The sequence below is a fragment of the Microchirus variegatus genome (genome assembly GCF_963457635.1).
Source record: "Microchirus variegatus genome assembly, chromosome: 6".
NCBI lineage: Eukaryota > Metazoa > Chordata > Actinopteri > Pleuronectiformes > Soleidae > Microchirus > Microchirus variegatus.
Genome location: NC_139807.1, coordinates 31,398,100 through 31,542,278, shown reverse-complemented (window position 1 = coordinate 31,542,278; position 144,179 = coordinate 31,398,100). Strand labels below are relative to the sequence as shown.

The window sequence follows — 144,179 nt, the reverse complement described above, 5'->3', positions numbered from 1 at the left end:
AACACGGTCGCGGGCCGCGGTTGCATAGCCACTGTTAGCAGCGAGACGCCATGTTTCTACCGGAGCCTGTAAGGACAAACGCGAGAGAACAAATCAAAGCGTCTCTTTACTTGTAGCAGGAAGTCCCGCCTCCACTCTCTCCGCTTCGAAACCTCATCTGCTGACACGGAGAAAGACGACGAGGACGACATTTGACCGGCTGAGGACACCGTATCGCTCAGGGAAGGGAGGGGGTGAGCAGAGGAGCAGTTATTTTGTTGTAAATTTCAGCCTCTCCTCTAGATGGCACTATAAACTACTTACTTCACCTTTAACGTATGAATTTCAGTTTGTAAACATGTTCTCTGCTTATTGTGACGGAGTCGTAAATTTACTTTTTTGTGCAAAGACGAGAAAGGTCAGTCAACGAATCCCCAGACGCCGACGCAACAAGAGCTCTCGAGTTAAAACATTAACTTTTTCCAAACCTGTAAACAATTAAAGAATTTGAGGAGAAGAAGACGAAGAGAGTCGTGCCACATTAGCTGTTTCCCCCCTCGTTCTGTCTGTCAACGGACTTCATGTTTACTGGAGCCTGCGATGGCTGTAATTGTCTTTGGCAAAGCGTCTGATGTCAGATGGCAGTGATTATGACGCTGCTCGGCTGCTTTTAGCCAGAGAAATGTTGCTCAAACCAGTCCTTACTTGGTCGTGTACATGGCTCTGGGAAAAAGAGGCAGTGACGTTTGGTCTTTTGTTCTTTCTTTATTTCATGCAGTAATAATCTGACACCTTCAAATGTTTAGTGTCATTTCATCACACAGAGACCAAGAGAGACCGAGGCCAGGGCCGTTTGAAGGAATTTGGGGGCCCCAAGCAAAATGTGACATGTAGCCCCCTGAGGGGGGCACCACAGACACGCAAAGCCTACCACTGCATATCCATACAGTTTATGTTCACCCACACTTTATATAAATACAAAATACTGCTGTTGCATATACTGTGCATAGGATTTGAACATTTTGAAAATTTGCAAAAAAAAAACACACACCGCCGTATCATAAAATCCAATATACATTAAAAAAAAGTGCTAACTAAACCCAACATACTTAAACACACAACTGTGCTCACACAGTTTGTTGTTGCATTTTATTCATAACCAGTCGTTGTCTTGGGGCCCCAGGCCAGCTCGGGGGCCCCAAGCAATTGCTTGGTTTGCCTGCCTTGTCGCAACGGGCCTGACTAAGGCCCCGTCCCATTTCTGCCCCTTAAAATGTCCACTTGGTCTGGAGTGCCCTCAACCGTAGATTTCCCCTCGTTGAGGGAAGTGGCTTACCTATGGAATTGGGACACCGCTATATGCAAATTAGCGTAGTGAACGTAACCAACGCGCTAACCTACGTCACATGTTGACAATTCTAGCGGTGGAACGTGCTACTATTTTCATTCAGGAAAAATACCGGTGGATCCAGCTGTTTTTTTTTTTGTTGTTGTTTTCTGCCGGTTTTTCTCCGTCCTCGTAAAAACGCAAAATCACGAATGTGATTGAAATCTGACAAGTCCAGGGTATTCGTGTTAAAGTGAACGCCGGTACACACATCCAAAACACTGACAAAACTACCTAGATGTAGCAGAGCTAGCAAGCGGCTTTTTGCCGAGTGCTTCGAGAGCGTTTGCCCGTCATGTAGCCACTAGTTAGCTAGCTGCTTTCTTAAATTGTCAGTTATTTTCTGACATCATTGAGATACAATACGTATATCTAACCAACATATGATCATCAACACATTTCGACATTGTAACGTGCTTATTTGCGAAAATATATGACGACACAAACTTCTTCTCACCTTTTTCAACAAATGCTAACACGTGCTATGTAATAACACACGCTCTACCTTTGAAATTATACAGATACACTTTGTTTGATGCGCTTCCAAACTGTATATTTTGAACTCAAATTTTTTTTTCCCCCCGTTTGATTTAGTTTGATCAGATATCGTATTGGCTAACGTATTTTGTCACTTCCTGTTGTTCCTCTGGTGTTACGCTGTGTGTGTGTCTCCTGCTGTCTCGTCTCTGCGATTATCTATCTACTGTTACGATCGATTAACCAATTAATACTTTAAACTTTATCTTTCACGTAGACTCGCTGATTCACGTACGGTGGTTTTGCTAGCGTAACAAGTTAGCTTAGCAGCAATAGCTTCTCTCTCTCTCAGCAGCGACTTCTACATGTTGTACCGAGAGAAAAGTGAAAAAAAAAGTGTTAGTGAGCTCATTAACGATGGCTCTGTCCAGTTTATATAAGTTAAGACTTTTGTTCAGAATTATTATTTGATTATTTAAACCTGTGAACTGTCAAAATGGCTGCTCGGCAAAAGGGCACATTGTCATGTGTGCTATATATACAGTGCAGTACAATATGGAACAACCCAGAAACTAAAGGTTCTTCTTCTTCTTTTACAAAAGTGTGGTTTAAAAATGACTTATAGTGAAAGGTCATGTTTTCGTTTTACCTTTTGTAAAGGAGGTCGTGTGTCTGACTGTGAGGAGCAGAATTCCAAATGTTGAGGCGGCGCGGAGGCATTATTACATTTTGGTCGCGTTCTTTAGGGATATGGATCCAGATTCAAGAAAACACATCTTAACCTTGTGGAAAAAGGGGGAGTGCACACTTAATTGGCACTGTGGGAAACTGAGTGGCCTTGGCGGTCTCGGAGTGCTTTCTCTACACAAGGGTGCGAGTAACCCCATTGTAATTCAAGGAATTATTATTATTTTCTTTCTCTCCACGGAAACTCGAATTTGACCCCCTAAAATGGACGAAAATTGGCACGACATCAGAACTGGCGAAAAAATTCGATAAAATAATGGACTTGCGAAAAACCAATGCAAAATGGCTCGGTAGCGCCCCTACAGGTGAAACCCCTATGGAGCGGGCCAAAATTTAGTTGTTTTTGAATTTTGCCAAATTCGGTGGGAAACATTGTCTGGCCCGAGACGTACAAAAAAAAATCCTCCTGACACCATGACTTCAACTCAACAGGAAGTCGGCCATCTTGGATTTGGCGTATATCTTGGCGTTTTTTGCAAGTTTTGTACCTGAGCTTGCTAGTTTTTATTAAGTTGCGCGTTAACGTCGATTAGTTAAAGGGGGACATATTATGCAAAATCAACATTTTTAATCATTTTAATACTTATATTTGAGACTCTGGAGGCCCTAAAGTGTGGAAAAGATCAGTCTAAGTACAGGAGTTAAAACACGCGATGTTGACTTCCGCACTCATTGCTATGTAACAATGAGACATTCTCGCTTTGTCCATAAAAAACACGAGAGTGCAGGCGAGGGCAATAGTATCCTGAGGAGCAGAAGTCCGTGGAGTGTTCTATTGTTTCGCTGCACAGTGCAGCACAGAGTTCTACACAAACGTCCAGCCTCAGAGGATTTACATTTTATATATGACGCCAATGTGCCGGCTAGAGTCTGCAAACGATGGCTTTTCCAAATGCTGTTAGCTGCCGTTAGCCTCGGTGACGCTGACGTAGTTTCCTGTGTCTCATTTGCATATTTAAAGAGACAAGGCACTCAAAAGCGAGCCAGCGACACCAGGTTCACTTGCAGAAATAATATGAGACCTTTAAAAACTAAACGACAAAGGTACGCTAAGTTAAAAAAGTACATTGTAATTCGAAGAGCACACATTGTGTAAATGTGATGCAGGTAAACAGCTGCACGGCCCAGATCTGTGTCCCAGCAGCAGCAGCCTTTTTAGTCGGGGATGTCATGTTTGCCTTCTGGGGATATAGATGCTCGACTCAACACAGCAAACCCTACTAAAAAATCTGAGCATATTTAGGCAAGTGCAAGATAACAGGATTGCACATGAGACCTCTGCTAATGTCTTCTGAAGGGCATTGGATAAACAGACACTTGTCTATGCAGTGGAAGGAGAGAGAGGGGGGGGGATGTTGGATAGAGGGAAAGTGGGGACTGGGGATAGGAGATAGCCGGGCTCTTTCAGGCAGATGTACGCCCTCCCTTCCTCCCTCCCTAACCAACTTTGGGGCCTCGTTCCCTCTCATATTGTTTTGTAGGAAGGCCAATGTCCTTATTTATGATTTTTTTTTTGTTTTCTTCTCTCCCTCTTTTCAATGTGTGCGCTCAGAGACTCCATGTGGTGGTGAAGTTGCCACGACTTTCATTAAAGTCGAGGCCAAATGAAATATGGATGCGCGGGGGGTGAATTAGAGTGATGGAACGGGCCAAATATTGCCTTCGTGGTGTCTCGGAAATACAGTCTCGGGGGGGGGGGATGGATAGTCAGGCCGGAGGAATGTAAAAACCCCTCGCTAAGTTCAGTGCATTCATCAGCAGCAGGCTGGAGAAGTTTGCCGCCATGCAATGTTGATGACTTTTGTGCTCGCGAGTCTTCGGAGGAGAGCGTATCTGTAACCTTTACCTGTGATGAGGATTTGACCCTGAAGAAAGGGACTCCAGCAAAGTTCAGCTGTTATTTCAGCAAACTGTGGCGCCGCTGACATTCAAAGGCGAGCGATGCTTGACGTCTAATTTTGCTTGATAATGGTCCTTAATGATATAATGAAATGAGTCAGAACAAGGAAAAGGTATACGGCTGGAGTAGAACGGCTCACATTTAGTTCTTGGTTATGATGATGACTATTTAAAGGTGAGGTCTTAATGATGGAAGTCGAGAGATGTCAGCTTAAAAACGGCAGTGGTATCGTCCTTTGTTATATCCAACCCAATTTTGTACCCAACATACTAGCGCTGGTCGCGTTAACGGCATTTAAAAGCGTCAATGTTAGCGAATGGCGCGCTAACATGCCGACAGACCGGAAAAAGACGCGCGCGCCGGCATTTTTACGTTTATGTTTACGTGTTAAAATGAGTCTCTAAAGCATTGGTTCTCAAAGTGCGGCCCGGGGGCCCAATGGTGGCCCGCAGAAACATTTCTGGCGGCCCCGCAATGAATTACAGTTGATAGTTTTAATCCAGGAGCTACTAAGCTTGTTAAATGTTTATTGGACATTACTGGATACAGACCAATAAGTGTAAACTGTACAACTGCAATCTGGTCATTAACATTATTACAAATGAGATTTCTTTCTGTTCTTTTTTCTTTTGGCGGCCCTCAGTCCAACGTTGGGTTCCTAAGTTGGCCCTCAGGTATCAAAACTTTGAGAACCCATACTCTAAACTTTAAAAACAGAGGCACACATACGCAGTACACGGGTACGCTGTGTTATTTGTAGCGCTGCTCTATTCCTTTAATAAACCGACCGCTCCAGTTCCACTGTAGGCGTGCTAACGGCGCTAAACGAGCTAATGCAGCTAACGAAGCTAACTGGTAAACGGCGCATGGACTCCTGTGCACTCACGTCTTTTTCCGGTCAGTCGTCATGGAAATGCGTCATACGTTAACGTGCGTTAACCGAGTGCCGAGCACTATTACGTACATATACATATATCTATATACATTGTACAGCTTTAAAAACACTTTATTTCAGTGGCTATGCTAAATCCCCTTCCAGCCCTTGTCCTACAAGCCTACAAAGGCGTCATGTGCCCCGTTCTAGTTGACCTATAGAGGGAAAGAGTGAAGTTTAGAGGCTAAAAACCCGATCATTTCCCATATCTTCCAGTTTTGATTTTTCCATCTAACCCAAGTTACGTGACCCTCGCCCTACCCTAACACTAACCCTAACAACCAAACACAGTTTAGCAGCTTTCAAGTATAAGGCAATAGACAATATAAATAGTAAAATATAGAAGATAAAGTATAAAAGGGTAACTCAGCGTGAGGTCGATGTCTTTGTGTGCAAAAACTGACTTCCTACATACGGTCAATTTCATTCTGTGTCGCTTTAAAAGAGGGAAAAACTCACATGTGCTGCAGTGACTATAGCACATGATAAGTTTACTTTAGCAGAGCAACTTTTTGCGGTGCCAAAAAGTAAGTATCGTGGTTGCACAGCGGTGATGTGGGGAGGGCCAGCTAAAGACGGGGGAAAAGAAAGCTTAATTGAACAAACTAATGAGTAGTTCTTATTTCCACTGGGGATGTGCCAGGGAGATTGTTTGACAGTTTATCTGTGATAAATAAATGCTTTAGGAGCTAATTAGCTTCTCGGCCCTCAGGGGAGGGAGGTGTTGAGTGTCCGAGTGTAAGTGTGTGTGTGTGTGTTTCTGTTTCTGTATTCTGCCATATCATCAAGTTGACACCAGTCCACTTCCTGTCCTCACTCACATTTTTCGAAATCATTCAAACCATGTTTTCTTCCCCTAAAGCAACAGCAGACGAACTAAACGAGCTCAAATTAAAGAGATTAAACGCAAAGAAATTATAATTAAATCTTAAAATTGAGAAATTGTTCAGTTATGGTAATGCATGATAAGGAACGCAAAAGCTAACATAATACAAACTACTGACTTGGCTGACAGTCACGACAGCTAGCTACGCTAATGCTAATCGAAAATTCAAACATTTGCGTTGGGCCCAATGAGGTTGCACAGTGTTTGCATAACATTAGCCCTGCGCTAATGCTAATCTTAGCCTCGCTAGCTTACCTTTGGAAACGGGTTCGCCAAGTTAGCCGCAAAGTAGTAGCATGCTCACGCAAAATAAATACGTGCCACCGACTTTGTCGTTTCAGTACAACACCATGTCTTGCGAAAGTGCAGCGTGATAAATAGGCGAAAATAAAAATTCGGGAAAAAAAAGACGAACGTTACGAGACGACCCTATAGGAGAAAATCTGCTTTCGTTGCTCGTGTTGACGTTATTCGCTCTCCAAGAATTGAAACACGAGTTCAATATTACTCTTTTGTTTGTTAGATGAATTTTTTAATGTATGTATATATAATTTAATTAAGGTATAATAATATATAATTGGTATATTAAAGCGTATCCACTCTGCAACTCCATTAAGTGATGTTTGCAGTAACATTCACACATGAATACGTTTGTCCTCTCCGTGTCCTCCGTCATCCAGGCACGTTTGAATGGAACGGAAATTGAACGTCAGTGAAACGACGTGTGTCTGTACAGAGCGCTTTACTTCACTTAAACTGAGAAAATCACCTTGGAATCTTTGCAATTGAGCGATAATCTGTACAAAGACGGACGCGACATCTGTCCGGCGTCCACGCGGAGAAGGACGCCTCCTCACCGTGGACGGTGATAATAATGCTGGAGTTTGTGAAAGACAGAAATCAACGAGTATAATAATATTTACATTTTGTATTACCCGCTTTGTTTTTGCTTTATTTATTTATAGTTGCTTTCATAAAGTGGCTTAAATTAGTGGATTAAATTATTTTTTTAAATTAAGGATAAACGCTTAAACGATATCCTTAAATAAAACTGAAGCACACTGTGTTTTCATCACTCATAGCTGATATGACGTGATAAATCCACATCTGTACCTTTATCTTGACCCGACAACAGTTCACCTGTTTCACCAATCACATTATTTAGGGCCCGTTTTCTGTATCTGTGTGTGGCAGTCGGAGGACGTATTTTATACTCCAGCCTGTCCTGATAAGAGCATATCTGCCACTGGGACTACAGTGAAGAGTCAGAGGTTGTGCTGTATCTCAGTTTTCTGGGCAGGCGTTACATCTGTATGTCAGGACCCGGAGTCCCGATGGCAAAGCACGTTTCTGCAAGACAAGATCGGGGCTTTCGTCGCTTCACCGGGCTGACTGACTGCTGCTGTTTGGAACTCTTTATTTTGACGTTAAACATCGCAAAAAACGAGACCAAAAGACTAATAATTCAGTTATCTGAAAGGATGAAGAAGGAAGCATGAACTAGCTTTTCTTTTCAGTAAGTCTTGTTAGTTTCCATGTTCTTATGGTATATTTTTCGCGCCAATCATGACACAAATACAAGAAAAGAAAAAAAAGATGTTTTTGTGGCATTAAAGTAAGTTTTGCGTGTTAGTTTTTCAGGTCAGTTTTTCCCCCAAAATATGATAATATTCTCTCACAAAATGTCAGAATGATTATCCACAATTATTTTCAATAGTTTTTGTGTGAAAAAAGGGTGGGTGGGTCGGTGGCTTGACCATATAATTGCTCCATCTCTGCTGGAATTAACATTTGCTGCGATACTTACTTTTTAAAACTTCAAAACTTGGATAGTGATTGATTTAAAAAAGGTCCAAAATGTTTGGTTTTGTTTTCCATGACATCACAACAGTCACACAGCGATGACACATGGGTGAAAAACCCCCCACAGGGCACAATTAACCACTGCAATGAAAATGTGTTAATCTCTGTTTTTTCTGTGGTGGTTTCACAACAGTCCAGAGTAAACCCACTGCTTTAAAGCTCACATAGAGTGGTCCTGTTGCACATATATGTTAGTTATGGAGGTCTACTTACATACATTAACTTGTTTTTATGGTCAAAAACCTCCTAGTTGCTGTAAACGAGCCAATAGAAATCCTCTTTTCTGACGCTGTTTTCCAGCCGCGATATTTCAGACTCAACTTTCTCACCCAGAAGACAGAGTGTGTTGTGATTGGCCAGCCAGCGTAGAGGCTTTCCAACTGTCTTGTGATTGGCCAGTACCCAGAAGTGACATATTCCGCACACCCACTCTCAGAAGCGCAGCTCCCCCCTCTGGAACGGTGGATGCACTGCTCCTCATTATCAAAACATTGTTTTAACAGTGTTTAAAAATAGCTTCCTCACGACTCCCCGCCGCAGTCCCTTTGACGACCTTTGACCCAGAGTCAGACCCAGAGTCAGAAGACACTGTCGCTCGTGAAACACCTCCACAACGGACGTTATTCTTCTTCTGCGGTTCAATGTACGCAACCGGATGTGCCCGGACTAGTGCCCGGAGCAGGAGGATCTGCTGTTCAGGAGAACCGGTGTTTACGTAACCGGACCGGGTTTTTTCAGAGATCTCGCTGAGCTTGAGATTACAATAAAACACAGCGTTCTCAGCACTGGCTGAACTGTTTGTTTAGAACCTTCAGGGCTTCGTAAACAAGGTAATGACGCAGATACACACTAAAAAAACAGCGTTAATTGGAACTTCCGGTCTAGGTCCGCTTTAAGAGACTTTATGGAAGCATTTGTGATCGTTGGGTGAGTTCACTTACATGTAAAACAGAACAGCGACACATTGAAAATGGATGAACACGTCTTGTACGTGGTGTTATGACTCAAAAACCAAATCAAATTTCTCTAACAGAAGTTGAAGTGTCAAGTTTGTGGAGACGGCGTCAACAACAGGCAACGGTGTGGATTTGTCTGAAACATTGAACTCGACTGCAGCGTTCGCATTACGTATATGTTCACAGTCCTCAAATTAAAACTCCTATATTCAAAAGTCATAAAAATCAGCTCATAAGGTCCTTTTTAATAAAAGGTGAACATCTGCTGTGCTCTTTACACACACACACACACACACACACACACACACGCACTGAAGAAGTAATGTCAAAAGTGTACGAATAGCAAAGTGGAGAAAGTTCGACTCCTCCACCAAAGATAAACAAAACACCAACTTTTTCATCCATACTGCGACGCATTCGCTGCATTGTCGGGGAATCTTTTGCTTTTGTTCATCCATTAAGCAGAAAGACGGGCCGCGGTCAAACAATCGAGAGCGGGAGACGATGGATTTCTATGCCACGAGAGAGAGTCGGTTGAAGTGAGAGTCTAAAGAATAGACGGTGGAACGCAATATGCAGCGGTTGAATAGAAGGAACATTATAATTATTGCTAAATTATAAAGTGTTGCTGACATCTGTCACCCCAGACTTTCTTTCAACAAACGAAGAGGAAATAAACACAGAACATTCCTCACTTGTGACGGAGTGTAATCCTCTTGCCTCCCCGTGCTCTTTTCTTTTCTACTGACAATGATAATTACAGTTTTTTGTTGGACGGCTTTCAAGGATTTATCTCCTTTTTTGTATTAATGGGTTTCTGAAGCTTTTAAATCCAAAAAGTTTAATTCACTGCTTCCGTGCGGCTATTGTGACTTTTCAATTTTCCTTACTTTTGATTGAAATACTTTTTGCTCAGTCATGTGACATTCTGCTTGATGTGCTGTCGTAAAGAAAAAATTATGAAAAACATTTCCACATAAGTCAAAAAATATAGATTTGGAGTCAAATTTGTTGATCCGTCCATCGAGTACAACAATTAAACTTTACCCCCGGGTTAGTGTGTTTGTTCAGACTAAGTGGGTCCAATTTAAACACTCAACATGGCTTTCAAAATACACCCACCAGACACTTCATTGGGAACAGGAGAGTGATAATAAAGTGTCCGAAGTGGCACCTGGTTTGATCTGCTGCTTTTCCTCATCTGCGTCCGAGGTGTGGTACGTTCACAGATGCTCATCTACACTCTTAGAAATAAAAGTGCTAAGTAGAACTATATAAGGTTTGGCTTGTCCTCACAGGAGAAGCCTTTTTGGCTCCAGGTAGAACCTTTTTATAAAGGTTCCACCAAGAACCCTTTTAAAACCCTTTATTCAGGAAAGGGGTTTTAAAGGGTTCTCTGGATCAAAATGGTTCTTACTGCAACCATTAGTGTTACCAAGAACACTTGAAAACCCCTTTCTTCAAAGAAAGGGTTTTTCAGAAGCAAATGGTTCCAGGTAGAACCTCAGCCCTTGGAGAAGAACCCTTTTGGAACCCTTATTTCTAAGAGTGTACTGTACATGCACTGGTTAGAGGTTAGAACATGTCGCCTCTCTATCACCAGTCCAGTTTGGTTAAATTGTCTTGACTATGGCTTAGTGAAAATCCCTGTAGATCAATGACGCAATGTTTTGTGTTTTGTGTAATACTCAGACCAACAATGTGACCATGTCAATCAGTGCCGTTACATGTTATGCATGTAAAAAGTCCGATTTCTTTAGTCAGACTAAGACAATAATTTAGTTTTCTCAATGTCATGGAAACACATTTCCCTGAAATGCTTTGGAAATGCAGATGAATTCTCCGATTATTGCACTTTTCTCCCTTAATCTTCTACACTAGACCTTGTGCAAATGTACCTAATATTGTGGCTAATGGTGAGTTCTACAGTTTGCAGTGCTTCCTCAGAAGCACACACTGAGATGTTTTTCCAAACTCTTGGCCCTGTGATCAGAGGACGTGATGATTTGTCAGATGCTTACCGAACTTTTTCAGATCTGATGCTGCGCTGGTTACGGTCTGATGTCGGGCACAATAACAACTCACAGTCATGGCACGGTCGAGGTCACGGTTAGAAGGGTTTGAGTGGTGGTTTAGAATGTGGAGGCGAACTGTGCGCATCAAAGTAAAACATCCTTTTTTGAGCAGATCTTGTGGTTATTCTTATGAATATGACGGTCTTGTTCGAGATTTATGCAGCACTTGCCAACTCGGTTTCAAGTAAAAATTGTACTCCACACGTTTTGCTTATAGCTCACACTCCGAATATAACAACCGCAAAACTGCAAGGTAAAAATATCACGCATGAACAAAAAAAGGACATTAAAGCGGACCGGAAGTTCCAATCCACACCGTTGCCTGTTGTTGACGCCATCTCCACAAACTTGACACTTCTACGTCTGGTTTTTGAGTCTTCAATAGGCAGCGAGAGAATTTCTGAAAAGCTCCTGCGAGTCATAACACCACGTACAAGACGTGTTCATCCATTTTCAATGTGTCGCTGTTCTGTTTTACATGTAAGGGAACTCACCCAACGATCACAAATGCTTCCATAAAGTCTCTTAAAGCGGACCTAGACCGGAAGTTCCAATTAACGCTGTTTCTTAGTGTGTATCTGTGTCAATACCTTGTTTACGAAGCCTTGAAGGTTCTAAACAAACAGTTCAGCCACTGCTGAGAAATCTGTGTTTTATTGTAATCTCGGGCTCAGCGAGATCTCTGAAAAAACCCGTTCCGGTTACGTAAACAGCGGTTCTCCGGAACAGCAGATCGTCCTGCTCCGGGCACTAGTCCGGGCACATCCGGTTGCGTACATTGAACTGCAGAAGAAGAAGAACGTCCGTTGTGGAGGTGTTTCACGAGCGACAGTGTCTTCTGACTCGGCGGGGAGTCGTGAAGAAGCTATTTTTAAACACTGTTAAAACAATGTTTTGATAATGAGAAGCAGTGCATCCACCGCTCCAGAGGGGGGAGCTGTGCTTCTGAGAGCGGGTGTGCTCAATATGTCACTTCCGGTTATTGGCCAATCACAACACAGTCTGTCTTCTGGGTGAGAGAGTTGAGTCTGAAATATCGCGGCTGGGAAACGGCGTCAGAAAAGAGGATTTCTATCGGCTCGTTTACAGCAACTAGGAGGTTTTTGAGCATAAAAACAAGTTAATGTATGTAAGTAGACCTCCATAACTAACATATATGTGCAACAGGACCACTCTATGTGAGCTTTAACATACAACAGAGTAAACTCCCCGTCCCCCAGACGAGTGTTTGACCACCGTTTCATGCTGCAGTTTCAGGACAGTGAGTGACAGAGCACAGTGAGTGTATCCCCTCATTCAAAGCCGAGTCCTCATAAGCGTGCTGCGTCTTAATCTGACAGAGCCACCTGTGAGGCTCGTCAGAACCGGAGCCCACAGGGGGCAGAGCTGGGCTTCATTACCGACGAGCCGGTTCTGGCCCGGTTCTCCGCGCGCTCTATCTCTCTTTTTCTTCAGTCGCTCGCGGGCGCGCCATAGAAATGAAAGCTGGCTGCTCGGTCCTCAACGTCACTCCGCGGCTATTTGCAATTTGTCATTTTTCACACGAGATGAAGCGTTTTATGAAACCAAATGAGTTTCCCCCCTAAAATGAAGCGCCACAAAAGCCCCGTGATTAATTTGCTTGTTAAGCTATTGCAGCTGTCACCTGTGGAAGACATCTGGACAGCAGATTGACTAATGCCAGCCGTCGGGCTTGAAACACGGCACTCTTTCTCTCATAACTTACCCTACAGTCGGCCTTTCAATGGGCTTTTAAAGGCACTGCTCGCCGTTTGAAATAGCCCCCTTTTCTGAGGGGCAATTAATAAGCATTACTTGTGATTGACATGGTAATTAGTTGCATTAATGTGGTCATAAGAGGCTTTGTATGTGGGGCGCAGTGAACTGATGAGGGGTGGGCAGCAGGCATTAGGAGACGAGGACTGAGCCGCGCGACCTCACTTAAAAACTAATTGTCCATTAGATTACCGCCACTTTTTGGACAGTAATTTTGCAAAAAAAAAAATGGCTTTAACAATCACTTTAACGGCGTGCGATTTGGGATTTCAGAAACTGTACTCCTTATTCATGTGAGTCACTGTTATAGATGCAGGAGCTGAATGTGAACGTGGTCCTGGACTGAAATTGTTTGGTTCTCATAGCATTTCATAGAGACAAAGCCATTTTGTCAGCATTTATTGTTTTGAAGCCTTTCGTTGTTGCAGTTTGCCACCATTAGATGTCACTATTTCTAACACACTGGACCTTTAAATTTAAAAATGCCACAGAGAGCAGCTACTGTGATTGAATCATCATCACCAAATAATCCTATTTGTATATTTTCTCTAGTCTCTGAAGCAGGGGTCTCAAACTGGCGGGCCCCCCAAATCGATTACATGCACCCCCCCCCCCCCCACTTAATATCATGTTATAATGAAAACATGGCCTCACATGGTCTTTTAAACACAGTGTGTAGCTGAGGCACATAACAGTAATAATAAGATATTTGGTCATAATTATCCCATTATTAAATGTATCATATGCAACATTCATAACATATATAAATACACTTGTTAGGGCCCGAGTCACGTATGGCAGTGGCCCTGAAACGGCTCCCGGTACGAATTTTAATTACAGTTGTCCACGCTGTTATTGATGTAATTTAAAATAAATGTCTGTTTTTGATATTAATACATTCATTTTGCATCATAAATAGTATTATTAAGTATACGTGTGATATAATCAGCAATATTGTGAACAGTTAGATGTGCATTGGGTTTGAGACCCCTGCTCTAAAGTAACCCAGTTTTTCTGGTTTCCAGTTAGCTTCGTTAGCTGCGTTAGCTCCTTTAGCGCCGGTTAGCGCACCTACAGTGGAACTGAAGCGGTCTGTTTATTAAAGGAAAAGAGCAGCGCTACGAATAACGTTAGCGTACCTGTGTAACTGTGTATGCGTGCCCCTGTTTTTAAAGTTTAGCGTTACTTTAGAGACTCATTTTAACAATCGCGTAAACATGACGTCACTCGTGTCTTTTTCCGGTCAGTCGTCGTGGAAACATGCCATGCGTTAACGTTGACGCCAACACCGCTTACCCGCCGTTAGCGCGTTTTACGTGTCCAGCACTATTTCAACATGTGTTAAAGGGACACTGTGTAGTATTTATGGGTTTATATAACCCAAAACCCACCTGTTTATACATATTATGTGCTCCTGCATTGTCTAGTCGCTGTATAATATTTTTTGTTTTATTTTAGTAGTGTTTCAAAAAGTCATGTAAAATAACATGGTCGTGGGCCGCTGTTGCATAGCCACTGTTAGCAGCGAGACGCCATGTTTCTACGGGAGCCCGTAAGGACAAACCCGAGAGAACAAATCAAGCGACGCTTTACTTGTAGCGGACGTCCCGAGCGGATCTTTTTACGCGGTTAGAACGGAGGACCACGCGTAATTTACAGCGGATAAAGGAACACCAGTACCTGACCGTACGCCCGCACCACGGAGAAAGACGACGAGGACGACATTTGACCGGCTGAGGACACCGTAGTGCTCAGGGAAGGGAGGGGGTGAGCAGAGGAGCAGTTCTTTGTTGTTGTAAATTTCAGCCTCTCCTCTAGATGTCACTATAAACTACTTACTTCACCTTTAAAGGTTCAGTTCCTGGCATAATTCTCACATAACCCTATCTCCAAAGTTTGTCCTCTTCTTTGTTGTCGTCCTCTGCAACCGACTCAGGAGTGCGCCACCAACTGGCCAGGAAAGTGTGGAAAGTGAAAGCCTGTGTGGAGCTTGTGTGCAGTTGGTGCCTATGGTCCGCGAGGTGAGAAAATGTTGGTACAGCCTACGCCTCAAATACCACAAAGAAGTAGAGAGTAGGGGTGGGTCAAAAATATCGATTTGGTGATATATCACAGTCCTTCCTTGTGCAATATGATAATCTATACGCCGAGGCAAATATCGATAATTTAATTAACCAATGAGGAGTCCCTGCCACTTTCACTCGCCGGGCGTCACTGCTTGATGTCTACTGGAAGTGACCTGGCCGAAGAAGAGGGAGGTTACAGCGTCTTTTTCCGTAATGGAAACGCGTCCTAATGTTTACATATACGCGTGAGTGTGTGTGTTTATTTTTAAACGTTTGAAATAATTAATTCATGAATCTATATCGTATAACAAAGGCAATAACTCAATAACTCTTGAACTATTCTTTAGTTCAAGAGTGAGAAAGAGAAAAGTACAACTCGGTGACTGATTTTAGGTAAAATGTCAACCGTATGTGTGATTGCAATGTTCCCTCACACACTTTTATGAGAGGATTAACACTGCAAACTCGCAAGGTTTCATTTCCTCCCTCTGTTTGAGTTGCCGAGGTCCTGGAGCCCATCGCAGCACACACTGACTCATGTAACGGCGAGCGAAGGCTTTATTTTTTAATTACTGAGGAATTAGAGGCTGGTTTATTTGTGGTGTCCTGTGAAATAAGGAAACATTTTTGACGGATAAACCCAGGCTTTGTTGGCATAACTGGTGTCCGGGTAAATTCAAAAACACACAACACAATACTCACGATATTTTGAATGCTTGAATCTCTTCTTTTTTTTTTCTCTGACTTATTCATTTAATCACATAACTTTGTAAATTCCTGAGAGAGAAAATGAAGGCAGAACGAGCGAGAGAGTCGCATGCTTCTGTAACAATAAACCTCGCAAGGATATTAGTGAACGACATAAACAAACACATAATTACACTCAGTTCAATCTGTGGATGCATTCTTTTTTTTTTCTTTCTTCCACTGGTTAATAACTGAGGTATTCACTGTGCAGGATGTGCAAAAGAAACAAATAAAAACAACCTCAATACTATTTTTTTTGGTTGGTTAAGGTTGTGGTTTTCAATGAGCCGTCGCTGCTAAATTATTCAGACAGATGTATCATGAAGTTTGAGATCGACTCATCCATAAAAACACCACGAGGAAATCCATTTCCTGTTTATGATTGTTACAAGTTCCACGTTTGATCAACTTACTGAATGAACTCATTTACCTTTTTTCTTCAAAGCGGACCTAGACCGGAAGTTCCAATTAACGCTGTTTTTTTAGTGTGTATCTGCGTCATTACCTTGTTTAAGAAGCCCTGAAGGTTCTAAACAAACAGTTCAGCCACTGCTGAGAACGCTGTGTTTTATTGTAATCTCGGGCTCAGCGAGATCTCTGAAAAAACCCCGGTCCGGTTACGTAAACACCGGTTCTCCTGAACAGCAGATCCTCCTGCTCCGGGCACTAGTCCGGGCACATCCGGTTGCGTACATTGAATATGTCACTTCCGGGTACTGGCCAATCACAAGACTCTGTCTTCTGGGTGAGAGAGTTGAGTCTGAAATATCGCGGCTGGGAAACAGCGGCAGAAAAGACAGATTTCTATCGGCTCGTTTACAGCAACTAGGAGGTTTTTGACCATAAAAACAAGTTAATGTATGTAAGTAGACCTCCATAACTAACATATATGTGCAACAGGACCACTCTATGTGAGCTTTAAGATAAAGCCTTCAATGTCTTAGCCAATAGTTGACCGATGGTTAGTAAAAATTAAAGTGTTCAGCCAACTTTCTGTGAGTAGTTAGATCACAGAAAGAGGGTTCAAAGGGTCGATGAAAGTTGGATTAAATTTGGAATCTAAAAAGTCCAATGTCAGGTAGAGCTGGAACAATCCATCGATTATTAATCGATGACTAAATGAATCGTCTACCAACTATTTTGATAATCGATGAATCGGTTTGAAGCTTATTTCGTTATTAAAACAAGATTTCTGATTTTTTTAGCTTCTTAATTGTGAATATATGTAATGTAATATGCTCCACATATCAAAGAAATCATGAAAAACATCGTCATTTTGGTTTGTGGACAAAAACATCGTCATTTCCAGGTTTTGACAAACACTGATCAACGTTTTTTTGACATTTTCTGGATTTAATGGAGAAAATAATCGATGGATTAATCGATTACGAAAAGAACGGTTAGCTGCGGCTTAGATTGTTTCCAGTCCCCGTGTTTGCGCTCAGATCACAAACACAGATGTGTTTCATGCTGTGCAGACCTCTGTATTTGTACAGTAGCGACACACTCACTCATCATGAACACAAACACGGGAACCCACCAGTTAGCAATTAGCTTGTATCCACTGATAGTTCATCAGCAGGTTTAGTTTAGCGCGCTGTGCTTGAACTCGGGACATTTAGCTTAATTGTGGGAATTATTCTCGACAACAATATTCCTCTTAAGGGTGTGAGAGCATTTCCATTCACTTGTACATAAAAATAACGAGTACAAATGTCATGAAATAGCTTTTATTCCCCCAAAATACAAGTGCAGTAGAAACAGACTTTGTTCAAAGCTTGTGCTTCACGAGAGAGAGACGACGAGGCGTTAAACGTCAAAAACATGGACAGCGACAGGAAATCGCTTTGCATACGAGAGGTGGATGTAAACACATTAATTTATTTGGTTAATTATCTGGAAATGATGTTTAAAGTTGATGGAAAATGAGATGGTGTCGCTTGTAATTGCGTGTGATGTTGATAGGGGAAGATGGGGGTGACAGTAAACAGCGTTTAAAATGTAAATCTGTTTCTCTTATATGGCAATTAGTGCGGGCGGAAATGTTGGAGTGCCATTGGAGTTAAATAATAATCAGTACACACTTTTGCCGGCGGCAGGACTCACACACACAAACACACAACGAGCTGCAAGGGGAACGAAGGGCATTGTTTGGGCGTGAAATGCGTTTAATTCTGTCGCTAAACTTATGCCGCGGCTCCAGCCTCAGAGTCATTTGAGACAGAAGTGACAGGCTAATCTCGGCCCGTGCTATAGGTGCTCAGAGAAATCAACGCCTCCTCAGACTCAAGACTTCAGCCTTCAGCTCACTCTCTGCCCTAATATCTCTTCTTCTCTCATAACAGCACAAGCAGCAGTATAAACACACCGTGGCATATTGCCATGACACCAATGTTTTCAAGATCAAATACTCGGCGACATAAAGGCGACATTTCCAGCCTATAACGCACTCAGACATCTGCACGCAGAGCCCTTTCTTGCTATATTACGCGGACTATGCAGCTGCATAGGGCCCCTCAGCCACCAGGGGGCCCCCAAGCTGCAAGTTCAGACTCATATTTTATTATATTTTTGAGAATCAAAAGTACCTTATTTAGAAGTAAGTTTAGTTATTTATTTTTTACTGTTTTTGAATTGTGGGTTAAAACTGTTTTATGTTATGCCACCTTGTTATGCCACCTTGTTATGCTACCTTGTTATGCCACCTTGTTTTGCCACCTTGTTATGCTACCTTGTTATGCCACCTTGTTATGCCACCTTGTTATGCTACCTTGTTATGCCACCTTGTTATGCTACCTTGTTATGCCACCTTGTTATGCCACCTTGTTATGCTACCTTGTTATGCCACCTTGTTATGCTACCTTGTTATGCCACCTTGTTTTGCCACCTTGTTATGCTACCTTGTTATGCCACCTTGTTATGCCACCTTGTTATGCCACCTTGTTATGCTACCTTGTTATGCCACCTTGTTATGCTACCTTGTTATGCCACCTTGTTTTGCCACCTTGTTATGCTACCTTGTTATGCCACCTTGTTATGCCACCTTGTTATGCTACCTTGTTACCTGCGGCATCATCACAGAATATATGAAAAAGTTAGGAATCTCTACCTCGAGTTTGAAAAAAAAAATAGGGGCCCACAAATAGTATCTCGCATAGGGCCCCCAAACAGCTAGAAACGGCCATGTCTGCACACACACACACAGATAAAAACTCACACACTCTGCACTACAATGGCTGTCACAGGACTATTGCAGCTGCATAGGGCCCCGCAGCCACCAGGGGGCCCCCAAGCTGCAAGTTTATTATATTTTTGAGAATTAAAAGTACCTGTCTTTATTTGCATGTATTGCATACATTCATTATGCATATATTTGTGTTATGTTATGCCACCTTGTTATGCTACCTTGTTATGCCACCTTGTTATGCCACCTTGTTATGCCACCTTGTTATGCTACCTTGTTATGCCACCTTGTTATGCCACCTTGTTATGCTACCTTGCTACCTGCTGCATCCTCACAGAATATATGAAAAAGTTAGGAATCTCTACCTCGAGTTTGAAAAAAAAAATAGGGGCCCACAAATAGTATCTCGCATAGGGCCCCCAAACAGCTAGAAACGGCCCTGTCTGCACACACACACAGATAAAGACTCACACACTCTGCACTACAATGGCTGTCACAGGACTATTTCGCTAATCCCCAGCATGTATGTTTAATGGCGAGGGCCCGACAGGAAATGATCGGCAAATGAAACGAAGCAGCGGGTTATTACGTGGCACTCCGGTGTCAGCTCTGGCCTCGCCGCCATTAATTTTATTGTAACTCATTTGTGCGGCCCAAGTGGAGCAGGATTTAATGTTTCCATTCCCCACTCCCGCTCTGCATGACAAATTGTTTTAATAAACATATACCGGCTCATAATAAAGTAATAATAATCCTACTAGTCACCTTATATCACTGCAGTTAAATTCTCCCATAAGCCAACACTGGTTACAATGACAATTACATGGTAGCCAATCGTCAGCGAGGCAAACACAATGAGCAGATTTAATATAGTTTGTAAATATGATTAGTGTGCTGTCGCCTTATTGGAGTCTTGTATTTACATTTCTCTTGGGCCATTTTACAGTCGAGGATTTGCATTAAATAAAGCTTTTGCTCTCTTTCTTTCTGCCAGAACGCCTCCCTTTGCTCTCCTTCCTAACTTAATGAAAAACACTGTTGACCGTTAATATTCCACGGATCAATCACCATTTTTAATTTCGTGGATAAATGTGGCTATTGTGAGAACCTTCAAAGGTCTCTCCCACCTTACATCTGTGTGTGTGTGTGTGTGTGTGTCTGAGATTTGGTTCCTCACTTGTTAGTGAAACAGGACTGAATGTAATGGCTCACGGTTATTTGCGAGAGCAATTTAATGCTACATTTCAATTATTGCCTAAATTTCTTTTTTAGCACCCGGAGTGGTTGCGTCTACCTGCAGTTTACTCTCGACACAAACACACACACACACACACACACACACACACACACACTGCAGTGTGTGCATTTTTAAATACAGAAAGAGTTGCAGCATCCATTTGAACTCACAAATATCACATGTAAATACAACCCTGTACTGATAAAGTTATTTTTTTTATTTAATTTTCTTCTAATTACATCCTAAGACAGTGTAACAAACTATTGCAAACAGTAAGCTTTTTTAATACTAGTGTCCACTCTTCTGCCCCTAGTGGTCACTCAGTCAAAACAATAACAAAAGACTTGATGAGGATGTTAGATATGTGTATATATGTATATATATATATATATGTATATATATATCAGGGTTTCCTCTACATGTTGTTTTATGTTTATATTAATGTAAATTATTGCATGAAATTTTTTGACACAAAACATGGTGTTTTTCATTAAATGTGACGCTACGCTGCAAATCACCAACTGTCGGTTATATATATGTGTATGTAGGCGCCACCCACCTACCGCCGTCTACCAATCATTGCAGTCAGTAGAGTCTCAGCTGCAGAGCAGCCACGGGGTTGCCAGTTACGTCAGAAAACCAAACCTAAAAGACCTCGGTATTTTGAGTTTGAATGTAGTAACCGTTTTTGGCCACATTCTTACATGTGGCACCTTTAAAATAATAGTGTACCGTTTGTATCAAAGATCACCCTTGTACGTCATATTCACAGTATTTATACAATACAGATAATACAGAAAATAGTCAAAAATACAATCTTCTTTTTGTAGCATTTCCAAATGCCATGAACCAACGATGTTGTTTTGTTGAGTTTTGTAACTCGGTGCTTACTAACGTGAATATAAGTAGCATCTTATGTAGGAAAAATCTTGATTCATGTCGTATAAGAGGTAGAATAAGGTGTTAATACGGGTCCGGGTACTAAAGTATAATCCGTTTTTTTGACAATACCAACAAACGAGAGCACGGAAAAAACGTTGCCGCTTTTTTACTTTTTCCGTATTCAACCAAAATACGGAAAAACGAAAAGAAACAAAACAAAACAACGTCCCCGATTTGGATTTTTGTAAATTCCTTTTTTTTTTTTTTCTTTTTCGTTTCTTAATTCTCGAGACGGCGGCGGACAGACCGGAAGCGGAAGTGAGGTGTAAAAACTTCAAAATAAAAGCGTGCTAATATATTTTCATACAGATCATATACCATTATATTCTCTTTATACACCGTAATGTAGTACATTTATTTTTGTGTAAAGTGAAACTATAACAGCTGGTTTGTTGGTATTGTCAAAAAAACTAATTATACTTTAGTACCCGGACGAATACGTACTTAATGATAACTAATAAAGGACTAGTATGCTACTTTTATATGTTAGTAACCACCATGTTAATGGTGAATATGTGCTCTCCAATCTGAAGTGTAACAGACGTTTTATAATTCTTCAGTGTGACCTGCATGTTCCTGAAGTAGCCTCACAGTATCATTCCTGTCTGCTGTGATTCCGTGATGCAGACCAGAGTTTTTACTTTGTGTCGTCTGCGGTCCTGCCCGTCACAGCTCAAAGCGCCACACGCTAATTGTTGTCAAATGTCACTCCACTTCAGTCGGACAGCAGCCGCTGCAATCACATCGCTGTTTTTCTGCTCGGTGCCTTTTCATTCATTTGGAAGCCTTTTCTGTCTCACTCTCACTGCTGGTCGCCCTGCAGTCGCCTCAGTTTTCTCCCTGTACATGGAACACTCAAAAAAAAAAAAAAAACCCCAGAGTGACATGAAAGGGCTCTCTGCCAGCGCGCACATGCCATTGACAGTTAAATGAAATATTTATTTATGAAATCTAAAAAACATGTATTCACCCTTGACTGTAGATACTGGGGAACATTGGCTTCTGAAGCAGAGGTCTGGAGCTCCTGCAGCGAGTCATTTATGACGGCTTAGAGGGACGTCGGCCTCGTTCTTTCGAGTGTCTGCTCGGCCCTAATTTTTCCATCTCCGAGTCTTTTCATGTGATTCTGTTTCTGAACACATGAAAACAGTCGAGGCTCGTTCTCCTTAACCTGAAGCAAAGATTGACACGTTGGTGTAATCCTCAATCTTAACCCTCAATCTCAAAAATGCTCTCCCTCTAGTGTAAATGCTGTCCCGATTCTCAGAAAAATTAAGTTGAGGGCCAAGTTTAAGGGCTGTATCGCCCTCAGTATTGAGATTTTTACGAGACCAAGCCTTGGGAGCAAGGGCTACCCAGAATGCATTGCGTGTTTTCACGTAAAAAACGGGTTAGAGGGTTAGTTCGGAATTTTGGACATAAGACCTATTTTCGGTGTGATGGAGACGTCTGGAGACGTTTTCATGAAATTTAATTCAGTTCTTCTAGTTGCCGAGTTCGCTGGTGCTATGTCTAGCGCAATTCAATGGTACAAGTTAGCATGGCATTAGAAACACTCATACCGACTCCACAGTGCACCCGAGGCAAATCAATTGTAACGGCAGACTATCGACGTACGTATCTGTGTTGATAGAATAATATTTGAAAAAAAGCTAACCTCGCATCGCATGAATTTTTGAGGGACTACTTTCTCTGCTGCTGAGACATAAATCCTTCAAATTGTAAGGTTGGTTTTATTTCAAACATTCTATCAACACAGATATGTACGTCGATCGTCTGAAGTTACAATTGATTTGCCTCGGGTGCACTGTGGAGTCAGTATGAGTGTTTCTAACGCCATGCTAGCAGGTACCATTGACTTGCGCTAGCCATAGCACCAGCGAACTCGGCAACTAGAAGAACTGAATGAAATTTCTTGAAAACGTCACCAGACGTCTCCGTCACACCGGCCGAGTTGGAAAATAGGTCTTATGTCCAAAATTGACAGACTGGACGCAGCTTTCGCGTTATTCTGCCCCCTACAGTCTGAAGACGTATCTGCATTTAAGGGGTGATCCATTTCTAAGTGACAAAATAACCCTCAACACTTGGTTTTGAGGGCCAGTTAAGATTAAGGTTTGAGCTTGAGGGTATAGGAATTGGAATTGGCCCTTAATGTAGTCACTTCCTCCACCTATCTTTCTTTGTATGGATTATATTGTCATTGGTCCACAGTGGAGTCAGCTGATTGTTAATCTCATCCCCGATCTGTAAAGTCCTGATTATTTTAGTTCTCATAAAGTGTAGCTTTGATTATTTGTCTTCCAGCTCTGATCCGTTCTTCTTTTTTTCCCTTACTAACTGTGATAATATATGAGTTGGCACAGCTTGTGCTCGCAGTGGTTTTTGCTCTCATCACCGAGGCCTACGAAAGGAACTCGTGACCTTTACAAATGAATTCATATTTCTGTAATTGTATTTCACCCTGGCTGTCGACGACTGTATTGGTTTCAATTTTATTGCAGTGTTTTTATTTTTCACAATTTCTGAAAGAAAGGGGGTGAAAAAAAGAAAGAAAGAAGTGTCATTTGTGGAAGTATTACCATCCCATGCTATTTTTCATTAGTTTCTCCGTTGGTGAGTACGATGTGTAAGTAAGCAGCGGCGAGACACATTATTCCTCAGATTGCAGACTGCAGGGGGCGCCATATGTCACTGACTTGTGATGTGATTTCAAATAGTAAGATATTGGATTTCTGACAGAAACTAATGTTGGGTTTGTGGAAATCATGAAATAAATATGTATTGGATTCTCCCCCCCCCCTCCTCCTTCCCGCCCTTGCCACTAATTTGTCACTTACATCTTTTTGTTTTTATTTTTTTTTGCGTGTTATTTATCAGCCGACGTAAAAGTGGAGATGATTTGTGATGATGAGATGCTGAAAGAGCTCAAACATCTGAACTGACTCCTGTCACGACATCAGAGTCAGAATCACAATCATTTTATTATCCTGGAGGAAGTTGCACTTGCTCCACATCAGACTCAATAACTTACAGAAGAAGAGCACAACAAAGAGTACACAGATTCAAATAAATACATGAATGTAAGAGAACCAAAAAGAGTGCAAAAAATATATTTAAAAAAAAAATACTTTTTTAAGATTAAAATTAAAATAGCACAAAACCCTTGTTTAAAACAAGAATGACAAAATGTACAACATGTACAGGGCAGCATTATCAATATGTATGTGTGTATGTATATATATGTGTATATATGTATGTGTGTGTATATATGTGTATATATGTATGTGTGTGTATATATGTGTATATATGTATGTGTGTGTATATATATGTATATATGTAAGTGTGTGTATGTGTATATATATGTATATGTATATATGTATGTGTGTATATATATATATATATATGTATGTGTCTATATATATATATATGTGTGTGTATATATATGTATATATGTATGTGTGTATATATATATGTATATATGTATGTGTGTGTATATATGTATATATGTATGTGTGAGTATGTATATGTATATATGTATGTGTGTATATATATGTATATATATGTATGTGTGTATATATATATGTGTGTCTATATATATGTATATACTGTATGTATGTGTGTGTATATATACAGTATATATGTACATGTGTATATATGTATATATGTATGTAAGTGCATATATACAGTATGTATGTACATGTATAATATGTATATATATGTATGTATGTGTATATGTATGTATACATGTGTATATTTATGTATGTGTGTATATATATATAGATATATATGTGTATATTTATGTATATATGTATGTGTGTGTGTTTATATGTATGTATATATATGTGTGTATATATATATGTATGTATATATATGTATATATACGTGTATGTTTATGTATGTGTGTATATATATATACACACACACACACACACACGTATATATATGTGTATATATATATAGTACCAGGAAACCTTGTTACTTTCCACACTCTGACTCTGTTGAATGGGTCATGTCTAACAACATGTTCCTGGATGATGCTGCAGTGGTAAAGATACAGGGGAAATCAGCCGACACCTTCCCAGTGGATCGTAGGATCGCAGGAAGGACTGGGACTCCGGTTGTGACATTGAGATCCGTGAAATTTTCCCTCGTTCTTTAATTTTCCCGATTCACAATAAACTCGACGCTTCCCCTCGTTTAATATACAGGAATTTAAACTCGGCGTCTTGACATTCATGAAAAGTAGCAGAGGAGGTGGAGGGGGGGGGGGGGGCTTTAGAGACCTCCCAGAAGGGCAGGCATGACGAGAGAGAGAGAAGGGTAATGTAGCTGCATGTATGTGTGTGTCTGTGTGTGTGTGTGTGTGTGTTCAGAGGTACTTCAGAGACAGTCAGACCCTCTAAGTCACTCAGTCATCTCTCCTTACAAACTCAGCACTAAGGACGTGTGTGTGTGTGTGTTTCTCTGACTCTTCATTATCCACCCGGCCAAGTTCAACCCTCACCTTGCAGTGGGTGCAGTGGTGAGGGGGCCCCAAACAAGCTGCCCCCCACACTCCATCCACCACCCAACATGGCTGGAATGCATTCTTGTTAGTTTAAGTCTCATCTCAACTAATTAATATTTTTGCTTATAGCTGCTGTAGTACCCGTGGGAGGCCCCTTAATTAATCATTTATAAATCTACACAGCCTCCCAGTTTATTAGTCTCTGCCTTTGGCGTTGGCCGACTGCATTGGGAAACCGCAAATGATTAGTTACAGGAACGAAAGCCCCCTCAGCAACCCCCCCCCCCCCATCCTCCATCCCTCCCTTGTTTGCAGCTGATTAGGGCCTCACACGGAGGTATTTCCACAGCCCCTGCTCTGCACTTTAATTCATCTGGAGCACCTGACACATTATTCACTCTCCCACCTCTCTGATCCTCTGCCTGTTGTTTGAACCGGTGTTTTTTTCCTCGGGCTACAGTGAGGCTGAGGCTGAGGCACGGCGATCAGTTAAGGCCGTAGCTCTCGGGTCGCGGTCGAAACAAGAAGAAAAAAAAAAAAAAAAAAAGCCAGCGCGCACCAAACATGGAAGAGACGAAGGGTAACGCGGAGTGGGATCACTGGGAGCTGAGCCTGGGCTCGGCCTCCATGGAGACGCACATATACGGTGTTTTCTGCACTTTCTTTTTGGGATCAGGATGAGGATGCGAATAGTGACGGGAGCAAAACTATATTAAAGCTCACATAGAGTGAAGCTATGGCACATATATGTTAGTTATGGAGGTCTACTTACATACATTAACTTGTTTTATGTTCAAAAACCTTCTAATTGCTGTAAACGAGCCGATAGAAATCCTCTTTTCTGACGCTGTTTCCCAGCCGCAATATTTCAGACATAAATCTCACCCCCAGAAGACAGACAGTGTTGTGATTGGCCAGCCAGCGTAGAGCCTTCCCAACTATCTTGTTATTGGCCAGTACCCGGAAGTGACATATTCAGCACACCCGCTCTGAGAAAGCACAGCTCCCCCCTCTGGAACGGTGGATGCACTGCTACTCATTATCAAAACATTGTTTTAACAATGTTTAAGAATAGCTTCTTCATGACTCCCAGCCACAGATGACCCAGCCCCCATAGAGTGGTCCTGTTGCACATATATGTTAGTTATGGAGGTCTACTTACATACATTAACTTGTTTTTATGGTCAAAAACCTCCTAGTTGCTCCAAATCAGCCGATCAAAATCTCTCCTCACCGAAGCTCTCGTCAACCGCGATGTTTCAGACCGAAATCTCACCCCCAGAAGACAGAACTGTGTTGTGATTGGCCACAAATAAAAGTGCTAAGTAGAACCATATAAGGTTCTTCAGCTTGTCCTCATATGAGAACCCTTTTGGAGGGTTCCACCAAGAACCCTTTTAAAACCCTTTATTCAGGAAAGGGGTTTTAAAGGGTTCTCTGGATCAAAATGGTTCTTACTGGAACCATTAGTGTTACCAGGAACCCTTGAAAAACCCTTTCTTCGGGAAAAGGGTTTTTCAGAAGCAAATGGTTCCAGGTAGAACCTCAGCACTTGTAGAAGAACCCTTTTGGAACCCTTATTTCTAAGAGTGCAGGTACCTGGAAGTGACTTCATTAGCACGTCAACTCTCAGAAGCGCAGCTCCCCCCTCTGGAACGGTGGATGCACTGCTACTCATTATCAAAACATTGTTGTAAAAATGGCCACTTCAGTCTCTTTTATGACCTTTGACCCGGAGTCCGAGCCATATTCAGAAGTCACTGTCGCTTCTTCTTCTGCGGTTCAATGTACGCAACCGGATGTGCCCGGACTAGTGCCCGGACTAGTGCCCGGAGCAGGAGGATCTGCTGTTCAGGAGATGGGATCCTTATGTCACCATTCTAGAACTTGAGAATACAATAAATCCCAGTGTTCTCAGCAGTGTCTGAACTATTTGTTTCCAAACTTTAGGGCTTCATAAACTAGGTCATGTCGCCAGATACACCAAAAAAAACAGCGTTAATTGGAACTTCCGGTCTATGTGAGCTTTACCGATTGACTCCCCCCGAAGCCACTTTGTCTTCACTTTATTGGGAAAAAGAGGCAATATTTCAATCGTTTTAACCGAAAAAAAAATAAATGAATTGAATCAAGTGAAAGCAGCGTGGGAGGTTTCCGTAAAATGTCGACGCACTCTCAGGGAAGAACGCCTCGTGCAACAGGGTTCCTTCATCCAATTAGACCTCTGCTGGCTGCCTCACATCAGCCTCGCACTGCTCGACATTCCACCTGATTGCTGCCTTTTTTCTTTTTTTTTTTTATCCCTTTTATCATCAAAGCGACTGCACTTTACCCCGGCATATTCTGCAGGTAAAGATATCGAGAGACCCTCCCAGAGATGGACTAATTACAGTTATAAGAGTCAAACTGTGCCGTTTCTGAATAGACCTGCTACACCATCCATCCACCCCACGGTGCTTAATCCTAATGTCGAAAAATGATGCGAGAGCGAGAGAGAGGTTTAGAGTTAAACCGTGTTGCAGTGGAAATGTGGCTTTAAATGTATAATAATATAACGGCAAAATGGGGCCCTCCGGCTGTAAAAAAAAAAAAATGACATTACTCGATAAGCACTTTCTCAAATTCCCAGAAGGCCTCGGCTTCCCCGTCCAAACACACGCGGAGAGTCTCGTTTGCCACAAACTGGACTTTGTTGGCCTCATCATCACACAGTTATTTGTTAATCAGCGCAGCAGCACACTTCTCTCACAGATAACACACAGACGGGGGAAAAAACATAATCATACAAGAGCACGGGAGGCAGAGAGGGAGGCGGCCTTCACAGAGAAGGTAATTACATTCGTATCCGTATACACGGTGACAGCAAATGTGGGGCTGTTTTTGTCTGCGTGAGGACCAATTACTTTTATTGAAATGTGTTGCAATTTCCCACCCCCCCCCCCCCAATTGTGATGGGTCTATTACCAATGCCTAGGAGACTAACTAGATCAAAGGAAGGAAACTGTATAATATAGTGCTGCATGTGCACTGTCTTAAGCGTTGAATGTGTTCCTGTTACTGTTAATGGTGCAATTATTCCAGTAGGAAAAACCTTTAAATAATATGAAGTAATTATAATTCGGAACAAGAATACATGAGGAACACCAACTCTGTGAAACATACTGAAATCAGAAAACTATTCAATCATTTATTTATGTCTCTGCTTAAGAGTAATAACCTCAGCAGACTTCCTGTTCAGGATCACAGGAGCAGTAGAGTGACTAAAAGGCTAAAAGTAGAATGTTTCCATAGCGTGGAATGGTTTGGTACGGTCCATTTTTTTTTCTGCATTTCCATTAGGAATAGTACAAAAATCCAATATTCAGCCCCAACCGTTCCATTTTTCAGTATCCTTTCCTTCAGGTACCGAAGTATTGGTACGATACAGGTGGAGTTGGACCCATGACAATTGTTTTTCCAAAAACATTAATGTTTCAACTTTTAGAAGGAAAACATTTTTAATTTTTTTGACTTTTTATTCACAAAAAAATGTAATGTTTCAGCTGTTGACAATTGTTTTTGCAAAAAAATTACATTTTTTTCCCCTTTAGAGGTGCCATATGTAAGAATGTGGCCAAAAACGGTTACTACATTCAAATTCAAAATACCAAGGTCTTTTAAATTATTATTATTTATTATTATAATAATATAATTATTATTTTCTTTTTTTTTTTTTCAAAAATGTCATGTTTCAACTTTTGCCAATTTGTTTTATCTCATTTTTACCCCCTTAACTTTTGATGTTTAAATCATTTTTTTAAATTATTACTATTTTAAATTTTTTTTTTTTTTTGATGTAATGTTTCAACTTTTGACAAATCTTTTTCCCGAAATCTTCAATATTTCAACTTTTGGCAATGCTTTTTAAAATATTTTACACCTGATTGGACACGACAGAAATGCGTCAGTCTCTTGTGTCCAGTGTTTATTCAAACGCCCGCAGTTTATTCTCATACAAAGCTTGACGTCAGGAAAAAGCTCAGTTCACATTTTCTTGAGGTATTTTTTGGTAATATTTGATGCAAGATTAAGTGGTCAAATTTGCATAAAATGCTACATTTTTAATTTTTTCTTTTGTGTCTAAGTCGCACATAGTTGTTCCAATTTCAAACCAAACGTGGTACAGTTGTTGCTCTCGTGCTTCCAAACAAATTTCTAATGTACTTTCATTAGCTCCGCCCACCCAGAATTCGGCCATTTTGGAAAAAACAAAAAATGACTCGTGTATGCATTTGAAGGAAATTCTCCTAGCACGTTTGAGCTAGCCCCTCCAAACTTAGTACATATGCTCTAGACAAGTTAATGATTAAAAATGATCCAAAAACTTTTATATAACTTAAAAGGCGTGGCCTCAGTGCTCCAACAAAGTTGATCTATAAATGCCAAATGTTTAAATCTTTACGATGTAATGATAATATTTCTCACAGACATCAAATATGATTGATATTTAATTGTTCATGTTGAATTATTTGGCACAAAGTGTGTCCCTGAATTAAAATAAAGCAAGATGGTCGGGGAACTTCAGTTCTAGTTTGAAGGTTGAAATCCTACATTTTGTCCCTTTAATTATTCAGTTTTATTTAACCTCTGTTTTGCTTCCGATGCTGTGATATGATTATAATCAACCTTGCTCATTGTCAGTTGAACTTGCTTACTCTTTGCTAAGTCTATGACGATTTGTCCCTTTTGTGTGTGCACAAGGCTGAACGATTGGAAAAGACACAGAAAGAGAAAGAAAATAAGATTTAGATGTTTTGGCCTTGAATTACACAGCAGCTGTGTAAATGCTGTGGATGTCATATAGATATAGGGCCGAGCAACAGCAACAATAATGTGTAATATACTATAAGTGCAACACAAACACATTATTGTTGCAATGTTTGTTTTCTTGTGATTCCATCTATACAATACAGTCTTTCGTGACGTCTCTGTTAAAGATTAACCTTCTAGAACTTGATGTAAACGAGGCAAACGACTTTACTTTAACCTCAGTTCTCTTCTGCTAAACATTAACTAAGATATGAACCTGATTGTCGTCCATTGTGTTTGGCTGCAAAGCTAAAAACCTAAAGCTAATGCGTCGTGTATTCAGCTGAAGTGTAGGACAGAGCCTCGGGCAGCTCTTTCCTTCTTGCAACGTTGTTTAGATTAAATTTTAGTTTTCAAAATTGCACACGCAACTGAAATGACTAAATGCAATATCCTTTGAAACGCCACCTTCTTTGTGCACTTATTCCCACCTTTTCCATTATTTCCCGCTCTGTCTTGCATCTCTCTGTCGCTTTGTTGAACACCTAAATTAAAACACGTGAAATATTGAAATGTTTTTTTTTTGTATGAATGATGCTGCTCGGCGCCTTTTGATTTGTTTGTGCAATAATGAAACTCTTATCGCTCCTACAAGCTATTTGGTCGTGAAATTGCCCGCGCCGCAAATCTGACACATTAGAAGCCGTGATGTGTTTTGGAGGAGACGTACGAGTGTGCTGTCATTTTGATGCTGCTTATTTACACAGTGATAGTAATAGACCTCAGGTCCATCTCATGAAGTGAGCTCATCACTGTGAGACGAACGTGTAAGTGTGTAAGTGTGTAACTGCCATGATGGTAAACTGGATCAGTGCTGCCTTTATCAACCATACAAACACATGAGCCATAGGTTTGTTATGGGTCAAAGTGGCAGCATTAGGAAAATAAAAGACTTAAATGCAACATGATCCATAACCATAAATATAATAATGTTATTTAATAATAAAATAAAATGAAATAAAATAGTGATATATCATCCAGTATAAGCCTGGATACAGGTGACGCAGATGACCAGAGGTGGAAAGTAATGAACACTCGCTTTACTGTAATTGAGTATGTTTTTTTTTGTGTGTATTTGTACTTTTTCAAGTCATTTTTAAAATGTGTAATTTTACTTTATCTTTTTTTGGAAGTACTTGTATTTCAATACATTTCAAATCACATCCTTTTCTGAGTAAAATAATACCAATAAAAAATGATGAGGACAGGTGAGCGATGAGGACAGGTGTGAGGACAGGTGAACAATAAGGACAGGTGAACGATGAGGACAGGTGTGAGGACAGGTGAACGATGAGGACAGGTGAACAATAAGGACAGGTGAACAATGAGGACAGGTGTGAGGAAAGGTGAACGATAAGGACAGGTGAACAATGAGGACAGGTGAGCGATGAGGACAGGTGCTTGATGTGGACGAGTGAGCGATGAGGACAGGTGAACTATGAGGACAGGTGAACTATGAGGACAGGTGAACGATGAGGACAGTTGAACGAACAGGACAGATGAACGATGAGGACAGGTGAACGAACAGGACAGGTGAACAAACAGGACAGATGAACAATGAGGACAGGCGAACGATGAAGACAGGTGAGCGGTGAAGACAGTTGAACGATGAGGACAGGTGAGCGATGAGGACAGGTGCGCGATGAGGACAGGTGAACGATGAGGACAGGTGAACAAACAGGACAGATGAACGATGAGGACAGGTGAACGAACAGGACAGGTGTGCGATTAGGACAGGTAGACTATAAGGACAGGTGAACTATGAGGACAGGTGCACGGACAGGACAGGTGAGCGATGAGGACAGGTGAGCGATGAGGACAGGTGAGCGATGAGGACAGGTGAACTATGAGGACAGGTGAACTATGAAAACAGGTGAACTATGAGGACAGGTGCACGGACAGGACAGGTGAGCGATGAGGACAGGAAAAACAATTCATGTGACATTTGTGTTCCCTTATCATTTTGCACGACACAATAAAGAAACTTTTTAACTTGAGCCCATTTTTAAACCAGTACTCTTACTTGTACTTAAGTAAAATGAATAGTAATAAAATAAAAATAGTAGTACTTTTACTTGAGTAGAATATTTCAGTTCTCTTTCCACCTCTGCAGATGACGAACACACAGTTATAAAACGTCAACGCGGTGTTGGTTACATCAGGATCTTGCAGGCACCGAAACAGGAGTTTATATTATTTATATTCTCGCGAGTGACGTCATTTCATTGTCACTTGACCTTGAGGCACAAAGAGACAACGGCGAACACAGTTAGAAAAGCAGGACAAAACGCCTTTGTCTGAGTCCAACATCTGCTGAAGAGTGTCGTAAAGGAGTGTTTTCCACAGGTTCAATGACGGGAAGCGACGCACAACGGAAACAATAGTAAAACAAAAGAACGGGGGAAAACAGAGGAGGCCCAACATCATTAGATTGTTAAAATATAACCGACACTGGTCGAAACACCTCATACTGAGAGAAGTCTATATTATAGGCAGCCTGTGCACAGTCAGGGACACACTTTACGTGAGGCTGATGCTCACTGACATGTGTTCAACCTGCTGCAAATGCTGCTCATTTGTGACCCTACAGTTCATTTGCTCAATACCACTGTGTATGCAGCATATATACAGTGAGTAGCCATGCAGGATACTTACTTAACTTACTCGCTATAGAGTTCACACAACACAGTGACAGGACAACACTTCCACTGCAGTAATGTAACTAAGGATGTTCCACACTCACTCTGGCCCAAAAATCAAGTCATAGTTTTGTATCTGTGAATCCAGACGTGCAGCTGTGTCAAACTCACATCCTGTGCTCATAAACGAGCAAACTGGGCGCCTTTCAGTCGCAGCAGCAGCAGCGGCAGCGGCAGCTTCTATCTTCATAATTCTTTGCCGTGTGAGTGCACGACAGGCGAAAAGCCTCTTGTAAAGTCTGAGTCCGGGCTTTGTTTTGAGCACTCGCACTCTACTGTTTGATATTATTCTTGTGTAGGTGGTGAAAAAAGAAAGAAAAAGAAAAAACGTAAGTGGTGTCTGTGTCTGGTTTTCTGCTCTGTGTCAAATATTCTGAATACAAACCAAATCCATGCAACAGATCTGGAGCCCAGTGGATACACTGTATTAGTGAGGTGATAATATTTGCTGATATGAGCCTTTAAGAGACATGTGACATGTCATGATCGCTGTTTTTGTTGATTTAAAACGTTATTATTTATTTATTTTTAATTAATTTTTTGCATTTTCTTTGAATTTATTTACTATATTCACTATATTTTATAATTATTTGTTTTAAAGTGATCTATGCACTATTTGCAATGCACAAAAAGGACGTGCATTCATGTTTACAGAACATTTATGTACGCTCTATGCATTTTATTGTGTATGTATTTTCTGGATAAAAAATAATTTACATTGAAAGATTTAACTAATTATGAAGAAAGTTATTTGTTTTTTTCATCTCTTATTGAAGCTTGTAATAAGTAGGTTTTCTATATAATGTACATAATTAATTTAGAATTAACCCAATGGAAGAATATTTACATTAAGACGTAGCATCTTTAAAGGTGCCATATGTAAGAATGTGGCCAAAAACTGTTACTACAATCAAATTCAAAATACCGTGGTTTTTTGGGTTATGTTTTCTGGCGTAACTGGCAACCCGTGGTCACTCAGCAGCTGAGACTCTACTGACTGCAATGATTGGTAGACAGCGGTAGGTGGCGCCACATGACGCCAAAACATGATTTCAAAACATAAAACATGATTTGCAGTCTGCAAAATATATTTTTTTAATGCAAATATTTTGTCTGTACTGTTGTTGTTTATTGTTGTTTACATTATTCCTGAGTCTCTGTGACATATTAGGAGGATTTTATGATTTATTACATAATGCGCCTTTAAGTTTAAACATAGATTCTACAGATGGAACTGTAAACTATTTGTTTTGTATATGAACAGAAAAATAACATAGATATCAAGGTTTCCCATAGATTTTTGCTTCATTTATCTTAGATGCCTGTTTATGATTGTATATTTGCTTAAAGGACACTGAGTTAAATGATACGTCTGCTGTGCTGTCAGTAGAAAAGCTCTGCTTTAATAGGTTAACGAAAACATTATTCTTTGGTGCAAAATAACTTGTTAAAGGCGACGGAGGACGTGCCGCGCTTCCAAGAAAACATGTTTATGAAAAATTCACGGTCTCGTGAAACAATGGATTCAACCCGGGAACCAAACAACATTCTCCACTGTCAACACTCTGTGTTACGTTGACCGATATTCGCCCCGACACGAGCTTGTTTGTCTGCTTGTGTGTGAAGTCGCCACAAGTTGCTAATGGTTGGTGACAAATGGCAGTAATTTATTCTAATGTAAACAAAAACGCTGTCAAATTCTTTTTGCATCATTTTTAATCGCGTTCACTTTTAAGGCGACACGTGTGAGGAGCGAGGCGTCTTTTAGACTTTTATGTGTTTGTGACTAAAAACACACACACACACATCAGTATATCAGCGGTTCTTCTGCAGATTTACTGCACATAATAGAAATGAAAGCGACGTCTGAGTGATGAGCGACTCGTTCCTCGTGGCTTATGGTTACAGAGAAAAGACGGAGGCTGGGGATTTGTGACATGATGTCCAGTGCAGTCGTCCTAATAGAATCTAATAGAACCTTGATATCTTTCACTTAAAGACGAGTGTTGCTGTGATACAGCGCTCGGGCGTCATCTTGGGGTCGCGGCCGTCTAAGCCAGAGAAATATTTTAGCGATACAGACAGTTTTTTAAAGGTCACATAGAGTGGTCCTGTTGCACATATGTTAGTTATGGAGGTCTACTTACATACATTAACTTGCTCAAAAACCTCCTTGTTGCTGTAAACGAGCCGATAGAAATCCTCTTTTCTGACGCTGTTGCCCAGCTGCGAGATTTGAGACTCAACTCTCACACCCAGAAGACAGACTGTCTTGTGATTGGCCAGTACCCGGAAGTGACATATTCAGCACACCCGCTCTCAGAAGCGCAGCTCCCCCCTCTGGAACGGTGGATGCACTGCTACTCATTATCAAAACATTGTTTTAACAGTGTTTAAAAATAGCTTCTTCATGACTCCTCGCCACAGTCCCTTTGACGACCTTTGACCCGGAGTCAGACCCAGAGTCAGAAGACACTGTCGCTCGTGAAACACCTCCACAACGGACGTTATTCTTCTTCTGCGGTTCAATGTACGCAACCGGATGTGCCCGGACTAGTGCCCGGAGCAGGACGATCTGCTGTTCCGGTGCTGAACCGGTGTTTACGTAACCGGACCGGGTTTTTTCAGAGATCTCGCTGAGCCCGAGATTACAATAAAACACAGCGTTCTCAGCAGTGGCTGAACTGTTTGTTTAGAACATTGGTTCTCAAAGTGCGGCCCGGGGGCCCAATGGCGGCCCGCAATGAATTACTGTTGATAGTTTTAATCCAGGAGGTAATAAGCTTGTTAAATGTTTATTGGACATTACTGGATACAGACCAATAAGTGTAAACAAAAATACTGGGTATTTACCTGGTTTCTATATGGTGAATTTTAGTGTATTATTGGGTTATAAGCTGGTAATAAGCAGGTAGCTACAGCCCCCAATTACGAGCTATTTACCCAGTAAATATATGGTAACAGAAATGTGTTACTTGGTATTAACCTGTAATTAGAAGGTAAGAACAATGGCCAAAATACTGGGTAATTACCCAATAAATTGTAAAAAGCGTTATTATATTAACGCTTAAATTACTTTATATTAACGCTTATATAACTTAGCGCTAAACTGTAGAACTGCAATCTGGTCATTAAAATTATTACAAATGGGATTTCTTTCTGTTTTTTTCCTTTGGCGGCCCTCAGTCCAATGTTGGGTTCCTAAATTGGCCCTCAGGTATCAAAACTTTGAGAACCCCTGGTTTAGAACCTTCAGGGCTTCTTAACCAAGGTAATGACGCAGATACACACTAAAAAAACAGCGTTAATTGGAACTTCCGGTCTAGGTCCGCTTTAAAGTATGTGTTCTTTCATTTTTTTTGTTCTGTCTGATCTGAGGTCACAGGATTTCTCCTCTCCATGTGTATTAATAGTGTTTTTAAAAATGACAATAGACAGTAATGTTGCAGTCACATAATGACTTCATTTGAAGCCATTGACCAACATCTGAATTGAATCCTCTTGCGTTGATATTTTAATAAACTGCGGCTTTTATTCGACTTTATTTGATTTCCCCCCCCGTCTCTATCTATCGTGTGAAGACAAAGGCTGGATTGCACTCGCGCCGACGAAAACAATGTCCTCCACTTGGCTGTTAAACCCTGTAATCACAAGTGACTAAACATCCCGTTCTCTTACATGTGTCTATACTTCTCTCGCGACCACATAGTGCATCGGGACAAGAGATGAATCAATATTTGAGATAGCTACTAAATTATGCATTTAAAAGGACGGCGAGCACCATTTAGCACTGAGAGCTTCTACTTGTAAAGCAGGGGCCTTTCACTGGACCTTCATTGGTTTAGTGGTGTTATTGTGCGCCGTTACGGCGAAATCCAGACCATTTTGATAATGGCTTTCTATTAGTGACCTTAGATGAAAGAATAACATATAATCTGCCTCTAAACTAATGTGTTTTCCCTGCAAGGACAAATAATTTGGTTTAGAAACTGGCACCTTCCCAGTTAGAGGGATCCATTTATCACACACACACACACACAGAGGTTTGTGCAGCTGGTTTTCTCAGGGCTCTGCATTGACTTCCATTAATTTGGACGTCTTAGACAAAGGATTAGCCCTAACCTTAACCGTAAACATTGACTGTCTAACTATAACTATAACCATAACCAGACCACAATTTCGAATTTGTGTCCCAAACTTAACCAGTTTCTCCAAAAATAACCTTTTTTGGTCTCCATTAAGGCTACTGCTTCTGACAAGGTCAGTGTTTATAACACAAACGGTCCTAAAGAGGTGACAAACACAAGTGCACACACATATTTGCACAGCTATTCTTGTTTAGACACGGTGTATACTTCCATTCATTTGAACAGCCTAAACGAAGTGTTGCCCTTAAAGTCAAACCCTAACCCTAACCCTAACCCTAAAGGCCACCGGGCGCGTTACAGTAGGCCAGTTTTGCACCGTCCTATGCCCAGCGTCAATCCCCACCAGGTGCGTTACAGCAGCGGCGCGGCGCCTTGGGAGCCAGCGGTATTCAAGGAAGATCACGCGATAATCCTGAACGGACGCGATAGACTGTGCGTACGAAGAAAACAACAACAACAACAACACAGCTTCTTTCATTCTCTGACGTGGATTTTATGTTTGTCCACTTCAACAATCAGTCTCTCGTCGTACATCGTGACCCTCCGAGACCCTCTGATCAATCGACTGTTGACCTGGTAGCACCGTTTTACGACGTAATGTTGATGTAAAGTTGCGATAGGCTATATGACCTGCGTATCGTGTTTTATTTTGAAAGGGGGTTTTACTTTGATTCTGTGTCGGACTTCCTTGCCGGATGCGATCTGCTCGTGCCCGGTGGAAATCCAGGGTAACTCTTAAATCTGACCCTAGGGTTAGGGTTAGGGTTAAGGCCCTGGTATACTTTCACGCACAAGTAGGTGGACTATTAAGCCTCGCTCACCAAGCAGAAACAAACAAAGATACAAGGATAGTCAACGTAAGGATAGTCATCCGAGCCCCCGACCTGGCAACCCTCGAACACCCCGACTCTCCCGCCCGACGGACCTTTCAGCCGATGAGCTGCTCGAGCTCGACGTGTTAGCAGGAGCTGTAGCATCGTTTTCTTCTTCTTTGGTAGGAATGCGTCCAGATGATTTGTACTGCCACCCAGTGGTGAAGTCAGATACTACAGGACCCTGACGTGCAACTGTACCTGTGTCTGTAATAAAATAATAATATGCGATAATATGGAAGTATACCAGTATACCCTTTACAAGGCCCCTGTTTGTGCCTGAAATGTTCCCTATAGCAAAAACATGTGTATACCCACACATAAGCTTATACACATTTGCACAAACACTGTGTGTCAATAATCAGCGAGGGCTGCAAATCACCGTGCGACACCAGAGGAAGAGAAAAGGCCCAGTCACCTTGTAAAAAGGCGTTTGCTGGGGCCACTAATGAAATGAAATGGCTAATAAAATGACGTGGCACGGGCCGCTCATTAACGAACAGGCATGTCGATAGCTTTTCTGCTATTTACTCACCTGTCTGAAGCATAACACCCAATAGGCACCCATGTCCAGATTGAACTGGAAAATGACTCGATGATCTGATTATTCTGGTATTTGGAGTAATAATAATTGGGTTCTGGTGCCAGTGAGGGAGATTTTTCTTGACTGTTGAAAGTCTGCGGTAGTCGTCCGTTCCTCCGCTCCTTGGTATAATTACTCTGACAGTGCTGTGGCCACAGGGCCTGTGAGCAGGGCTGCTTTTTAAACTGTAAATTATGAAGGATTAGCATTTATGAATTTTAAATCAGGACAGTGGTAGGAGACACTAAAGCTGCTTAGTGACTGCAAACGGCAGCGTCTAAGCAGGCAGTGCTCTGCACCCCTCACTCTCCGAGCTGTTGTGTGTATTGCGTGCGCTGTGTTTGTGTGTGTGTGTGTGTGTGTTTGTGTGTGTGTGACAAACGTGTTTATTCAAACACGGCTCTGCATAAACACAAAAATGTTCAGACTGGACTCCCACTATTCGCTTCGAGCAAATAAAGATCTGACATCTTAACATCAGCTCCATCCCAGCCTACTCTGGCTTTGTGTGTTTGTGTGTGTCTGTGTGTGTGTGTTTGAGGGAAAGTGTGGGTGCATTTGCCAACTCATGCAGGGTTGCATCTCCCCTGTCACTCCTTCTCAGGCTGGGGTTCTGCTTCTCACCGGCGTGTGTCACACTATGCGGAATATCCAATGGGTGATTATGTTAATGTGGGACTTGATCCATGTTAAATTATGCATAATGGATTGATGTGGCACAAAGTCATCAATTAGACGGATATCGGCACTTAAAAGTGTGACGCAGCATAATTTTCTCTTTTTCCACTGTTTTTTTCGGTTGCGGCGACGCAGCGAATGACAACGAGGATGCCACGGAGTTGCACCGCCTGACACACAGGCGTCAGGAAAAGGTCTAATTATTGTGTTAATATTGTGTTAAAACTAGTGCTGGGCACGTTAATGGCATCAACGTTAATACACAATGCGTTTCCATTAGAGCTGAAACGATTAATCGATGAATCGATTATTAATGGATTACTAAATTAATCGCCAACTATTTTGATAATCGATAATCGGTTTGAAACTTTTTTCATGATTAAAACAAAATTTCTGATTGTATCAGCTTCTTAAATGTGAATATTTTCTTGGTTTCTTTGCTCCACATAAACAAAGAAATCATTCAAATTGAATCATTTTGGTTTGTGAACAAAAATAAGACGTTCGAGAACACCATAATTTCCGTTTTTTAACATTTTCTGACATTTTCTGGACCAAACGATTCATCGATTAATCGAGAAAATAATCGACAGATTAATCGATTACAAAAACAATCGTTAGTCGCAGCTCTAGTTTCCATGACCGTTGACCGGAAAAAGATGCGTGTGACGTAAATTTTACGTGCCGCGGCACCGGAGTCCTGGCAATGTTTACCAGTTAGCTGCGTTAGCTCCTTTAGCGCCGTTCCAGTCGAACTGTAGTGGTCTGTTTATTAAACTAAAAAAGCAAAGCTACAAATAACTAGCATACCTGCGTACCGCGTATTTTTGCCTCTGTTTTTAAAGTTTAGCGTTACTTTAGGGACTAATTTAAACAATCGGGAGTCACGTAAACATGACGTCACGCACGCCTTGTAAACGCGCCGTTCGTTAACGTGCCCTGCACTTTTTTAAAACACATGTAAACATGTCCGTTGAACTAAAATTGTACTAAATATACATTCAGTCGGACTCATGCTAACCTGGATGCTCTGCTCATGCTCTACAGTTCCCACCCACGAGCTCTCGCAGAAGAAAATAAACAAAAAAAATTTAAAATTCAGGCCTGTACATTATTTGGACTGGCGGGTTTATGCTGTGCCAGCTCAAAGAATGTAATAATTTAAAGTTCGTGGACACCCATAATATTTAGAATGGTTGCCAAATAGCCGCCAGTGAATCCTAATATTAGGCTAAACACGGCCGTGTTGCAGAGTTGGGCTGTAACTGTGCACAGACATGTGCTGAATGCGTGCTCATGTGCTTGCCTGTTGCTCTGTGTTTTTGTCCGACCTGTGAGCCTCACAGCTGACCTTGCGTTGTCTCAGTTTGACAGTCGTGGTGCTCCTCGGCTGAGGTGTGAGTCCATGATTGGCGTGTGGTGATATTTCCGCAGTGGGTGAGGTCTGGGACAGACACCACCAGAGGCTTCATATCACACCTCCAGGAGCTGTTCTGTGCCAGGGTCACTGAGCCGCGACCTCCAGCCGGCGGTGTTAACTGGTTCAGCCAGGTGGCAAGAGCTGCAGGTGGATGATTCCGTGGACTGAACATTAAAAAACCCCAATGAGCCGATGAACCCCAGAGTATCGGACAACACCTTCTCGTTACCATGCTTTCTCTCTCTCATACACACACAAAAACAGCATCGATACCTTCAAACATAACATGGTGTTTTACCAGCCTGTTTCTTGTCAACACAGTCTTCACTGCATGCACCTTATATAACATAGCCTCGCAGTGCTACTTCTCCAATATGGCCACCACATGTTCCAAATTACCCTTACACTGGCTAGAGGTGTATTGCTGTTTAAATCAATTCATTTTCAGTTAGTTATATTTATATTTATTTTATATGTTTTATGAAATTTAAGTCAATAAAATAAGGTCCATACGGTTTACAATATTAAGACTTATATATAACTACCAAGCAATACAATGATCGCCCTGAACAAGGAACCATTGAAAATATTTGCAAACGTCTTAAGTCTCAAAAACAAAAATTTTCTTGGAATGACTTGAAATTTACCATCATAATAGTCGGCATCGCCCTGAACAAGATCTGTTCAAAATATTTGCAAACCTCTTAAGGAATAATTTTAATGAATTTTTGAAATTCAGGATATGATCCATTTGTCCTGATGCACTTTGACAGTGAGCTGACTTTAGTCTCAAAAACAAAAAGTATCTCGGAATGACTTGAAATTTACCATCATAACAGTCGGCATCACCCTGAACAAGGATCTGTTGAAAATATTTGAAAACCTCTTAAGGAATAATTTTAATGAATTTTTGAAATGTAAAATGTTTTAAAAGTGCTAAAAGAAGACGGGGAGCTTGCTAAGCCCATATGTTTAGGAGAGGTCAGGGCTTTGAAATTTATATTCAAAACCTTATTAACAATCTTAAAATTAACTGGAAGCCAATAGAGAACAGTCGTGTTGTTAATTGTCGACCTAAGTCACAAAGAAACGTTCAGATCAACATCAAACCAACTCAACAAAGCAGGTCATTGTTTACTGAGCAAAACATTGCACTGGAAAAGGTGCAGAAGACGAAAAATAAAATAAATGACAGCATTCACTCAAGTTATTTCATGTTTACATTACATCCATTTGGACCAGAAGGTGATTAAAGCCCCACATCTATTACATAGTCATTTGACCCGTTAGTGAATGTAGATTAAAAGTGTGTGTTTTTAACCACTGACAAAGGCGATGAACAACTAATTGCTGTCGAACCGAAATTTCAGTTGAAAAACAATGCAATTAACAAATCACAAAGCCGGCAATTTCATTCTGGTATTTTTTGACAGGTTTTGCCTCAAACACATTTGAAAACTCATACATTGTACGTTGTCGTCCTTGCAGTGGAACATAGAGTAATTACTGTTTTTTATGGCGACGCGTGGTAATGCTCCTCCATCACATTTAAATCCGTTATCCATTAGCCATTTTTAAAATTTACTGTATATCGCAGAACAAATCACAACTCCAGTATCTGTCAGAAAAATGAACTACGAGCTATGTTCCTGCCCGATTTGTCCCATAAAATTATATTTATAGAGAAACTATATCGTTGCGTAAGTGTAAGGAACATAAAGGAAAAATAAAGTGGAACTCCCCAACACCAGGGAGTTCCACCAAGGCCACTTCTCAGAACATTTCATGAAATCTGAAGTGTCTGTTTTTGCTCCTTTTTGCTCGAGCGGGAGGATCTTCTCTTCCACTCCGAAAGCATAAGTGGACGCCGCTTATTGATTTTCTTTCAAGCCCCGGGATTGCATTGATTGCTGCAAATATGGCAGACGAATCCAGCTGGTCGTGCGTCCGCTGGGACAAAGTGGGGGAGTCGGACGGGGGGAGCCCAGGCTGGGGCCGTGCCACAGCAGGGGGCCGGGCTTCATTACACCAAGCTAAGAGCCCACTGGCCACTGCCACAACCCCCCCCCCCCACCTCCACCCCACACTGTTCATCCTCCACTTACCCCCCAAATTAAACTGAGAGCTTTTTAATTATTTATCAATACCGTGCACTCATCGCGGATCAATCAGTGTGAATGGTTTTCAGACGTAATGAAGGAGCCCGCTCCGATGGACTTGTGGAAAATTGATCGGGATCTTTTGCCATTACGCCTTAAGTAAAGATGAGCTGTGGTGAGTGCGGTGTTGGTAATTTAAGGTTTGGGCTACGATGAAGTGGAGCGCCGCGAGCGCTAGCTCTCTCTCTCTCCCTCTCGCTGCCTGAACACGAGTGTGCTTCACTAAAGCCCAACAGTCGCTCTGTGCTGAGAGAGGTTCCATCTCATCCTCCGTCATTAATCAAGCTCTTAAACAGGGACACCTCATCTTATCATCGCATCACGTTGCACTCACAGAAAGAGGTGCAAGGCATCTTCCCCGGGGGCCAGAAGCACCGCGTTGCCTCCTCGGGAGAACACTTCTCACAGCGAATTACACCGATCCTCACCACTCCCTTGGTTTAGCGAAAGCTTGATTCATTGTGCTTCGAAAGGCTTCTGAATGAACCTAAGCAACCTTAGCTTTTCCCCTCTCTCTCTGCCTCCGTATTTCTCTCCCCGGGTGCATCTTGTCGAGGAACTATTCCGTCAGGAATTATTAGCCAGAGACACACACAATGCAATCTAATTTCATACCACCACATTCAATCACCGTGAACTCACTATTTGCAGGGGGCGGTAAATAAGACACGGAGGTGCAGGTATTTCAAAATGAATTAATGTTGTGCGGATGAATTTTCCTCGACCTGAGTCTGATGAAATTAGAAAAAAAAGATCACCTGTCATTCACTTACATTTCTATCCGTTTAAGAGCGCCGCGTTTGTGCGACTGTGATGCTGAATTCAGCGGATTGTTAGCGAGGGAACAAGCCGGCGTAAAAAAGCAGGACGGCATAATGAGATTCTTTTTTTCTGGTTGGGGGGGTGGAATTGGATTATAGGGGGACTTATTTGTTTGTGATATCGAGCACCGCCAAAATAAATTCACACCTATTCAAATTGAAATCAGACCTCGGTGCATCAGATAATCCTTTTTTAAGATAGTCTGAACTGACAGTCCAAGCCCACACACTGGAAAGAAATAATCTATCGCTAAACAAAACAGATATATAGCTTACCTTGCCAAAAGCATTCCGAGATTTTTCACAAATATTTACCAGTCAAGTATGTGCTTGTGTTTTTTTTTCTCTCCTTGAGGCATAAACAGTAACATCCATATTCATAGGGAGTTTTTTTAGCCTGACTTCCAATCATCGTGTCACAAAGAGTCTTAGCAAAAGCACCTTCCCAATAGCTCAGTTTCTCGCTGGATCAGGAAAACCTGATTTTGTTTTGAATCCCCGCAGCCTTTTGAGATGTCAGGCCGTATCAGCGGAGGAGCCCGTGATGGGCTGCAGTTGTGCGCCGTGGCAGCTCCGGCTGCTCGCGGATCTCCTTTGAAACGGCTTATTTCTGAGGGAGTGTTGAGACGTAAACCTGAAAGACGGACAAGGTTTAGTGTGAAGATGAGCGAGTGGGGTAGCTGCTGTGAGGATTTGATGTGTTGCTGTCGGTGGTGGCGGCGGTGAGAGTGTGAGAGACTCTAATGTGAGAAGGGATGAAGCAGAGACACAGAGGATAGAGACGATGGCGGCGGTGGTGGTGGTGTCGGCAGTGGGCAACTGGGTGTAATGCAACCCTGACATGAACCCAAACTACATGTGAACTTCAAACACCTTTCTCCTCATGCTGCTAGCGGGACCGTATATATGTTCCCCGGGTCCTATGTTCCCCGCTTTGTATGTGAACATAGGACCATTTCCCTAAAATAGGGTCCTATGTTCCCCGCTGTTCACCCAAAAGGTCCTATGTTCCCCGCTGTTGCCGGTCTTGAAAAAACCGGGAAACTTCCTCTCTCACTCTCTCTCTAACCCTTACCCTAACCATTACCCTTACCCTACCCTTACCCTCACCCTTACCCTAACCCTAACCCTAACCCTAACCCTTACCCTAAACCTACCCCTTACCCTAACCCTACCCCTAACCTTACCCTAACCCTAACCTTACCCTTACCCTAACCCTAACCCTAAACCTACCCCTTACCCTAACCCTAACCCTTTACCCTGGAGCTCCACACCCAGGCTTCCACAGACTCTTACCCGCCCCAGGGGGGGCCACAGACCGGCCACAGACACCGCCACACACCGCCCCTAACCCTGGAAGTCAAAAGTGGGCACACATTTTCACTAACTCCTGGAGCTCCACACCCAGGCTTCCACAAAGTGGGGAACATTGGACCTTTTTTGGGAAAAACGGAGGAACATAGGACCCGGGGAACATAGGTACGACCCCCTGCTAGCATTAGCATGCTTTATCTCCCCCCCTGGCTGGAAGCAAGTGTACCTGCGTGATGTCCACTCTGAGGACGTGAGGACTCTGTAAGGTAACATCTGTAGTTCTGAGTGACTGAGGACTCTCCTATTGTGTCGTCTTTTCTTATTTCCACCCTTCTAATAGAGCTTTCGGGCGCTAAGGTTCCATTTATACAAAAATGTTGTGTTTATGGTCAAAAACCTCCTAGTTGCTGTAAATGAGCCGATAGAAATCTCTCCTCACTGAAGCTCTCGTCAGCCGCGCTGTTTCAGACTGAAATCTCACCCCCAGAAGACAGAACTGTGTTGTGATTGGCCAGCCAACAAGGGCTTTTCCAACTGTCTTGTGATTGGCCAATAGGTGGAAGTGACGTGGAAGTGGAAGCACTTCAGCTCTCAGAAGCGCAGCTCCCCCCTCTGGAACGGTGAATGCACTGCGACTCATTATCAAAACATTGTTTTAACAATGTTTAAAAATAGCTTTGTCACGACTCCCCGCCACAGTGTTTAGAGTTTACCGTTACTTTAGAGACTCATTGTAACAATCGGGAGTCACGTAAACATGACGTCCGGTCAGTCGTCTATTTCAACATGTGTTAAAGGTTCGGTTCCTGGCATATTCTCACATAACCTCTCTTCAAAGTTTGTTTCTCTTCTTTTTTGTCGTCTTCTGCAACCAAATCAGGAGTGCGCCACCAACTGGCCTGGAAAGTGAAAGCCCATATGGAGCTTGTGTGCAGTTGGTGCCTATGGTCCACACGGTCAGAAATGTTGTTTCAGCCTACGCCTAAAATACCACAAAGGAGTAGAGAGTAGGGGTGGGTCAAAAATATCGATTTGGTGATATATCACAGCCCTTCCTCGTGCAATATGATAATCTATACGCCGAGGCAAATATCGATATTTTAATTAACAAACGAAGGAGCTCTAAAGTCCCTGCCACTTTCACTCGCCGGGCGTCACTACTCGATGTCTACTGGAAGTTACCTGGCAGAGGTTACAGCGGGATAATGGCGGAGAACGCTACGTTAAGAGATGCTCCATCTTTGTTTAGTACCTAGACTTTATGCACTTTGTTCTCTGTGTTGTGAATAAATAGAGAAATTGCGCACTTTTAACTTTTCATGGACAAATATCGTGATATCCATGATCACATCATCGTCGTACGGTGATATTATTGGTATCGTGGGTATCCCAGCCCGATTATAGAGAGCCTGGGTTTGAATGTTGTGCAGACCAGGCCTCTCATGAGTCATGTGTTGTGTTTTCAGGCCAGACTTCTGCACATTATGTAGTACGCTGAATTTTTTTTAGCTCAGCCCACCACCAATTTGTCCACAAAGAGCAGGTCTGTGAACACATACGACAGTTTAAACATCACAGCTCTCGCTGTTATTAATATTTCACTGTGTGTTTCTCTTTCACAACAACATGCTGTTGTATTCTTTCTCTCTTGTTTTACGTGTCTTTCTGTATTTGTTCACGTCTTTGTCCGACACCGTCTTTGAAGGCGAGAACATTTCGAGAAGCGCACACACATGTACGTGCTCCGTTTTTATTTTTGCGTCTCGAGTTAAGCGATGGAAGTCGCTGCTGCCATATGCGCTGACTTTGCAACGAGCGACGTAGCAGCTGGTTAGCTTAGTCTCGCATTAAGACAGGAAGCACGAAGTAGCTCTAGTGGCTCTGTCCAATAGTAAAAAGATGTCAGTCAATTCCCCCATGTTTTCAGTCTCTGCAGTAGCTTTATATTTAAAAGAAAGACGCAAGTGTTTTATCCTTCCTCTCGTCTAACCTCCGGTTAGAAAGACAGCAAGTGTGTTATTTTTCCCTGTATTTCCTTCAAGTGCATGAAATGCAACAAAAAGGAGAGTGAAAGGCTGAGAAGTTTGTCCAATCAGATCAGGGACAGCTGTCCTGAACCTCTGGAGCCCCTTTTTGAAAAATCTCCCATTGTGAAGTCGCCTGCAAACACTTTGAGGATCCCACACCGACAGAGAGAAAAAGTTATCTGGGTTTGTAATGAGTGACCTTTCCATGATGCAGCAAACATGCATTTTTATGCCAGGGCATAAATAGCCCGAGCTACATAACAATTAAGGTAACCTTTCTGTTTGAATAAGAGGCGATTGCTCAAAGAACGGAAATAACATGAATGATAAATTATTTTTGTAACCCAGTGCACCCGACGCTAAAGAATAAGGGAACAATGAAGTGGGGGGGGGAGGAAAGAAAGCGGCGGTAGCTGTGACTCAATTGTAAATCCCAGTTATAATGCCTCGTTAAAAAGATTTGGGAAGGCGAAACAGAAGCAGACACAGTCTCTCTTTCTTAAAGGTAGACAGGTCTCAGTGGGATTCATTAATGTGTGTCCCGATGGTAGTCTTCCTCTTACAGCACAATCGCCCGGGTTAGCACCAATCCTGAAATTACACCTAATTGGACAATTACTCAAACTCAGAAAACCTCCTGCAATAAGCCAACAAGGCCCCCCTAATAAACACCTTGTCTTCTAATAAAAACAAGGAAGTCATTTGCGTCACCCAAGAGGCCCAGATTTTTTTTTTTCTTATCTGTGCTAAATTTATTTTTAAAATAATTGCATGTGCTATGAATGAGACTATTAAAAAGGAAGCTGAGAAGGGCAAAGGAAAGTGTGTGTGTGTGTGTGTGTGTGTGTGTTAGGGGGGGAAAAAGAAATAGAGAGAGCAATGCAAACCCTACCTGGGGCTTAGTGTTGCAGTCGACTCTCCTGGGGGGAGAGCTCATTTGTTCCACAGATAAGCGCACTGCAAACCGCACTATTGTAATATTATTGCTGTCATACCATAATGAAATAATTACTGTTTTGACTTGCTTTCAACAAACCAAGACCACCCCCGTTTCCCCACCGCTTTGAATCCTCCCTTCGCATACAGCGCATTCATCCACGTGTGAAACGTTAATTAAACGTAGTAATTGCAGCGAAAAAAATCCTTTTTTCTACATCCTGAGACTGATGGACTGGAGGAATAGTTCAACTTTCTTTTTTTTGGGGGGGGGGGGAGAAATATCAGCTTATTCGCTTTGTCGCCACAGAGTCCGATGAGAAGATCGATAGCCGTCTCGTATCTACATCTTACATTTAAAGCTGCAGCGAGCAGCCAGTGGCTGGAAGACTGGAAAACGGAGGAAACAGCCAGTCTGGCTTTGTCCAGAGTTAATAACATCTGCCCACCTGCAGTGACCGCTGCTCCTCTGGCAATCTTATGGTGAGTCAACTGCTCATGGGCCAAGAAATGTGAGGCACTGCTAAACCACATTTTGTTGTTTTTTCCAAAAAAACACTTTACTTGTTGTACTTGTAGATACTTATAGACATCAAATCTGTAAATTTCTGTCTCTTTCAGTTTAGATTTGTAAGGATAGTAAGTACAAACTTCGTCAACGTTGCGCTAACGGCGCTAAAGGAGCTAAAGCAGCTAACGGAGCTAACTGGTAAACAATGCTTTGACTCCGGGGCCGTGGCAGGTAAACAAACGACGTCACAACTTCTTTTTTCCCGGTCAGTCTTCGTGGAAACACGTCAGGTGTTAACGTTGACGCCGTTAGCGCGCCCAGCACATTGTAGCACTGGTCTTTTCCTTTAATAAACAGACCGCTCCAGTTCCACTGTAGGAGCGCTAAAGGCGCTAAACAAGCTAATGCAGCTAACGGAGCTAACTGGTAAACGATGCCTTGACTCCGGGGCCGTGGCAGGTAAACAAACGACGTCACACACTTCTTTTTTCCCGGTCAGTCTTCATGGAAACACATCAGGTGTTAACGTTGACGCCGTTAACGTGCCCAGCACTTTGTAGCGCTACTCTTTTTCTTTAATAAACAGACCGCTCCAGTTCCACTGTAGGAGCGCTAAACAAGCTAATGCAGCTAACGGAGCTAACTGGTAAACGGTGCCTAGGCTCTGGTGTCGCGGCACGTAAACACAATGTCGCACACTTCTTTTTCCGGTCAGTCGTCATGGAAACACGTCATGCGCGTTAACGTGTGTTAGCCTAGTGTCCTGCACTGAAACTTACATTACCGTTCAAAAGTTTGGGCTCACCTGTACGTTTTCCGTTAAAAGTCAGATTTTAATCATCAAAAGAGTTGCAAAATGAAAAGAAAATATAGTCAAGACGTTGACAAGATTAGAAATAATGATTTTTATTCAAAATAAAACTGGTTTTCAAGGGTTTTCTAATCATCCAATAGCCTTCTAATGACCATTAGCAAACACAATGTACCATTAGAACACTGGAAATAGGCCTCTATACACCTATGTACATATTCCATTAAAAACCAGACGTTTGCATCTAGAATAGTCCTTTACCACATTAACAATGTATAGAGTGTATTTATGATTCATTTCATGTTATATTCGTTGATAAGAAAGTGCTTTTCCTTCAAAAATAAGGACATTTCTAAGTGAGCCCAAACTTTTGAACGGTAGTAAAGGCCTGTCGGGGTAAAATAATTCTCCCTTTTGGAGATTTGGAGTGTCTTAACAGCTCGGTGTCCAGTGTCGCTGTCCCCCCCCCCCCCCCCGACGTCTGCAGATGACAGCGGAGAGAGCAGCAGAAATCTGCCCCGGTTGTTGGACCAGAGATCCCAATCTCGCATTTTTCTCCTCCATTAGTGTGACACTGTGAAACAGTGGCCGCGCTGTGTGAGGCGTTAATGCCGTTCACTTTCACAGCTGTGTCAGTTTGACTTCACAGACATCACATTGGAGGGAGGGAGAGCGCGAGGGGGCGACCAGCTGAAAAGCTAAGTACGAGGCTAGGATAACCGGGACCGTACCTACGTTCCCCGGGTCCTATGTTCCCCGCTTTGTATGTGACCGGGGAACATAGGACCCTTTCTCTAACCCTAATCCTATGGTTACCCTTTTTCAAGAAAAGGGTCCTATGTTCCCCTGTCACATACAAAGTGGACCTTTTTTGGGGAAAAACGGGGAACATTGGACCCGGGAAACATAGGTACGACCCCGGATAACCACAGTATTTGAGTTTCCATGTAAAGACACTGAGTTAGAGCGGATGAGAGCTCTGATCAATTACAGGGGCTGGATGCTAAATATACCGTTAGCGTTTAAAACCGGTGCTGCAGTTCCATTTCAAAACACTGGGACTCCTGGTGTTACGACGCCGCTGCATTGATACACACACAACTGTCTGTTTTATTTATTTTTTAACAAACATCAAACATATTTGGTGATTTAAATTACGAGGCAGAGATTGAAAGTGGAAGTGTGTTTGCAGAGAACAGCAGCAGAGGATGATCACATGATGAGAGGAGACAGCTTGCTGCGTTTGACTCACTCTGGATGTTGATGTGCTATGAGCTGTGTTACTGGGTGGGTGGCAGTGAGTGGTGGTGGGGGGGTGGGGGGGGGGGGAGTACAACAGGAGAAAACACCAAACCAAAATATAAACAGCTTGGACCCCCAAATGGAAATTTAAATTGAAAACTGGCTGTACCATTTTTGTGTGACTGAGGCCAGTGTTTCAATTTTAGTTTTCCTTAATTACTGATTACACATTATGGTAATTTGGCTACGTGCACAATGGAACTTCCGCCTAGCAACCGTGGCTGCCGGTACGCTGGGCTACTTCCGGTTGGTCGTGTTGTCTTTGTGATTTCCCGGAGACGCTAGTGAAGTACAGTCGTAGAGTCAATTTTATTAGTAAAAATTTGCGGATTTCAAGTCATTCTGAGATACTTTTTGTTTTCGAGACTAAAGTCAGCTCACTGTCAAAGTGCATCAGGGCAAATGGATCATCTCCTGAATTTCAAAAATTCATTAAAATTATTCCTTTAGAGGTTTGCAAATATTTTCAACGGATCCTTGTTCAGGGCGATACCGACTATTATGATGGTAAATTTCAAGTCATTCCGAGATACTTTTTGTTTTCGAGAAGACAGTCAGCTCACTATCAAAGTGTATTAGGGCAAATGGATCATTTTCCTGAATTTCAAAAATTCATTAAAATGATTCCTTAAGAAGTTTGCAAATATTTTCAATGGCTCCTTGTTCAGGACGATGCCGACTATTATGATGGTAAATTTCAAGTCATTCTGAGATACTTTTTGTTTTTTTGAAGTGTTCTCAATTTCTGTAATCCCCTCGAATAATGTACGGAAACGTTTACTTTGGTCAGGTACGACCAGATTTTCTCCTGCAGAGTTCTTCAATCCCATGACTTCAGGGTGCGTCGTTCATCAGCTGATTTTTGAACCCGTCTGTCCCCCACTCTGACCTTTCCGTCGTGTGCACCCCCCCCCCCCCCCCCCCCACCCCTCTGGAAAGTCAGCAGCCATTTTCACATCTTTTCCTCCCAACATTGGACAAACGAACAGATGAATAAGCAATCATGGCTGACCTCACGCAACCAGGGGGAACAGGGGTGCAACACATCCACTGGCATGAGTTCACCAAAATGCTACTCTCCTGCCACAGCAAAACAGAGGTAAAGATGGGGGGTGGAGGATGGAGGATGGAGGATGGAGGATGGGGGGTGGGGGGGGGTGACAGAACACACAAGAGGTGGACAGTGACAAATGATGTGGAAAAAAACAACACAGGCAGCCATCTGAGGGGAAGACGAGAGTAATACTCACAAATAATTAACTGGGTAAATATTAGAGAGCAGACTGACTAATTAGTTCACACGTCTCACTGCACTCTCATTATTGTCGCCGCCGCAGTTAAACCCGTTCCCACAATGCACGGCGACGCCGTGCAGCCGACTCGACAGAAATGTGCGGCAGTCGCTTCCTCTCAGTGTTTTTGATTTATTCACTCGGTCGGAAAAAACGGAGACACCAAACTGTAATTGTAAACCGAGCGCTTTAAAGGCTAATTCTATTATGTTGCTTTCATAATACGACGTGTGTGTTAGCTTATTAACTCCAAACTCACAAACTGTTTCTTTTCTGCAAGTCACTCCAAACTTTTTTTTAGCTCTAAATCACGTATGATTTCAGAAAAACAAAAGGGTTACAACCCTGTTCTCGGTCAGGGGTCGGCAACCTTTATTTTTGTCGTCTCTCCACCAAAATAAAATTCATTTGGAGCCACGAAAAACCCAGCAAAATGAAGATAATATCACCTATAAAGGTTTTTATACAGATACAGAAGCAATAGTTTTTCATTTATGGAATTGAAAAACTACAAAATGTTCAGTTTGTACCCAACCTCTTATAAGGTGGAGCAAAAATAAGTCACATATTGATGTACACTCTAAAAGTAAGAAAGAAAAGAAATAAAAGTGCTTAAGTAGAACCATATAAGGTTATTCTGCTTGTCCTCATAAGAGAACCCTTTTGGAGGGTTCCACCAAGAACCCTTTTAAAGCCCTTTATCCAGGAGAGGGGTTTTAAAGGGTTCTCTGGATCAACATGGTTCCCTGTAGAGGGACCCTTTTGGAACCCTTATTTCTAAGAGTGTAGACCTGGTTTTTCCATTGTTTCATTGTTTGTGGCAAATTAATGAAATTGAAATGAACCCATTTTGAACTAAATTAAGCAACTATTTGGATTGTATGTCTTTATTGCTTGAGGAAAAAAAGGTCTGTGGATCCAAAGATGGACAGGACATCCAAATGTTTACTTAATAATTGCATCTTACGTCGATGTTATTCGAATTAAAACACTTTTATTTGTCGCCTTGATCTCTAAATCTGCAAGGAGTGTCACCTGATATCTATTGGTTGTGACTTAAACATGTACAGTATAATACCATTTTTTAATTAAGGTATTATGTTTACCAAACAGTTATTAGTAATGTTTTAGTCAGATTTGGGTATATTTGTATATTTGTCTTGGGGTCGCCCAGGAGGAAAGTTAAGAAGTTGTAATTATCCTGTTTAAGTCATTTGTGTGATTTCTAAAAGCAAAATGTGACAAAAACAAGATTTGCTGAAGCTTTTTCCATCACACTTACTTGAATTTACCTTTTAAGCTTTTATCAATAAAAGCAAAACAACTTCTGTGCAATATTTTAAGGTTTTTTGTTGTTGTTTGAAAATCGTAAATATTATATGATATATATCCTCTAAACTAAATCTGTTTTGCATTCAATTGAAACTCACCGTCTTTGACTTGTGTACTTTCCATGCAAAGAGCAGAAAGTGCCGTAATCTTCACTCTTGTGTTTGAGTGATTTCTCTTTCTATTTATTATGTTAGTTTGTGATTGAGTGTTGGGCCACAGAGTGTTAGAATAAAGCTTTTTTGAACAATTAAAAACAAAGCCTCCGCCTACAGCCTCAAAGTGTCTGTACGTGAGGGAGATGGTGCTCACTGACCGGCTCACTAAAGGAGAAAACAGAAAAGTTTTTTAACTCTAAAATAAGAACATGTCGGACACTGAAAATATAGATCTTTAGTGAAGTTTCTCAGACCAAACGGTGAGCGCGTATGTGCTGTTTTGTTTCCGACAGTCCTCAGGTAAACTGGCCAATCCGCTCACACAAAGACGTTTCTCCAATAATGTGGAAGGCGCCGGTTAATGACAGCAGCTGTGAGGCAGGCATGCTCCACTTCCAAGCTGATTTAAGTTTAACGAGCCACTTCAGAGTGCTATTGATTCGGATCTATATTTGACAGGATATCCAAAATGGATAAGACCATCTCCTGGTCACTCACAACGGCACAGCTTTGCAAATATATACGGGTGCTTTTGGTTAAATGATTTATGACTTATGGGAGTTTGGAGCGTGTGAATGAACGGACAGATGCTATAGCTTATTTTTCACACACTAACACTTTTAGTCAGAATTATAGTTTTCCTGTAATGTTTTAAAATGAATTATTTTTATTATATTTTAATTCAGATGATTACAGAGATTTATAATGACCCACATGCATGATTTACTGCTCCTGCAGAGCTGTGTATCCTATTGTACAACACAAACGTCGTATATTTGGCAAAACTGTTTGATCGAGTCTGCTGAGGTTAAAGCGGACCTAGACAGGAAGTTCCAATTAACGCTGTTTTTTTAGTGTGTATCTGCGTCATTACCTTGTTTACGAAGCCCTGAAGGTTCTAAACAAACAGTTCAGCCACTGCTGAGAACGCTGGGTTTTATTGTAATCTCGGGCTCAGCGAGATCTCTGAAAAAACCCGGCCCGGTTACGTAAACACCGGTTATCCTGAACAGCAGATCCTCCTGCTCCGGGCACTAGTCTGGGCACTAGTCTGGGTACATCCGGTTGCGTACATTGAACCGCAGAAGAAGAATAACGTCCGTTGTGGAGGTGTTTCACGAGCGACAGTGTCTTCTGACTCTGGGTCAAAGTCATAAAAGGGACTGCGGCGGGGATTCGTGAAGAAGCTATTTTTAAACACTGTTAAAACAATGTTTTGATAATGAGTAGCAGTGCATCCACTGTTCCAGAGGGGGGAGCTGTGCTTCTGAGAGCGGGTGTGCTGATTATGTCACTTCCGGGTACTGGCCAATCACAAGACAGCTGGGAAGCCGGGGTGAGAGAGTTGAGTCTGAAATATCGCGGCTGGGAAACAGCGTCAGAAAAGAGGATTTCTAGGTTTTTGACCATAAAAACAAGTTAATGTATGTAAGTAGACCTCCATAACTAACATATATGTGCAACAGGACCACTCTATGTGACATTTAAAAGCTTGACATCATCACTGATCATTAAGCACCAGGAAAAACTTGGATTGTACCTCTTTACGTTGAGCGCCAAGCTGTTGAAACACCAAGCTCTGTGAAGGTGACGGACTGGTTTACTGTTCATTATCTGTAAAAACAAACCTCAGAAATGGTTGGTTTATTCTTTCACAGTGATGATATTAATGAAACCACAGGCATATGTTAAATGTTCAGTAATAGAAACAAACTGCAGTGTTTACTTCTCGTATTCTGTTGTCTTTACGCCGCTTCCACTGGTTGTTTATAGTATAGTTAATTGTTCATTTGAATTTCAGGTTCAGGCCACGCGTCGAAAATAGGAAGCAATATCACGACAAATTAGCCGAACGCACATGAAGGTCAGGATAAATCCATGCTGTTAACGGCAACACTGGTCAAAGTAGGTCCCTTCGTTTTCTTTAATTTTCTCAATTTTCTGTCTTTGCTGCATTTAATCAGCTGTGAAATAAGTTTTCTGCTGGGTCCAACACTTCAGCCCTTTCACACTTCACAAAAGCGTTAGCGCCACAAGGAAAGGGAACTGGAGCCAATCTCGGCTAACAATTTATAGTTTCTAATTAAGTAAAAAACCACAATCTGGGTGTCTTTTAATGGCGGGTACAGTATAGGAGGAGGATTAACTGCAGAAAAACCCACTGAGACAAAGGGAGAACATTCACTGTCCACATGACATTTGAACCATGTGCCATCCAGGACTTGTATATATATATATAATATACTACATACATATCCAAGGGCCAATACCAATTCCTATCTTAACCCTCAAGCTCAACCCTTAATCTTAACTGGCCCTCAAAACCAAGTGTTGAGGGTTATTTTGTCACTTAGAAATGGGACACCCCTGAAATGCAGATACGTCTTCAGACTGTAGGGGGCAGAATAACGCGAAAAGCTGCGTCCAGTCTGTCAACTCCAAAAAAGAAGAAGAAGAAGAACACATTTACGTCAGGATTATTTATTCTGATCCGGCTAAACTAAGATAATACAATGGTTTTCATCATTTTTATATCTCTATTAACAAAGAAAAACAAACTTCATTTGTATCGTACTCGTTTCGCCGCTTTCGACGCCATCTTTGTTTATGTCAAAACACGCAATGCATTCTGGGTAGCCCCTGCTCCCAAGGGTGGTCTCAGAAAATCTCAATATTGAGTGTGATACAGCCCTTAAACTTGCCCCTCAACTTAATTTTGAGATTGAGGGTTAAGCAAGGAATTGGAATTCACCCCGAATAATAGTATGTAACATTCCTTCTAATGAAAGTGGTGTTTTGGAAACGGCTTCATCATATCAAGCTTCAGAACCGGGGCTATTTATATTGTTTTCCTGCTTTGAAGTTGACAAGGAAAGCTTTAGTGTAATTAGCGGCAGCTATAAGGAGCTCTGATTTTAAGTGGCACTTAGAGAAATTGCACATATGGGTCAATAATGTAAGTGGTGAAAAAAACATGCACTGAACGGTACCTTAAAGGTGCCATATGTAAGAATGTGGCCAAAAACGGTTACTACATTAAAATTCAAAATACCGAGGTCTTTTAAGTTTCGTTTTCTGACGTAACTGGCAACCCGTGGTTGCTCGGCAGCTGAGACTCTACTGACTGCAGTGATTGGTAGACGGCGGTAGGTGGCGCCACATGACGCCAAAACATGATTTTGAAAACATAAACATGATTTGCAGTCTGCAAAACATTTTTTTTTAATGCAAATATTTTGTCTGTACTGTTGTTGTTGGTGAGTTCAGTTTGTTATATGAACATTATTCCTGAGTCTCTGTGACACATTAGGAGGATTTTTACGGCCAAGTTGCTTTAGATTTATTACATAATGCACCTTTAAATATATATAACTTGAGATTCAAAGAAAGAGAGAAACTCGGTGAATTTCTGCACGACAAGAGATCCAGCATCTCCGTGACTGAGCGAGGCAGCAGAGAGTTTGGGAGGAAAAACGTGGTGATTATCCGCGTCTTTGCTTTCAAAACCTTCCTCTTCTTAAAAGTAAGCTGGGCAGTAAGATTGAAATTAAAAATGTCCGCTTGATTATATGCATTTTTTTTTCTTCCTGTTAGCGAGCATAACCGATGTTTTTCGAAAAATTCACGACGAGTTAGAATCTATGTTTTCTCCAACCGAGCCCGACTGACAGCTTCCTAATGCTGCCACATTAAAGTGGTTTTTCCCCGGCGCGTGTGATGCAGCTTTAACTAGGTCCCGGGGGCATTGTTAGTTATCATCGCCTACTGCTGGAGTGAGCCCCGGTGAAAGCAATTTTAGCTTTCCTCCCAATCAGCGGTTGCAACATGAGAGATGGCCGACGAGAACAAACGGGGCCCCGGCTCACCACATCCCACCGCCGATCTTATCTGAAATGCTGCTCCTGTCCCGAAAGGGCCTACTAACACTACACCCCCCCCCCCCCCCCTTAAAAAGACATGTGATGGTTGGGCCCGAGGCCCTCCCAATTCATGCAGATATCCGCAAATTAGACTCATAGAGACGGACCAAAAACGTCCTCTGAGGGTATTAGACGCGAGCACTTATGCTTGCGGAGCGTGCGAGAGGCTTTCCAGGGGTGCAGAGGCTACGATCAAAATACATGAAAACACCATCACGAAGTCCCACCACAGCCGAGGGTTTTACATGTTTCTATTTTGGCCCCGTTGTGCTGCGTGTTCTGCTGCTGCTGCTGCTGCGGCATCAATTCACTCGTATCTACGGGCAAGGTAAATTCAAATCAGAAATAATGATTTTTTGGGTGCCTCTGATGTATTTATTTCTCGCTATAGGAAAAAAAAAAAAGTTTTCTGTGAAGACTCTGCAGCCATTATACCGCGGTGTGACGTAAAAGAGCCTGAGTAATGTCTTAAAGGTGAAGTAAGTAGTTTATAGTGCCATCTAGAGGCTGTTTTTACAACACATTTACAACAAAGACCTGCTCCTCTGCTCACCCCCTCCCTTCCCTGAGCGCTACGGTGTCCTCAGCCGGTCAAATGTCGTCCTCGCCGTCTTTCTCCACGTGTCAGCGGATGAGGTTCGTGAGGCGAGGGAGAGGGCGGAGCTACCGCGGCCGTAGCAGACGAAGCGGAGAGAGCGGAGGCGGGACTTCCTGCTACAAGTAAAGCGACGCTTGGTTTGTTCTCTCGCGTTTGTCCTTACAGGCTCCCGTAGAAACATGGCGTCTCTATCTGCTAACAGTGGCTATGCAACCGCGGCCCGCGACCATGTTATTTTACATGACTTTTTGAAACACTTCGAAAATGAAACGAAAACTATTATACAGCGACTAGACAATGCAGGAGCAAATAATATGTATAAAAAAGTGGATTTTGGGTTCCGTTTTCCCTATGGTTCACATATACATGTATTATATATTATAACATAATATTATTATTATGTTTCACACAGGGGAAACTGGAAAAATAAGGTATTATTAGAATCAAATCCCTAATAATAGCTTATTTCTGGTGCTCTGGTAGTGATTTGGGTGAATTGTGGTTAGGTAAAGGTTAGGGTTAGGCATTAACCCTTTAAGGTACGACTCAACCATTAATTTGGTCGACCACACTTTAAGTCACTATCTCTCATTGAAAACTCACCAACACTTAGCGTCACTTGTACTTAAATTAATTATGAAAACCAGGTTTATTATGAACAGACGTCTCAACCGTTTGGTAGAGGCCTGTATCTGAAATACTGTAGGGTCTAATTTAAAGAAGAAGAAAAAAATCTATACAAATATTGATTGTGGTTATTGTTATTATAAGGAAATAAAATAAAATATAATAAAAAATGCAAAGAAATAATTTTTCCTTTGCTTTTTTCGTACCTTAAAGGGTTAACTGGCTATAAGGTTAGGGGTTGTTTAGGCTGGAAGTCAATGCAGTGTCCTCAGAAGAATAGCTGGGCAAACCTATGTGTGTGTGTGTGTGTGTGTGTGTGCGTCACGCCACTGTCAAAACAACCAATTTCTATGGTTCTCCGAACTGAATCCACGTGTGAAGGAATCAATTAATCTTAGCAAGGACAGTCTATGTGTTTGCTTTACCAGCAGGGAAGCAACAAACACACGAGCGCTGTTGTCTGTACATACCCACAACATACACACACATACAACACACACACACACACACACACACACACACACACACACACACACACACACACACACACACTGTACTGTACATTGAAGACCTTTGCTTTGTTGTGCCTCTGTGCTGCTGTTGTCAGAGGTTTTCAGGGCATCTTGGAAGAACCATGAGAGAATTTCAGATCAAGGATAAACTCATTACACTGACGAGGCTACTGTGACCCCACAAACACACGTTTATGTCCGTTTTGCACAACGTTGCATGGTTGCATGGTGTTGTCTGTGATGTTCTTTTTTGCCTCCTCTTTGATGAACCAGCGTTGTACACCACGTCCTGCTCTCAGATTGTGTCGCAGACTTCAGAATCCGATTGGAAATGAGATCAGCAGGGTATCCGCGGGGTCTTAAAAAGTCTTCAATCCAATAGGTCTTAAAATGTCTTAAATTGTTAAGTGTTAAATACAATTTTGAAAGGTCTTAAAAACGTTACTTTTATTTAAAACATGCATAAACTATAGTCTCGCGTTGAAATTGTTCTATTTTTAAGATTGCGATAACAACAATAACTACAACGCGGAACTAAAGTAGGTCACCTGTGCTGCCCGGTGACAATTTATCGAGCACAACTAGCTAGCGTGCTGTGTTAGCTTAGCATAGCAGCGGAGAAAACTTAATGAAAGCCCACAGCTAAGCCCAATTGCAAGTTCAACGATTTGTGGCTCCAATTTTGTACTTTTTTGCCAGTATGGATTTGAAATGGGTCTTAAATTTTATTCATTATGGTCTTAAAAAAGTCTTAAAAAGTCTTAAATGTGACTTGTTGAAACCTGCAGAGACCCTGATTCAGGGTCTGGGATGCATCGATGAGTCTTTGTGGGCTGCGTCGAACTGCAGATTATGATCGAGTATGATCAGCCATGATTTACCGAAACTTGGATTATTAGGGTTTAAAGGTGCATTATGTAATAAATCATAAAATCCTCCTAATATGTCACAGAGACTCAAGAATAATGTTCATATAACAAACTGAACTCACCAACAACAACAGTACAGACAAAATATTTGCATTAAAACATTTTTTTTGCAGATTGCAAATCATGTTTATGTTTTGAAATCATGTGGCGCCACCTACCGCCGTCTACCAATCGTTGCAGTCAGTAGAGTCTCCGCTGCCGAGCAACCACGGGTTGCCAGTTACGTCAGAAAACGAAACCTTAAAGACCTCGGTATTTTGAATTTGAATGTAGTGACCGTTTTTGGCCACATTCTTACATATGGCGCCTTTAATTTTCTGTGTTGTGTGGATTAAGCGTTAATGGCTGCTTGAATAATAGGAAAACACATTCCCCTGACTTACACTGTTTGCTTTAGAGAACGGTTAACAGCAATGTAAGCAACTGAAATGAGACAAAACATTTAAAAAAACAACAACACTTTAATGTAATAATCTGTACTCTACACATGTAGACAATGACAGAAACAAAACCCACTTAGGTGCCTTCATGGTGAATAAAGCTCTAATTACCGCTCCCTCACCCACCGCGGCTTTTATAGCGTTTCTGAGGCTGCTCGTCCTCTCTGCTTCGTTCTCTCTCTCTGCTTCCTCTTCCCAAAGTGCCGCTGATTTCATTAATATCAGATGTCAGATGGAACCAGGTGGAGGGGACAGAGAGTGGTCTTAGAGACGGGCTGAGTTATGTGACTGTCGCAGGTCTTATTGCCAGTGCGCCGCCTACAGACGGGGGTTAGCCATTAGGGAAAACACCGAGCGCTGCTCATACATTAACCCAACTTATGCAGCCAATCGATACGGGGATGTTTGGTGAGATCTCCCAAACAGGAATCACGACATGACAGTAACCGCATGACACATCCTCTTGCTGCTGCGAGAGACCCTTTTTTTTATATATACATATATATATATATATATATATATACATATATATATATATCTTTATCTGATCATTGCAGTAACTGCAGCAGTCAGCAATGCACCGTTTGTTATTATATTTTTGCCGTTTCCATGTTCCTCTCTACGGAAGTGTATTGCATTCACTTGAAAAAAAAAAAAAACTCCTGTTTTTCTCAGTAATTAATTTTTGGTTTGATTTTTTGAATAATTTTTTTTCTGCTTTTCTGTCAAATTTTTTTTTCTGTTTTTCAGAGTACATTTTTTTTCTGTTTTACGTGCAAATTTTTTTCCCCTGTTTTTCGGAGTAATTTTTTTCTGTTTTTCGTGCAAATTTTTATTCCCCTGTTTTTCGGAGTTATTTTTTTCAGAATTATCGAGAACTCTTGCTATGGTACACACGCTATATATTCAGCAGTCTCCTGATCGTCTCTCGAGTCACCACGTAGCCTAACCTGAATGCATTTCAAATGCATAATCTTGTATCCATGGAGCACGCCATATCTGTTCAACTGATCCTGGAGAAAGATTGCTACGTCAAGCAGATCTGAATGGGCTTTCCTTCTGAACAACCGCAAAGTCTTCAGGTGCCTGCGTTAAGTCGACAAACTAATGATAATACCATCTATCTCCCAGTGTCTTAAACCCAAATCAAAGTAAAACTTGATTAAACTAAACAAGCCGTCCATGTTGTTATAAAGAAAATTACTCCGAAAAACGGAAAAAAAAATTACTCCGAAAAACAGAAAAAAAATTACTTAGAAAAACAGAAAAAAAATTATTCAAAAAATCAAAACGAAAATTAATTACTGAGAAAAACAGGAGTTTTTTTTTTTTTTCAAGTGAATGCAATACGCTTCCGTACCTCTCTGCTTAGACTGTGCTCGTCTGCGTAAACAGCCCAATTTTATGCATCAGAAAATAATCAGTTCTTGCAGCAGCGGGTCACAATTGACTTTGTGGAGGTAGATAATTAAGATAAAAACACATTGTGGTGTATTGAGGTAAGTGACCTGCCGCTCTGTTCAGATAAGACTCCAATTAATCCTGGCTGAATAATTGCGGTAATGTAGAATAAAGATAATTACTGAATCACCGGGCTACATTTGCTTTGATAGATTTTTGTTACTCAATGTTATTGCTGCAAGGAATAAGAAATTAAATGGATTATATCGCCGGCGTTTTTCAGATGGATTACAACTGCTTTTAAATAACCGCAAGAGCAATTTCATCAGCCCTGCAATTCGAGAAGCTACTGACAGGCACTGCGTGATTCAAATTGAACTTGCTCTCATCATTTTAATAAAGCGCTTCAGTTTTCACCCCCAGCAGGCACACACACACACACACACACACACACGCACACGCAAAGACACTCACACAAACCCATACATAGACTCTGCACATTGTACACACCATAGACTCTGTTTAATCTGGAAAAACAGACACAAATTTGGAATAAAAATCTACAAAAAAAAAAGCTGCTCCCGTTCAAAGCTTAGGTAAATATTTAAATATCCGTATGAAGCTGTGCAAAGTTTCAAGTGAGAAATACGGTGGCCCTGAGGTGCAAAACAGAAACGCCGATCACAAAACACAAACGCAAATCACAAAACACAAACGCAATTCAAAAAACACAAACGCAAATCAAAAACACAAAAACATTAACTCACAAATCAAACACAAATCACACAACGCAAACAAAAAAGCAGAAAACACAAAAATATTAACTCACAACGCAAACACAAATCACACAACGCAAACACACATGCAGAAAACATAAAAACATTAACTTACAACGCAAACACAAATCACACAACGCAAACAAAAGAGCAGAAAACACAAAAATATTAACTCACAACGCAAACACAAATCACACAAACAAAAGCAGAAAACACAAAAACATTAATTCACAACGCAAACACAAATGCGGAAAACACAAAAACATTAACTCACAACGCAAACACAAATGACACAACGCAAACACAAATGCAGAAAGCTTTTGTGTTGCGTTGTGTGTTATTGTTTTCATGTTTTCTGCTTTTGTGTTTGCATTGTGAGTTAATGTTTTCGTGTTTTCTGCTTTTGTGTTTGCGTTGTGTGTTAATGTTTTCGTGTGTTTCTGCTTTAATTTGCGTTTGTGTTTTTTGATTTGCGTTTGTGTTTTGTGATTTGCGTTTGTGTTTTGTGATTTGCGTTTGTGTTTTGCACCTCAGGGCCACCGTAGAGAAACAACACGATATAGGGACGATTTGCACAGACAGACAATAAATAAATAAACAAACCTTCAATAAACGCGGCCCCTTTGAGGAGCGAGACGTCACCGGAGTTGTGTTTTTTATTTGCCGCGTTTGTAGTTCAGGGGTTTAAAAAAAACAGTAAATAGTGGACGAGTAATCAAAGGCCTGTGATGAGAGATTTCACGGGTGGTTATCTCCAGGTCCTTGCTGCCATTTGTGTGTGCGCCGTGGAGATTGTGGAGAAGTCGGCGTGCCAAGTGCCCAGGGCTGCTGCTGCTGCTGCTGCTGCTGCTGCTGCTGCTGCTGCTGCTGCTGCTGCTGCTGTGACTGCTCCCCTTTTAAAACCGTGCTGGCACAGAGCCCCCGATCCAAGCCAAGGCCTGAGTCCGTAAGCATTCATTATGGCATCCATTAGAATAAACATCTCAACCTCCCCCAAGACCAGCTCCCTCGCTTTTAAGTGCCATTTGACAAGGCCGCATCCGAGCTGCAAATTGAGAACAGTGCCCACATTTGTATTGTATTTATTTATTCATCTCTGTATTTAGACTTTCTTCAGACAGACCACTCCTACTGTTTTTACACGGAGAGCTTTTTAAAATGTTTGTCTCCGAGCGCCGGGCGTCTCTGTGGAAAACCGACAGCTAGTGCCAACAAAGACTGAAAGAGGGGCCTAATTGCTAATCTGTGCACTTCTAACGCGCCGGAATACACAGGACGAGGTGCATTTGTGTCGACGTGTAAAACTATTCACATTAAATATGCAATATTTAAGCGGGGGAAAACAGTTTTTGTGTGTGTGTGTGTGTGTTGATGAGGAAATATGAGAGCACATGTGACTAAAAGCTAACCCATAAATTATTCTCCGATTTCTCCCTGGGTGTACTGCAGAACGTCATTCACTTATTGATGGAATCGATGAAGGCGGGGGCCTTGTGTAGTAAATATTCCAGCAAAATGTCATGAAAGAGTTTAGAAAAAGGCATAAATAATGCACCGTCAAAGGCGCCATCGCGTCCAATGTCTCTTATTTGATAGAATTTAAAGGAGGGGTATGCGGGAATCGTGGCCACGATGTTTGTAAACACAGCAGAGGCAAACGTTTGGCCCCTCCTCTCCCCACGCTCACTACCAGAACCACAGAATCTCGGATAATGAAGTTACAAACACCTGGTACAGGTGCAGCACGCTGTGGTACTATCTCTGGAACGGCATTTATTTCTTTAGCGAGCATATAGACCAGATTAGCTCAGTCACACTGACTCAGAGACAGACGTGGTTTTAGCCGGCGCCAGATATGATTCAAGCTCAACTCAGCACTATAGACCTCCAAAGTCAGCTTTGGCGCTTTTCCATTGTACAGTTCTCACACCGCTCGACTTGACTATACTCGTTTTTTTGGCTAATAAGCTATTTTTAAACATTGTTAAAACAATGTTTTGATAATGAGTAGCAGTGCATCCACCGTTCCAGAGGGGGGAGCTGTGCTTCTGAGAGCGGGTGTGCTGATTATGTCACTTCCGGGTACTGGCCAATCACAAGACTCTGTCTTCTGGGTGAGAGAGTTGAGTCTCAAATCTCGCGGCTGGGAAACAGCGTCAGAAAAGAGGATTTCTATCGGCTCGTTTACAGCAACTTGGAGGTTTTTGACCATAAAAACAAGTTGTGCAACAGGACCACTCTACTTGAGCTTTAAAAATACTACTTCAAAATCCTGAAAACATGCGTTCATCTGCAACATTTAACAGAGGGGTCTGGTGTATTTAGTGACATCACTGCCTGTAGCTGGCGAATCACAACCCGTTCAGCCATTATTTTCAGTTCAGTGACTGCGTCAGATGGAGTTTGTGCTCCGATCGTGCAGGAAGTAACTGTTTCTAATGATTCAGTGACACCGGAAACAACTGCTTTACTAGTGACTAGTTACAACAACATCACGGCAGTTTTGTGTAGAGTAGAGCCGGGTAGAGCTGGAGCTGTGTAATGAAAAAGTTATTAGCAGACGTTCTCAGTCTGTTTATTACACACACTGCAATCTATACTACTGCGGGAATGTTACCTTTGTTGTCGAGAAGCTAATTACTTAGGCTAACCGCTAGCACTTATCTGTCTAACAGAAGGGACCGACCACCTCCAGGACCTCGTTATTCAAAAGATTCACTCTGTTTTTTCGACAGCTTTCGTCAACTCAGCATTAACATGTATGACATGTGTCGTGGACCAGCCAACTGTCCAGGGTGTGCACTCTTAGAAATACAGTAAGGGTTCCAAAAGGGTTCTTCTACAAGGGCTGAGGTTCTCCCTGGAACCATTTGCTTCTGAAAAACCCCTTTCTCGAAGAAAGGATTTTTCAAGGGTTCTTGGTAACACTAATGGTTCCAGTAAGAACCATTTTGATCCAGAGAACCCTTTAAAACCCCTTTCCTGAATCAAGGGTTTTAAAAGGGTTCTTGGTAGAACCCTCCAAAAGGGTTTCAGGTGGAACCTTTATAAAAAGTTTCTACCTGGAGCCAAAAAGGGTTCTCCTATGAGGACAAGCTGAAGAACCTTATATGGTTCTTCTTAGCAATTTTATTTCTAAGAGTGTATCCCGCCTATCGCCCTATGTCAGCTGAGGCACAGATCCCCCCACAACCCTCTGGTGGAGGATAAAGTGGTAGATAATGGATGGATGGATGGATATGTTTGGTGTCCACCATTACAGCAGCTTCTGATATCTGCCCACCTGGCCAAATGTTGCCACCCCCAAAAAATATGTCTCGATCCAGAGCAAACCAAAGAGAAATATGTACATTCCAGGAGAGGGCGGTGTCCCTGCAGATAGAAACACCACCACACACTTATTGTGAATGACTGACAAGGATTACTTTTGGATCAATCGTTTTTTTTTAAATATATGCCGCTTACTCTACCTTTAAATACACATGATGCTCAAACTGACTTTGGTAGTCTGTGCCGCAAAGATAAAAGATTACAGGAGTGAAGTCTTAAAGGCATGAAACACACTCTGGATTAGCACTGTTTACTGCATTGTTGAGAACAGATGAACTGTTAATCTGGAGATTTCATTGTGCGTTTGAAATAAATAACAAACGGGGATCAAAACAACCGAGTTTAAAAAAAAAAGCCTCCGTGTTGCGAGAAACGTGTCTCTTCCTCGCCGCCGCCGCAGCAGCTCGTCTGCCAACAAGCCTTGTTTGTGTTTGTGCTCGACAACAAAAGCGAGCGCTAAAAACAAAAAAAACGCCGCGCGGGCGCCGTCGCCGCCGTCATTGACAAGAGCAACAGCGGTAATAGCGACAACAAAGAGGGAAACGGCGGGATATCAAGTCGCGTTTGTTTCCTCGTTGCTTTGTATGAAACGCAGTGAAATCAGGCCACCTCTCTCCACTTTGAGCGCCAGCGTTAGCAGCGGGACGCGAACGGGACGGTTTCATCAGCTCGGCCTTTTTTACTTCACCCTCAACCCAACGAGGCCACGAGGCCTGACGCTCTGCGTCGGCGTGACAAAGTCTCGCATAAATGAAATGCAGATGATTGGTAAATCGTCGAGCAGTCAACAACTCACAAGCAAATCTCTTTAAAAGTGAGTGACGCCAAGACGGAGACTGTGAAACTTTAAAGGTCACATAGAGTGGTCCTGTTGCACATATATGTTAGTTATGGAGGTCTACTTACATACATTAACTTGTTTTCATGGTCAAAAACCTCCTAGTTGCTGTAAATGAGCCGATAGAAATCCTCTTTTCTGACGGTGTTTCCCAGCCGCAATATTTGAGACTCAACTCTCTAACCCAGAAGACAGAGTGTGTTGTGATTGGCCAGTACCCGGAAGTGACATATTCAGCACAGCCGCTCTCAGAAGCGCAGCTCCCCCCTCTGGAACGGTGGATGCACTGCTACTCGAGTCAGAAGACACTGTCGCTCGTGAAACACCTCCACAACGGACGTTATTCTTCTTTTGCGGTTCAATGTACGCAGCCGGATGTGCCCGGACTAGTGCCCGGAGCAGGACGATCTGCTGTTTACGTAACCGGACCGGGTTTTTTCAGAGATCTCGCTGAGCCCGAGATTACAATAAAACACAGCGTTCTCAGCAGTGGCTGAACTGTTTGTTTAGAACCTTCAGGGCTTCGTAAACAAGGTAATGACGCAGATACACACTAAAAAAACAGCGTTAATCGGAACTTCCGGTCTAGGTCCACTTTAAAAACAGTTTCAATGCGGCTTGAAAGAAAGCGAAGGGTCAGTGTCTGAGTTTGTGATTAGGTCTCTCGGATATTTAGATTTAAAGGTGCCATGTGTAAAAAAACAGTTACTACATTCAAATTCAAAATATCGAGGTCTTTTAGGTTTCGTTTTCTGACGTAACTGGCAACCCGTGGTCGCTCGGCAGCTGAGACTCTACTGACCGCAATGATTGGTAGACAGCGGTAGGTGGCGCCACATGACGCCAAAACATGATTTCAGAACATAAACATGATCTGCAAAATGTTTTTTTTTTTCAATGCAAATATTTTGTCTGTACTGTTGTTGTTGGTGAGTTCAGTTTGTTATATGAACATTATTCCTGAGTCTCTGCGACATATTAGGAGGATTTTATGGCCAGTTGCTTTAGATGTATTACATAATGCACCTTTAAGGTGATAATCTTAACCATCACACAAGATAAAAAACTGCATATATAAAAAACAATAGATCTTTTAAAGATCATTTTTTAAAATAGCTTCCTGTCAGTGGATATTCCCTCAGATTTAATCCTTGCATACAAGTACATCCCATGCTCTCTTTCATCTAATTCATAGCAATTCTCTGCCATTCCTCTCTGCGAACAATGGGGGCAGCACTCGGGGAGAACACACTGCTGCTGCTGTTCCTTTGGAAATTAAGCAAATTGGATCATTTGCTGCTTGGATGCAGTAGAATGATGTTCCTCCCTTCAAATTTACAAGTAAAGTACCTAATAATGCTCAGCAATTAGGAAGGACTGCCACTACACAACAGGGACCGGAGTGATTGCTAATGTGGATTAGGCTGCATTATCCCGCCGGTGGAAGAGGAGAGGGGTCGACACTGAAAGGTGGCGTTATACGAGCACCAAGGACAATGCCTTAAATGCCACACTTCAGCGGCGAGGAGGGATTTGTCTCTAATTAATTTCCAGAGATTTCTGTCATCCATGTTCCTGAAGGCCAGCCTGGTAGAGACTCAACAGTAGAGTGCCCTCCAGTAGTTAAAGCCCTGAACAAATGTACATCATTAAAAATATCAAGTATCCCTCGTCTCCTTTTCCCTCCACGGACGTTATCTACAGTCGTTCTGTTTTTTTTTTTTTCTTTTTCGTCGCTGTTGCACTTAAGCTGCTGTATTTGTTTATTAATGTGCACTATGTTTATGTGCTCCATATATTTAAATGTCCAACGTGTAAGTATTATTGACATCTAATGTTGAGGCTGCAGATTGCAGCAAAGTGAGACCTCCTCCGCTCACCCCTTTCCTTTCCCACGCACTTGAGGAAACTATGGTGGCCTTCGTGGGCCAGACAGGATGTAAACACTTCACAATACACTCCAATCTCGCACTCTGCTGCTTCCTCCTGCTCCTTCATTTTGTTCAGGTTTATGTCCAGGTCTCCGTAGTGCAGTGGCTGAAAAAATGCAAATAAAAAATGCAAATCACAAAACACAAACGCAAAACCAAAAACACAAGCTCAAATCACAAAACACAAATGCAATACCAAAAACACAAATGCAAAACCAAAAACACAAATGCACATCACAAACGCAAAAACACAAAGGCAAAACACAAACGCAAAACCAAAAACACAAGCTCAAATCACAAAACACAAACGCAGTACCAAAAACACAAACGTAAAACCAAAAACACAAAGGCAAAACACAAACGCAAAACCAAAAACGCAAATAAAAACGCAAATCACAAAACGCAAAAGCAAAAGCACAACGCAAATCACAAAACGCAAAACCACAAACGCAAATCACAAAACACACACAAAACGCAAAACCAAAAGCACAAGCGCAAATCAAAAAACGGAAATACAAAAGCAGAAACACTAAAACACAAACTCACAACAGAAGAGGTATGTTTTGTGATTTCCCTTGTGAGTTAATGTTTTTGTGTTTTCTGCTCAAGGCGGGATTCAAACCTGCAGCCTCAGCATGGAACGGCAGCTCTACAATGTCCCTTAAACGCCACCCCTTGTATATGTTGTTTGTTTTTTGTGATTTGCGTTTGTGTTTTTTTGATTTGCGTTTCTGTTTTGCACCTCAGGGCCACCATACCTTTGTCTGTGTTGTAATCTTCCTTTTCAATACGCAAAAGACACAATATGGCGGCACAAAATGGCAAGTAGCTTACGTAAGACCTTTGCTGAGGTCATGAACACAAAACAATTTCTATTTTAAAGTTATATATTATTATTATTATATCAAAATACTGACCAATAATCCCTGCTAAATGTTCCACACTGGACCTTAAAGTCCAACAAAATGCAGGAATATAATCTCAGGGTTTGTTTCTGTAAACTTTCCTCTGGAAACGTGTTATTCTTTCATCAGAGAAATAGCTGCAGGACAGTTTATCTGAGCTCTGCCATCTGACAAAAAGGGTTTACTGGCAACGGGAGAGGTGGTTCTGGATGACAGATTTTAATTATAGGAACACAGGCGAGTGACACTCCAATGACCAGTCGCAGCTCACCATCAGCCAATCACCGCTGATCGCCAGATGATGAGTGCAGAGTGACCAATTAGCTGTGAAAAGGCAACGGCGCTACATCAGTTATATGGCGCTGCTTTGCTGCATGATCTTCATTGTCGGTGTAAACTTCAAAAGTCATGTCGCAGTAGTTAAATGTTTAGACCCTGTAAAGATTCTGCTGTTATTAATATATACGAGTCAAGTTATAGGTTTTAGGGCAAAGTGCTGAACCATGTTTTGTACTGCCTTGTGTATTATTTCAAACCTTGATTAGATTAATGAATCATATCATAATTGTCCGACTATCTATATATGTGTATGTGTATGTAAGGCCTGGTGATGATCATTTGTTAGCTTGTTGAGGAATAGGCATCATGGGAGTACATTGTAAAACAAAGTTATTAAAGGAATAGTTCAAGCAATGGCTCATCATTAGCAGCTGTGCTAACTTGTGGCTAACATGGCGAACCAAAGGTTTCCAAAGGTGAGCTTGAGAGGCTACGATTAGCATCAGCGTAGGGCTAACATAATACAAACACTGTGCAACTTCATTAGGCACAACGCCATTTAAAAAAAAAAATTCAATTAGCATTAGCATACCTAGCTGTTTTGACCAGGCAGGCAGCACCTCATCAGCAGCAGCTGCGCTGTCTGGAGCAGGGCTGTGGGAATGTAGAGGCTGGGCTAACTTGGTGAACCTGTTTCCAAAGTTAAGCTAGTGAGGATATGATTAGCATTAGCATAGGGCTAACATAATACAAACACTGTGCAACCTCATTAGGCACAATGCCTTTTTTTTTTTTTGATTAGCATTAGCGTAGCTAGCTGTTGTGACCAGGCAGGCAGCGGCTCATCAGCAGCAGCTGCACTGTCTGGAGCAGTGAGGTGGGAGTGAAATGAGGTTGCACAGTGTTTGTATTATGTTAGCCTTTACGTTACTTATCCTGCATTACCATAACTGATAGGAATACATACTTCGTACGGGCACTGCACTAGTGATGTAAAATCGCTGACTTTCTACATACACTTTGGTGCAGGTTTCCAGCGCTTTACCATGTTTCCAACTAGAATATAACAATAAATTATTTTATTCATTGTGAATGAATGAATTCGAACCAGGCAACCCTCCAGTGACAAGCTCATTTCAACAAAAGTGGGTCTAATGGTGTGAAAAGGTGTCAGACACATGTTTAAGTTATCGAAGACTTAAGCAGGCTTGAATTTTATTGAGTGAGTCTTTTGTGAAGTGACCAAAGTCTTGTTTTTCCACCGTCTGTCCTTGTCGGCACACATACGTACTTATTATCCCTTTAAAACTCCGCTTTGACCCAAGGTCTCTCAATCTAATAATAACACACCCCATTACGTCTCTATGGCACTTTAATGGTTAAATGTTCTGTATTCATTTGCAATTAATCAAAATAACCAAAAGTGACATTTAGATTAAAGAGTGAACTTTTTCTTTTTACCAGTTAATGTAACACTGAGTCATTCTGATTTGACTAATTATGTCGTCAACACAATAAAATGTGTTCTTATTTTGTAACCCTTGTGTCAGATTTGGTATTTTGATGACATGTAGAGGAAAAAAACCATCTCTGCACCACTTCTATGTCTGTTATGAACTCTCATCTTTGAGTACTAAAATAGTTTACTGCAAACGTACACAACAACTTCCAGCCGCTGGCTTTATCGCTTGGTCGCTCTTGAGTGCAATTGTCATAGCGAGTGTAGTTAATATCGTTAACCGCAATCATAATTGCTTTAGACCAGTGGCCGCTGCAGCGCCGGAGCGCCGGTGCGACGCTCAGGCCCGACGCTCGACAGCACATCGCCGAGGCCTCTCCTGCTTCACGCGGAGCATGGGAGTAGAACCTGAGAAGCCGTATTCTTGTGATCCTGCAGTCGTAGCCCGCCGCTCTGTGGATTTTGAGGCAGTTGAGCGAGCGGCTGGGAAGTAGTGCAGTGTGAACGGTGACACCCAGGACAAAATTACATGGCGAGAGAAGAGGGGCCTCTCCACCACCCCCCCCCCCCCCCCACCCCCCCGCCGAGCCACGGTGGCATCACAGGGGTGGAAAATGACAATTCCTTGAAAAGGTCATAGACGACGGCTGCACTGTGATACGAGCTTACAGCCAATCTGACAATCTTAATTCAAATCGTGACATCCCCCCCCCCCCCCTGCCCCGCCCCCCCAAAAGTAGAACGTTTTCATCTCCCCGTGTCAGAACAGCAGTCTGACCTTTTGCATGCAAGAACTTCGCTGAGTTTTAACAAATGCTAATCAGAGACCCTTCATTAACGGCTCTCGCGGACGTTCCGCGGCGCCGCCTATTTGCAATTTAAGCATTTCACACTGGGATTCAAGACAGTAATAGGACTTCTGTGTAATATTCTATTAATAAACCTACACGTTACTGTGAATTGAAACGACACGATGGACTTCAATATAACCCAGTGGTGAAATATCCTTTGTCCAGGATTTCCAGGCGTTTAATATGAAGTTATAATCTTGCATTATTCATGCCAATGATTAGAGTTTTCCTGTTGGAGTTTTTCTCCCACAACTGGCATTTTCCCCCCTCCAAACTGAGAGAGAGAATTTGACAATGAATTTCATGCTTCAACCAATCCACTGCTCGCATGGCCAGTGTCGCAGCGCACCTTAATACCACTGCAGATGAAATGTCAATGGAATATTCACCTGCAGAGTTACTGATCTGACATCTGCTCACAGCTCAGTCTTTTAAGGGGCTTTTTTCGGTTGTTGTGTTTTCTAACCGGAGTCAGATTATTGATATTATTATCGAGGGTTTAAGCAACAGAAACATCCATGTACAATGTACCAGCCACTGAATTCACATTTTGATTTTGTTTTATATGTTTGTGCCTTTTTATGGGGATAGTTTGAGACATATACCAAAGCTAACATTTCCATTCTTTATCCTAATGACTTCCCACTTATAAATGGGTTAGTTCAGATGAGATACATTAAAATGATGAGTCATGAAGTTCCAGTGAGTCATAGGCTAACAGCATGCGATGGCTGTACTTGGAGTTCTGTCAGTTCTGTTGAAGAAATGTTATATATTTAAATTATATTGATCTTTTCCTCCAGATTTAAGACAATTTACAGTCATTTGCATGGTTTTGCTATTTAAAGGTGCATTATGTAATAAATCTAAAGCCATAAAATCCTCCTAATATGTCACAGAGACTCACAAAGAGACAAACTGAACTCACCAACAACAACAGTACAGACAAAATATTTGCATTAAAAAATATATATTTTGCAGACTGAAATCATGTTTTGGCGTCATGTGGCGCCACCTACCGCCGTCTACCAATCATTGCAGTCAGTAGAGTCTCAGCTGCCGAGCAACCACGGGTTGCCAGTTACGTCAGAAAACGAAACCTCAAAAGACCTCGGTATTTTGAATTTGAATGTAGTACCCGTTTTTGGCCACATTCTTACATATGGCAACTTGTTGTTATTTACCACAGATGATGTGATTTTACTTTCCCATTAAACATTTATAAAAACCAGGAAGAAGACACTTGCAGGCTAGGCTAACTAAGTATAATTATGTTGTATATAGTGTGGACATACTTCCCATTTATACCTGAACATTTATACAATGTTTTATGGACTTACCAACAAAATAATTCATATTTTACTGTATAATATTGTAAAAGTAGACATTTTCAGAGATAGGACGAAAGAACAAGAAGAAAACGTTCGCTCTCTAGACTTTCTCACTAAAGAACATTGAATTGTTTTATGTATTTTCGGTTATTTTATATTCCTACATGTGATATCATACAGTTTTGTGATTAGTTCTCTGCATGTGGACACGGGCTGCATCTCATCATGTAGGACCTGATATCTCTGCATGGAGAATCACTATTTGCTGAAGTTCCAGCCCTGATCTGCATGAAGAAATCCACATCCACAAAGGTTCAGGTTCACAGGATTCACAGAAACGGTCACGATCCACTCAACAGTGTGTTCTGATCTGAAATGATCCTCAGTTCGCGATGAAATCCAAACACGGGCCTGCGGACTACGATGTGGACCGGAGGAGATAGGGCGGCAGAGCCCGGCTCACAGTCGGGTGCCCAGATTAATCGGCAAGATAGACATCGTCCATGTGTTTACTCGTCACTCTGATTGTGTCTGTGTGCGACAAAGGCTTTATTTGAACGGGTCAGGATTGTAGATGACTGTATGAGGAGCATAATACAAGGAGATACGCTGAGAGGACGAGGTAATGGCATAATGACGTTCACTCACTTTAATCACGAGCCACACGGCGAGCTCATAGCTCACATCGGCGCCGTCTGAGCAACCTCTGAATATTTTAATATAAGTTAGCACCAGGTTTGATATTTGCTGGATATTCGTTTTGTTCTCATTCTGCTGTGCACTCTTAGAAATAAAAGTGCTAAGTAGAACCATAGAAGGTTCTTCGGCTTGTCCTCATAGGAGAACCCGTTTTGCCTCCAGCTAGAACCTTTTTATAAAGGCTCCACCTGAAACCCTTTTGGAAGGTTCCACCAAGAACCCTTTTAAAAGCCTTTATTCAGGAAAGGGGTTTTAAAGGGTTCTCTGGATCAAAATGGTTCTTACTGGAACCATTGGTGTTACCAAGAACACTTGAAAAACAATTTCTATGGGAAAGTTCCACCTGGAACCCTTAGTGTTACCATGGACCCTTTTAAAACCCTTAATTCCTGAGAGTTCCTGGTAGAACCTTTTATAAAGGTTCCACCTAGAACCTTTAGTGTTACCAAGAACCCTTTCAAAACCCTTTATTCAGGAAAGGGGTTTTAAAGGGTTCTCTGGATCAAAATGGTTCTTACTGGAACCATTAGTGTTACCAAGAACCCTTGAAAAACCCTTTCCTCTGGAAAGTTCCTGGTAGAACCTTTTACAAAGGTTCCACCTGGAACCCTCAGTGTTTCCAAGAACCCGTGTAAAACCCTTTATTCAGGAAAGAGGTTTTAAAGGGTTCTCTGGATCAAAATGGTTCTTACTGGAACCATTAGTGTTACCAAGAACCCTTGAAAAATGGTTCCAGGTAGAACCTCAGCCCTTGTAGAAGGACACTTTTGGAACCCTTATTTCTAAGAGTGTAGTAGCGGCCAATGGTAGACAGCTATTTACTACAGGTGAAGTTTTGCTGATATCTGCCATTATGGTGAAACTGTATGAAATTAAATATTTAAAATATACTTCGGCAACTACTACAGCAATCAGAATGAGAAAATATATTTTTGTTGATTTTTGGTGAATATTTTAAATATTTAATTCCATATTGTTTCACTTATTTTATTTAAAGTGCTCGCTCATGAGTCAGAAGCACATTTAACTTTACAGCCGATTATTTCTCTTCTTTCCTCTTCATATCAAAGCCTAATTCTTTAATTACGAGTTGATTCGAGGCATTTATCTTTAAATCGGTGGCCTTGTGCTTTTTTTTTTTTTTTTTTTTTTGAATATGATTGCAGCAGCGTTAATGGCTTAATAGTCACGCAGCCGTTGTCTCTCAGCATTTAGTTAAAGTGCCTTAAATTAAAAGGCCATAGAAATCAATACGAGCGGTAACCGTGAGAGGACACGTGCATTCGACAGTCTGCCTCCTAATGCATCGCTCACCGCTCACTCTGTCGCTCTGCTCTTGTGTCTAAAAGCCTTTTTCCTCGGATGTCGCCGATTAATGGAGAAGAAGCTGCAAAGTTGGGTCTAAACCTACACTGTAAAAAAAAAATGTCTGTAGATTTTACAGTAAAAACTGTCAAAACGTGACAGAAAAACTTAAAAAGAGTATAACACAGTTTTTGTAACAGTGAAATACCGTAAATATATATATTTCCCAAAACAGTAATTTTTGCATATTTTCTCCTATAAAAATTACATTCATCTACAGCTGCCAGATTTTTACCGTGAAAACAAGTTTGTTTTTTTAAACGAATAAAGTGGTATTTTATGTTAAAGTCGCCATATGTAAGAATGTGGCCAAAAATGTTACTACATTCAAATTCAAAATACCGAGGTCTTTTAGGTTTCGTTTTTTTATGACCTGACTGGCAACCCATGGTTGCTCGGCAGCTGAGACTCTACCGACTGCAATGATTGGTATTTTCACGTTAAAATACACGGCAAAAACATTGTTACTTTCAACGAAAACATTTTTTTATTTATATGGTAGAATATGAAAAAAAAATCAACAACCTTTACCGTAACATCAGCAGTAGTTCTATCCTTTTAGCGTAATGTAAGAAAAGGTTCTACCGTATTTATTACGGTAAAGTTCTAGTTTTTTACCCTAAAAACAACAGTTTGTTTTTTTACAGTGTATATTAATGATGATCTAGCCTTGTCTCTGTGTAAGAGAGAGAGTTTAATGGAAAATGGCGTGCCACAAATTCCCATCTGACATATACGGCTTTTATGCGACGCAACAAAAACATTTCAAACATTTCACAACTGCACAAACTCTCTGAACGAGCTGATGCAGTTATTTATGATCGTTCATTGTGTGTGTTATCAGGGCGACGCACACACACACACATCATATTTCAGTAAGAACAGGCGAGATACTATTCGAACTTGAGGTAGAGATTCCTAACTTTTTCTGATTACCCCACAAACACTTAGGGCGCTTTCACACCAACAGCAGTTGGTTGCGCACCAAACGATCCATTCGAACCAAAAACTCTACTTCGTTTCGTTTTCGTTGGTGTGAAAGCATCAATCGCACTCGGGTCCGCACCAAATCAAGCGGACCGGGACCGCCAAAAAGAGGTGGTCTCGGTGCGCTTGTCTCCGCACCAAATGTCAGACTCTGGTGCGGTCCCTCTGGTGAGAACGCCAACTCGGGTCCAAACCATATTCTGCAGTAAATGCCATGGACATAGCCTACCTTGTAGGTCTTTGGAGCAATCTTCGACGCGCTATACGTCTTCGCCGACTCCAGTGCATCAGCAGATCGTTCTCCAGACGCAGCCGCGACTCATTCTCAAATTGGATATTTTGCCAAAAATGGCCAATACAGAGAACGTAATAAACGAAAGATCAGAGCAAGTAGCAATGTGCGAACGTGTTGCTCCATAGTGAGTCAAAATTTGCGCTTTTCTACCGGAATTGCAATCATTGCCTGGTGCGGATCAAATAATCCAACTAGTGGTGTGAAAGCGCCCTTGCATGCTTTGCAAATATATGCATAATGAATGCATCCAATACATTAATACAAATTAAGACAGGTACTTTTAATTCTCAAAAATATAATAAAATATGAGTCTGAACTTGCAGTTTGGGGGGGGGGGGGGCCTGGTGGCTGTGGGGCCCTATGCAGCTGCATAGTCCGCATAAAGCAAGAAACGGCTCTGAGAAAAGTGAGCCTGACTCTGCGACCGGCTCACTCCAGATCATTTATACGAAACACTCTTTGATTCTTGTACGTTCACCTTCCTCGGTGTGTATCCGCGCGTTAACCTGCACGTAATATATACGTTCATTCAGCGCCCAGATCTGTACGAAAAGAAAAAACTAACAAAAAACTGTGAATCTCCAGCTCCTGCAAACAAGACTGCGTGAAAAGAACTCATTAAAACTGTGACTCGCTCACAAAGACGCTGCAGCTTGAGCAGAGTTGAGATAATTGCGAGCGAATCCAAGGCTGTTGTCCAACAACATGTTTCTAATCGTCTGTCTACACACACACACACACCTGTACACACACACACACACCTATACGCCACAGCACATGAGATCTACCTGCACACACCGAGAGTCAAAACTGAAAAATAGATGAGATCTTTGTCACTCAAATGGCTGTAGGTTTCCTAAGTGCTGTCAGAGAACGGATGAGGCCAACATGCATTATGGAAGACGGCGCCTCGCTAAGCGCCTCCACTCTCTCTCTCTCTCTCGCCGAGTCCACGGCACAAAAAAACTGTCTAATGGAGTTAAAGACATGGTAATTTCTGAAGCAACCTCAGATTGTATTATATCTAAAAGTTGGAAGCTAATTAATCTCAGAGGTATATCGCGGGGGCTTAAGGCCTCTCTGCACTGTCTGTGGCTGCTAATTCCTTCCATCTGGGGCATTTATGGGAGTTTACCAGATTAGCGGCAGACACTGGATTTTTTTTTTTAAAGGGGTTTGCCTTGTTCTCTTCAGATTTGAGATCTTTCCCTTCCTTTGCGCGGCGATGTGGGCGATAGGCTAATAAAGGACCGTGCGTCTGCTTTGATAGGACGACTAAAAATGGAACCCAGCGCGTGAAAGAAAAGCCTAAAAGCGGGACATATTCGAGTCGTATTATTCATTTAAATCCAACGCGGGGGTGCATGTGTTTGCAGTTGCACTTTCCTTAAGACTTAAAAGAGTAGCTTATGGTCCATCATGGCAGATATGCATCTTTTGTAGATTAACCCAAAGCTCTACATCACACATTTTAAAAAAATGAAACTCATCCGAAACCGTCGTCGTGGCCCGATTAGATGGCAGAGATCGCTGATTTCTTTCTTACTCGTATACGACCGCGCTGTATATAGTCTGCTTTAAGGAGGCTAAGTTAGAACGCGACGACGGATAAACAACAGCGTTTTAATAGCAACATTACGTCTCTCGCGTGCTTTTGGTGAAATCTGGACCTGTCCTGATAAGACACAAGGTCATCTGTTAGGGGGGAGCGTCTGCATAGGAAATCAGCGGCGGCTCCCTGCAGACTCAGCAAGCGAGACCGAGGAGATGAGTTAATAGTCACTGCTCTGGTTTTTTAAAGTCTGTCTGCGGTTTGAGAGCCTCATTCTCTATCACGTGGGTTAGCGTCGAGGAAAAAGAGAGACGGAACCGATAGCGAAAGAGAGACGTAACAGCCGAGAATAAGGGGACGTGCTCGTGTGGCGCCGTCAACCGTCCCTTTCGCCCTAATCATTTTCAAAAAAAATCATGTCGCCAGTGTAGTTTTTTTTTATTCGCACACCAAAAAAATTCAAATTAGCCGCAGTTGTGCAGACGGGAGTTACTTAAGTGAATTTCCCCCATGTGCCATTTTTTCGGGGTGGGCGAGAGAAACCCGTCTCACCTCGAGTTTGTGTCAGTCACAGCTGGCAATGGCGAATTATTAAGGGAGCGGATTTGACATGAAATGTTGTGACGTAGTCAAGCCCTCTCTACCTTTTTTCTCCACCCATTAGTCTCTGAGAGGGGGGGTACTTGACAGGGGAGTGCCATCAGCTCAGGCAGCACAGCTCTCTCTCCTCCTCCTCCTCCTCCTCCTCCTCCTCCCCCGCAGATGCACCTTGGGCCTGCAGTGATCTCCTCCTCTCCTTTGTTTTCGCCGCATCTGTTCGGCGTCAGATGACAGCGCTGATTAGCCTCACTCGGGGGCCTTAATAAGACAAGCGGACGTACGGGGAAAGGGCGGCTGAAGGCGAAAACGCAGACACACAAACACACACACCGTCGTAATCACTTCGCGCTCCGGCCCTTTATGCTTTATACCCGACTCCCTTAGCCTTAACCTAACTAGGCCTGTCCTTAACACTAATGAGGTCTGGAGAATGTTCTTCACCGTTGGTGATTTGTCCGGCTTTCCCTGTCTTGACATTTCTGCAAGTCTAACAGTGCTGCACACTGAATAGAGACAGAGACAGAGAGAGGGAGAGACTTTTTCTCTTCACGTCAAACCCTCTGGATCGTGTCCAAGGCTGTAGTTACTGTATTAGCGCTTTCACACTATTTTGAATGTTTCCTCATTCTTTTTTTTTTTGCGCTCATGTTTATCAGTTGTTAACCTGAAGTTTTTTGTTTTTTTTTATCAAGCCTAAAGGTTTTACAATATTTCAACAGCCAACTACTACTGTCAACAGCAGAGGAGCCAAAACTTGTTCTCCTCCAGGGCCAAATTGACTTTTTATATAATAACAACATAGGGCTCAAGGAAAATAGCAGTCTTGTATTTTGCATAAATTTGCTTTTGTCACAATATATAATAATAATATTTACACTACTGTTCAAAAGTTTGGGTTTCCAATGAATATAACATTAAATGAATCAGAAATACACTCTATACATTGTTAATTCTAGCTAGTTTTTTAATGGAATATGTACATAGGTGTATAGAGGTCCATTTCCAGTGTTCTAATGGTACATTGTGTTTGCTAATGGCGTTGGAAGGCTATTGGATGATTAGAAAACCCTTGTGCAATGATGTTAGCACAGCTGAAAACAGTTTTATTTGTAATAAAAATCATTATTTCTAATCTTGTCAATGTCTTGACTAGGTTTTCTATTCATTTTGCAACTCTTTTGATGAATAAAAGTCTGACTTTTAATGGAAAACACAAACAAATTGTATAGGTGAGCACAAACTTTTGAACAGTAGTGTATGTGAATTGGTCGCAATAGTTGTCTCCCCATTTAAAAAGTTTGCGAACACTGGACTTTACATGATAATACGGTGGCTTCACTTCCCCGAGAATCGTTGTTCCCGTTTCTTGTTGGTGTTTGTGAGTCTCTCTCTCTCCCCCGTGTGAAACTGTTGTCGCACATTTATAAAGCGAGATGGCTCCCGTTTCAAATTGCCAGTGATGTAAACAAGACGGTGCCGGTCCAAAAGGCTAACTTTTGTCACACGTCTTCATTGTGATAAGTGTTGCCAAACACGCCGTCAGCTGCTAACTAGCTGCCACATGACGACATGCAGTCGTGCCGATGGTGCGCGGCTGCAGGAGCATGTTTGGTTACGGAAAAGTGTCACAAAAAAAAATTGTTTCTCTGCACCTGAGTAATCCAGAAAGTGTTGTTTTTTTTAATTAGTTTGCGTATTTTAATACGTTTTAATAAGTAAATATATTTGGCATGATCTAGTCAGATGTGTTGGTGTGTGTGTGTGTGTGTGGGCGTGCAGCCTCAGCTGCATTTCTGCAGGGTGAACTTCTCTAACTCGTCTTCGCCCGTCTTCCCCCACCGCCGCCGCCGCCGCCGCCTCCTGCTGGATGCTCCTCACTCTGATGTGTGTGTGTCCCAGCCCACCTGTTCAGGCCTCATTACTGTCAGTGCCCGTGTTAATAAATATCCAGGTGTAGAGAGAGCTCCTCGGTGCCTGTACTTCATCACCGAGGAGCTCCAGTCTGCCCGGGCGCGCCCTCCTCTCCCTGCAAGCAAGGCTGACAGGAACCATGATTACACTGTAAGCACTGTAGTTATTCACCTTCTGCCCAAACTCCGACACTGCACTCCATCTTACACACACACACACACAGCGCCGCCGCTGAGGCACACACTCATGCGATGCTCATGCACATGTGTATACATCCGCACAGGAACACACACACACACTCTGATAAATAGGAACAGATATTTGCTCTTTCATTCCCATTATTTTTCCCCTTCCACTCAACCATGTATGAAAGCAACATGGATGATACTCGCCGGCGATATTTTGGTGACGGCTCGCTCGCTAAGTCATTACACCGGTGTGGGTGCACAGTACGAAACAAGGATCTGTAAAAAAAAAAAATGTGTTATTTCAAAAATATATTTGAATATCTGTCTTTAAGTGACGTCATCTAAAGGATAATACGTTTCTGTACTACATATTTACCACTGTAGAACAGGTCATTTTCATTTATTTCACTGACAAGTTAAGTTTCTTTTTTATACGTTTTATTTGTTTCTTCTGTTTGGTCATTTCATTTAGCATGAAGGCCTTAAAGCTCACATAGAGTGGTCCTGTTGCACATATATGTTAGTTATGGAGGTCTACTTACATACATTAACTTGTTTTTATGCTCAAAAACCTCCTAGTTGCTGTAAACGAGCCGATAGAAATCCTCTTTTCTGACAGTGTTCATCAGCCGCGATATTTGAGACTCAACTCTCTCACCCAGAAGACAGAGTGTCTTGTGATTGGCCAATACCCGGAAGTGACATATTCAGCACACCCGCTCTCAGAAGCGCAGCTCCCCCCTCTGGAACGGTGGATGCACTGCTACTCATTATCAAAACATTGTTTTAACAGTGTTTAAAAATAGCTTCTTCACGACTCCCCGCCGCAGTCCCTTTGACGACCTTTGACCCAGAGTCTAGAAGACACTGTCGCTCGTGAAACACCTCCACAACGGACATTATTCTTCTTCTTCTGTGGTTCAATGTACGCAACCGGATGTGCCCGGACTAGTGCCCGGAGCAGGACGATCTGCTGTTCCAGAGAACCGGTGTTTACGTAACCGGACCGGGTTTTTTCAGAGATCTCGCTGAGCTCGAGATTACAATAAAACACGGCGTTCTCAGCAGTGGCTGAACTGTTTGTTTAGAACCTTCAGAGCTTCTTAAACAAGGTAATGACGCAGATACACACTAAAAAAACAGCGTTAATTGGAACTTCCGGTCTAGGTCCGCTTTAATCCTCGGTCACTTTCAAAGTTCTTCTTTATGACTGGAGTCTTAAAAAGAGTCAAGAAACAGTTCAGAAAACTCACATCAAGTACCAACGTTGAACAGAACACACAGTCATCAGTCGCTAGTTTGTAAAAACACATTTATATATATTTATTTTTTTTACATAATTAACATATTTTCACAAAACAAACTTTTTTATTGTTGTTTTTATGAAAGTAATTCAAATACTCCTCATGTAAGAATCCTTATTTAGACATTTAAAGTCTGCACGTCTGTAATTGTACTTATATGTCATGATTCCATTCCAAATACATGAGATAAAAAAGTAGGTATCTGTGCTGAATCTGGTCAAAAATAACTCAAATTATCATATTTTACAAAAAGGTCAATTGTAAGTAAAGATTAAAAAGGCAAATCTTAATGCTTCACTCTGCTCAGACTGTAAAAATGTAAATTAAACAGCAGCGATAGAGTTTAACTGAAACAGCTTTATTTCTTCTTTATAGGAATTAAATATTTGTTGTTGGAGCCTTGTTTTTATACATGGCTGAATATGGATATGCTTGTAAATATAATTACTGATATCAGTATTGGACTCATATAAGTGCTATCTAACAGTTTTTTGTGCTGAACTATTTTCTTTTCTTTTGTCGTTGCCGAAATTAACAAAAACACACGACCATACTCCTCTTAGTTAGTCAAGTCTCAGCAGCCTGAAAAGGGCAGATTCCCTGGTATTTCCTGGTATTTCCTGGTATTTCCTGGTATTTCCTGGTATTTCCTGGTATTGTTGTGTGTCTGATGTCAGTGTGAATGGGTGAGTGGGTCAACCAGGCTTCTGTGTGAGGGCTCTCATCTCCCGGGCCCCGAAATGACAGGGAGGACACAACCACTTGACTCTCGAGGAGCAATCCTACGCTCGGGGCTTTAATGCACTGCCTTCTTGGGTCTGAGCCGCAGCAATTGGGTTTGATAGCCATGTCATTGTGAGAGGAGGCCGTCTGGAGGTCTGCAGCGGCCGGGGATTACGGGGTGGAGTTGAGTTAGAGTACAAGAGGAGAGCGGGCAGTGGAAGTATATCTGTGTGTTTGCTGTCTCTGGATGTAGACCTGTCTCACCTCACACTGAGTTTCTTTTACATGTAAAGAGGCAGAACGACCACATGCTCCCACAATCTGTTTCTATGCTCGTTTCCCACCACACAGTTTGATCTGCTGCTGTGCTCACAATTATAAAGCATTCTTTCAACAACAGCTAATTCAGAGAATAGCAGTGTCTGAAGTCATTTCTGCCGTCGCTGCCTCTTCCTCCCGTGATTCGGTGTAATCTGTGTAGAACCCGAGTTAATCCCAGTGCAGACTAGAGCTGTAGGATTTTGAATAAATACCTAATTGCGATTATTTTTGACAGGAATTGCCATTGCTTTACTACGGAGCCCCCGAAGTGACATGAAAAAAAAAAAAAAAGACGAAAAATTGAAATCTCGAGTTTCAAAGTCCAAATCTCAAGTTTCCAAAAAATTATGAAAAAAAATAAATCAAATTTTTTTGAATTTTGAATTTAAATTTTTTTTTTTTTAAAGTTTCCAAAGAAAAAAAAATGTTTTAATATTTTTTTGGGAAACTCGAGATCTCGACTTTGAAACGCGAGATTTCAATTATTTTTTTTTTTTCGTCTATTTTTTTTTTTTCTCATGTCACTTCGGGGGCTCCGTACGATACGATATCCGAGAGAATGTTTTTTTTTAAACTCATTTCGCTTAGAAAAACGTGAAAGGATGATTGTGATATTTGTGCAGATCTGTAAGAAACAAACGGGTACAGATCAAGACAATAATGAATCTAAAATTATGTTTTGGCACACATTTTGGCTTCTCGCGTTTTGAAAATTGAAGTCGTCCGTATTGCGATTTTGATATAATTTGCGATTAATTGTTCAGCCCGAGCGCAGACTTCTGAAAATCAGTGAAAATGCAAATTACACAACATTCTGCCAAGTACAATCTAAGGCTAAAGACCACATTATACTTCTGCGACCGCGTAACCACGGAGACCACTCGAGCCTTCATACTTCTCTGTCATGGTGACGGATACGCACTGCAATTTCCCCACCCGGTCAGTAGGGGTCGCTACGTAAGGTTGTTGTGCTTTTGGCTACAGTGAGCGATGGCGTCCGAGAGAGAAAGACTGTTGTTGCAGCAGCGGAATCACATTGAAACAGTGGCCGTTTCTCACTTTTCTGTGTCACGGAACGCAGTTTAAAGATAATTTGAGGCGAGAAATTAGCCATTTAGAGTCTAAACATGTGGTTTGTGTGTTAAGATATGACGTATTTATAGTTTGGAAGCGACGTTGTCGGCGGTGATCAGCTCCGCCTCTGTGGACGCTCGGTGCTCACTGTGAGCCAGCACAGAGCAGCGTTATCTCGGCCTGACCTGAGGACCAATCGCAGATCTCAGACGCAGAGGCTCACGGGCGACGTAGAGGGCTCTCCGTAACCGACGTAAAGCACTTTACGAAGGAGTATAAATTGGGCTTAATGCTAATGATTCGGCGAATTGCAAAACCCACAGAGGAATGAGTTCCCTCTCTCAGTTTACTCAACTCCCAGACACACAAAGTTTCTCGTCTGTTGAGTGAGAGCTCAGAGACGTCTGTGCCGCTGTCTATGAGACGGAGAGAGAGAGAGAGAGACTGACGGAAGTCGATCTGTGATGGATGCGCTGGCAGATGCTCGGGTAAGAGTTGTCATCAGCAGTCGCAGAAAAACCTCATGGAAGAGAGCCAGGCACGAAGGCTTTGATTTGGGCCTACAGTGGCTCCGCGCTGTAGCTTTGATTAGTGCCTCCATGAAAATGTATGCCCTGTGCTCAAAGAAAACTGGGGGAGTAACTACCTGTCAGGATATTCACAAACAAGGCTACTTAGACTACAGGGAACTGTATATTTTAAAGTCTAATCCGACCCACCGTTTCGTTTCATTTCAATACGGGGGGGGGCTCGTGAAATCCCTGCTGGCGCCTGCCCCACTGCACCCAAGCTAAAGGTCCCCAGATAAAGGAGGAGGTGCACTGCTATACTCCCCCCCCCCAAATAATAAAAAAATGTGAGCGAGAAGGTGCTCTCTCAACCAAACAACAAAGGCTCTCTGCCAGATGCTGTGAATACCAAAAAAAAAAAATCATCCCTGCAACACAAACACAAAATATATAAATTAATCAGAGTGCACCAGGTAAATAAATAAATAATGTATACGAGGAGCTAATTAAATGTGTTTATTCCTGTTATCATATGCTGCCCTCATTTCCACCACTTGAAGTCATGAATCATTAAGTGGCTGCTAAATTGGTCTCCGGGGCCGTCCTGGTGGCAGGGGGGGGGGGTGTTGGGGGTGTTGGGGGGGTGCGGTCAGATCCCTGTCTGGCAGACGGCAGGTGTGCCGCCGCGGACGGACGGATGGCCTGTGCTCCCGTCGCTCCTCGGACAGCAGCGGCTGACAAAAGGGAAGCAAGGGGGGGGGGGGGGGGGGCGTCACGCTGGGAGGTGAGCGGGCCAGAGAGGAGAGAGCGTGGAGCCCCGGAGCCCGTCAGCTGACAGGAGCCCCAGCGTCGCCGAGGTCCAGCCTCGCTTTGATTAATGAGGGCGTTTGAAAGACAATTAGTGGGAGCAGATTTGCCTTCAACGGCCTTATCAATCAGAACTCTTTTAATTCAATGTGCAGCGCCGCGCGGCACCCAAAACGAGCGTGTAAGCATTGTGCGTAAGGGCAGGGATCGCCTGCCAGTCAACAGGAGGAGGAGGAGGAGGAGGAGGAGGAGGAGGAGGAGGAGGTCGGTCCATAACGTCAAACACCTTTTCTCCAAGGACTTTTCAGACTTAGAGATAAAATAGTTAAAGCAACAATTCCTCATAAACTAAGATGAGGAAAAACACACTTCTTCACCTTCATGTGCTCATTTCTTTTCCCCACACACATAAAGAGATGTTTTTATACTAAAGATCCATTTATATAACACTTAGTGGGTTTATTTGAAATTAAAATTGAATAACGTAATGAACGAGCGTAATCCTTTCAAGATAGAAAATAGTTTTTGATTTTTGTTGCCTCGTGAGCCTTTTATGTGTACTTTCGGCAAGGGCCTTGGTTTCTGGAGGTCACCATCTTGTTTTTTTTTTACAACAGCCCAAAACAAATCAGTCAGAATTAACAAAAAAAAAAAACATTATCTCAGGAATGAAAAGACTCGGTTTATTACACCATTACGTATATTTACTTTACAATTTAAATCGTTGTTTTGACACATTTTAAAGAAGAGATTTTTAATCTCAATGTGTTTTATTTCCTGTTTAAATAAAGATATCAATACCGACCCATCCCCTGAAATTAAAATCCTGCAAAAGCCTGAATTTAATTCAACGGCCGCCCCTTGTTATTACTACTTTATTTACATTATAGTGCAATAAAGCCACCATTTTATGTGTCCATATAAATGTATCCAGCGTGCACTATAATGCTCTCAGCGATTCAAATGAAACAGTAAAAGTGGCGTCGCTAGCATAATGCGAGCTTCTTTCTGCTAACAAGCCCTTAAAGCAATAAAGGCCATTTTATAGAGTCAAAAATTAGCATTAGCGAGTGTATCCACGTCTGTCTGCGGTGATGTTAAATATAATGGTCGGAGGCTTGTTTTCACAGTCTGAGTGCATCACCAGCACCACGAGCACCACTTTAAAGGGGGTCACCGCTCAGGAAGGGCTTGTGTTTAGTCGTCTAATTAATCAGGTGTGGGTGTTTCAGGTGTGAGACCTGAGTCCCGTCGCCTATTAAGTCAGGTTTGCTATTACAATGGAGTATTTGTCAGGTAATATGAGCAATGATGTGACAAATCCTGCTTATTGAACATGTTATGCACCAAACTATGTAGATGCATTTTACTGCGTTGATAAAGACCCCGTTTTACTGAAACTACGTACGTTTAAATCGAGCTAAGACCATAGTCTGACTAAGACAATCGGACAAAGCTGCTGATACATGTGGAGGAGAAAATTATTTATTGGCCGTGTGCGTGTGGCGCTATATCTCTCTATAAGCTAGTGTGCATTGAATCAGTTTCAACAGCGAGTGCAGTGAGATGGACACGGTTCTGTACGTTTCGTACCCGCTGTACGTGCTAGCCGTGAAACAAATTTGATCTTGCATGGCTCTTGGCGGTTGCATATGTTACTCAATTATTTGTTCATAAATTTGTAATTGCCTTAAAGCTCACATAGAGTGGTCCTGTTGCACATATATGTTAGTTATGGGGGTCTACTTACATACATTAACTTGTTTTTATGGTCAAAAACCTCCTAGTTGCTGTAGACGAGCCGATAGAAATCTGTCTTTTCTGACGCTGTTTCCCAGCCGCGATATTTCAGACTCAACTCTCTCACCCAGAAGACAGACTGTCTTGTGATTGGCCAGTACCAGGAAGTGACATATCCAGCACACCCGCTCTCAGAAGTGCAGCTCCCCCCTCTGGTGGAACGGTGGGTGCACTGCTACTCATTATCGAAACATTGTTTTAACAGTGTTTAAAAATAGCTTCTTCAGGACTCCCTGCCGCAGTCCCTTTTATGACCTTTGACCCGGAGTAAGACCCAGAGTCAGAAGACACTGACGCTCGTAAAAACACGGACGTTATTCTTCTTCTGCGCTTCAATGTACGCAACTGGATGTGCCCGGACTAGTGCCCAGACTAGTGCCCGGAGCAGGAGGATCTGCTGTTCAGGAGAACCGATGTTTACGTAACTGGACCTGGTTTTTTCAGAGATCTCGCTGAGCCCGAGATTACAATAAAACACAGCGTTCTCAGCAGTGGCTGAACTGTTTGTTTAGAACCTTCAGGGCTTCGTAAACAAGGTAATGACGCAGATACACACTAAAAAACAGCGTTAATTGGAACTTCCTGTCTAGGTCCGCTTTAAAGTAAAATTGTTTTGTGCATGTGCTAAAACAGCTTCTGTTGTATTTATTTACTTTAAAAAAAAAATGTATAGTTACTTTACGAGGAAGAGCAAAGACAGTTCATTTCAGCTTCTCCCGCTAATAGCCGAGGAACAATATTGTGGAGAGGAGTGAAAAACCAACAGCAACTGTTAGCAGATTCTGACGAATGGCCTCAACCAGGTTTCTCTGCTTTTACAATTACAACTGCCAAGACTTTCCTAAACAACAACATATTGATCTGTCACATACACTGGTTCAGACAATCTAACAAAAACCTTACACACAAAAAAAAATACGAAAAGAAACTGCTCCCCAGTTTCTTCACAGCACATTTTTACTAGTTTCTGACAGCTGCAAAGGCCGATTTCCACCAGGTATTTTCCAAGTTCATGACAGCTCAGGAAAGTGCTCAAACAAACATACGTATTTAAAAGTAAGGCGCCGCGGCATTTAATCGTGTCACACAGTCACCTTCCTGCACAATTACACTTGTCAGTCACTTGAGCTCAAATTATTTGAACCGCCGGAGGAATGATGTAGATCTGCCAGCGTGCTTAAAAGGCTGGAAGATGTATTTTCATAAATGTGGAAACGAGCAGTTGAGGAAGTGTCTATTGATCCCGGGCGTCTGTAAATAAAACAGGGGGGCGATGGGCAAAAAGAAACAAAACAACTCTAGCGGAGAAAACATGGAGAGGAAGAAAAAAAAAAAAAAATCAATATGTTCCCTCACTGGTGGGTCCTCTGTGGTCAGATGTTCTCTGTGGGTTCGTTTGCAGGCAGTAAGGAGAGTCAACACACAAGTCAACATCCTCGTGATTTTCAATGTCTTTTATAATGGAGCTCTGCAGAGAGTGCTCCTCATGTGCATTTAACCCTGTTCGGGAAAAAAATGAAGTAGATACAGTTATTTGTCTCTGAGTTCATCTCGTATGAATGGAAAGTAGTTGTAAAACAGTCTCGAGAGATGCTGTGTGCACTGTTTAAAGTGCAATTTCCCATGTCAGAGTCAACGTCTAGTTATAGAAAATGAGTTGTAGGTGAAATAGTACATTTTAGGGAATGTATTACAGTAATTCTAGGGTTAAAACCCTGTTTTTAAGAAGGAAAGATTGTTCTCAATTATCCAAAATAGGCTCATTTCATCAGAACATCCTCTTCTTCATGTGTCGGCTGTCATGGATCTCCATCGTTCCCGATCTCGTGTCGCTGTGGTTCAGTCCTTGTATTTCAGTTTTTGATGGCGTCAGTCCACGTTGTTCTTGGTCTCCCCCGTTGTCTTCTACCATTTATCTGTCCTTCCGGTAGCAGTCGTTGTAGATCGCATTCTCTCGCGATATGGCCAAAGTATGCACATTTGCTGGTGTTTAGCAGCGATCTTTTAGTTTTCATCCTAACTTCTTTGTTTGCAAACTTGAGGCCTTTGCTTTTGTTGGTGTACAAGTCTCTGCCCCGTACAGAAGTGTTGACCAGATGTAGAATTTTGCTGTCGATGCTGATCTTTCTTGATGTCAAAACTGCTGCCATGTTGTCAAAGGCAGCTTTAGCGTCACGTGACGCTGTTAGCTTGACTAACAGTAGATCATTTATTTAGAAAATGCATAAGGTAGGGGGTCCACGGTTGGTTGGTGTAGTGGTTAGCACTCTTGCCTTTGCAGCAAGTAGACCCGGGTCCCTGGGTTCAAGCCCCTTTTGGAACAACTATGGAACAAGGGCCTTTTTGCAAGGAGTTTGCATGTTCTCCCCGTGTGTGCGTGGGTTTTCTCCGGGTTCTCCGGCTTCCTCCCACAGTTTAAACACATGTGGATGAGGTGAATTGGAGACTCTAAATCAGGGGTTCTCAACTATTTCTCCAAAAACTATTATACAGCGACAATGCAGGAGCACATAATATGTATAAAAAAGTGGATTTTGGGTTCATATAAACCCATAAATACTACACAGTGTCCCTTTTAAATATGATGCATTTGGCTCCATTGCGGTTGAAACCAGGCCAGTTGTGCATGGACACTGGGCTCCGTCTGCCTCCTCTCTCTTTTTTTTCCAGCTTAGTGGGCAATAAGGAATGCTGCTCGCCTCCCTCCTTTTCCCATTAGCTGTTTTATTTCACGGGAAATTTACTTCCTGCTCGCTGTAATTGGTATGTAGGCACCTCCTGATGTGGGCATTAGGATTTTTTTAATACAATCTTTTACACAGGTAGAGAATGTGCATACATTACCCTTTCACACTTGCACACGATTTGATTGTCATTGGCAATTATTTACCCCCGTGCGCGTGTTGCGTAAAACAAAGTCAAAGATTGTGGCTAATTTTTTATTATTAGTTAAAATATGAAGTCGTGGTGACATTGTTTCCTCGTCCGTAATCCACGTTGCTGATGATAACTGTAAGAAGACTTTGAAATTTTTAATTGGATTTTTTTTGGCTTTTATGGTGTGGAATGGAATCAAAAAAAAAAAGGACACGTTTCATGATGTTTTTTTACATGTCAGCATTAGCAGACTTTTAATGAAAGAAGAAGAAAAACACTTTATTATGACCATAATGTTGCATTAGTGCCTCTTTTGTCCGTGTGGTGACACTGGCCTGAATCCACAGTGAACTCCAACAGCCACATAAAGCATGTTTTCTAAGAATAATTCTTCCATTTTGCAAGAAGGAAAAAAGAGTTAATCTTACCTCCTGGTAATTATCTCCACCCCCATTGCTCTTTTTAATTCACAGCATTTAGAACGGTTTAGTTGCTGCAAATTAGCCAGCCGATTGTGTGTTTGGAATTCAGGACGCCGTGCGCGGCGTCGAATGGCTGAAATGGCTGCAGCAAAGTCTTTCTACCGGCAGAGGCCAGAACCGGGTGCCGTAATGATATTCGTTTTCAAACGGGAGAGCATTCTAATGGGCAATTAAGACGATCAAGCCTGCCAAGATACACATGAAGAACGCAGTCCTGGTTGCCAGCGATTACGCGTCCTCCGCCCCGGCGCTCTTTCCTGCTCTGGCCTCGGCTTTGTGTCGTATAATACGCGTACACGAGTATAGCAGCGAGCGAGAGAAAGAAAGAAAGACGGGGGGAAAAGCACAATATAATTGAACTTTCCACATTATTTCGCACTAATATGTGCTGCCACTTGGTCTCATTAGTGGAATGATGTGCTCTGCCATTCTGGAATGAACTCTTTGCCCGAGTAATTAAGGCTCCTAAAGTTTCCAGTCCTTTGTTTAAAGAATTCGTCCTTGTGCTCTCCATGCCCCATCAGCTGCCTAATTAGCAGAGGCCCTTTTGTGTGATTAAAAATTCTCACAGAGATTCCGTTGGATATTTTTTCCCTCCCGTTAATGAGTTATTTGCGGACAGCTGGGGAACAGGCGCGGACTCCCGGCTCCCTCCTCGCAGGACCTCCTGTGCGTTGGGCAGACCTCTGTCAGCGCCGGAGAGTGAGAGCTGTCACGTCCGTAATGGGGATGGAAACTGGTCAGAGCCATCCAAAAAAAAAAAAAAAAAAAAACCCCACAGGAATGGAAGTGCCTTGAAATATAAATGAGGATGAATATTCATATTCCCACCCCCCACCACCCACTTCGATTAAAAAAGAAACTGCTGAGTATTAATATACATGTGGGTCAGTCAAAGCAGCATTCAGAGCTCTGTGTGTCGTGTTTGTCTGCCCATTAACGCACTCCTTGGATTCATTTGCTATTATCCTCGGGGTTCTTTTTCTTCCTAAAGTTGGGGTCGCCCCTCTCCGCTGAGAATTGTGCGTCGGAGGATTTTTCCCTTTTGTTACCGTTCTCCCACTTAGCGAGCGCGAGAGAGAAAGCCATGAAAGAGCAAGAAAAGGCATTTAATGAAGCCCACTCGGAAGTAAGGTAAGCAGGGGTCGAATCCGAATGAAACGAAACAAGCGCTCGCTGTGTGTACAGCCAGAGGACGGCGGGGGGATCCTGGGGGAGTAAAGGAGTGACATTGGGAGGAAAAAAGGCCTGGAGGAAAAAAAACTAGTCCAACGTTGGTGGAGCTGCATGGGACAGATGCCCTTCAGCCTCGCAGCCAACTCCTCTGCCCTCTGTCGACATCCTGTTGCAAAGCAGCGACAGAAGAGGAAAACATTAAAGCTCCCATAGAGCGGTCCTATCACACATATATGTGAGTTACGGAGGTCTACTTACATACATTAACTTGTTTTTTATGGTCAAAAACCTCGGAAATCTCACCCCCAGAAGACAGAACTGTGTTGTGATTGGCCAATACCTGGAAGTGACATAATCAGCACACCAGCTTTCAGCAGCACAGCTCCCCCCTCTGGAACGGTGGATGCACTGCTACTCATTATCAAAACACTGGTTTAACAATGTTTAAAAATAGCTTCTTCACGACTCCCCGCCTCAGTCGCTTTTACGACCTTTGACCCGGAGTCAGACCCAGAGTCAGAAGACGCAGTCGCTCGTGAAACACCTCCACAACGGACGTTGACGATATATTTTAGCGGAAGTGACTTTCGTTTAGACGGTGACAGAGTTTTTTTAAGAAGCTCCGAAGGTTCAAAAACTCCAAACTTTTGGGCTTCATAAACAGAGGCGTTTCTTGCTACATGCGGACTATGCGGCTGCATAGGGCCCCGCAGCCACCAGGGGGCCCCCAAGCTGCAAGTTCAGACTCATATTTTATTATATTTTTGAGAATTAAAAGTAGCTGTCTTTATTTGCATGTATTCATTATGCATATATTTGTTCTGCTACCTTGTTATGCCACCTTGTTCTGCCACCTTGTTATGCTACCTTGTTATGCCACCTTGTTATGCCACCTTGTTATGCCACCTTGTTATGCTACCTTGTTATGCCACCTTGTTATGCTTCCTTGTTATGCCACCTTGTTATGCCACCTTGTTCTGCCACCTTGTTATGCTACCTTGTTATGCCACCTTGTTACCCTACCTTGTTATGCCACCTTGTTATGCTACCTTGTTCTGCTTCCTTGTTATGCTACCTTGTTATGCTTCCTTGTTATGCTACCTTGTTATGCTTCCTTGTTATGCCACCTTGTTATGCCACCATGTTATGCCACCTTGTTATGCTACCTTGTTATGCTACCTTGTTATGCCGCCTTGTTATGCTACCTTGTTCTGCTACCTTGTTATGCCACCTTGTTCTGCTACCTTGTTATGCTACCTTGTAATGCTACCTTGTTATGCTACCTTGTTACCTGCTGCATCATCACAGAATATATGAAAAAGTTAAGAATCTTTACCTCGAGTTTGAAAAAAATAGGGGCCCCCAATCAGCTAGAAACGGCCTTGTTCATAAACAAGGTAATGACGCTGATAAACACCAAAAAACAAACAGCGTGAACTGGAACATCCGGTCTATGGGAGCTTTAAATCACTTGTTCATACGATACGTCACAATTCCATCTCGGTAATAAGCTGAATCCTCTCCACATGGATCATTTATTAAATGTCCACTGCTAAGACGTGTGAGTGCGGCTGTGATGACGCTGCAGGCTGACGGAACATGAAAGCGATGATTCCGACACTTGACTCACATACGAGATGAAGAGGTTAACTGATTTTTATAGAAACGTCAGTGTAAAAAAAAAAAAATTATAAAAAATCCAGACGCGGCATAACGGTCTAATACTTATTCCTTTTCAAAGAGAGTGAAAAAAAAGATGACAATCTCATGAAAAAGAATTGACACCAAATAGGGCATATTTAACTTTTAAATTAAATTCCGCACGAAATCCTGCAAGAACAAAGAGTACTGGAATAATTATTGACCTCATTTCAGTTTGATCTTCATAATCACTGTGAGGGAAAAGTGTCCACGGTGAAGGTTAGAGAGATTAGATCGATTATCAAATAATACATCGACCTTTGATGATTATAGCTGGTCTTATGTGTTGATTTGCGTGTTTTTTGACCTATAGAAAGTCTTTTTATGTATTAATTCCCCCTCGTCAACAGATCAGTTCATTCATACAGGAATGATTCCACGTTGGATCCTGTTTGGATAGAGTTAAATTTTCCTGGATGCACGGCGCTCTGAGTAATTTGTTTGTTTTTAATTAAAATCTAATGTAGCACTCTTGGGCCCGGCAAAAACTCTGCAGCTCTGCCCGGTGACTGGGGGGATATTTAATAAGCTGCAGTGCTGAAAGTTGTTTCATTAGGTGTGAAAAGGCGCTGATAACTCAATAGCCAACAGCCAAACATCCTCTCTGTGTCGCTTTCCTGCCTCTTTAATCTGTTTTTCATTCTGCCCGGTGTGGGCTGCAGCAGTAAGCGGGGAACTTCACACAAAAAAGGAAAAAGACATTCATCACCATCGGGGCCTCCGACAAAACCGGGGTGACAGAGCGAGCCGGGGCCCGGGTTTGGCCGAGGAAGGAGACGATCAGACTGCAGAGACGCTGCTGAGACGCCTGAAGTGAACTTGTATATTTACGTACGACAGTTTATTTCCGGGTGTCGTTAACGCTGTCGGTCGCGAGTAAACGACGTCCACATCTCAGCCCCACGGCTTTGACGATGTTCTCCTCGTATATTTTTATTGTAATTATTTTTTTTTTTTTATTATTCTCATCATCCTAGTATCATCATGTATCACCGTGTGCATATATATAGGGTTAGTGATTTATTCATATATGGAGATGTTCATCTGGCAACACTTAAGTGCTCTCCGTCTTTCATGATCAGCCATATTTTAAGGCAGGCTGTTTTTGATGATCACTGAATGAATATTGCATGGGTCACATTTGTGAGGTCATAATGTGGCTATGACTTAACAATATGAAGGAGAACGTGACTGACTGGGTCTGAAATGACACAAAGCATAAGCAAGATTGGAGAATATCCTGATACAGCAAATTACCTATAGACTTAGAAATAAAAGTTCTAAGTAGAACCATGCACCTTCCATTCCACCAAGAACCCTTTTAAAACCCTTTATTCATGAAAGGTTTTTAAAGGGTTCTCTGGATCAAAATGGTTCTTACTGGAACCATTAGTGTTACCAAGAACCCTTTCTTCGGGAAAGATTTTTCAGAAGCAAATGGTTCCAGGTAGAACCTCAGCCCTTGTAGAAGAACACTTTTGGAACCCTTATTTATAAGAGTGTATACACTCTTAGAAATAAAAGTGCTAAGTAGAACCATACAAGGTTCTTCGGCTTGTCCTCATAGGAGAACCCTTTTGGAGGCTTCCACCAAGAACCCTTTTAAAACCCTTTATTCAGGAAAGGGGTTTTAAAGGGTTCACTGGATCAAAATGGTTCTTACTGGAACCATTAGTGTTACCAAGAACCTTTTCTTCGGGAAAGATTTTTCAGAAGCAAATGGTTCCAGGTAGAACCTCAGCCCTTGTAGAAGAACACTTTTGGAACCCTTATTTATAAGAGTGTATACACTCTTAGAAATAAAAGTGCTCAGTAGAACCATACAAGGTTCTTCGGCTTGTCCTCATAGGAGAACCCTTTTGGAGGCTTCCACCAAGAACCCTTTTAAAACCCTTTATTCAGGAAAGGGGTTTTTAAAGGGTTCTCTGGGTCAAAATGGTTCTTACTGGAATCATTAGTGTTACCAAGAACCTTTGAAAAACCCTTTCTTCGGGAAAGGGTTCTTCAGAAGCAAATGGTTCCAGGTAGAACCTCAGCCCTTGTAGAAGAACACTTTTGGAACCCTTATTTCTAGATGTGTTAAGATTGATTGTATTAAGATGTGTCTAGATTGTTAATTTATTCATCCTCACTCACATATGGCGAATGGTTGGGTACAGGTCACCACTCCATCACAGGGCCCAAAAATGAAGACGCACCATTAAAATACATATATAAAAAAGAAGAAAATACATGACAAGAACCTGCAAAAATATCCACATTAGTTCAATCAGCAAAGCATCTCCCTCTGCTTTAACTTCAGTGTTCTTCATCCTTCATTATTGGCGTTTATTCAAAACTCCCATAAACATAGTTGATGGAAACACAGTTAACAAAGATTTTTACCCAAAACCAAATTGCTTTCTGTAATTGTGCAATAATACATGGTCAACACTGAGCAAATATCAGAGTAAGATTTATTAATTGTAGTTTCTTTCTTTATTCTCCGTCTTTTTAGTTGTTCTTCTTCTTCTTGCTGTTTTACAGTCGTTGTCGTCCATAATCTTGCGTTACTGCCTTCTTCTGGATTAAATCATACATTCATTACCTCTCCCTCTGTCCTTTGCATCTCTTCTGGATCTTCCTCTCGCTATAGCTAGCTGGTTCAAAATTCAATCATTCATCACTCTTTGGTTTCTTCAATCAAAGTTAGGGTGAATTCCAATTTCTTGCTTAACCCTCAATCTCAAAAATGTGCTCCCTCTAGTGCAAGTGCTGTCCTGATTCATAGAAAAATTAAGTTGAGGGTCAAGTTTAAGGGCTGTATCGCCCTCAATATTGAGGTTTTCCGAGACCACCCTTGGGAGCAAGGGCTACCCAGAATGCATTGCGTGTTTCGACGTAACAAAGATGGCGTCGAAAGCAGCGAAACGAGTAAGCTGCAAATGAAGTATTTTCTTTGTTAATAGAGATATAAAAATGATGAAAACCATTGTATTATCTTAGTTTAGGCCCATATTATGGATTACTGACGTCATTGTTGCGTAACATTTATTTTTATTTTACCATCTTTTGTCAATAGTCGGCCGGTGTGGTTTACTTTTCAATAAGTCGTGGTGTGTGGTAACTGTCAGCTGAATATTTGTATGAGTATCATCTTATAACTAACTGACAACCTAATAACTTGACTGACAAACGGATCAGAATAAATAATCCTGACGTAAATGTGTTCTTCTTCTTCTTCTTCTTTTTTGGAGTTGACAGACCGGACGCAGCTTTCGCGTTATTCTGCCCCCTACAGTCTGAAGACGTATCTGCATTTAAGGCGTGTCCCATTTCTATGTGACAAAATAACCCTCAACACTTGGTTTTGAGGGTTAGTTAAGATTAAGGGTTGAGCTTGAGGGTTAAGATAGGAATTGGAATTGGCCCCAAGTCTTCTTCTTCTTCTTCTTCTTCTTCTGTGGTGCTCCGAGTACGAAACCCTGTCTTTTCTTTTTTTACTTCCCCTCACAACAAACTTGACGACTCTGCGTGACCTGGGTTATTACTTTGATGTGGTGATGCTTTCAGTGTCGTCGCTGCTGCGTGTTTTCAGACGATAAGAGATACGTTTATGAGGAGCAGACCTCCTAATGAAAAGAAGCGTCTGTATCGTCTAGTTGTCTCGGCTGTGTTTGAGACACATAATCACTTGACCATATTATTATTATTATTACTACAATCCAAAATGCTTATTTTCCTATTTACCTGAAAAATATGACACGGCGAGTGTCCTCTTTCTTTCTTTCTTTCTTTTTTTTACATACTCAACAGATAATACAGAACCCTAATTTGCAGGCAGAGATCTGTGGCAGAGCGGAGTGCTCCCCCCCCCCCACCCCCCTCGCTCATCACTTCAGGGAGGACTTGTGAAGCCTTTACAGTAATAAGGCGACAAGTACGCCTTCATGTGCTCGACTACATCAAGCCCACTAATCCTCGCAGATTGAAGCCGCCCACTGATTTAAATTGCCATTATGTGTTTCATAAACGCTACACTCTGAGGTTTTATATTGGAATAAAAAATAAAAAAAAACCCGGCGAGGTGGAAAAGACGGTGCAAACGGTCCCTTCATTACCGCTCACGCCTTTGTGCTACGGCGTTTAAACAGCGGCCGCTGCAGATATAAAACAGCTCTGTTCCAGCCCAGATAAAAGCCTATTTACATTCAGCCAATATGATGATGATGATGATGATGATGATGATGGTGATGGCAGCGTGAGTATCCAGACAACTGGGCTTTGGTTAAAGCGCCGCCAGACATTGTGACCATCGCGTCTCATTGAGCACAGATACGGCACCTTTAAAGCGGACCTAGACAGGAAGTTCCAATTAACGCTGTTTTTTTTTGTGTGTTTTAGTCTGCGTCATTACCTTGTTTAACCCATTAAGGCCTGAAGCGCCTGGAAAAAATGTCTCTAAAACCTGAGCTTCAATGCCTACTAAATGACTGATTTCTCAGCCTCTGTAGCAGATAGATAGATAGATAGATAGATAGATAGATAGATAGATAGATAGATAGATAGATAGATAGATAGATAGATAGATAGAGCGCGGTTGTTAACACTCCGTCGATTACGGTGGTATTCATCGTCGTTATCGCCGACCTCGTCGTCTTCAATCATAATTATATCTTAACCATAAATCCCGGGCGATTTGTTCAGCGTGTTCGAAGTTATCAGCGATGACGTCATCGAAGACGATGAACTCCTCAGAATCACTGCCTTCAGAAATCCCTCCGCTGTCAAAGTCCTCCATGTTCGCTCGAAGAAATTTCAAAACATTTTCGCGAGGAACCCTTATACCCCCCCAAAAATTGACGTATCCGCTTTACTGGCATCTATGGGTTAAGAAGCCCTGAAGGTTCTAAACAAACAGTTCAGCCACTGCTGAGAACGCTGTGTTTTATTGTAATCTCGGGCTCAGCGAGATCTCTGAAAAAACCCTGGTCCGGTTACGTAAAACAACGGTTCTCCGGAACAGCAGATCGTCCTGCTCCGGGCACTAGTCCGGGCACATCCGGTTGCGTACATTGAACCGCAGAAGAAGAATAACGTCCGTTGTGGAGGTGTTTCACGAGCGACAGTGTCTTCTGACTCTGGGTCTGACTCCGGGTCAAAGGTCATAAAAGGGACTGCGGTGGGGAGTCGTGAAGAAGCTAATGAGTAGCAGTGCGTCCACCGTTCCAGAGGGGGGAGCTGCGCTTCTGAGATGCTGATATGTCACTTCCGGGTTGAGAGATTTGCGTCTCAAATCTCGCGGCTGGGCAACAGCGTCAGAAAAGAGGATTTCTATCGGCTCGTTTGCAGCAACTAGGAGGTTTTTGACCATAATGTAAGTAGACCACCATAACTAACATATATGTGCAACAGGACCACTCTGATCGGCTCATAGGAGGTTTTTGACCATAAAAACAAGTTAATGTATGTAAGTAGACCTCCATAACTAACTAGGTCCGCTTTTAAATGAAACAGAGGTAGAAACAGCTGCAGGATGAGGCCAAACCACAGGTCACGGCTTCATATATTATTATGTGACGCCGTTTCATTCTGAGCCGGAGCTTTAAACGAGTAAACTGTTGGAACACGGACGACAAGAATCGTCGTAAAAAGCCCCGAGCATTGTCATTCTCGTTTTTATTTAATTCAGAGTCGATCGCTGATAAATGTTATTCATTTTGGCGAGTAAGCCAATTAAAAAGAGAGTTTTATCTAATGTGATAGTTAGACATAATTTGCATGAGTTTAGAGTGAAAACACTCCGTTAATAGTGTGGTTTAATTTAATTTTCCACTTCTTTTTTTTTTTTTCCGGAGCATTGGATTAAAAGGATTGAAACTTTGTCTTCCAATTGCTCAACTCTATTGGGCTATTTAATTAGCCGTCTTTGCTGCTCAGACGTGTGCATAAAGCAAAAATCCCCCCCCCCCATCCCAGAAAATAAATGAATAATTAAAACGAATGTATGCTTAAAGGCAATTAAATCAGTGACTGCTTAAGCAACTGCATTAGTACCACTTATCCCGGGAAAAGTGACGGTGAGGAAATGGAAATGTGCTCACAGAGTTACTGACTCCAGGTCAGTAACCGCAGGTGGGAAAAACAGCTCGGCGGCGGCGGCGGCGGCGAAAGTCGGAGTCAGAAAAATGGAGCAAAAGTGAAAGAGACGAGGAGTCTTTTTCAGTTTCTCATGAATAAGGTTCCTTATCAGCGAATGTAATGTCACCAAGTTCCCTTCATCAATTCAATAACGGTGTAAAAGTGGAAGAAGGGGGAGAAAAAAAAAATAGTTGGGTCATTTCTTTGTAATACACCCCTGGGCTTTTTATTATGACTTCATTTCCGTTGTAATATTGGAACGTCTCTATAATTGTAAAAGTGTAATAGACTCTCTCACGTAATTTCATTCCGAACTCCCCGAATGGTCCGTGTGCCGTCTCTGCTCAATTTGAGTAGAATAATGATTTTTAATGTCCACACATGGCTTCCCGTGACCTTTATTCAATCTCTGGGCTGATCAGGAAATATATTGATTCAATTACAGCGCTGATGACAAGCGAACAGAGGCAGAGGAGGAGGGGGGGTAAAAAAGGTCAGCATATATTTGAAAATGTAAATCTTAACAATGTCTTTTGGGTTTGCTGGGGAAAAAAAAAAAAAAGCCATTATCAAATGCCATTTGGCTCCAGTGGCATGTCGCCCTCTGCCTTCCCCCCACACACACACCAATGGGAATAGTTAGAATATTTAGAATATCCACAGTGGGGTTTTTTTCCCTTTGTCAGCGAGTGACTTATATTCAGAGCATGTGCCTCTATTTCGCTGTTTGCTGCGATTGTGTGGAATATAATGGCGCACACATTATTTCTTTACCATTATGTGTCCACAACTGGCCTTTTTTGGAAAATGTCCTAATGACCTTGAGGTAATGACTTCTGTATATGTGCCCGCACACACACACACACACTTCCTCTGCAGCATAAGCCGCTGTGTAACTAAATTAGCTCCTTCTGTGCATGAACATTGAACAAAGCTCTCAAATTCATTTCCTTCTCAAAATGTACAGGCGCACCAGCACCAGCACCAGCATTAGCACCGCGCTCGGCTAATTATTTGTTTGGTCATTAAAAACTCATTAAATTTAAATTGTTAATTTGCATACCACTGTGTGTTGCATCGTAAATTATTAATTGAAGATAAATAAATGAATTCAATTAGGGGGGGGGGGGAAATAAGTAATGTAACATATGCACCACGAGATCTGCGGCTTGTCTTTGTTTTTGACATTGAGGAAAACACCGCGCCGCTAGACGCTCACGCGGAGAACGTCAGTAACTGGAGAAAATGTCACGTGAACGTGTATGCAGGGCCGGCACCAAGGCATAAGCGAACTGAGCCGCTGCTTAGGGCTCCGTGACCACTAGAGGGCCCCCAAGAGCAATTAGCTAAAAGAATAAAATAAAAGTTTGGATTGCTGTTATTTTCTCTCCCCATTTTTATCAAAGCTTTTTTACATAGTTGTCAGATGTGATTATTTAACTTTATATTTTATTTATAAACCATTTTTATGACCTTGTTTCCAGGTGCCTCTGTTGATTTACATTATTATTTAAGTATTTGTTTGATATGTATTTGTTTATCTTATTTAATGTAGTCAAATCTTTGTATTACAGGAGTGTATTTTGAATCTCCCCCCCCCCCCGTCCAAAGATTGTGTACAACTTAAAGGTGCATTATGTAATAAATCCTCCTAATATGTCACAGAGACTCAGGAATAATGTTCATATAACAAACTGAACTCACCAACAACAACAGTACAGACAAAATATTTACATTAAAAATATATATTTTGCAGACTGCAAATCATGTTTATGTTTTGAAATCATGCTTTGGCGTCATGTGGCGCCACCTACCGCCGTCTACCAATCATTGCAGTCAGTAGAGTCTCAGCTGCCGAGCGACCACGGGTTGCCAGTTACGTCAGAAAAACGAAACCTAAAAGACCTCGGTGTTTTGAATTTGAATGTAGTAACCGTTTTTGTCCACATTCTTACATATGGCATCTTTAATATTTTATTTATAAACCGTTAGGTTTGATGCATTGATTCTCTGTGTCGCCAGTAGGGGGAGTTGCTGATTTTGCCAAATATTAATTGAAAGATTTTGCTGTAAGTTTGCAAATCTGGTGTCAAACAAAAAGTTCTCACATTTAGTTTTACAAGTGTATTCGTGACAGAGTAGAATAAGTAGAATACCTTTAGTATAGTAGGTGTGTGAATGATCAATAATCTTCCATCTCGTTGCAAACAATTACTACTGAAACCCAACTCTTGTGCACATACCTCACATATATATATTTCTTTAAATGATGCTGTTGCTGTCCTTGTTGCTCTCTGTGTTTCTCTTATTTTATATGCCCACTACTCTCCTGATCCAGGGATTGGTAAATGTTCACCCTGTTTTTTTTTTAAATCACTTCATTAATTAAATGGGATAGGGAAAAGGTTCTGAGCTAATGGATTAGACTGGGGATGGCTGGTTCAGGCCTTTTACCAGAGGTCACATTTCATTTGCTGCCTATGTCAAGCAACCAGCAGCGAGGGCCTCAGAGGCAATCTAATCAATGCCTGCGTGCTGTAGCCCTTGAATGAATCCATTAAAGTTATGTGGATGCATCCTGCACAGGAAGGGGAGGGAAGGGGGGGGGAGTCTCCCGATACCTCTGATAGAAATTAGCCATGAATTAGGAGCGAGGCTGGGCTCGTTTTGGACGCCAGCCAGAGCAGAATTAATAGGCCATCGGAGCCTCTTGTGTGTTGAATCCCATTTGTTCGCCCGTGGTTTATGAAAAGCTCCTCCTCTGACGCTCCGGGGCTCGGTGTGAGACCCCCGAACACCCACCGCAAAATAAAAAAAAAAAAAAAAAAAAACTTCACTCATTAAATAAAGTTCTGGGAGAGAGATGAGGGCCGTGAGGGCTGCAGAGTGGAGGCAGAGCGGCAGTTAAGGCTTCAGATGATGATGATGATGATGATGATGATTCTGGGGGGCGGGGGGGCCTGACGGAGCCAATGGTGGTGATTGCATTTGGGGGTTTGGATGAGGCTTAGTCTTTGGCCGGGACTGGAGCTAAGAGGACTTTAGCGGGGGGCACAACCAACAGGGGACGAGTCAGGCGGGGCCTCTTCAGCGCCGACTTCATCTCGGCCGTCTCCGTTAATCCCGCAAATTGATCCTCAGTGTTTCTTGTGTTTAAACGGTAGGAGAAGCTCTGACCAAAGTTCTTTGTCAGAGGGAATCGAAAAAATGCCTCAACTTTCCACTCTGCTTTAGCACAAGAACCCTGAGGTTCTGGATGGTTTTAGTGAGGGTAGAAAAAAGGTTATTCTAACAGTGGAAATCAGCTTCTCTTAGAGTGGTCCTGTTGCACATATGTTAGTTATGGTGGTCTACTTACATTATGGTCAAAAACCTCCGAGTTGCTGTAAACGAGCCGATAGAAATCTCTCTTTTCTGACGCTGTTCCCCAGCCGCGATATTTCAGACATAAATCCCACACCCGGAAGACACTGTGTTGTGATTGGCCAGCCAGCGTAGAGCCTTTCCAACTGTCTTGTGATTGGCCAGTACCCGGAAGTGACATATTCAGCACGCCCGCTCTCAAAAGCGCAGCTCCCCCCTCTGGAACGGTGGATGCACTGCTCCTCGTTATCAAAACATTGTTTTAACAATGTTTAAAAATATATGGAGCGGGGCCAAAATTTCGTTGCGCCAAATTTCACGAAATTTGGTGGTAACATTGTCCAGCCCAGCATGAACAAAAAATCCTCTGGACACCATGACCTCAACTCAACAGGAAGTCAACCATCTTGGATTTGGCATATATCTTGCGTAAGTTTCGTAACTGAGCTTGTTAGTCTGAGGGCGTTTATCCTAGGAAGAAATTTTTTTTTTGAAAAAAATCAAATTGTACTCGACCCATCCAAGATCAAAATTTGTTGGAAACTTTTGCAGATTCAAAAGGGCGTGGCCACGGCAGCCATCGGAATTTCGATGGCTCGCAGCGAAACACGAAGTGCACTGTAACTTTGCCATGCATTGACCGATTGGCATGAAACTTCATAGGTGACACGAGACCCCGCCCCTGAACATGTCTACGAACGCGAATTTGACCCAAAGAAATCTGCGTTTGGTTCAAATTCGCGTCCATCCTACATCAAAACATCCCATATCAAAACATGCGGATTCCTGGCCGTCCTGCTGGTGGCTTACCCCGCCTGGCGGTGGCGCCGGCAGCTGCGAGGTCCCGCACAATGCTGCTTGCAGCTTTGATTACATTTACATCTACATTACATCTAATTATGACTTACTCAGGTTATGTCTTATAGGTCACTTGTCCTGCCAAAAGACCAGTAACTGGCATTTAAATATTTCAATTCTTTTTTTTTTAATTTCTTTTAAAAAAATCTTGTAAACTTTAAAGTTACAGCTTTGGAGGTTGAACGGACTCTGAGGAGATGAACTTTTCCTTGCAGATCTCGCCGCCTCATTTGAGTATGCGAGCAGAGCACCGCCTCACCTTGACCAAAGCAGCGGTGACCTCCGCACAAACCGGTCCCGCCCTAAACAACCGAGCATCCCAAAATAAGATGTGCAGCTCAGAGGGGAGAGGCCTGAAACTGCTGCTGCTGCACGGGGAAGTTTGCAGGGAGGGAGGCCTCACACTGCTGCTGCTGCTGCTGCTGCTGCTGCTGCTGCTGCTGCTGCTGCTGCACGGGGGAAGTTTGCATACTAAAACCCACCAGAGGGCCATTAGAGCTCAACCGCTCTTTTCGCTGCGCTGATAAACAACAATTCCCAGAGTCCCTCGGTCTTCCGTTGTCCAAATTTACATGAGGTTTGGGGGCTTCAGCACATGTGAGCGATAGAGGTCAGGCCAGAGTTTACTCACAAAGACACGCAACACCAGGAGAATGATAATAATAATAACTTTGGCCGAAATCTCACTGTGTAACGACAACGATCTGAACACAAACCGCAAAAAAGTGACGTTGCGGTCTCACTTTTTATTTCGCGTTTTGACGAGCGTATTTGGGTGGAAATCTGCATGCACACGGTGACACAAAAGTGTGTTAAATTTGATGGAGTATGGGGACTGTATCTATGTTCCCCGGGTCCTATGTTCCCCGCTTTGTAAGTGACCGGGGAACATAGGACCCTTTCTCTAAAAAAGGGTCCTATGATCCCCGCTGTTCACCCAAAGGGTCCTATGTTCCCCGCTTTGTATGTTCCCCGCTTTCACCCAAAAGTACCCGGGGAACATAGGACCCTACCCCTTACCCTTACCCTAACCCTAACCCTTACCCTAACCCTTACCCTTACCCTTACCCGAACCCTAACCCTAACCCTTAGGGTTACCCTAACCCTTACCCTTAACCTTAACTTTACCCTAACCCTAACACTTTACCCTTACCCTAACCCGAACCCCAACCCTTACCCTTACCCTTACCCTTACCCATACCCTTACCCTTAACTTTACCCTAACCCTAACCCTTTACCCTGGAGCTCCACACCCAGGCTTCCACAAAGTGGGGAACATAGGAGATTTTTTGGGGAAAAACGGGGAACATAGGACCCGGGGAACATAGGTACGACCCTGTACCATGCATGCCAGGTGGCTAGGTGGCACTGTGAAGCACATACAACAACACCATCAACATCTACTTCTCTCTAGTAGCGCGAATTAGCACACAGTCGAAAACCAATACATTAACTCATTAGCTTAATTGCTTGATAGGTATCGGTCTGACTGATGGATTATAATCCGACATGTTTGTTCTTTGTTTGTCTGTACTGCACATGGATCTGACGTCAACGCGTACGGGAGGATAGCCGGCGTGAGCAGCTCAGAGGGCACTTTTGGAAATGCGACGGTGGATCGTTTTTTTAAGATTTCCACTCTGGAGGTTCGGGTTCATTTTTTGTGCGTTTCTAAGCCCCAAAAAACGCCGTCGCCGTCTCGAGTAAAGGCGCATCCGATGCATTCAGCATGTCCACAAACAAATACGCCGCATGGAGACACACTTTTATGCAAATGAGATCTAAAAAAAAAAAATGGCTCTCGTGCGTTGCCCTCTTCCTGCAGAGCCAGAGTCACGCATCATTGTCAGCAGCCAGCAAAACAAGATGAAATAAAATTCTAAGCCGTCCTGGCAGTCAAGGACACCATTCCCTCACCGTAATAGCCTGTATCGCCGAGCCACTCCATGTGTAGCTTTTCTTCATTGCTCTGGGCTTTTATTCCTGGCAATAAGCTCTTTATCACTCCTCAGCACAATTCATTTAAAAAGCGCCGTCAAGAAGCAATCAAACCTTAAGTAAGAGGATTCAAAGTCAGTGTGTTATTGTTAAGCAAAGTAGCATTACTTCATTTCCATAATGCACCCAGACAGCGACGCCACACATAGGTAATCATAAAAAGAACAGTACACAAGAAATAAACAGTTAATATTTTTGGGCCTCTCCAAATTTAAATGCATTGCTTTACCCTTTGTTGTGTCTTCCATTTGTTTCCATTTGCTTCCCTTTCTGCCTCAGAATGACTTTATGTTTGGGTAAGTTGTCTCTCTGCCTCAGACACCTATGATTTAGCAATTCTTGACATATCCATTACACCTCACAGATTGGCTGTTCTCCTTTTCCCGGTGTCTTTGGAAACCTATAGAAATGACATGTACCATTTTCCAACCCCCCCCCCCCCCCAACCCTCTCGCTCAGTTGTCCTCAATTCACAGGTGGTGAGTTTAGAAAAGACGTTGGATTCTAATTTCAGGAGAGTTCCCTCACTATTAACCGTAGCTTCAGGACGGACATCAATCTTGACAAGGTCTTTTTGAACCACATCTAAAAAAATGCAATTATTATGATATGCTTTTCACCTGCTCTCAGCAGCCTGACCACAAGATGGGCATTTAAACTGACGCTCGTGCTTCACTGTTGGCATTATTTCCTCTGTCTCTGTTTGGGAAACGGTTCGCTGTCGTCATTACGTGTCCTTTGTTTTGATTGTTTGCTCTTTTTTTTCTCTCTCTCTCCTCTGCAGCAGCAGAAACAATCAATTTCTTAACAAGTGCAATAATAGATGGAATCAGTGTCATCACGACAACAATCATCAACATCATCACAGCTTTTTTTTTTTTTTTTTTTTACTTTACTATTAAAGCAGCTTCAGCTTCTCAGTCCTGTTTCACTGATGTTTACACGTGGACTGATCTTCATCCTGATGGATTTGTACTTTTACTGGATATGGATTTATTTGTGTTTTCGTACATTTTTGACCATCACCATGAATTGCTCTTATATAGGTTCAGGAATGGGGTTTTAAACGGTTCTCTGTATCAAAATGGTTCTTACTGCAACCGCCAGTGTTACCAAGAACCCTTGAAAAGCAAATGGTTCCAGGTTGAACCTCAGCCCTTGTAGAAGAACACTTTTCGAACCCTTATTTCTAAGAGTGTACACAACCATAAGGTTCTTTGGCTTGTCCTCATAGAAGAACGCTTTTTGGCTCCAGGCAGAACTTTTTTATAAAGGTTCCAACAGGTACCCTTAGTATTAACAAGAACCTCTTAAAATCCCTTATTCAGGAAAGTGGTTCCAAAGGGTTCTCTGTATCAAAATGGTTCCTACTGGAACCACCAGGGTTACCAAGAACCCTTGAAAAACAAATGGTTCCAGGTTTAACCTCAGCCCTTGTAGAAGATCACTTTTGGAACCCTTATTTCTACGAGTGTACACAACCATATAAGGTTCTTCGGCTTGTCCTCATAGAAGAACGCTTTTTGGCTCCAGGTAGAACCTTTTTATAAGGGTTCCACCTGGAGCCCTTTTGGAGGGTTCCACCAAGAACCCTTTTAAAACCATTTTTTCAGGAAAGGGGTTTTAAAGGGTTCTCTGGATCAAAATGGTTCTTACTGGAACCATTGGTGTTACCAAGAACCCTTGAAAAACCATTTATTCTGGAAAAGGGTTTTTCAGAAGTAAATGGTTCCAGGTAGAACCTCAGCCCTTGTAGAAGAACCCTTTTGGATGTTAATTAGGCAGCAAATGCATCAACCTTATGACGTCACATGACAACACATTGAGTATCATACACATATTAATCACACTATGATTTCCAGTAGAAAATAATGTATTTTTCAATATTATTTACACACATTGATTTAGCATTGATACATATTCCATGGCAATCTTATATAATGTCAGAAAGTATATATAATATCATATATTTTATCTATAGATTTCTCCATTTGTGCTCATTTTCACTTAGTTTATGTTCATTTTGACTGTTTTACGTGTCAATTTGTCCAATTTTGTAGCTTCATTTCCTTATCTATTTCCTCTTTTATTTTGGCTTTAACTCAGTGTTTTTGTTTCCTGCGTCATTATCAGTATTGCTTCTATTTATTGCACCTGTGCATTCTTTAGTAAATACTCTTATAGCCATTTATTCCCAATACCTTTATTGTGAAAGGCCTTTTGCCGTGTGCCGACCTCCCCCTGTGTCCTAACTTTCTATGTAAAGTAATATATACACTTATACAGGGTCTCATTTCACACAAACTCATTTTACAGGTTATTAGTTTTCTAAGTCATCTTTAAATAGCCCCCCCAATAAGTGCTAGTGTTTGTTTAACACAGTTAAACTATGATGGTTTAATTCCGTGTCCACTTTCCCTCCCTCTAGTGCTTTCTATTTAATACACCAACTTCATCACCAGGGAGATTAAGGCTAATGCCTAAAGGAGTACAGCCCAAAATTGAAAAGAATTAACTGTAATTAGCACACTAACAAATGGCTAATAGGATGGCAATTGTTATATTTTTATTATATAACCTTAATCTTACTCCTGAGATATTAAGTGAGGGTGTTGGTGATGTCATTTTTACCAGATGAATACAGGATTATACTCTGCGTGTGTTCTAACCAGGGTTTTTTACCTTTTACGTTATATTCTTAATGTAAAAGGTCTTAACAGGTGTACACCTCCAGGTAGAACCTCAGCCCTTGTAGAAGAACACTTTTGGAACCCTTATTTCTAAGAGTGTACACAACCATATACGGTTCTTTGGCTTGTCCTCATAGAAGAACGCTTTTTGGCTTCAGGTAGAACCTTTTTATAAGGGTTCCACCTGGAGCCCTTTTGGAGGGTTCCACCAAGAACCCTTTTTAAACCATTTTTTCAGGAAAGGGGTTTTAAAGGGTTCTCTGGATCAAAATGGTTCTTACTGGAACCATTAGTGTTACCAAGAACCCTTGAAAAACCCTTTCTTCGGGAAAAGATTTTTTTTCAGAAGCAAATGGTTCCAGGTAGAACCTCAGCCCTTGTAGAAGAACCCTTTTGGAACCCTTATTTCTAAGAGTGTAGGAGGACGCTAATTAGGCAGCAAATGCATTAACCCATGAATGGATTTTATGACGTCACATGACCACACATTGAGTATCTGAGTACTGTGTTCCACCAAGAACCCTTTTAAAACCATTTTTTCAGGAAAGGGGTTTTAAAGGGTTCTCTGGATCAAAATGGTTCTTACTGGAACCATTAGTGTTACCAAGAACCCTTGAAAAACCCTTTCTTCAGGAAAAAGGTTTTTCAGAAGCAAATGGTTCCAGGTAGAACCTCAGCCCTTGCTGTACATCAAGCGCTGAACCGTTGCGCCAACACCGCGGCCACAGTAGTCGGCAGTTTTGCTAACTGTTTCTTCAGTCAACTCAGCTAATTAACAGTGGATTCATGGCTTTTTATTTTTTTGTGAACGTCGCCAGCTTTGTGTGTTTCTTCAAGGCCACACGATGTAAGACCTGCGACAATCTGCAAGCCAATTGTCACTGGAAGAAAGCGTTAGACAGGCAGTGCTGCACAGGGATTTACTGGCTCTGATAGTTATTGGATGACTGTGCCACAACACCCCCCCCCCAACCCACCCTCCATCTCTTCTCACCTTCTGCTTGCTGTTGCCGCAACCACTACTTTAACATCTCTCCACACACCGCCGGTAATGAAAATAATAATAATGACGATAAGAATAGCATCGCTTCAATCTCACTTGCAGTGATTATAGTGTTCCACCTGTTTCTGTTTTTGCTTAAATTATATTTAACCTCATCTGCCGTGGGTCCACAAACAGGATTACTGGTACTTATCTGAAATGAAAGTGCATTTTTTACCACACTTTAATAACGCGAATGGAAGATCCAGTCCACGGCAATAAAGCTGAAACTATTTCATTTTCAATGGCTGTCAGCGAGAGCGTTTCTATTATTTCGCACATGTCCGTCCTCACTGTTAAAAAACTGTTTAAAGGCGGAAGGCCATTTGTGTAATCGGGCTGTGGCTTAAGCCTGGTAATCACAGAGAAGACGCTGAAGAATCTCCATCCAGCCTTTTGAGAGCCTCTCGCTCTCTCAAGAGCCAACTTAAAAGAAACTGAGATCATCAAACTCTGCAACTTTTTCTGAAGAGTCTTGAGCGGAGAGGAGAGGGCGAAGGGTTGGACTGGTGGGATGGAAGAGAGTGAAAGTGCGAGGTGTCCTCATGCATCTTAAGTGCTCAGCAGTTTGAACCTGTCTGCGCCTCCTGTTCCATTATGGAATAGCAACACAGGAGCCTGTTTGTTCGCCAAACACAATTAACAAGGTTTCTGCTGCACATCAATAGCGCTATTTGCATAGCGGTATTGATCCGAAGTCCTTATAATCACAAAATGTTAATTGCACCAATTAATTCTCAATCTGTTTGTGCCCTTGTCTGGCCGCCTTGAGCCCTGAAGGTCAGCGTGAAAATGAACTGCTCTTTGATTCTCCTCCAGGAGAAAAAGATTTTTTCCCAAGACAACACAGTTTGCTACTTCAAAATCAAAAGGCCCCCGCCGTCCTTTATCATTGTTATCATTCCCCGTGAGTAGCAGCTAATGGGTTTGAAATCTTCTGATCTGATTTGTCCTTTTAAACAAGGTTTTTCTTGTCTCCTTCATTAACCAGGGCTGCTGCCTCCGCTGCTGCACAAAGCCACGGCTATTTACGCCTCAAAGACACAGTATCCCCCCCGCCCCCCCCACCTCCTTTATATTGACTAATAAGTCATTTTCTGAGACAATGCATTGCCCGTTTGATTCATAGCCCATACGTGGTTGTGTGTGAGTTTCCCTCCGTCTGTGGCGCTGCTGCTACACCGTGTTATTACACGCTGATACATGACCTCCTGCTTTATTGTCCGTTTGAGATGACCAGAATAATAAGTCAGAGCTGTCCACTCTGCTCAGATGTGTCGGCAGCTCGGCCTCCATTCTTTGTTGTGTTCCACACTCAATTTTTTACCAAATCATGAAGCTACCTCCACATACTGCTACTGTTATTGGACCGGAAGTTCCAATTAGCGCTGTTTTTTTAGTGTGTATCTGCGTCATTACCTTGTTTAAGAAGCCCTGAAGGTTCTAAACAAACAGTTCAGCCACTGCTGAGAACGCTGCGTTTTATTTTAATCTCGGGCTCAGAGAGATCTCTGAAAAAACCCGGTCCGGTTACGTAAACACCGGTTCTCCGGAGCAGCAGATCCTCCTGGTCCGGGCACTAGTCCGGGCACATCCAGTTGCGTACATTGAACCGTAGAAGAAGAATAACATCCGTTGTGGAGGTGTTTCACGAGCGACAGTGTCTACTGACTCTGGGTCTGACTCCGGGTCAAAGGTCGTCAAAGGGACTGCGGCGGTGAGTCGTGAAGAAGCTTTTTTTAAACACTATTAAAACAATGTTTTGATAATGAGGAGCAGTGCATACACCGTTCCAGTGGGGGGAGCTGCGCTTCTGAGACCGGGTGTGCTGAATATGTCACTTCCGGGTACTGGCCAATCAGTAGACTCTGTCTTCTGGGTGAGAAAGTTGAGTCTCAAATCTCGCGGCTGGGAATCAGCGTCAGAAAAGAGCATTTCTATCGGCTCGTTTCCAGCAACTCGGAGGTTTTTGACCATAAAAACAAGTTAATGTATGTAAGTAGACCTCCATAACTAACATAAATGTGCAACAGGACCACTCTATGTGAGCTTTAAACACTATAATGCTTTTTTTTTTTAAGTATATATCTGCTTTCATTTGTGAGAATAACGTATATTTCCTGCACCGGCTGGTGTTTGCCAGTATTGATTGGTGTCTGCGTTAATTGCTTTTTCGCTCTATCTTGATAGGGTCAACAACAAGAACGCAATTATAGGTTTCTGCGTGACGCGTTTCACTCCCCCCCGATATCTGTACATGCGCCTTCTCTCTCTCTCTCTCTTCCAGTCGCCGTCATCCATGCCTGAGCACAGCCAAAATGACAAATGAGCCGCCCCTGTGCGAAAGATGAATTTCAATCCACTACACCTGTGCCACCCGACCAAATGAAAGGACTGATTGCCTCCAATTGCATATTTAAAATGCTTAATTCCTCCATTAAGAAAGCTATTTACATGAATTAGGGACAATTAGCATTTTTCAGACCCACTTCAACTTTGTTCGCCCCATCCATTAACATTTAAAGTGTCGGCTGCCAGACACAAGAACGCTCCAGCATCTGATTTGCACTGACCCCCTATGGCGACTGCGTGGATGCACTCTTTTTTTTATCCGCACTACCTCACTAAAGGCACAGGGCCGAGCCCGGGGTCTGCGAAGTCACCTCATTTACGGTTAATCAACAAAAGGCAGTGAATGAAAGACAACAGAGTGCAGGGGAAATGGGGTCTAATGGGGAGGTGCTGAGGTCGTCGACCTCACGCGTCTTTATCTAAGTGATATTACGTCCATTTCATGTCGTAGAGGTCATGGGGTTTTTCCTTTAATAATCTGTTATCCGCCGAGCGGTCGGGGGACGAGGAGAAAATACGTGGCCTCTCAGCTGTCGGTGGTTAAGTGGAAATAATGAAGGAAAGTTCATAAAAAGCCGGGGGGTATGAATATCAGAGTGCACCTGTCAGGTTTCTGGAGTTAATCTAATCTGCACGCCGGAAAAAAAACGAGGCCTCAGTCAAGATTCTGTGTTTTCATTGGTCAACAATTACGGTTTCTGATTGTTTTTTTTTTCTGTTTGTCTTTTTGAGATGAAAAAAAAACTGCCATCATCTAATGAAGATGACACAGGCAGTTTCACTCTATGGAGGATTTATTAGAAAAAAGGAGCCTTACGTCATGTGAGTCATGTGTAATGCTTTTTATTGCTGCTGCAGTCAGAAAGAGGGGGGGGGGGCTTGTTTTGATGATTACATTCACTGAAAATGTGTTAAAATCTTTGCGTCTGTGACAGTGCATGTGTGTCCACGTGTGCATTGTCTTATACGTCTACCACAAAAACTCATTTTTGTGCAAGTGCAAAATTACACGACATGACTAATGCAGATAGTCTTGTGTAACTTAAAGGTTATTATTTAATATAGTTTGAGTATAAAAATCTAATACATTTCTCCAAGTGAACCTAGTTAACCCTGGTGTCCTGATGAACATGTCTGTGACATGCTTTGGTCAAATTACCTTAAGGATGAAGGTCTCAGCTGCAGAGCAACCACGGGTTGCCAGTTACGTCAGAAAACGAAACCTAAAAGACCTCGGTATTTTGAATTTGAATGTAGTAACCGTTTTTTGGCCACATTCTTGCATATGGCACCTTTAAATATGCAAATGAGACACAGGAAACTACATCAGCGTCACTGAGGCTAACGGCAGCTAACGGCAGTTAGCATTTGGAAAAGCCATCATATCATTTGTCGACTCTAGCCGGCACATTGCCGTCGTATATATATATAAAATGTAAATCCTGGAAGTTTGTGTAGAACTCTGTGCTGCACTGTGCAGCCAACAATAGAACACTTTGCAGACTTACGCTCTTCAGGATTGCCCTATTGCCCTCGCCTGCACTCGTGTTTTTTTGCGAGACAACAACTCCAGGAATGTCTCATTGTGACGTATCTGTAGTCCTGACTACGATATGATGTGTGTTTTTTGCACATGCAAAGCATCTGTGATGTAAACGTGGTGTCACCCATTGATTGTTTAGATTGTTTTTAATGGATTCAGTGAGGCTCTGGCTTCTTCCATGTGTTTTTGTTGTGTGTTTTGTACAGATTTTAGTCCCGACACGCACCAAATTAAGCAGAATCACGGATGGTTGTTGCGTTTGGTCGACTGTCATCACGGTGTGTTGTGGGTAATGCAAGGTTTTCTGGTCCTGCAGAAGCCAAACCAAGATTTGAGACAGGTTTATTTCACTGTCAAGACTGTTATATGTTGATTAATTTGACGTTGACGACACTCTCTCAATGTGCATTTGTACACAGAGTTGTGACGGAGTAGATTTCGATAGAAAAAGAGAGAAATTTACCATAATTAGGTGTTAAAAAAAATAATCAAGGTTGAATAAAGCTTCTGAATAAATCACCGTATTTTCTTTCCCCTCTTACCCTGGTTCATATGAAGCCATAAATATACCTATAAAATCTGTGATTCTTTAATGATATATAGACGGTGATTAAACACTAAAGCTGAAATTAAAAAGCAAATGTGCAGCAGAAGTTAAAGCTGTAAAAACGCCAGCCCGATAACACCGTGTCGTACTGCACGTTACAGCAGAAGTGTCACGTTCTAACAAATTCGTTCTGTTTTCTCCGCGAGAAAAATGAATGCCATCTGGCCACCAGTTTTTGCTCTAGCTGCGGGGGCTTTTTTGCTGCTGAACAAAAGGAACTTGGTTTGGTTGGAAAATGGCATCTTGAACAGTTCAAACACCACTTTGCACAACAAGGGCTGAACCCTGAGGGGTGGTTGAACCTGGAGTCTGAAAAACAGTCTGCTCTGTTGCTCACCTGCAGAATTGTCTTTGCGCACAACATGAAACGATTACACGAGGCGGCGAGGATGGGTCAGAGGCAACTGCTCCGGCTACAACATATGAACACAGTCATGATATATGGCAACTCTCCAGCCCAGTGTAGAGCAGTGATTTGAAATTCATTTACCAACACTGGTGTAGTTGTTTTGTAACTTTTAAAAAAAAAAAAAAAACGTATGCTGTCAATAACACATCTGTGCTGTTACATTTACCACTTTGTCATAAAGTCCTTTTAAAAACATAATGCTCCAAATGTGCAACACATAAGAAATAAGCATAACTTGTTTTAAGAATTTTTTTTAACTTTGTTTTAATTACACTAGTGCAGTGCCCCTGGATAAGTATTATATTATACTATATTCCTATATGCATGATAAGGAACGTAAAGGCTAACATAAGTGGCGGACAGTTTTGTGTCAACATCTGGCTACGCTGATGCTAATCGAAAATGAAAAACATTTGCTGTTGAGCCTCATGAGGTTGCACAGTGTCTGTATTATGTTAGCCCTACGCTAATGCTAATCGTAGCCTCGCTAGCTTACCTTTGGAAACAGGTTCGCCAAGTTGGCCGCAAAGTACTAGCATGCTAATGCAAATTAAATATGTGCTCGCGTATTGGTGAATAGACACCAACTTCGTCGTTTCAGTAGAACACCATGTTCTGCGTTGAACCACCTCCCCGCTCCTGACAGCGCAGCTACTGCTGATGAGCCGCTGCCTGCCTGGTGTAGCGTGATATATCAGCAAAAATTAAAATTCCTCCAAAAAATGTGAAAATCAACGATGCACACCATCGGGCCATGCTCTACCCATATCCAAAGTCTTAGAGCGATCTGACTAACGGTCAGCGAGATATGCCTGCCGCAGACAGACAGTTATACGGACACAACTTGCTTTATAGATAGATTTTCCCTTGATTTTTGAGTATTTTAGTTAGTTGCTCATCTCTGTTAGATAGAATGTTTGAAATAAAACCATCCCTGCAATTTGAAGGATTTATGTCTCAGCAGCAGCAGCGCGTCATACTTCCGGCAGCGGCGGACTGATTCCGCTGCCGGAAGTATAGTGCGGAGAAAGTAGTCCCTCAAAAATTCATGCGATGCGACGTTAGTTTTATTTCAAATATCATTCTATCAACACAGATATGTACATCGATAGTCTGCCGTTACAATTGATTTGCCTCGGGTGCACTGTGGAGTCGGTATGAGTGTTTCTAATGCCATGCTAGCAGTTACCATTGACTTGCGCTAGCCATAGCACCAGTGTATCGGCAACTAGAAGAACTGAATGACATTTCTTGAAAACATCTCCAGACGTCTCCATCACACCGGCTGAGTTGGAAAATGGGTCTTATGTCCAAAATTCCGAACTATCCCTTTAAGTGGGCATTTATGAGGACAAGTTTATTGTTGGACGGACAGTTGAAAATGTCCACCGGAGACGCTGCAAAGGATGACGTTTGAGAGACAGAAATGGAGAACGCAGTCGAGACAATGTGCAGAAATAAGACGGCGCAACATGGATGTGGGAAAAGATAATGTGACAGATTACAGCGTATACACAGGATGTATAAATATCTGCACCAACACATCCATAGGAGGTCATACATATGTAGGAAAGTTATTACACATGTAGGCGTGTGCGAAGATACCTGTCCTCCCTCCCAGATATATATTCTCTTGATTTGCTGCTCCACAGCATGTCAGCTCACATTTTCCAATCCCTGGCTCCGCCGCGCCTGTGTCTGCTCAACAATAATTCCTCCAACACTCATTTATTATGACATACAGAGCAAACACCGAGCATTCGGATTTCTCTGTCTGAATAAGCAAGTTTAATCTGTTTGTTTTTTATTCTCCAGATCGTGGGATTTTTTTTTTTTGTTTGTTTCCAGCAGCTGTGAGATCCTCGTACCTGACAGGACGTATATGTACCTTTAATGTGTCTGAATGGTGGATCACTGGTGCTGAAGCCATTACTTTCTTGATGTACATTTGGCAAATCATTTACGTTTTTCACCATTTCATTGTCTCTGTGTTGACACAAAGGTGTCGTTTCTTTTTCTACTATTGCTTAAAGGTGCATTATGTAATAAATCTAAAGCAACTGGCCGTAAAATCCTCCTAATATGTCACAGAGACTCAGGAATAATGTTCATATAACAAACTGAACTCACCAACAACAACAGTACAGACAAAATATTTGCATTAACAAAAAAATATTTTGCAGACTGCAAATCATGTTTTGGCGTCATGTGGCGCCACCTACCGCCGTCTACCAATCATTGCAGTCAGTAGAGTCTCAGCTGCCGAGCAACCGCGGGTTGCCAGTTACGCCAGTTACGAAACCTAAAAGACCTCTGTATTTTGAATTTGAATGTGTTGGTGACTTGAGCGTACTTGAGAAAGCCATGTATCCCAGAATGCATTTCGTCGCAGCGGAGAAAAACAAGTAAATAAAAAAATATATTTTTCTGTGTCCCGGAACGCAGTTTTTAAATCATTTGACGCGAGAAATGAGTCATTTAGAATCCAAACGTGTGTTTTGTGTATTAAGATAAGACGTATTTATAGTTTGGCAGCGACGTTGTCGGAGGTGATCAGCTCCGGCTCTGTGGACGCTAAAACTGAAAAAAATCACACGTTTTTTACACATGTTTTTTTGCTAAATGTGGCAAAAAGTTGCCGTTTATTTTAGCATGCGCAACTTTACAATCGGTGCTTCATATGCTTCTCTGAAACGTCGTCAAATCTCAAGGACAATCAGATGCCATTTTCTCACGCCGTCTTGTATATGTTGTCCAGGAAAACACCACTTTATTAGCGTTTATTAACTGTGTGCCATAGTCCACAGTACTTATGGTCTGTATTACAAAGACAAGTCCTACACACATATCATAATTGTGCTATTGATTATACATAACTCACTTTGTCTGATTATGATTACAATTTAATACCGACTTCCCGCGTGCAGCGAATTCACCCCCGGTCTTGTCAGTCTCGTTGACTCGTATGATCTATGATTCGTCAATACCATCGATTCCCCCCAAAGTTCATCCATCCATATGTGACTGGCACATCAGTATTTTACATAAAAAAGAAAAAAGATTGAGGGGAGGCAATCTGCACGTCAGCAAAATGTCACCATAATTGAGCTCGGCCGATGTTATTGTCCCTTAACGAAGTTCTGACTGTTTTATAAACAGGTCTGGGACGAGAGGCATCCGTCACCGGGGAGACGGTTAACATTACCAAGGACAAGAGCGTACGTCACGTATTGAACAGGAGCGGTCGAGCAGATGTGCTGCATTATTCCTCAGCGCTCGCACAGTCTCACATTTGAATGCAATCTGCACCTAAACCTGCCTACGTGTGTTCTGGAGGGTCAAAGGTCAGGGTCAGAACCTGGACGGGTTCGCCAGTCCATTACAGGGACGACATCAACAATCACACCGTGAAGTGTCAAATTTACCTAATCTGAATGTTTTTGGACAGTGGCAAGAAGCTGAGTATCTGGAGAGAACCCACACACACACACACAGGATCCGAACTGGCGACCTTCTATACTGTGAGGCAACAATGACAGTCACTACACCACCATGTGGCAGCTTCATTATTATTGTTTTTAGCATTATTATTAGTAATAGTACTACTGCGTTAACGGCGTCAACATTAACACATGTGACGTCATGTTTACGTTTACTAAAGTAACGCTAAACTTTAAAAACACAGGCCGCTCCAGTTACACTGTAGGGGCGCTAAAGGTGCTAAAGGAGCTAGCGGAGCTAAATGAGCTAACTGGTACTGGACGGCACTAAAGGAGCTAACGCAGCTAACTGGTACTGGACGGCACTAAAGGAGCTAACGCAGCTAACTGGTACTGGACGGCACTAAATGAGCTAACGCAGCTAACTGGTACTGCACGTAACGCCGTTAACAGCCGTTAACGTTCCCAGCACTAAATAGTACACTCTTAGAAATAAAAGTTCTAAGTGGAACCATATAAGGTTCTTTTGGCTTGTCCTCATAGGAGAACCCTTTTTGGCTCTAGGTAGAACCTTTTTATAAAGGTTCCACCTGGAACTCTTTTAGAGGGTTCCACCAAGAACCCTTTTAAAAGCCTTTATTCAGGAAAGGGGTTTTAAAGGGTTCTCTGGATCAAAATGGTTCTTACTGGAACCATTAGCGTTCCCAAGAACCCTTGAAAAACTAGTAAAAGTGCTACTCATCATGCGTTAACGCCGCGTTTCCATGACAACTGACCAGAAAAAAGACGCACGTGACGTCATGTTTATGTGAGTCTCTAAAGGAACACTAAACATACGCAGTACACAGGTACGCTGGTTATTTACCTTTAATAAACAGACCGTCCCAGCTCCACTGTAGGTGTGCTAACGGCGATAAAGGAGCTAATGCAGCTCACGGAGCTAACCGGTACTGGAAGGCGTCGAAGGAGCTAACGCAGCTAACTCATACTGGACTCCGGTGCTGCGGCACGTAGCGCCGTTAACGTGCCGCAGCGCTAAATGGTAGTAATATTTTAAATTAATTATGATAAGGGGGTGCCCCTTTTGTCATTGGAACCCCTGCCCCTTGAAATGTGGGTGTATGCCTCTGTCTGTCACTATGGCAGAGCGGGTGTTTACAGTTTTCAGAACAAAAGGAGTTCATGCCGCACTACAATAGCAGAGAAAAATAACAACGCACTGAGCCTTATTGGAAAAGGCCTGTCGCGAGTGTGTACGTGTGTGTGTGTGTGTGCGCGTGTGCATGTGCGTGCGTGTGTGTGTGTGCAGGTGGACACCACTGTGGCAGTGCGTTGCCCTCAGAGGTCTCTGGATATCCAGTGTAAATCCAGCCCAGTGGAGCTGTGAAAAAAGCTAATAATATGTTATTGCAGTTCCAGGTGCCCCAAACCCCCTCTTGCGCCCCCCCTTACCCCACCTCCCCCCTGTCGCCTCTCCATCAGAGCACCACTGTCACCTTACACATGGACCGCGGAGTGATAATGGACAATATTGTCGAGTATCTGAGACGGAGAAGTTCAGTCTGCCTCGTGAGTGGAGAGAGGAAACATGGCCGTGTGTTATCCTGTCACGAACAACTGGGTAAGCATGCGTATGGTTGATTTGTACCTTATTTTCATGAAAACATAATGGTTTAGTCCAAACAAACGAGGCATTGTGTTTGTAAAAGTCTCTAATTACATTACATTTATTTAGACATCCTAATACTTAAAGGCGCCATATGTAAGAATGTGGCCAAAAAACAGTTACTACATTCAAATTCAAAATACCGAGGTCTTTTAGGTTTTTCGTTTTCTGACGTAACTGGCAACCCGTGGTTGCTCGGCAGCTGAGACTCTACTGACTGCAATGGTTGGTAGACGGCCGTAGGTGGCGCCACTTGACGCCAAAACGTGATTTCAAAACATAAACATGATTTGCAGTCTGCAAAATGATTTTTTTAATGCAAATATTTTGTCTTTACTGTTGTTGTTGGTGAGTTCAGTTTGTTATATGAACATTATTCCTGAGTCTCTGTGACATATTAGGAGGATTTTATGATTTATTACATAATGCACCTTTAAAGGTCCAGTATGTAAAACTTAGATCAAATGATTTCAACGTGGCCAAAATTGAAGATAATTCCGATGCTGTTTTCATACATTATAGTTTTTGAGATGTTATATTTACATCCGGAGCAGGGTCGGCTCTACGGAGGTCGCCATTTTGGACCACCTGGTTTTTGCAATAGCTCACAATCGACTAAAAAATTATGCTAATTAACTATTATGCACTATATGTCACTTCCTGGTTTGCAATAAAGCCAGAACCACCTATTTCAGGTAGAAACTGTCAGAGATGCCAAAGATCTGCAGAGATGTTTAGATGTTCTGCAGAAGTTACCAAGAGTATTTAGCGATGTGCTATAGAATTTAGCGGCTGCAGAGGGATACGTGTGTGTATTTACTGAATATAGCAGTTTCCCAGAATTCCTCAGAACTAACAGTTAAAACAACAAAGTCAACAAAGTTTTCCCTTAGCGACAACTGACCGGAAGTTAAAGAGCTGGTTTCTATTTTAGAGGAAGTCATAAGTGACGCTCTGTCTGTGCATAATAGTCCATTGAAGGCTAAAGGCTGCTAAATTTGACATACTGTACCTTTAAATCTACAGTGTGTATCAGCTGGTTTTATATCAGTTGTCGTTGTCGTCGATTTTCTGCCTGTTTGGTGTTTGTGAACAGAAACGATTGAACGTCATTTGCATGTTGCATCCTTTGAAAAATGGCGTCTGCCAGAGGGAGCATTTGTGTGTATACAGCAGCAGAGCAGGGGCGGGTGGGGACGAGTGGTATTCATCCTGTCAATCTGACTTTATTTAGGGGTAGATTTCACTTTGTGGACACTTCCCTGTGTTTTTTCTGTCCGTTTGTCCGTTTGACATAAAACACTGTGTGTTTTGTCCATATTTAAATTTCACACACTAAACTATCTCTAAATGCTGAAAACTGCTCCACCAGAGAGAGCATTACCTAACTGTTTCATCACGCCGTGTTTGTTCACATTTAATACAAAGGCCTGCAAAAAAAAAAACACGGTCATTAGTCGACATTCCGGAGAGAAATAAACACCCAGATTTGTTGTGAGAGAGTTTAAATCTCTCAAAGAGAATTTAAAATTGCGTTATCAGTGAAGACTTCAGGCATGTTTTTCTGTCAGCAAAGCGCAGCTCCACACACACACACACACACATATATACACAGAAGTGCATGGGCTATTGTGGCGCTTTTTCCTGTTGTTTAGAGCAAAGTTTTATAGAATAACCTTCAGAAATATAAGTAAACTCTCTCCGCTTTTCAGACCTAAACACATTAAATATGCTTCCTCTGCGTGTGCGAGATGTTTCCCTGCAGAGGAATGTGAAAACACAACAAAACAACATAAGCAGCAGCAAAAAAAAAAACAGTGCTTTGAAAAACAAAGTGCTTCAACTTTCAGCCGCACTGAGGCCTCTAGTGGCAGCTGATGGCAGCAGCAGCAGCAGCAGCAGCAGCAGCATCATCCACACTGAAACTTCACTGACAAACTTCTACACTTATCTCTCTGTTCATGACGTGTAAGAGTGTTTTAGCTGAAGGGAGGTTTTTTTTCACTGTTTAAAACCATGTGTGGTGTTTTAAATGTGTTCGTTTGTTCATTCATCCGTTCATTCGTTCGTTCCTTCATTCATTAATGTGTTCATTCATTCATTCATTAATGTGTTCGTTTGTTCGTTCATTCATTAATGTGTTCGTTCGTTCGTTTGTTCATTAATGTGTTCGTTCGTTCGTTCATTCATTCGTTCGTTCCTTCATTCATTAATGTGTTTGTTCGTTCATTCATTAATGTGTTCGTTCGTTCATTCATTAATGTGTTCGTTCATTCGTTCGTTTGTTCATTAATGTGTTTGTTCGTTCGTTCATTCGTTCGTTCGTTCCTTCATTCATTAATGTGTTTGTTCGTTCGTTCATTCATTAATGTGTTCATTCGTTCGTTCGTTCGTTCATTAATGTGTTCGTTCGTTCATTCATTCGTTCGTTCGTTCGTTCCTTCATTCATTAATGTGTTCGTTCGTTCGTTCGTTCATTAATGTGTTTGTTCGTTCGTTCATTAATGTGTTCCGTCGTTCGTTCGTTCCTTCATTCATTAATGTGTTCGTTCGTTTTTTTACTCAGTAAATATGTTTTTTCAGTTATTTACAGTATTTTATTGTTCTATATATTTATATTGTTTTATAATGTGGGTTCCTTACAGTGTTATGTATTTTTTTAAATTGGTTTATATAGTTTTTTAAAAGCTATTTACAGTATTTTGTTGTTCTTTACATTTATATTTTCACATATTATTTCATTCATTTTGAAAAAAAAAATATTTTGAACTCATACTTTTTTCGTTGGTGTCAGATTATTTGTAACATAATGGTGATGAACACTGGTTGGAACGAAGGGCCCCCTGGGAATTTTTGCTTAGGGCCCCTACAGACTCTAGAATCGCCTCTGCCTTTATTAGTCCCACAGTGAGGAAATAAGAGTGGCAATGTACAGCTAATAAATATACAAAATCGAAAAATATTGACTTTTAAGATTATAAAAAATAGATACAATATAGACATTAAAGGTGCATTATGTAATAAATCTAAATCAACTGGTCATAAAATCCTCCTAATATGTCACAGAGACTCAGCAATAATGTTCATATAACAAACTGAACTCACCAACAACAACAGTACAGACAAAAAATTTTGCGTTAAAAAAAACATTTTGCAGACTGCAAATCATGTTTATGTTTTGGCGTCATGTGGCGCCACGTACCGCCATCTACCAATCACTGCAGTCAGTAGGGTCTCAGCTGCCGAGCAACCACGGGTTGCCAGTTACGTCAGAAAACGAAAAACCTAAAAGACCTCGGTATTTTGAATTTGAATGTAGTAACTGTTTTTGGCCACATTCTTACATATGGCGCCTTTAAGTAACTCTAATATATGCAGCTTTTGAGCTTAAGTAGTTTATGTAACATATAATACATCACATGAAATGCCAATAAGGCAACTGTTTGTTGAATTTAATAATTAAAACGTTTGGGTTAGCGTTTTCTTGCAGATTTTGGCGTCTTTGTGGGAGGAAAAACACAATTAACTGCACTCACAGATGTGCCATTCCTTCCTTCTCCAAATGTTTAATAGAAGCCCTTTGGAAAATTAACATAAGAAAATCATTTCCACCTGCCACACGAGAATGCGCGCGGCACTTTCTCCAAATCCATCAGGTTAGAGTGACTACATGACACCAAATTGGTGCACTCTTGCCATTTTAATTGAGCTTATTGTGATGCTGAAAGGGCACAGGGGGGCATTTTATTTTCTGTCTGATGATTGAATTCCTGCCTCTCTCTCTCTCTCTCTCTCTCTCCGGCGCTCACTTGTATTTTCAGTGCGTGACCCACAGGCTTTGTGGTTTTTTCCAAACCTCACGGGACCAATTCCCATTATTTACTTGACTGTGACCCCGTATCGTGACCTCGCGGCTCTCTCGTTTTCCAGGAGCCTACTTTTTTAAATTGCCCCATCTAATGGCACACCTGTATTTTGACTGAACTGTAATGAATGCTCCGATTAATGCGCCGAAGGTGACGCCGGTGATTTTCCTACGATGGAAAGGAGTGATTTTTGATCTCCCGCACTCTCATTTCACTATCTCTTCAGGTGTACTCCCGCAGACCTGTGGTCAGCACTAGCTGGGAAGCTGAAGCCTCCACTTGTGGTAATGCACCATCCGAGCGCGCTCGCCAAGCCGCACGCCAATGAGGTGACTGCAGAATTAAGTGCTTGAAACAAATGAATTCATTCTGGCAGAAATGTGTCAAATGACCTTTTCCGCTGCTCATTACACATGGCGCACATTACACCAGAGTTGTCCCCGTCCGCCGCCTTGTCAAAGGGGATCGGTAATTAATTGCAATCATTTCCATGTGTAAAGGATGAGCACGCCCTCCTCAAGGTGTGTCAGTGGATCAATAGATATTTGGAGTGCACGGTGTAGCGAGGTGATAAGAACTCCAGTCATACTCTTGCTTAATGACATCCGAAGCCCCCGTGAAGCCAATTCAAGGGCAAATGATTTTAAGGGCAGGAAGTAGGCCTGAACTCTTTACGGGGGGCGGGGGGGGAGTAGGTATTGCGATTACACTGGGTTACAAAAAAAAGGACCATTCTGCACCGCTGAATCCAAAAATGACATCCATTTTTCTCAATCAGGTCAGGTTTTTATGCTAGACTAAATTGATTACATTTTTGTGACATTATACCACATTTAACCCTATAACAGCAAGTTTTTAAGCCGTCCACATGAGCAGTGTGACAATTTTTTCCCCCCCATAGGGTCCGGTTACTAAAGTATAATCCGTTTTTTTTGACAATACCAACAAACGGGAACACGGAAACGGCGCCGCTTTTTCCTTTCTTCGTATTAAACCAAAAATACGGGAAAAAAAACGAAAGAAACAAAACAAAATAACGGCCCAAATTTGTTTCTTTCCAAATTCCTTTTTTTGTTTTTTTGTTTCTTAAAAGCGTCATATGTAAGAATGTGGCCAAAAACGCTTACTACATTCAAATTAAAAAATACCGAGGTCTTTTAGGTTTCGTTTTATGACGTAACTGGCAACCCGTGGTCGCTCGGCAGCTGAGACTCTACTGACTGCAGTGATTGGTAGACGGCGGTAGGTGGCGCCACATGACGCCAAAATATGATTTCAAAGCATGAACATGATTTGTTATATGAACATTATTCCTGAGTCTCTGTGACAGATTTCGGCGGACAGACCGGAAGCGGAAGTGAAGTGTAAAAACTTCAAAATAAAAGCGTGCTAATTTATTTTCATACAAATTAAAAAAAACAAAAAAAAAGGAATTTCCAAAAAACACATTTAGTAAAATTTGTGACCAAAAACTTTTTACCCCAAAAATCTAAAATTAGGGACGACATAGTATAGTATGACGTTTTTGTCAAATTTTGGACCAAAAACTTTTTCCTCAAAAATTGTTACATTTTGAACGACATAGTATAGTATGACGTTTTTGGCAAATTTTGGACCAAATTAATTTTAACATAGTTAAAATAGTTTTTTTTTTAACATAGTTAAAATAGTTTTTTTTTAACATAGTTATTACGTTTTTTGTTTCCTTTGGCGGCCCTCAGTCCAATGTTGGGTTCCTAAATTGACCCTCAGGTATCAACACTTTGAGAACCCATGTTTTATTGGAAAACAGCAAAAATCTGTTAAAAATTACCAAATATTTCCTGTAAAATTACTTTTTTTTCTTTTTTTTACAGTGTAGCCAAGAAAAACAGCCTTTGTGATTTGCTCATTTTGTTGTATCAAATTTCAATTTGAATACGATTAATTGCTCAGTTCTGGCAGGAAGTAAAAGAAAGAAGGAAGGTCCCCTCTCTCAACACTGACGGTGGTCACTGTCCACTGCAATGAAAATGTTTGGAGTCGTTCAAAGTGGTGCAGATCCCCCCCCCCCCCCCGCTCTTTCTCTGCGTGATTAAAAGGTTGTTTGTGAGGAACTGAACGCTCTCCTTTGAGCTCCTGCTTGACTGGATGCACGTCGGGCGTTTCATCCAGCGTCTGTGTGCACAAGAGAGCAGAGCTTATACTAATGCAGCGTCTCCCTGTCTGCCTGCCCAACGAGAGATGTGGCTTTAAGAGGGCCGAACCCGTACGAGGTCTTGATTAGTTTTACTGAGCGGCTACGGAGAGACCAATAAATTAAATATGAATAAATTAAAAATGTACTCTAGCAGAAAATTGCCATGAAAACAAACCACCACCTCCCTTATTAAAATGTGTACAGCAATGCCTTTTATGTGAAGTAACCTGGGATTAGATATCACTGTAAATTAGCGCGCCACCCAACCGTAGTGGAGAACTTTTTTTACTTTTAACAAGGACTTATAAAAGAGGTATTTACACCAGTGTGTTCGCTAATTAATTTGATATTTAAATGAGCCTGTACTGTGTGTGTTTTAATTGCAAATATCCCAAATAAGAGCACTTTTTAAAAAAAAAAAAAGGGGGGGGTTGGGTCAACAAAGATTGATGAGGCTTGCTTTTGAAATTGCCATCTGCTGCAAATGTTTACTCGATGCCACCCCCACCCTCCCCCCCCCCCCCCCCCCCCTGAAAATAGAGGCGTCATGGTTTCCTGCTGCCATTTGGCCGTATGTGTATCTGTTATTATGTGGGCGACCGTGGTGTGGGAGTTGTGATGCAGCATCAGCATCAGCAGCAGCAGCAGCAGCAGCAGCATACGTGAGCACACGCGTCTCAACACACACACACACACACACACACACACAATGCAAACACTGAAGGGGATCGGGAACATCAGCATGTGCGATGAGCTCCCACTGATAACGTCTCTGCAACATTTCCATGACATTGTAGCTGCGTTACCTCATTACCACAATGTCACAGCGGCAGTGTGATGATGTTGTGTGTTTGGGGTAAGGTTGGTGGTGGTGTGGGGGGGGGGGGGGGGGGGGGGGGGGGGGGGGGGTTCAGCTGCAGGTATCGGGTCTCTGCAGATGAGCTGATTAATTAAGAGAAGCCGTATTAAGGTTATTGAGATCCTCTTTTCCCTATAACGGCTCCCCCCCCCCCCCCCCCCCCCCCCCTCCGTGTGCTCCTCACTGGATAAAGGTGAATGGAGCAGAGGGGGGTTGAGCTGAGGGACAGGAAGCATCCTTGCCTCCTTTGACATTACCCGGGCATGCACCCGCGACTCTCTCCACAAGTGCCTCTCTCTGCACCCCACCCACCTCTGCACGTGTGACGCTCTCCGAAATGGGACTGCAGCAGTGTTTTTTTTTTTTTTTAATCCCTGCAGCCCGTCAACCCACCCACCATTCCTTCCATCTGTCACAAGCACTGCTGGAGGAAAAGGGGGGGTGGTGGTAGTGGGGGTGAAGGGGGGGTGAAGGGGGCGCATCCCCTGTTCCATCTCGACGAATTTTCTAATTTCCCTTTGCCTCCATGCTTTGTCCCAAATTCACGCCCCGAACCTATCCAGCGGCCTCTTTCATACTAACACCCCCCCCCCCTTCATGCTCTTCCTTCGCCTCCCACCTCTTTTCCCCGTGCTTTTATTTTTGTTGGCAAAGCAGTAAAAGTAAAAACCTGGAGGCTCCTGTTTTCCTGCAACAATCGGAGCTGACAGTGTTTTTAACAGTAGCTGAAGCCACGATCGTCACTTATGAGGAAACTAACTCTTCCACGTTTTTCTTACAAGCTCCGCTGTAATCTGCTCCAGGTTATATTCTATATTCTTTTTTCTTGTTTCCCCATAATAATTAATTAAAAGTCTGGAGCAAGACAATAAGGACCATATGTTGGAATCTCTTGGCCACATATATATATGTATGTGGTTATCTGAACAGACTGGGCATGCTAATTAATAATTGAGGTCATCTGAAGGTTGCTGTAAACGAGCCGATAGAAATCCTCTTTTCTGACGGTGTTTCCCAGCCGCGAGATTTGAGACTCAACTCTCACACCCAGAAGAGAGAGTGTGTTGTGATTGGCCAGTACTATTCTGCACACCCACTCTCAGAAGCACAGCTCCCCCCTCTGGAACGGTGGATGCACTGCTACTCATTATCAAAACATTGTTTTAACAGTGTTTAAAAATAGCTTCTTCACGACTCCCCGCCGCAGTCCCTTTGACGACCTTTGACCCGGAGTCAGAAGACACTGTCGCTCGTGAAACACCTCCACAACGGACGTTATTCTTCTTCTGCGGTTCAATGTACGAAACCGGATGTGCCCGGACTAGTGCCCGGAGCAGGAGGATCTGCTGTTTCCGGAGAACCGGTGTTTACGTAACCGGACCGGGTTTTTTCAGAGATCTCGCTGAGCCCGAGATTACAATAAAACACAGCGTTCTCAGCAGTGGCTGAACTGTTTGTTTAGAACCTTCAGGGCTTCGTAAACAAGGTAATGACGCAGATACACACTAAAAAACAGCGTTAATTGGAACTTCAGGTCTAGGTCCGCTTTAAAAAAAAATACATGATGTGAATAAGACAAACCCCAGAAAAGTGATCATCTTCACCGTTTATTTTTGTTTGAATGCACCAACATGACATTAACCACATAATAATTAGTGACAGATTTGAACGGTGACCGACTTAACCGATCGTTTCTGATGAAACATCACGGTGCACAGATCTAAGTGAGAAAGCTTCAATGGTGGCACTCTCCTGTCAGATTAAGGCACAGGAAACGAATTCAGTGACTTCCTACAGCTCCATCTGCTGTTTATACCAGTGTTTATACCGGTCTGTAGTAAACCAAAGGCAAACAGTTCATGTCAATAACGTGTGTTTTCTCTCGTTTTCTCTCTTTTGGCAAGCAGCTTGAACCAAAGATAAGTCTAATTTGTTCATTCTAATAATGACCAGAGGTGGAAAAAGTACTAAAATATTGTACTCAAGTAAAAGTACCAATGCTTTGATGAAATATTACTCAAGTAGAAGTAAAAAGTAGTTCCTTTGAAATGTACTTTAAGTAAAAGTTACTTAGTTACTTTGCGTGGGGTGTGAGGGTAGTAGAAATATGACTTAAGGGGTCAGAAATCCAAAACTATTTTGGAGCTCACGCCCACCACGATACAGGATATGACGTCACTTTTGGCCACGCCCTCTATGTTCACGCGCTAGTGCTAATGCTAATAACATCATCATTGGTCTGGTTCTGGTGTATATTTTCCCCCTGTAGGTTTTCATTGTGCTGAATTTTTATTTCTACTCAGTAACGGATAGGATTTATAAAGTAACTAAGTACAATACTTGAGTCAATACGTACAAAGTATTCAAAACAGTAACTTGAGTAAATGTATTTCGTTACTTCCCACCTCTGATAATAACACATCTGTAAAAAAAAACACATCTGATGATGAATGCAATTACCTGGACAGACAGTGATCAGAGTAAACACAAACAAATCTGCACATTCACACTAAAAAACTGAATCTGAGTCTGAACACGAGCGTTGGCACTCGTTCACGTCGAGATGCAAATGTTTGAATTTCAAAATCCAGCCTCTGTGTGTGTGTTATGCTTGGCTACTTTAATGTTGTATCTATGCTGAGGGGATTATTCTCTCGACAGCGTGTCTTTGAATGGCAGTGCCCTCAAAGTCGCTCCCACTGCTTTTCAATGGCCTCCGTACGAGATTAGACCCACGGCTGCAACACCCCCCCCACACCCAGGGTCCCAATCCTCTGCATCCAGACGGAGCGGAACCAGCCTGTGTGTGACAGTTGTTCTGTTTTGAGTGGATGCAGTCACTGCATATATGCTCGTTTTTGGAATTGAGAGGTCAGAGCAGAGAAGAAGAAAAAAAAAGAAAAGATAATCCCTATTGTTTGCTTTCATGTCGTGTGGTGATATCCTGTAAAATCACCTGTAACATGTCATTCAATGTTTTTTTTATATATATATAAATGTGCAAATGTTATGATATTTGGCACATTCCTGTATCCCTTAATACAGATGAATATTTATTAACTCAGCTTGTTAAGGGATTTAAAAATGGTAACACTTTAGATTAGGGAATAACTAGGTTAACTAGGTGCTTATTAGCATATATAACTAGCATACTAGCCCTTTATTAGTAATCATTTAGCGCGTATTATCACCTTATTCGACATGAATTAAGATTTTTCCTACATAAGGTGTTAATACGTGCTTAATATTCACTAATAAAGGGCTAGTATGCTACTTATACATGCAAATAAGCACCTAGTTAATGGTGAATGTGTTCCCTAATCTAATCAAAATTTGTGTGAGTGTGTGGATGTTGAAAATAAAATGACATCTCTGATGACCACTAACCAATTCTCATAAATCCACATTCCCCTTTCTTTATTTGGTTATTGTTGTTAGATTAGGGAATAACTAGGCTAACTAGGTGCTTATTAGCATATATAACTTGCATACTAGCCCTTTATTAGTAATCATTTAGCGCGTATTATCACCTTATTCAACACGAATTAAGATTTTTCCGACATAAGTGTAAATAAGGTGTAAATATGTGCTTAATATTCACTAATAAAGGACTAGTATGCTACTTATATGCATGTTTGTAAACACCTAGTTAATGGTGAATGTGTTCCCTAATCTAAAGTGTTACCGTAAAAACACAAAATTTGTGTGAGTGTGTGGATGTTGAAAATAAAATGACATCCCTGATGACCACTATCCAATTCTCATAAATCCACATTCCCTTTTCTTTATCATTAGGTTATTGTTAGGTGACAGTTATGTCCTATATTATAGGGAGAAGGCATACGTTCACGGTGAATCAACAATAATAATATGACACAATTAATAATAAGATAAGATATGCTGCTTGGTTGTAAGTGTGTTTCTAATCTCCGCGGTGGCTCCACTCCGGGGTCGTAATAATTCATCACAAAAGCCTCGTGTCAGGCGGCACCGGTTATTTCTGACAAAGTCGTTCAATCTCTGTGATCGCAAAGCCACTCAAACAGTGCGAGTGTGTATTTTGGCTTGCTTGGCATTTTTTCAGATAGTTGGCCGTGTGAAAAGTATTTGTCCAGGAAGAACGGAGCCGGAGCCGGAGCCGGAGCCGGAGTCGTTCCTTTGGCACGAGCCACACAGCTGGAGCTGGACACTCAGAGACAGTGGATTCTTGTACTGGGGAGTGTTGTTTGTGGCCATAAAGGCTGCAGCATTCACAGTACTGTAGTTACATTCAAATGACATTAAATAGCATGTTTATCAAATAAAGTGAACCTCGGTTCATATTCACAAATCACATGAGGCTTTTGGAGATTTTGGTGTTAGCACTAAAAGGTGACTTGTGTTTTGCGTGGCCCCGTCCTACTTTTACTTGAGGTAGAAGGTCTCTGGTCGTAAGAAGCTGGTTTCTGTTTGGGTCCTGGTCCTGGTCCTGGTCCTGGTCCTGGTCCTGGTCCTGGTCCAGGTCCGAGCTCCTTCTTGTGCCGAGGCCTGCACTGCTTTGCACTCACGGTGGCACCGGGCTGCAGTCACATGAGGTTCATGCATCGTCTTACATGACAGAATTAACGTTGACACACACATTCATAATATAACCATGTTTATGTATTAGCTAAATCTGGCACCATCTAGTGGTGACTGAGTGTACAAAGCAAGTGTGAGTGCACAAAGGCAGTTTGACATGAAAGGTTGTGCACAGACGAGCACGGCTGGTTCAGAATAACTGAATTTAAAACATGTTAAATAAAAAGAATACTGTTTGCGATATGGTAAGTACGACTAGGAATAAAAATCAAAATGTAAATAAAAAAAAAGCATTCATTTTAACCCAAAAGGTCAAAGGTGAGCAAACCTGTGTGGCAGTGGGTTGAGGTCGTCTCCAGGGTTCAGAGCCATTCGTGCACTTGTCCAGATGGCAGCTTTCTCTGCTGTATTTAGTCTTAATAACAACAAGACAACAACAACAACAGCACAAAGACAAACAGGTTTAGTTTAGCTTTTGAACCCAGAGCTCGTCTTCGTTTGAAATTTACCATTAATCCAGACATTGATAAATATGGTTTCACCTTCAAGAATACACCCAAAATATTCATTAGATGTTCTCATCTAATAACGGTTAGGTAATAATCTTAAAATCCTTTGACGTAGTAGGTGATATGGTGACTAATATAATATAGTGTTTACGTGATATTGTGAACTCAGTATAGTTGAGTGATGTACTTTATATCACTGGATAGTGCTGCTGTGGCACTCGATGAGTAGAGATCACATCATTACATCCTCTAAATGAATTGGGAGCCATATAAAACGAGAGCCTTGGACACTAAAACACACTCACAGGGGAGGCTAAACACACACACACACACACACACTACCTGTTTAGTGTTAGATGTGTTGTGTGGGTAGAAGCTGCTGTCTCTCTCTGGGCTGAGCTGAGCAGGACTCCTGCAGTCAGCTTCTGCTGAATCTGCCCTGCAGAGCGGCTTCAGATCCACGGTGTCCTCACAAGAGGTGAGAGACAGGTTCTCCAGACTCTGTGTTCCTAGTGAGGACATAATAATATGAAGAAAAAAAACATCAACGCTAAATAACCTCAGCTTTGGTTTATCGATCTCAAAAGCCGAAGAAACCTGGATTATTTTTGTTTTTGTTTTTGTAACAGATGCTTCTTGGCAAATGGAACATTTGTAAGGAACAAGCATGTGTGGGATGAGCAGCAGAGATACACGACCGTTCAAAAGTTTGGGCTCACTTAGAAATGTCCTTATTTTATTTCCTTAATATGATAAACGACTATTCCAGCTGCAAACATCTGTTTTTAATTTAACAGAATATGTACATAGGTGTATAGAGGCCCATTTCCAGTGTTCTAATGGTACATTGTGTTTGCTAATGGTGTTAGAAGACTATTGGATGATTAGAAAACCCTTGAAAACCCTTGTGCAATGATGTTAGCACAGCTGAAAACTGTTTTGCTGGTTCTTTATTTGGAGTAAAAATCATTATTTCTAATCTTGTCAATGTCTTGGCTATATTTTCTATTCATTTTGCAACTCTTTTGATGAATAAACGTGTGACTTTTAATGGAAAACACACAAACAATTTGTATAGGTGAGCACAAACTTTTGAAAGGTAGTGTAAGTGTGTGGATTACGCCCATGAAAAACTTCTATTGACTCTTGTGTTGAGCCTCTGGTACACTCTTAGAAATAAGGGTTCCAAAAGGGTCCTTCTACAAGAGCTGAGGTTCTACCTGGAACTATTTGCTTCTGAAAAACCCTTTTCCCAAAGAAAGGGTTTTTCAAGGGTTCTTGGTAACACTAATGGTTCCAGTAAGAACCATTTAGATCCAGAGAACCCTTGTGGCAAACCCATATCTCCACAGTCTGGGACCAAACTCTATCCTCCAAGAAGATCTCAACCTCATTGAAGACTTGTGGGATCAGCGTGAGCCACAGTGACCGACACAACCACACTGACTGACTTCCGATAAAAAAAAAACCCTGGTTGAAGAATGAGATGTCATCCTATAACAGTGTGTGACCAGGCTGCTACTACGTCTTTGTTTTTTCAGACTTCAATCGTCCAATCCCATAAACGACACCAACAGCAGAAGATGCTGTTTGTCATTGGCAGAGAAGACGAGAAGTTTTTGTTTTTTTTCCCTAAACTCTGCTGCTCAACCCACAGCTGCAGTTTCTTTACAAACGTGGCTCCATTTAAAAGGCAAATAAACAGCCTTTCCAACACTGTACGACTTATTGCCAAGAAGCTTTGTTACAACAAAGAATTAATCCACCAAACACACATTTCCTTACTTTTTTAAAAAACATAATTACAACCTATGTTGTGCAGACCTTACTTTATTAATATTACTGGCTAACACCGGCACATTTATTCCTCTCCACTTCACTGACACTGTTGCTCATGGTGTGAACTTCTGGGTTTATCTTTACGATGTAAATTAATTTATGTAAATTGATAAATCTGATTAGATTTTATGGCAAATTAATGGTTAAAATTAAAAAAAAAAAAAACTTAAACATTTTATACTATGATGTTTGTGTCACAGCAGCACTTTACAACACTTAAAATCTAAAAATAAATTAGAAAATGGAAGAGATAAATGTAAAATATACATGTAAATAGAAGAAAGGAATAAAATATAGAATAAAATATGAATAAGTGTGATTAAATGTCTCAAACTACAGCCAGGTCCATAAATATTGGGACATGGACACAATTCTCTTATTTTTGGCTCTATACACCACTACAATGGATTTGAAATGCAACGAACAAGATGTGCTTTAACTGCACACATTCAGCTTTAATTTGAGGGTATTTACATCCAAATCAGGCGAACGGTGTAGGAATTACAACACGTTCTATATGTGCCGCCCACTTTTTGACCAAAAGTAATGACTGTATATCCTAATTATAGCAAGAATATTAAAGTTCCACACTACATTTCCATTATGTCACTATGGGATTGTTTTCCCTCCATACTTTGCACATCTGAAATGATCGAAACCATCGTCGTCTTACTTTCCTCCTCTTCGCGGTAGTTCCTCATCATGATCAGCACGTTGGACGGTACGGCAGGCACGTCGGTGTCGCCCTGTTGAACAAAGCACCCCCCGCTAACAGCTCCTCCTGTGGCTAACTTTTACTAAAGTTTATGAATGCAGCGTGAAAGAATAAACAATCTTACTGTGATCCACGGATTTTCAAGGAGCTGGTTTGGAGACATGCGGTAGGCAGGGTCCGCCTTCAGGAGGCAAGTCAACAGATCTTTGGCTGTTGAGACGAACGCGAAGCGATCGGTGAATTTGTTGGTGACAAGTTTGTGTGAATTAAAATGAAATGAATGAAAATGCAGAATGAGGCGTCACCTGCGTCGCTGACTGTGGCCCACGTGGACTGAGGAAACGTGACTTCTTTCTTCATTATCTCCTCGAGTAAGAGCGACTTTGTTTGCGACGCAAACGGCGGCTCCCCACACAGCCTGAAACACACACACACACACAAATGAATATTCATGTGTATATGTCAGTGTTTATGTACAAATATACAAACATGGATCTACGTACAGCATGTACATAATGACTCCTATGCTCCACGCGTCACACCACTGGGTATAACCACGGTCGCTCATCATTTCAGGTGCTGAAATGAAAGAAAAATACACACACATTTAAACAATTGCTTAAAAACTGGTGATAATCTATGTTTTTACAAGTGAATCCTATACTGTTTGTATCATGTTTATTATTGGATGATACACAGTGTGGTTAACCCTAAAAATGTAGTGAGCTCTGATGCGGCTTAAAACGAAGTGGAAGATGAAAAATACCCATGATGCTTTGCGAATTCAGCGAGCAAAAAAAAAATGGCGGCCACATCTGCCCGACGAACAACTTAGTTGCACGTTACAATGTCGAAATGTGTTGGAATACGTTTGGTTTGATATGCATCCAAAGGACCGTCGAGCTTTGAAAATAACTGACGATTTATGAAAGCAGCTAGCTAACTAGCTAGCTAGCTAGTGCGCAAACTCTCTCGAAGCGCTCGGCAAATAGCCGCTAGCTTGTTTTGTCAGTGTTTTGGATGTGTGTACCGATGTTCACTTGAACACGAATACCCTGGACTTATATATATATATTACAACAATTCCGTTGTAATATATTTTCGCAAATAAGCATGTTACAATGTTGAAATGTGTCGGAATATGTTGGTTTGATGTACATCCAAAGGACTGTTGAGCTTTGAACACTAATATCAGAAAATAACTGACCATTTATGAAAGCGGCTAGCTAACTAGCTAGCTCGCAAACTCTCTCGAAGCACTCGGCAAATAGCCGCTAGCTCGCTCTGCTACACCTAGGTAGTTTTGTCAGTGTTTTGGATGTGTGTACCGATGTTCACTTGAACACGAATACCCCAGACTTGTCAGATTTCAATCACATTCGTGATATAGCATTTTTACGAGCTCCTACTTCAAAGCGTTCCAGCAACTGAAGTCGAATGTTAGCATACATGGACGATCGCGGCGCTTTCGCTTTATGTTTGAAGAGGCATTTTGACTGTCAGCAATTCGGTCTACTTGCATGCACAAGCAACCCTAACCCCTAACCCTGTAAAAGCGATACATATGGATATGTAACGCCATGAGTGTACTTTTACCGTAGCCCTACATGTTTTCATGCTAACGGATAACAACGACGACATAATTTCACGCCATAACGTGACAAACAGGTTGTGATAAAATTAAATTGCTGTGTCTAAAACAACTCTAGATGCAGAAAAGTCAAGTTTATAACCTATTCATGTGACTCCATGGGCGCCGCCATTATTCTCCGACTTCATTTTGGTGAAGTCGGGGTAGGTCCATCAGCCCAGACTTCGCTAGTAGGAGGTCCCACTTTGACAAGCATTCCAGTGCACTTTTTCTAGTTGGAACTAGGGTATGTCCCATGTTCCAACTGGTTTGGATGGGCTTAGATTAGTGGAAGATGAAAACTGTAAGGCTGTATGATAGCATACATGGAGACATGTGAAGTCAACCAGGTCATAGTCATCTTCAGAAGTTAGCTGAAGGCAACTGGACTTGATTCCAAGAGGCTGGAAGACCACAAGTGAAGAAGCCTCTTGGACGCCTCTCAAGTCCAGTTGCCTCCAGCGAACACCTAAATATTCATGGATATCCATGGATCTGTAGATAACTGGAGGGAAAATCTGAGCGCAGAAACAACTTTTCAGTTGCAACATTGTCTACAGTTGATCATGTTCAGGTGCAGTTGTATCTCAGTGTCTTCAGAGCACAAAGTGTTGGGACGCCTCAGTGGAAAAGCATGCAAATGATGATGTTTTGTCACATTCACATTTGCATTTCCACACTATGAACGTGGCAGAACACAATTACAATCACTGTTTTCAAACTCCGAAGGGAGAGAGATCATAGGAGGAACACATCATCAAGACTGACTGTGTCACTAATGGTGAGAAGCCGACATGTTGTTACATGGCTCTGTTTAACAGTGACGGTGAGAAAAATGGCGGCACAATCTACTGTGCGACGTCGGTGCTGATCATGTGTTCATATCTCACACAACCACTCTTAAAAAGAACAATCTGAACCATCCCATAAAACCTCTTTGTCGAGGATCTCAAGTGTCTCAGTCAAACAGATACTGTACATTGGCAGATGGCAAAGAGCCTGCTGGTCCATGACTTATTCAAACTCAAGCGATCATCAATGTTGCATCGTACCCATGTAGATCAGCGTTCCACAGGCCTCCGTCATTACGTTCTCAATCCCCACACCGCCCGTCTGCACCGATAATCCAAAGTCTGCCACCTAGGGACGGAAAAGCACTCAAGAACAAGGTTATTCAAATAAACATGACGGAGATGCGGCGTAAGAATCTTTGAAGTGTCTTATTCTTCTTCTTCTTTTCGTGTGCTTTTGTCGAGGAAAACAAACAAACAAGAATCCTTGACGGTTTACACAAATAGCTACATCGCTATCGTCACAGCCGTGCGAGTTTATTCATGAAAGTTTATCACATTATTTAGAAGGAAAGAACTTCCAGAACACGGGAGGAACTACTGTGAAATGAAAGCTGTTTTTGCAGTTGCGTGGTACCAATTCCTGTGCGTGTGTGTGTGTGTGTGTGTGTGTTCTTGTACTTGCGGCATACTGAGGTCCAGTGAGGGTTTTTAACCAACAAAGTGAGGTCATTTTTACAGAGTGAGGACTCTGGCCGGTCCTCACTTTGTTTTCATTGAAATCACTTCCTTAGGTTGCTATAACATGCTATATTCAATTTGTCAAAAAAAAAAAAATATATAATTTTGGACGACATAGTATAGTATGACGTTTTTGTCAAAATGTGGACCCAAAATATTTGGTCAAATTTTTTTTCAACTTTTGGATGACATAGTAAAGTATGACATTTTTGTCAAATTTTGGACCAAAAATTTTTGTTAAAATTTTTTTTCAACTTTTGGATGACATAGAATAGTATGACTTCTTTTTTGTCAAATTTTGGACAACATAGTATAGTATGACGTTTTTGTCAAATTTTGGACCAAAACAATAAATGTTTTAATGTGTGTGTGTGTGTGTGTGTTCTTGTACTTGCGGCACACTGAGGACCAGTGAGGGTTTTTAACCAACAAAGTGAGGTCATTTTGGCAGGTCCTCACTTTGTTTTCATTAAAATCACATGCTATACTCTGGGTTTTTTTAACAGTCACATTTTAACAAACTCAATTTGGTACAAAAACCCGGTTCTACCTGCAGACATTTTATGGTACTGCACTCAGAATTTTTTTTTTAATAGATGTCATTTATGAAATATATATTTTTAATTGTGTTGATTTATAAAGTGAAAAATGATGGTCCTCAGTATGCGGCAAGTACAAGAATGTGTGTGTGTGTGTGTGAGACAAAGAAACACAGAGCGCGTATGTAATGTTTATGTTTAGGTCTAGCCTGGTTTTAGCTCACACACACCAGGTGGCTGCTTTCGCTCGCTGCTCGTCGTTGCACAAACACACGCTGAGCTCAGCTGGTCATTTGTTTAAGGACACAGTCGCAGCTCCGCAAAGGTTTTACTATAAAGTAAAGACCAAAGGGGGGGGTCTGTGTCGTAATGAGATAGCGTTTAAAGCCTTTACTAAATATGAAAAAAAAAGACACTACGGGGAAAAACTGCCCATCAGAGGCTCTGCAGTCAGGTAAGAAGCAGAGGTGTTAAGTGACACAGTGTGAGACTCCTGCTCACCTTGATATTAATCCTGTCATTATCGCCTTCATCTGGAGGGTTTTTCACAAGAATGTTTTCAAGTTTCAGGTCTCGGTGCACGATGTCTGTGAGACGTGAGGAGAAAACATTTACACATTCATTAATATATAAAAAAAAACAATGACAAGACAACATTTATCACCTAATATTACAGAGTTTTTGCCGGGTTACCGTATGTTTCAGTGTCCATCTTACTGGCAACAGTTTGGGCTCACCTATATGATTTTCTAGTGTTTTCATTCAATAGTCAGACTTTTATTCATCAAAAAAGATGCAAAACAAATGATTTTTATTCAAAATAATAATTTTACCCTTTGGTCAAAGAACTAGCAAAACTGTTTTCAGCTGTGCTAACATCATTGCACAAGGGTTTTCTGGAAACCCTGGAAATGGGCCTCTATACACCTGTGTACATATTCCATTAAAAATCAGACATTTGCAGCTAGAATAGTCATTTCATTTAATTTAATTTAATTTAATTTAATTTAATTTAATTTAATTTAATTTAATTTAATTTAATTTAATTTAAAGGTGCCATATGTAAAAATGTGGCCAAAAACGGTTACTACATTCAAATTCAAAATACAGAGGTCTTTTAGGTTTTGTTTTCTGACGTAACTGACAACCCGTGGTTGCTCGGCAGCTGAGACTCTACTGACTGCAATGATTGGTAGACGGCGGTAGGTGGCGCCACATGACGCCAAAACATGATTTCAAAACATAAACATGATTTGCAGTCTGCAAAATGTTTTTTTTAAAGCAAATATTTTGTCTGTACTGTTGTTGTTGGTGAGTTCAGTTTGTTATATGAACATTATTCCTGAGTCTCTGTGACATATTAGGAGGATTTTATGACCACTTGCTTTAGATTTATTACATAATGCACCTTTAACTTAATTTATTTAATAGGGACAATGCAGGTTAACGTTCCACTCGTTACAAACAAGTCAATGTGACTGATGTTCTGCATGCAGAGATGATAGCTTATGCTAGATTCTCCCATCCCCCATCCCTAGTTTGGCTTTTTAAGAAAGAAGGTATGAAGAAAGACATCAAAATTACACAATAAAATATACAATACATCTGAAATTATACAAAGTCATGACCCATTAAAAATGTTTACCACATTAACAATGTATAGAGTGCATTTCTGATTCATTTCATGTTATATTCATTGCAAAAAAAAAGTGCTTTTCCATCAAAAATAAGGACATTTCTAAGTGAGCCTGAACTTTTGAACAGTAGTGTATTTGTACCTTCATGTATTAATACTGTTGGATCTATTGACTGTTTGTAGCATTAAAAGCTCAAAGTTGAGCCGAGTTTTACAAATGAATTAACGAACAAAACAAACCCTGCAGAGAATGCCCTGCACAATGGAATTTAACGATTGCTCATACATGAAAGAATTATTCTGACGCTCTCATGAAAAGCCGCTGCTTTCTTATTCGCATCATTACTCTCTACAAAGACAATGGAGAGTTTTCCAATGCAAAACTCAGCTGATTCATCAGTAGTGCTCCCAGCTCGTTACAAATTAGTCATTAACCAAAGGAAATTATGCCTTTTTGCCAGACGGTGTCCTAAATAACCTGTAAAGAAAACATGTTTGAAATCTTCATTGTGTGTTTTTTGACAGGCAATTATCCCTTTTTTTGTAAATTGTACAGATGAATATGAAGCACGTGAAGGACAGCGAGCTCAAAAAGCATTGTTTAACTTGTCTTTTTCTGATTACAGGTTTCCTGCGCGTTGCCACAGCGACACCTGGGGCGCCGTCACACCTGTAAACACCATTGTCAGTAATGTATGTGCAACGTTTACCGTTTAACGTTTGAACGCTATCAAAATGTCAAACGCCCAGACGAACGTTACCTCTTTTGTGAAGGTAGACGATGGCATCGGCCAGCGCACGGATGATATGTCTGGTCTCGTCCTCCGTGAAGAACTTTTTCCGCCTCAGCAGCTGCTTCAGATCACCCCCGGTGCACAGCTCTGTAACCAAATACATCATCTAGAAACAAGCAGAGAAAATACGTCTCACCAAACGCTCTGTTTGTGTGTGCGGAGCCTCTATATCGCCCCTTGTGGACTTCTGCGGTAATTACCAAAACACTGCAGTCTCTATGACCTACTTTTCACACATACACACTTAATACCGTGCTTCCACAACATGTTCCCAGCTCGCCTCGCCTCTACATGGTTTGGCACCTCAATTTCTAATTTAAAGGTCCCATATTATTAAGCAAAATCAACTCATTAATAATTTAAATCCTTATATTTGAGACTCTGGAGGCCCTACCAGTCGCCAAAGTGTGAAAAAAAGATGACACAAGACGCTAAATGCCTGAAATTGTTGTCCCGCGGCGCTCCGCTTTGTCCGCTTTGTCTGCGAAAAGTTCTATTCTTGTCTCCACAGTGCAGCACAGAGTTCTACACAAACGTCCAGCCTCAGAGGATTTATCTGTCCAGTGGATACCTGAAAATGATCACTTTTCCGAATGCTAACTGCTGTTAGCTCCCAGTAGCCTCTATGGCTGATGTCATTTCCTGTCCCTTCGTTTTACTTTTTTTAAGGTGGACCTAAAGAGATACTACTATACATAGCGTTGTGAACAGGGCTGTTTTGGCAGGTGATTGAACTGCTGTGGTGCTTCATCAACAATGCTCACCCGTGGCGTTGCGTAGACTTCTTTGAGATGTACGATGTGAGCATGAGTCACTTGTTTGAGAATGTTTATTTCCTGCTCCAGCATCTTGACTTTTGAACTTCCTGCCTGAAAGCGAAACAAAGAAAGAAAGGTCATTGGACTTCCAGTGGCATTGCCCTTAATTGAATATATATGCATTTATTACAACATAGATCAGTTTATACAGAGTAGAGAACCTTCCAGTGTAATGGCAATGTGCAAGTTTAAACACAGGAAGAAGAGATAATGACTCTCCAAGGTCCATTTATCCTAAGACTGTGGCAGAATGGCATCTACTGACAATAAACCTACGATTTTTGGATATGCATGTACGGAGCCCCCGAAGTGACATGAGAAAAAAAAAAAATGAAAACTTGGGTTTCTCAAAAAAATATTTCTTTTTCCAAAAGAAAAAAAAAATGATTTTTTCCATAATTTTTTGGAAACTGGAGATTTCAAAAAAAATGTCGTTATTTTTTTTTTTTCTCATGTCACTTCGGGGGCTCCGTATGCATGTCATGCTTTACACACAATATTATTAAAATTAAACATGATTCAGTCTGAAAATCATGAGAACTTCAGCCATCACATATCGCGGTGTTTTCCTCATACATGATTGCGGCCGTTTGTTTCTCGCTTTACGATAAAAACTCTCTGGTCGAAGTGCAACTTTCGTTTACATCAAAACAACAGACGCCCCACAGGGATGCCCCCATGTACTCACCGCTGGTCTGCAGGCCTTTTTAATGGCCCAATGTGTCTGTGTCTCGATGTGGGTGGTCTCATAAACAACTCCAAAGCTACCTTGACCTAATTTCTTTCCAAATTCATATATTTCCTATAGGGATGGGAGGAAAAAAAGAAAGAAAACATCAGGACATTTGTGGTCTACACCTGATCCTGTCAGCCAGAGAGAGCAGAGGATTTCTCCTGAGTTCTGGATTATTACAAAAAAAACAAAACAGAGAGCACATAATGTCTTTAGCTGAACACCTGAACTCAAGTACATGCTAATTCCAAGCTCTCTGAAATAACAGAAAGTTTTCCCGTCCCTGGAGCTGCAGAATATAGTATTTCTAATCAAGTTACAAATGATTAAGTTGCTGCTGCAGTTCGTTCAATCTCAGGTCTAATTAACTTGATCATTATCTGTGTGCATGCAAGGCTGAGCACTGGCTGCTTCGAATTTGGCAAAGGGAGAAGTCAAATTCCCAGTGAAGGGGGGGGTTTGAACAGCAGCAGCGTCAAAGTCTGACCCTCTTTCAGTGCAGACGGTTTGTTTTTAGAGGTCACCAGCGAGCGTGTGTGACGACAGACTAGACTATAGCAGAATCACGTTAAATGGCCCTCCATACCCTGAGTTGGGCATCATTCTTGAGGCGTATTACAGGCACGTCCCTCTCCAACGGGAACCTGCCGGTCCGTGGGGACGACACGTCCATGGCAAACCCACTAACATCTGCCTCTGTCATCTAGAGATGGAGGAAGGAGTGAATGACTCATCACATCATCAGATTATGACACAAAAATCTCTGCATTTCTTCTCCTCATTGTGACCAATATTCTGCAGTTTTAAGACACACATTGTTTTTATTTGAGACAAGAGACAATGGGCAGGTCTTCTGGGTTTCACATTCGATCACAACCTAGATATCATTATGAGCAACTGGATGAGTGAATAAGAGTCTGAAGAGTCAGGGTCAGAAGCCAACCCATTGTACCGATAGAAAAAGATTCAGTACCCCTCTCAAAAATGTCTCAACCTCTTTCTTCTGTCTCTACCTCACCTCCATGTTGTCCTTTCTCTCTCCACTTTCTGTCCCCCATTTTTTCTTTCACCCCAACCGGTCGAGGCAGATGGCTGCACATTTTAGGCCCCTTCCAAGTACCTACCCTAATCCAAATTTTTTGCCTTAACCCTAAATTTGTGCATTCACCTATAGGGGGCAGCCAGGGGGAGTGCAATTTTGCCCCTAATAATCAATCCTCAAAATCTAGTGAGCTCTGATGCGGGCTTAAAACGAAGTGGAAGATGAATTTACCCATGATGCTTTTTGCGAATTCTGCGAGTCGGCTGATTTTTGTTGAACAAAGATGGCCGCCACATCTGCAGAGGAACTATTTTCGTTGTAATATATTTTCGCAAATAAGCACGTTACAATGTCGAAATGTGTTGGAATATGTTGGTTTGACATACATCCAGAGGACCGTTGAGCTTTGAACACTAATGTCAGAAAATAACTGACCATTTATGAAAGCGGCGAGCTAACTAGCTAGCTAGCTAGCTCGCAAACTCTCTCGAAGCACTCAGCAAATAGCCGCTAGCTAGCTCTGCTACATCTGGGTAGTTTTTTGGATGTGTGTACCGGCGTTCACTTGAACACAAATACCCTAATACAAATAAAACTGTATTGAATTTAATTTAACTGAATTAAATTGAAGGGCTGTCAGCCAGCGTTTTCTCTCCCCCTCTCTTTCACACACTTTTTCAGTGGATATTTAAATCATGTTGTCGTCTGTTGTTGACACACTAAAATGAACCAAATATTTTGTTTATGTTTATGAAGAGAGTGGAACAA

The 144,179-nt window shown here is 41.9% G+C and overlaps 1 protein-coding gene across 1 annotated transcript; it reads right to left on the bottom strand.

The window, feature by feature from the left end:
• Positions 1-40,834: 40,834 nt before the first annotated feature.
• stk33 (serine/threonine kinase 33) lies at positions 40,835-143,072 on the bottom strand (the record flags this gene model as incomplete). The annotated part of the gene is made up of 13 exons (XM_083890872.1): positions 40,835-41,055; positions 68,826-68,982; positions 132,476-132,642; positions 134,646-134,718; positions 134,812-134,897; positions 134,993-135,105; positions 135,191-135,266; positions 137,370-137,457; positions 138,890-138,975; positions 140,786-140,924; positions 141,583-141,687; positions 142,325-142,438; positions 142,956-143,072. The coding sequence occupies 13 exons, from the start codon at positions 143,070-143,072 to the stop codon at positions 40,835-40,837; spliced, it is 1,542 nt and encodes a 513-aa protein (XP_083746998.1).
• Positions 143,073-144,179: the final 1,107 nt, after the last annotated feature.